Consider the following 127,071-nt stretch of genomic DNA (forward strand, 5'->3'; position numbering starts at 1 on the left):
CTTGATAATCCTCATCTTGTATGTGGATTACATGTTACTTGCTGGTAGACAAATGGCAGAAATTTCAGCTCTTAAGTCAAAAATGGCAAAGGTTTTTGACATGAAAGACATGGGTGAGGCAAGTCATATATTGGGTATGCGTATCTAGCGAGATAGGTCAAAGAAGATGCTTTACTTATCTCAGGAAGAGTATATTGACAAGGTGTTGCAACGTTTCCATATGGACAGGGGAAAGGCATTCATGACACCATTGCCATCATATGTGAAACTAAGCAACCAAGATTGCCCATAGTCCGAGGTGGAAAAGGTTGAAATGGATACGGTGTCATATGTGTCCGCATGTGGGAGTTTGATGTATGCAATTATTGCTACACGTCCGGATATTACATTTGCGATGGGATTGGTTAGCAAATATATGTCAAATCCCGGCAAGAAACATTGGGAGGCAGTGAAAGGTATCATGCAATACTTAAAACATACAAAGAGTATGCAGATATGCTATGGTAGTCAGGATTTGAGTGTCAGAGGATACACTCACTCAGGAGACTTGGATAACAGAAGATCTACATCAGGCTATGTCTTTACATTGGCTGGAGGTGCCATATCATGGCGATTTCAATTACAAGATTGTATTACGCAGTCTACTATAGAAGCTGAGTATGTTGGAGCAAATGAGGCATGCAAAGAAGCTATTTGGCTTGGTAGATTTGTAGCAAACTTGGGAATCAAAGTAGATATTCCAGAGCTATATTGTGATAGTCCAAGTGCTATACAATTGGCAAAGTATCTATTGTTCGAAGACTAAGCATATTGATGTGAAATATCACTTTATTAGGGAAGTACTTGAAGACAAGCAGATACAACTGATGAAGATTCACACCAAGGAAAATCCTGCTGATCTACTCACAAAGGGACTTCCAGGAGAGGGCTTTGTGCATTGTCGTGAGTTATTGGGCGTTGGATAGATGGCAGCCATATAAATCTTTGTACATTTATGTTCATAGATTTACAGTTACTTAAAGTGCCACATTGGACTTTAAGTGGGAGGTTGTTGGGATTAAAGCCCAAGTGGCCTCTTCTACAGATATGGTCGGCCGCCTGCCTAACTCGCTTATCGCTAACTCTTTGTATATACTCACTCATACTTGTGTGAATAATAAGATTTGGGAGATAACCCTTCAACGAATTCTCTGCGTATTGTGTAAGCTTTCTGTCTGTGTATCTGTGTGTGTGTGTGTGTGTGTGTGTGTGTGTGTGTGTGTGTGTGTGTGTGTGTGTGTGTGTGTGTGTGTGTGTGTGTGTGTATGTGTGTGTGTGTCGATCTAAGCTCCGCTCCGCGACTTCACTATGCATCATTTGGAAGCGGGAAAGAGATCATATTATGCATTTGAGAACATGTGTAATGCGAGAAACATCAAGTGTTGGGTTCTCAAGAAGTACCTTTTTGATGCATTGGTGACACCAATTCTTCTTTATGGAGTTGAAGTGTGGGGCGAAAGCATCTCAAAGTCTACTTGGAAAGAGTTTGAGAATGTCCAAAACCGTTATCTTACAAACTTTCTCCAAGTTAAGACACAAACACCATATATGCTCCTACTTCTTGAGTCCGGATCTCTTCCAATTGAGGTTATGGGCATGGAAAGGGTTGTGCAGTACATGATAAAGATGCATCAAACCCCTCACATCGACTTCCTACAATTGCATGGAAAGCAAGCAAAAAAGTTCAAAAGACGCATATAAGCAAGATCTTGAGCATGGGATGGATGCAAGACATAAAGAAGTGGTTTGGGAGATGGGATGCATTACACTTGTTACATGATGCTTCAATTGACTCCCAAGTGAATGAAGCTTTTCTACAATGCCAATGTATTATGGCTTGGGAGAAATCCGGTGGGTCACAATTCATACATTACACCACCCATATTGCCCCCAACTACAAAACCATGTTCTTTGCTGAAAGAGGAAACCGTACTCACATTTACATGCTTGAGCCTATCCCCTTGTTGGCAATACGCACTATCTTAGCCATCCGGCTTAGCTCCCTTCGATCCGAGACAGGGTGTTGGGGCAATGGAGAAGAGTCAAATCGACTATGCACATTATGCTCACTGCAAGTTCGAGAGTCTGAGAACCACACACTATTAGAGTGATCAGCTTTTGGTAACATTCAAACTTGCTTCTCTCACATTTTCAGCCATGACTTAGACCTACACACTTTCCTCTCCCAGCCACAGTGTGGGCTCTCCATTGCGAGTCTCATCACCACAATTTTGGAGCATCGAGATTCACTCATTAGCCATACACATACTGCAACACATGTAGCTTTGGTCCCATAGGTCATATTTGACCTCCGAGGACGATAATAAACTCTCTCTCTCTCTCTCTCTCTCTCTCTCTCTCTCTCTCTCTCTCTCTCTCTCTCTCTCTCTCTCTCTCTCTCTCTCTCTCTCTCTCTCTCTCTCTCTCTCTCTCTCTCTCTCTCTCTCTATGTGTGTGTGTGTGTGTGTGTGTGTGTGTGTGTGTGTGTGTGTGTGTGTGTGTGTGTGATTGAATATGCACATATCAACATCTCTTCCTAAACGGGATTGTAGCCTAAGCTGCAAATTTCTTGCAATAATAATTGGCAATAAGTTGTGATTAAGGTCTACTAAAATGGTTGATGCCAATCAGGCAAGGCTATCACCGAAGGTAGGAGTTGGCACAAGCTGAGAATACCAAGGAAGAAGTGCAATCTCTCTCTCTCTCTCTCTCTCTCTCTCTCTCTCTCTCTCTCTCTCTCTCTCTCTCTCTCTCTCTCTCTCTCTCTCTCGTATCACGTCATGAGTTTAGAATTTATTGAGCACACCATATTTTCACCACATGGAAGAATGTCGTAAGCACTCATCTAACCTCACTTTACAAAGAATAGAATTTAGAGATGTACACCATGCACACATTAATTGAGAACATAAGGCCATTGCAAAAATAGGACTTCACCTTTCATAATCAAGGGCTCCAATAAGGAGGACGTATGCCTAATGTGAGAGCCGTGTAGCAACTCAACCATCCAAGAAAATGTAGCATAAGTCACGTATACGGAAATAATGACTCCCAGAAGATAAAACAACACTGCTAACCACAAAAGAAGCCCAAATGCATGCAATGCTTCTACATCCTTGCATGCCCAATTAAGGTATTTTTGTATTCACCATTGCAGGGAAAGGACCATTTTGACTTTTTGCTTTAATTGTTGGATCACCATTTTGACTTTTTGCTTCAATTGCTACATCACCATTATAACTTGGAGATAAACATTTCTCGGCATGTCAATTCCCACAAATTAAGCAGCACGAAGCACTAGGGGGAGGCTGGGGGCTGCCTTGAAGTGCAAGAAACTGCCAAACATAGCCTATGAACCCTAAAAATCTATTAATAGGCCCCCCTCTCCACAATTGAACTCGGACTCGGAGTCCTGGCAGATTTCTCTTACGAATAAGAGTACACCTCTCAGAAACTACTTAGAGAGCAAAAACTCTTTGTAATCAATCGAGGTAATTAGTTTAATTTTAGTTAATAAAGAAAATAGCTTAAGTTTTGACTAATTTTTTTAATTAAACTATTAATTAAGTAGATTAAGCATTCCCTATTATTAAATACTCTCTAAATTATCATCAGGCTGCTAATCATTAATTTCTTAAGCTTGATCATTTATCTAGTTAATCAATTACTGCATATTAAGCTGAAACTAATTAATTTTAGGTTGATTTATGAAGAAAAATAGTTTTTAAACCAAAATAATTATAGTATAATTTTAAGAGCTTGGTTATGTTGTTTACAAGCTAGGAAAATTAGATCTTAATTTTTTGAGTAATCTATCTAATTAATTAGGCAAAAATTAACTATTTTCAAACATACAATGATGGAAAAATTAGTTAACACACTTAGATAATTACATAGTATCAGAGCTAAGAAACCTTGTTAGGAAGCCATAAAAATTAGGTCACTCAAAGAAAATTAGTTTAGCTAATTAATTAAGCTAAAAATTGTTTGTTTTTAAACATAAATTGAAGGGGGAAATTAGTTAAATCACTTAGATAATTATACAATAATTATCAAAGCTATAAATAATTGTTAGAAAGTTGAGATAATTAAGCCATGCACAAAAAATTAGTCTAGCTAATTGATTAAGCTAAAACTGTCTCTTTTTAAGCAAAATTTGAAGGGGGAAATTAGCGAAGTCAATTAGATAATTATATAGTAATTATCAAAGCTACAAATCATTGTCATAAAGCCAAGATAATTAGATCAAGCACATAATATTAGTTTAGTTAATTAATTAGGCTAAAATTATCTATTTTTAAGCATAAATTGAAGGGGGAAATCAACTAAATTATTCAAATAATTATACAATAATCATTAGAGCTAGATATCATTTTTAGAAAGCTAGGATAATTAGTCCATGCACAAAAACTTAGTTTAGCTAATTAATTACGTTAATATTATCTGATTTTGACTATAAATTGAGAAGGGAAATTAGCTAATCAATTTATATAATTACATAGTAATTACTAGAGATGTAAAATAGCATTAGGAAGTCAAGATAATTATCTGAAGCACAAATAATTAGTTTGACTAATTACCTTAGCTAATATTGTCTATTTTTTACTATAAATTGAGAAGGGAAATTAGCTAATTAGTTTATCTAATTATATAGTAATTACCAAAGATTGAAAATAGCATTAGGAAGTTGGGATAATTATCTTAAGTTCAAATAGTTAGTTTTACCTTAGCTAATATTGTATGTTTTTTACTATAAATTGAGAAGGGAAATTAGCTAATTAGTTTATCTAATTATATAGTAATTACCAAAGATTGAAAATAGCATTAGGAAGTTGGGATAATTATCTTAAGGTTTAAATAGTTAGTTTGGTTAATTACCTTAGCTAATATTGTTTAATTTTGATTATAAATTAGATGGGAAAATTAATAAATAAATTTAGAAGTTAGCAAGATAATTACCAGGCATGTAATACTTCAAAATACACCCATGATAAATATCCCACAATTAGATAAGTAATTCATAAATTACTAAAGCTAAATTAGGGTATTTTTTAAGAGAAATTAAATAAGGAAACTAGTAAAATAGCTCTGATAATTATAGGATAATTATGGGAGCACCATAATACTACCAGAAAATTAAGGTAAAAATATCTCACCCATATATTTATCGAAGATATTTACTAAGTTCAAAAATCCCTATTTTTGGGTAAAAGAAATAAGAGAGATTATTCGATTAATTCTCTTATCGATTAAGTATCCTTTTATAAAGCTGTCACTATGGCTCCGAAGAGGACCTGAGGAAAATCCTCAATCCGATGAGGATGATACAACTCACAAGAGGGCTAGGGCGCCCCATGACCATGAGGCTGGGCCTAGTAGTAGGCCTACGGAGGAGAGTCTTCAGGCGCCAATGGCACAGTAGATGGAAAATCAGTCCCATGTGGGTTTCCCATTATTCAATTAAGTCTTTAAATAGTTTAAGCTCTTTTTATAAGTTAACATTGCATACGTAAGGAGTGAGTAAGAATCAGAAAAGGAATAATTGGCCGAAAACGGAAGGTAACTTCCAAGAAACCAACGTGCATTGTTTGTAATTAGGAAAGAATTGTTTGGGCTAAGACTGGTTGACCTAGGAAAGAATGATTGGTCATCCTTAAGACATCTTGTCTCAAGACACCTCTGATTCCTTGGAATATTTTACTCTAGATGATGAGTAATGATGACGAGTTAGCCATGGATAAGTCGGTTACCTCCGTGTACGTGGAGTCTTTACCCCGTACATGTGTATGTTTTTGGATACTATTTAGGATATCGTTTTTATCCTAAGGGAACCGTCCGATTGTATGGGCAACTGGTTTGGCGTATGGACGCTTGGACTTTGAATGATGTCTTTTTCCACCCCGATTTTTATGAATAAGGAATGGTTGCCGGTTTTTTTCACCCCTGTACAGGTGTTCTTGAGACAAGCTAGTACTAGTCAGTGATACTTTAGATTGACGGTACCGTGTCTTAAGTTTAAAGATGTTTGTTTGTAAAAGAATGTTTTCAATACTGCTTTCAAGGGTTGTTTTAAGGAATTATTGTTATGAAAGATCAAAGGAATTATTATTTTAATTGTGATAAGAACGTGGTCATAAATAAATAACAAAAGAATCATGTGTGAGTGCGGGGGTGGTAAGCGGGGATTGACTAAGTTTGTCAATCATGGACGGGTAGACCTGATTAGTTAGGTAACTATCCATTCCCGCGCACTAAAAGCATTTAGTAAACTTCTCCAATTGGAAGAGGAGTTCACCAGTGGTTGTGCCCTCACATCTGTTAGGGGGGGGAAAGCGTTGGTTGAAAATACCTTAGCCTAAATTGTTGAAGTTATAGGGCTGAAACAGTCTTAGATTTTTAATTATTGTCTCCTTTCCACTGTGAGACAGAACTAGGTCTTGTTCTAGGGCTATAGACCCAAGCCATTGTTGATGGTAAAAGTCTATTCCCTAGCGTTTTCTTGTTTAGAGACTCTGACTTTTCAATAGGCCTAGAGACCTGTCAAGAACCCCATCCCAATCTTGGTGACGGCGGGTTGGGGAACCTCACAATCGCGTTGTGGCGTGACACTTTAGTGTCGCTCCACAATGTGATATGGAGGGACGTCCATCGTAGTCACCCCCTATATCGCATTGTGGCGCGTAAAGTGTTGCACCACGAGGCATTATGGAAGAACGTCCATCATAGTCACCCCCCATGTTGTGTTGTGACGTGACACTTAACAACGCGATATGGGAGGATGTCCATCGTAGTCACCCCCTATATCACATTGTGGTGCGTAAAGTGTTGCGCCACGACGCGTTACGGAAGAACGTCCATCATAGTCACCCCCCATATTGCGTTGTGGCATGACACTTAACAACACGATATGGGAGGACGTCCATCGTAGTCATCCTCCATATCTCGTTGTCATGCGACACTACAATGTCGTGCCACAACGCAATTTTTGGGGGCGTCCATCGTAGTGACACCCCATATCCCATTGTGGCACGACATAAACCTCCACATCGGGCCACAACGTGATATCGAGGAACATAGATAGTAGTCACATCTCCATATTTTGTAGTTGTGCAACAAAGGTAAATGTTGTGACACAATGCAAGATGCTAGATGTGCTTTGTGAACACCACCCCCCTCCCCCCAAAACATCGTTGTGCATGACTCTACCACGTGTCGCTCATGTGGTGATACACACTTTCCAATGACACTGAACGAGGCAATTAATTGTGGGCGTTTCCATAATAAAAATCATATGATTAGTAATGATGATGATGTCTACCCCAATATATAACTTTCCTATTTATCGTAGAGCCCATTATTATTTGACCTCTCTCCTTATCTGAGAGCCAACATGTCCAATTTTGCTACCTGATTGCTCGTTCTTCTCCTAAATTTTTTGCAACCTTTCATTTTCCACGAGAAATTCAGGTTTTCATAGCTTGCACAAAGCAAATAGTTAAGAAGGTATGCCCGCAAGGCATATATCTCTATCTATCCCTAAGCTACCTTTTCAGAGGGTTGTGCACGAGATCTATGAGAAAGCAAACTTAAATTTTTGATGGGCCAAAAGCGCAATGAATTTCCTTCACGAGGCAACTGAAGAATTTTTTATTGAGCTATTCCAAGATAGCTACGTCCTTACAGCGCATGCCCACAGAGTGATTGTCATGCCCCAAGATATCAACACCCTTAGATTGTGACGCTTCAAGTACGACGGGACACTAGCACCAGTCCCTCTTTCTAATAAGAGAATGGATACCATTTTGACAATCCTGTCGATTAGCAAAGTGAATGTGATAGATGTTAACACCACCCAGCATACATATACACACATCTCAATGTGGAACGGGTGCAAGAACACGTGGAGGAAGAGGAAGCGGTCTTGGCCGAGTCAAACTACTTGGCAATGCTAGTGACTATTGATGAAGCCAACAACAAGGCCCCGCCTTTCATGGGTCCTATATTTGGTGTTTTATTTCTCGTATGGGGATGAATGATGTATTTTGCATTTAGCCCTCAAGAGAGAGGGAATTGATGAACCAAATTATACATTTTGGTCTCTGGTACATGAATTTTCTTTTGGAAATCTTCTCTTGTGATTATAACATGTTTGGGTACTCATTAATTTTTACAAATTCGTAGCATGCATGTCTCTAATCTTCCTTGGAATCACCAATCCGAGCTAGCTATGTTAGACACGCAGCTTTCAGTGGTGTTGACCTTGGAGGCCACTTCTTTAATCAATATAGTTGATTGGTTTCAATCAATCAGCATGGATGCAGTCAAGGTTTTATTTCTAGCTTACAATAAAGAGTAAGTCTTGTCTATTTTATCATTGTTTTAATATTTTTTTCTACTACAAATAGCAGTATAATTCTTAATTATTTGCAAATAGTTCACATTGAAGCCTTATTGGATTGAACATCAAGCGCAAGCATTGCTGCCTTACAAAATCTTTGTACAGGTTTCATTCAAATGTCCGAAGGTAGTTGTCTATTGATCGATGTTGCAAATTATATGCAACATGTAATCACCATCTGCTATGTCTTGCAGGTCTGTTCAAAAACTTTTGGCTGCTTGGGAAGAGTTGACCCAGGACAATATTTAGGAAGACATGCTAATTCTTTAGATGCAAGGTGCCCAAACAAGACGACAGACATTCTTGTGGATGGAGAGTTCTTACAAATGCAAAGCTTCTATTAGAGCACATTTACGTTGAAGAGCGTAGAAGTGTAAGTGCACTATTTTTTTTTGCAATCCTTTTATAATTTCTACATATATATACGTAAGGTATTAATTTTGTTTACAGGCAAGGAACCTGGTTTCAATATCCATGTCGAGGTATTCAAAACGACAATGATCCAAAATATGATCAATCTTGTGGAGACACATCCTGAAGGAGGCCCTGACGCATTTGTCCCGCCACAACCACAGCCTCCACCTTGGAGGTACAATGCAGTGCCTCAAACATCACAGAAAGATCCTCAAGTTTTTTCTCGTTGTCTCTCTCATCAATCCACCTCTAGTCTTTTTGTTATACCCAATTTTACAGAGGACGAGGAGCTTACTGCACACTCCTCTCCTCAACCCCCAGCCCATCATCCAACACCGAAACCGTTTCCTGAGCATGACTCAGCACCCTCAGGCCCTCATGCTTCCGAAGTTGCTCACTCACTAACTCTCAATCTATTACTTCCCAAAGCGAGCATTTACATTCTAGTTATGATAATCAAGCAAGGGAGGGATCTCCCCCACTATTGCAAATGAGAGTTACAAATCAATTGTATTGAATTGGACAATTTAGTGTACAAATGTAAAAGAAAAGTTGAGTCGGACTCAAAAAAACATTTGTGCTCAAACTTTTTCAGCAAGAAAAATTTATTTCATTTGCGTGTGAATAATGATTACAATCGTGCTCTAATGCTTCATTAAAGAATTGGAGTTAAGAACATCATGATGCTTTGTGTAAGCCGCCTTCTTCGATTAGGGGTTGCACTGAAACAAAAACAATCAGTCATCATTAACCTTTGCATAGATTATCTCCTTCTCCTTCCTTTGAGGGACCTATATGATAGTTAATATAACATTTGGATTAAGCCAAAAAATTTGACAATGACAAACAAAGAAGTAGTATATGAAAATCATACTACCTTTTGCATGTTGCATTGGCAAAGAAATTTTGAAGGCATCTTGAGGTCAACCTCATTCTCCAAGTCCTCATGCACCTATCGTAGTGTCACATTGTCTCAAATGATAAAAAAAAGTTCAACAGGTTAGGTCCACACCAAACCTCAAGCATCCTCAAAGAATTAGTCATGTCATCATGCAAATCCTAATCAACAGCTACTAGATGACCATTCACTCTATGCCACCTTATGTAGTAAAAGGAAGCTATGAAGTTCTAAGAAGCTATCATGCATTTACACGCGTGATGCAATAGACTTCTTAGCTATCTTGCACAAGATACCATCAGAATCATGAACATCTTGATATTCATCTAGAAAATCAAGGCATTTATTTGACTTGCAGATTAGCATAGGTATAGTCTTTGTAAGCTCCTCGTCATGGAAGAAGTTGTTGAACACATGCATGGGCATGAAGATTGAAACATGTACTACCCTAGTTGCAATATTTGGTTTTAATCACTTTTTTATTTCTCCGATGAAGCTTTAGAGTGTTAACACTCTGAGGCAAGTATTGGCCACTATGGACTCTTCTTTAGAGGAAGCGAGAGATTTTGAAGAGTACCGAAGCCAAGCAGAGAACGCGGTGCATTGTAAAACTGGTCAAAGAAAAATACCCCCTCTCAACCTGTGGACTTCTACCACAATCCATAGCCTGCTAGTCTTCTTTGTCTGAGGGATAGATATCTGCAACAAAATAGTTGAACATAAGTTAAACGGTGAACTGAAAAATCTTTATTGGAGGTTAGTAAAGGCACAGTTTGGTCGGCGAGCTGGAAACTCTGTCCGCGTTGTTCTCAGACACAGCTTTGAGTGTATATATTCATGTATAATGAGCACCTATTTGACTATTTTGCATGTTTATGACAAGCAAAAGTCTTTTACCCTACCTTTGTAATTGTTCACAAATTCATTTTTTGTGCGCTTTCTCTTTCTCCTTTGCAAGAGAACTCAACTTCCAATGGTAATGGTGGTGGAAAGCCAACAACTATTGTCCTTTGACGGTGTCAAGATGCACAACACAGCTAAGAGAGGGAGAGTGTTCAATAGTGTCACCGAGCACAAAGAGCATGGAGTCAAACGTGAGTAGAATAGTAAGTTGAGCTCAAGTAGATGGGAACAAGCAGGAATAGCATGAAATCTCTCATATCAAAAATGTGCGCACAATTGCATTGAGTGAGACGTATGCCAGATTTATCTTGTATTTGGTGTTGACAATAAAGAGATTTGAGCAAATCACAACGTATACTATTATTAAACAACTTTTTTTTTTTAAAATGCAAAATTTTAACATAAAAATAACAAAAAACCGAGCTATCGTTACAAGAGCCCGTTCCATTGGTCGTGCAACATTCTCTCTCTAGCGCTAAAAGGACCAAATTTGAGTCCAAAACTTTTCTAATTCAACTCCTAATTGTTGGGGTGTGCAGGCACGAGGAGGGCTCGGCCTTGGAGCAGTGAGCGAATCAGGGGAGAGGAGCCTGGGCTACTCCGCCCTTTATATCCTATGCTCCCCCTTTTTGCTACGGTTGTGTTCCTTTTCCTGGGCACCGAGAGAGACAACCACTCCTGCCTCTTCTCGAAGAGGGCAATTTGTTGTCAGATCTTTTGCAATGCCCCTTGAGAGCTTGGCATCCGAATGACAGATGGCGTCCAATCTTGTGGCATCAAGGGTTGTTCCCTTATGGGGCTTGGCTCCCCATTCCAGCCTGGTACAAGTCTCTACAACAGTGGTGAAGTGCGGATGTGATAGTAGTGACCTACTTTTGGTGTTGGGTTTTTGCCGATTGCATTTGGGGTCGGATATTGGTCGACTCCTGCTTTTAATGGCATAAATTTCTTTTGTCTTTAAAGATCCTATTTTGGCTTTACGAGGTGGCTCTTGTCAGGCCAAGGGCTAGAGGGCAGGGCCCGGCCTAGGGGAGTCAAGGACTCAGGGCAACGGCCAGACTGAAGGTGTGGACAGGGGATCCGTTTAGGGCAAAGGGCCATGGACTCTCCTATATTAGGCTAGCTGGGAGGAGGATCCGGAGTTCAGTCTCCCTATGGTCTTTCACTGGTATCAGAGCCAGGGGAGGGAGGGGCTATGGAGGAAGGGGGAACCTTGCATGATCTCTCTCTCTCTCTCTCGTTTCCACCATGAGGGCATGCATGGAAGAGCCAGCCAAGGGCAGAGCCGCATGAGTCACCCCTTATATGGGGGGTTTCATGGCGGCTCATGAACACGACACGGCATGCAAACTGTCCCTGCAAAGCCGAAACTGGACTACGAGAACGACCGCTTGCACAGGCCGGTGGCGAAGTCGACCTGCGAGAAAATCTCCATGGCTGGGCTCGTTGGGAGCGCAATGGATTAAGGAGGAAATTTCATTGAAGACACGCTCAGCTTGGAGCAGCATAGCCGGGTGGAGATCTCCCTTCGTCACCGGCGCAGTCATCCATCGCTGCTTGCAGCAGAAAAAGAAAACGAAGTTTTTTTTTCTTCTTCTTCTTCTTTTGCCCTACCCAACTAAGGGCTTTGGCCCATGGTGCATAGTAGCCTCCGTTTGGGTTGTGAGAACTTGCATGCCACATGCAACTCATATGCACGGCATGCAGCTAGCAAGGTCTCCCTTCGGAGTTTGCAGGCAGCAACCAAGGACCCACAAGCGAGATCAACTTCGAGTTGCCATGCGGAAAGTTTTTATCACTCCTGGCTCGATCACCTTCGATCATCCCAAGTTCAGCACATGACTGGTGAAGCACGGCTTTGATTACACCATATTCCCACTAAGCTTGACAGTTTTCTATGAGAACGACAACAAGGTAACCTCTTTAAGAGTTTTTATCAGTTGATTACTCTCATAATTTATGTAAGGAGGCAAAGTTTCCTAGTAGTAATGATCAGTCAGGTTGTGATTCGTATTGCAAACAATTAGCAAGGCTTTGTATAAGAGTGCTAATGAACACGACTTATCCAATGTTGTGTTACTATTTTCCTACTATTTGCAGTTTCTATCTACAACTCTATGTAAAAGCAAGGCTTTTTAGGACTCCCGCTCTAGGGATGCACGACCATTCAAAGCATGTCCCTCTTGTTGGATTGCCAGCACTCTAGATAACGGAAAGCAAATATGCACTCGAGTCAGGCAAAGCCGAGTAAACTCAAGGTACTCGGCAAGGCCGATTATTAATTCCTATTTCAAGACGTTGGTCAACACTGCTTGGATCGGACTCCAAGGCAGTTGTCTGCCATCGATGCAACAACAAGATTTGTTGCTCGTTTTGGGTCATCCACAACAGAGGAGTACAGCTCCATAGCTTAGATTGGCCATTCACTTTCTTGGCAACAACATGGCTTTCAGAAGCATGGCTCTATATCTATATGCATTGAGTGTAAGGTCACTTCCATGCCTCTCCAACTTGCTAAATTGCGGGCGAACTCACCTATCTTTTTCACTATTGAGAAATCGCATGATTCTTAATAAGATGTATTTTAGCAAGGAAATTTTTATCTGCCAGCTTCATGAGGAAGCAAAGCTTCAGGTTAAGACATATTGCATAGCAGTTTTCAACATTATTACACCAAATCATAAAGGCATGTGTGGGACATCCGAAAACTATCAAATTCTTCGTATATTTGACTATGAGTCAAGAGTCGAGCACACTACCAGACACCTGCCCACAAGTGGGCATCAAGAGTGCTTGGGCAGACTCCATAAGAAGGAACTGTACAAAGCAAAGTCCTTTGCCTGTCTTCATGTGAAGCACGGCTTCTCTTCTATGCCAAGATATTATCGATTGACTTTAGATCAATGATAATGGCACACATATTTGGCACTATGTGGATATAAGTTCATAGTTTACGCAACAACACTGTGATGTATCCATGCCAGTGTCATCGTGCAAGGCACGTACACCATGGGCTCTCATGGTTGAGACTGTCATTGAAGCCAAGGGCTTACTATTCTATTTTTTGTTATGTCTGTACAGCGTACTAGTCAGCTGGATGTATGCCACTCCATCCTTGTATACGCTTCCGCTCTAACACTAAATACTATGTCAAGGACAATGTAAGTAACTGATATCTTAAAACATTTTTTTAATGCTATTCACAGGTAACATACCATGTTTTCAATTACCTTGTTATAATCACGATCACATACACAAGATGTGAGTCACGATGTGATTTATGGTCCCTCTCTCTCTCCGAGAGCGTGGTACAAATACACTGTTGTCCGCTTATATGATAATCTAAGACATAGACATGGTCTGCACCCAAGCATTTGAAAAAAGCATACAACACATTTGACTACGGGGATTTCCTCAGCCCAGCATTCTCTCTTTCTCTCTCTCTCCAACTTCTATGCGGGAAAGGTGAAACTAGACACGATTTTCTTGAACTCTTTCTATCATAATACGGTAATAGGACCGGCTATGAGCCAACAGGAAGGGCTACGAGCCATCACTTACCATCTCTTTGTAAATGGACAAGCACGAGTCTTGCCATTAGTGATTTTTTGGACATCATTTTTGCACTCCACACTCTAAGTGTGACAGTCAAGTTGCGTTTTTGAACGTCTTAAACTCGTAAGGGCTTATCTCTACCAAGGTGTATGAATGAAGCCAGTATTCCAAACTCCACGAGTACTCACAAAAACCTGAGATTATGGATTTTTGTGTGTGAAAAAGCTCTAGTTGTGCATACAACTCCAATTTTACTAGAGCTCCTATTAGCACTAAGAGTGCCTATATGAGTACAGTTTTGGGGTAAGACCCACCTCGTGATTACTAAATCACTTAGTAGGGTTGATGGTCAATTGTTGGACCCTTCACCCTTGCATTTTCAAGGAAAGAAGTCCACAGACTGCCACGGGGTAGTGAAAATTTTTTGACTTCCAACGGAATGTACTGCCACGGGCCAACCCAAGGGGGATCACGGACATAGGCCAAGGGCCGGCTGACTGCTAGTAGAGCAGTTTTCCTACAAAGTTTAACCACGGGGTGGTATGGATTGCAAAAGAAACCCCCAAGGTTATCTATGCAGTATTACTTGCATTTCACTTCGTGTTCTTGGGCCTTTACAGGCGGGAAAATTGGGCAGTTGCTCTTCACTTCGGATAAGTGAACACACTGTTTAACCTACAGGTATGCATCTGTTTTGGTTTTGTTTCTTTTGGTTTGATTTTTCATGTAGAATGCATGAACTATGTTTTCATCCATTTTTGCTCTCAAGAGAAATGACACGGTCATCTAAAAGCCAAGCAGTTTGGGCTGTAGTGTCCAACATAAGTTCGTGCATGATGCAGGTATAGACCCACTTGTAGGGTTTATTTGGCACATGTTGTCACATGGGACACAACATGGTCTAGGGACTCAAGGAGTTCGGTTTAGCTAGTATGGAGCAAGGCTAATGAGGGTCCCTCTCACTCTCATCGTAGAATGTTTGTATTTACCTCCACACACAAGTACATCTTGTACTTGTAGGATGTTCTTTTTTCAAACATCCTTAGTTGAGACATATTCCACATGTGGCGAATATGAGTCTCTAGGACTGACACTGGCGCCCACTATTTCAAGTATGTGTCACAAAAAAGTCCCTAGGTGCTGGTCAAATCTGTTTTCTTGATCATTTTCAGCACAATGTATCAGGAGCAATTTCGGTGGCCAAAAATTGTCGGATACTTAGAATGACTTGTTCAGGTACAAGTACTGTTAAACAACATTACAGATGGTTGTTTATACATATAGCAAGGCTCTGAGTTGTTAATGAAAAAGTTTCATTGTTTGTCCCCTACAAGTGATTCATGTTTCATCTTCTATTATGGTTCAAACATCTCAGCAAGGCTTGAAAATGATTGCAACTGCAAGTATTTAGTTTCTTTACAAAACTATTTACATTCCTCTTTATTGTGTGCTACGCACATCACATTCACCATAAGTATTGGTAAGAATGATCATGGATATCCAGGTTTGGATCTGTTTTTTGCTAAAGGCATGCAAGTTAGGTGTTATGGGCCCTAGTGTTTAGCAAAAGCTGATTTGGAACGGCATGCATATTCATCAAGTTGTTGCTTACGCAACATTTTTCACTCTATGTGCAGTATATCTATGCGATTACTTTTTGGTCTACCAATCACCAATAGAGGTCATGGCTCGGTTTGGGTGATTGTGGATTTTTCAAGTTAACCACGACGGTTATTCCGGACATTGTTGATTCCTCAACAATGTTGTACGATATTGTGATCCCCATTTATCATCCATTTGGGCAGACTATCTGTAAACCGTGGGTGAAACACACCTCAGTACTGTCAGTTATCCAAGGGGATAGGCAGATTACAAACTGTAATCTTTTGCTAAAGGATCTGCTAAGCGCATACGTTAGCACAACGCATTTTGAATAGGTGATTCTCTTCCTATTCTAGAATTTGCTTAGGTTAGGTTTTCAACTTTGAACACCTCTTGTGGTGGGGTTGGATACCATTTCAATAGTTTCATAAGTCAAAGACTTAGTAGGTGTGCTGACAAAGTATGTTGGCATGTAACGTACACTAGGGGTGAACATGTAGTTCTGTGTGTTCCAAAATGTTCAGAAGTCTGACATAAGGACACTGCCTATTCTATCCTTAGTAGCTATGATCTTTTCAAGATACGCGAGTTGGAAATTTGGCTCACAACTTCATGGAAAGTTGCACCAAGGTTTTCTTACATTATTCCAGTACCTTCAGAAAGTCTGACAATTGGTTATGCCTTTAGACACCTCTTAGTTGTGGTTACTTCTTTCAAGTACTCAAGTGAGTTATCAATTGAGTTACCATTTCGATAAAAGTGGTTGCAAAAGGACAACAATGTTGAAAATCAAGATGTTGCTCTTGGTTTCATTGAACCTCCTCACTGCACCAAGTATCAGTTGGCCCGCGTATGGGATGCCAACAAGGAAAACATCAGTGTTCTTACGAAGAAACTACCATTTGTGTTTTCGAGGACGAAAACGCTTCTCCAAGGGGGGAGTAATGTCAGGCCAAGGGCTAAACGATAGGGCCCAACCTAGGGGAGTCAAGGACTCAGGCCAAGGGCCGACTGAAGGTGTGGACAAGAGATCCGTTTAGGGCAAAGTGCCATGGGCTCTCAGGAGGATCCGGATTTTAGTCTCCCTATGGTCTTTCACCTCCTCTTCCCTAGCATGTGGTTTGTTGGTGGCACCTCATGAGGCTCCTATTGATGATGGGGACATTGGGCCCTGCTTGTTTGGCAAGTATTTGGTATGATCTCCTCCTAGGTCTATGTCTTATGTGTTCATATCTTTTGGTGGGTTGCTCCCTTATTAACCAATGTAATGATTCCATGGTTGGCTCTAAGTAGTGTCATCTTAAGGGTGATTTTTGTTTGGGATGACAAATCATATAGAGTCAATGAGTGCCTCTGGTAGCTTTTCTCAGTGGTCTTTTCCCTTGTTGTACTATTATCATGTACATATTATGGGTTTTGCCCAAAAAAGAAGTTTTTCATTGTTTTTGGAAGAAAGCATTGTGTCTCAACTCGATTTAGTCTAATCCCTTCTAAAAATTTAAAAGATTTCCCTCGAAAATTCTAATTTGTCTCTAAGCTCTCAAAAAAATGTAGATTGAGTGCAATCCCACATACGAATTTTGAGATTCACCTTTAAATTCCAAGTCAACCCAAAAGCGAGAGCACTCACAAAGCTTAAAAAATCTAGCATAAAAACAGCCTAGAGTTACGGGGTTGCCTCCTATTGTCAACCTTTGTCGTTTGTTGAGACCGCTCTTGCCTTGGGCTTGAATGCCTCCGCCTTGGATTTGCTTGATCAAACTTTCCCGATAACTTCAATTCTTGATTCTACATATGTCGATGTCTGTTCTCAATTGCAGATTCCAATGATTATCACTTCGTCAACTGTTGATTTTAAGACCAATGTTTATTCTCTCTCTCTCTCTCTCTCTCTCTCTCTCTCTCTCTCTCTCTCTCTCTCTCTCTCTCTCTCTCTCAGACACACACACACACACACACACATAAGTTGTAGCGAATAGCGGTCTCTCTCTCTCACTCACTCACATATGCGTTCTCTCTCTCCCTCTCTCTCTCTCTCTCTCTCTCTCTCTCTCTCTCTCTCTCTCTCTCTCACACACACACACACACACACACACACACACACAATGCATGCAAGACATCCACAATAAATCATTGGACTCCCATCGTTGAATCTTCGATCTCGTTGCACTTCATTAATGCGATGCAAATATGATGGCATGCTGACTCTGTCCCTCTCTCTCTCTCTCTCTCTCTCTCTCTCACACACACACACACACACACACACACACACACACACAAACAAGCGTGTGCATACATAAGCTTAGAGTTCAAAGTCAAAGATCATTTACCATGCAAGCTTGCAGAGGGAGGTTCATTGGGAGACACATGGAGGGGAGTTCTTTATGGGTTTCAAAATGCAAAGTAGAGCCACCCTTCAAATGGTTTTTAAAAACAATAGTAGTATCTTGGGGAATTAAGTGATAGATGAGATCATACTACATGCACCACATACCATTAATGAGAGCTTAAGGAAAAAGCATAAGCAGGTAAAATGGACAAAAGGAGTGTGCAATCCAAAACTTCTCTGGTCAATATCATCTGATATTCCATGATATTAATCAAGAATATATCAAAAGATACCTAGTGTGAAACTCTTTAGGTACAAAATGCCTCCCTCATCAATCATCCAACTAAGGGCTACTATGGTTGTGGCGATGTTAGCCTACTCCCCTACCTCATGAGCAGGGAGGCTTAAAGAAGGAGGATTGTGCATGTATGTATCTACACTAGAGTGGTGTGTTTTTGCATTGAGGAGGTGGCCTACGGGTGTGGAATAGGAGTCGGCCCTAGGTGGGGATTCTTGGCTTCTCACCCTTCGAGTCTTGACAACCCAATGTCAAACGTGCTCTTTTGGGGGACGTGGTGGAGGGCACCCCACCCGTCCTGCTTGCTAGGGTACAATGGTTCCCGAATTGTGTAAAGGGTCTCTATTTTTTGTCGTTGGTGTGTGCTCCCAGAGGGTGGATGTTATGTAATTTGCTCAAATGGCCTTGGCACATCTAGCATGCTAGCAACATTTGGGTAAGTTTGCTTGAGCTCTCTAGGAATGGTCCGCTAGCCCCCTTTTTTGGTCTTATGTTTGGAAGTACTTAGCTAGAGGTGGTGAATCCCTTGAGTGGCAGTTAATTGCTCCACCACTAACAACTCAGACCAGGCTAGTCTCCCTGCTCTATTTAACTTTTTTATGCTTCTTATGGTTATGTCCAGTAGGGTGGCTCTGTGTAAAGCCGAACTTGTTATGGTTTGTTGTTGTGATCCCATAGCAGTGACTTTGCATGGGCTCACTTTGTATGTGGTTGTTTTTTATATAATAAATTCACTTTATGTGAGAATTGCAAAAAAACAAGTGAAAGGGTCACGGTGGCTTTCTAAAACAATAAGAAAGTGATAAAATCATTAAGTTGAGTTTAACTAAAATTATATAGGGTGAAGCAGTGTTCTTGAATGTCTCTTCTCGCAAAGAAGCAAACCAAAAATACTATCATTTTTTTTTTAATTTGTAGGATATTTGAACTAAGTTTTGACATCATTGCATCGGTTTTTCTTCTCTTTACTATGACTTGTGCATTAAAATATATGTGTGTGTGTAGATAAATAAATAAATTAATTAATTAATATATATTTTTTAATAAAAAGAACTCATTAACATATATTATATATTTACTTATTTATATTGTGTCTGTGTGTATGTATGTATGTATGTATATGTATTTATAGAACTTACTAGAATTATGCAAGGTGAAGCTTAACTATATCATTCTAAAAGAATAGAATGCAAAGAAGTCAAGCCATGTGAGGAAGTGAAATGAAAGGTGAAATAAAAATATACATTTAATACTTTAAATCCAAAACAACATTTAAGGTAAGTCTCAATCATCATTGAAAAATTGAAAGTATGCCTAACCCAACACATCTCTAAGGCTTCTTTTAGAAAGCCAAAAATAAAAGATAGGGTGGATTTATTCGAAGCTTGTCTTAGTTTTGGGACCCCTCCTTTTATTGGGTCCTCTACCCTACTATGGTTGCATTCATCGAGCTGATAGTTTCCCACCACTACTCTTCCCTAGTCTATGTTTTCCTCCTAAAATTGGAATGCATCTCCTCAAATGCAATCACTTTTTTCAATGTCATCTTGACCACCTCATTTGCTTTAACAATTCAATGCAGCTAATGCCTTTTTTGACATACTCACAAATGTAAGTGGAAGAATTATATTAGAAAACAATACAGAACCTTACACGATGCTCACTAAATTTGTGCAGGAGCATCCAACATTATTAAAAAAGTTACATCATGATCATTCATAGAGACGCTAGCATCCAAACTAGACTGATAATAACGACAAGCATCCAAGCATAGAGCCAATTCTAGGGTTGGGCCTTGAGACCCACCACCATAGGAGGTCCCCGAGGTGCCACCATGTAGATGTTATCATCGACGAACCACTAACACTGCAGAGCAGATAGCAAGCAGGTCCAAGAAAGAAACCACACCTAGCACATTGACTAAGGAGACCCACAAATAGAGTTGAGCCGTTACTTTGGACAAATGTTGAAGAAGAAGAGCTTGGAGTGAAGTATCCATGCCCACTTGGACTAACGGGATATCCAAGGAAGCCTTGCCCTTGCTCAAGTCTCCTTTTGTTTCCACATAAGCTACCTCCATTCGTCACCCGAAGGGGAAGCTCGTGGAAGGACATCTGAGTAGACTTGCTCTCCCAAGGAGAAGAACGGAGGGGCAACCTCTCTTGAGAGCCAAAAAGAGAGGGCCTGGCAAGGGAGGGTCTTTGTCGCTATAGGCACGGAGCCATGCTGTCATCCCCAACACCACACTTAGGCCACCCTCTCGCAAAAGTATGTCCGCCCCCCCGCCTTGCCACAAACATACACATGAGCTTCCTACTCATGTGGACTTGCAGGCAAAAGGGAGCAAGCAAGGAGTCGCTCCATGAACCCTAGAAATTCCTAATGTAACTAATCGACTCTAATTTCATGTGTTCTAATTGAAGACCTTGTTTAAGTGCAAAGATTCTTATGGGTAGTTGTATTCTTCTGGAGTTTATATAAATTATCTCAACTCACAATTGTAAGTATGGCAAAAAAAAAAAGTGCAAAGATTCTAAGCTTCAAGTTAGCTCAAATTGCAAGCAATGGGAATGCATGCTTGGAGGCAAATACCCAAAGCTTTCAACATTGCAATGCACACAAACCTGAAGCTCTCTCTAATGAAAAGCTTGGGAGAGTGGTTGAGCTCATGTCGACATATATCTCTCCTCTTTTATGTTTGTAGTGGTTAAAGTTTCATTCAATAACCTTGACTTTCTCTTATATTGCGTTTTGCAACCTTAATTTAAAAGGGTGTAGCAAAACATTTGGATTTCACAATGGTCGCTTTTGATGAAGATCTTTTTGTGGAAGGTACTATGGGGGGACTTTTGAGAAGTGCAAAGATTCTTACTGGAGGTATTGGCTCAGATACCTCTCCCACTTATTCAATGATAATATGTGGCCAAGCAAGGAAATTCTGTAAATGGATTCAAAAGACTTGGAAGATAGGGTTCTTCAAGAACGATTTGGTTTTAGGAGGGAAGGTGATGGAAATCCAAGCGCTTCTAATTTATACACAAAGTGTAAGACTATATTTTTTCAAGCAAGTTTTGAAAACCAAGAACCATCGGATCTTTGACAATATCATGTCATCATTTAGCTTTACAAAGGTTATCCAAGAAAGTAGAGAAGTACTCATTGCCATTGGTAAAAGGAAGAATTTGGTGGATGAGTGGAATAAGGTATCTAGCACCATTTTGACTGCAAATTGCTAATGTGGGAATGGGGTCTTGGGTGATGAGCCTTTGTGTGCGGTCCAATAGTTGTTGTATGCATGGCATGTTCCCTCAAGGCTCAACACAAGCTTGAGGTTGCTTTTTACATTTCTTTTTGGAATTTGATACATCCACTCACAATTGTGAGTTTGGCAAAAAAAAAGGTGTAGCAAAACTATTTTGGAAGATTGTTGTTGATGAGTGTAGTACTTCTTCAGGGCACTTAAGGTTAAAAGGAGTTGGTAAACCATGCACTCACTCATGAATGACAAAGGTAATGTAATGTAAGACCTTGATGAGATGGCTAAGATGATGCTCGATTACTTAAATCATATCATAGTCATCCAGAGTCCCCGTCTAAAGAAGTGAATAAAGACAAATCATCACTGCTCAATAGTGTCAAAAGAACAGTATCACAATCAGAAGAGAACCTAGTGGAGAAGGCATTTACCAAGGATGATAAAGATCTTCTCCAATAGTAGTGTCAAAAGAACACTATCACAATTAGAAGTGAACCTACTAGAGAAGGTATTTGTTGAGGATGAATGCTCGCTTGGGCTACATTCATTAGGAAAGGAGAAGTCCCTGATGTGGGTATGGTTCAATGATAGAGTTATTCAAGGAGTTCTGAGAGGATACGAATTCTCCTATCACACACATGGCAACTCAAGCCCTTGTTGAAGGAGTGTTTGATACAAGAGTAAACAAGGGTCATTGAAACTATTCCTAAGCATGTTCGCTACTCCCAAGTGAAACATTGGCCTATCACAATGATGATGGTAGCATATAGAATTATTGCCAAAGTTGTCACCGTTAGGCTCTCTCCCCTCTTGGATAAATCTATCACCCCTCACCAACATGGATTTATCCAAGGTCAATATATGACAACATTCTAGTAGCAATGGTTGGCATCGAGTGTGCAAACTTTAACAATCAAGAATGTATCCTTTTTCAAATTGACCTAGACAAAGAAAATGGAAAAATCGCATGGTCCTTCATAGAAAACATCATAAAATCATTGGGTGTTGGACCCTGACTGCATCGGGTGGTGCATACCCTTAGATCAAGCAGCCACTTTGAACTTTAGAGGGACACTCTCTCCCTCTATAGCGGAAATTGACGTATAGTGTTGAAGAATGGATCTCCAAGGAATAGAAAAACTAGCAAAAGTGTAGATTTAATTAGTCATTGATTTATGATTTTCAACATAGCCTGCATAATAATTGTCAGCATATCCCCTAGTGCTTCAGGACCATAGCATAATTGTCTATCCATCGTGCCACTCAAGTATTTGAAATTTTTTTTAACAACATCCAATGCTTCTTTCCATGATTGGACATATACCTACTGACAACTCCCAATGCATATGCAATGTCAGGTCTTGTAGCCACCATGGCATACATGAGACTACCACAAGCTGCAGCATAAGGAACCTTAGCCATCGCGGCTTTTTCTTCATTAGATTTGGGACAATTACTTTTGTTGAATGGAGTACTCAATGACTTCCCCTTTGACATATTGAAATGCTTAAGTACTTTTTGCACATACTCTTTTACAGACAGGTATAACGATCTTGAGTAATGTGCATACCCAAAATATGATTGAAATCACCAAAATCTTTCATGTCAAACTAACTACGTAGCTTTTTCAATAGGTCACCAATGTCATTTTCAAAACCCCAACAATGAGCATGTCATCCACATAAAGAATAAGCACAATAAGTTGTCCATTCCATGGTATTTTCAAATAAAGACATGGATACTTAGTACTATGCGTAAATCCTTGGGACTGCATAAAAACTTATGATAGTTCTACTTGGATGCTTGTTTTAGACTGTAAAGACTCTTCTTTAGTATGCACCCCAAATGTTCCTTGCCTTTTTGCACAAACCCTTCAAGTTGCTACATGTAAATCTCCTCATTGAGATCATCGTGTAAGAAAGTTGTTAATACATCCATTTGAACTAGATCTAGGTCCTTTGTAGAAACTAATCCAAGCAACATTCTCAATGTCACCATTTTGACCACTAGAGAAAAGATTTAATAAAAACCTATACAATACTCTTGCTTGACTCCCTTAGCTACTAACCGAGCTTTGTATTTCCCAATATTGGATGCAAACATTGGAGCTTTGTATTTCCCAACATTGGTTGCAAACTTTTGTTTGTAGACCCATTTACAAGGAAATGCTTTCTTACCTTTTGGCGATGGAACCAAATCCTAAGTTTTGTTCTTTAGATGCTAGACAACTCACTTTTCTTCCTAGTGAGTCTTATCCTTGGCTAGCATAGCTTCTTTGTAACAAGAAGGCTCACCACTATCTGCCAACAACACAAAATCCACGTGAGGATCAATCTCCTCTGATAGATGCAAGGCTCTCTAAGATCTCCTTGGATTACTAGTACTAGACTACTCAGTAGCTCTATCATTTGGAGCATTCACTTGCAGAGCAACAGGCTCTTGAGTTGTCTACATGTGAGGTGATACATAGGAGAATGTGACCTTTCAAAAGTCAACATCATGTATTGTATGTTTGTGCATCTTTTTTTCATTGAAGACAGCATCACTGCTACATATAAAAAATCGGCTCTCTGGATCCCACAAATAATAGTCAAACTAAACATCCAATCCATAGCCAATAAAGATGCATTTTTGAGATTTTGGATCTAGCTTAGCATGAAGCTTCATAAGTACATGTGCATAAGCTTCACATCCAAATGTCCTAATTTTTTCATATGATAAATTATTTCCTGACCATAACTCCTCAGGCACACAAAAGTGCAATGATGCATGTGATGATCTATTAATCAAATAAACCATTGTGTAAAGTGATTTTACCCAAAAACCTTGTGCTAGTTCATTCTCTCAAAAACACCATTTTGAGCTAGGGTGGGGTATAAGGAGCAGCAAACTCATGATTAATTCCTCTTCCTATGTAGAAATCAAAAAACTCTTTGGAGATGTATTTTCCACCATTGTCTGAACATAAAGCCTTTATCTTCTTACCAGAGTGCATTTAAACACTTGATAAGAATCTCTTAAAGTAAGAGAATGTCTCACCTTTCGACTTTAACACTACTTTGGTACCAAAACAAGACACTTAAGTGTCCTTTTATTACAAATTTAAATTAAATGCTACTTGCATTAGACAATTTATTTAAAAAAACCCTCTTGATATGCTAATATATGTTACCTATAAGGTCTTTTAAAAATATAGCCTTGTGTTTTAGAATCTACCATGATCAAGAACTATACTCATCAAGTTGACCCTCGTAAGACTGCGATTGATGGTTTAAAGAAATCGACTTTATAAGCTCAAAAAAATGAAACGACCTTGTAGAAAACTTTAGGCGTCTTTTCAAAAAATTTCTATAGATAATTGAAAGTTTTATGTGAAAAAAAATTGACTTGGGAGTATATAAAATAATGGAATTTTCTATGTGTTTGATATAGCCATTTCAAGCATATTGTTGTATACAAAGAAAAAAATGTTTTTGATGTATTTGTGAGTTTGAGAAAGTGATACATGGCTTACCCTTTCCATTGAGAACTCAAGGTGACAAGTAGAAGGGCTTTGGTATGCAACAATTATTGGATTATTTTAAATATTCAAAGCTGCATAAGAGAGAACTTTGATATTTTCATTCTTGAGACATAAGCATTCAAAACCTCAAATAAGATCAAACTTTCTATGTAGATCAACTAAATGTATCAAAGTACGTGGTACATTCACAATGGGGGTGCTCAAAACCTTGGTTTTAATGTTGTTATGGAGAACTCAAAATTTTCAAGAGTTTTTGCACTATAAAAAATTCAAGATAGAGTTCAAGCAATGAGATTAAATTGAGTTAGGGAGCCCAAAAAATACGTAGTTTTTTGGTCTCAACATATAAAGTCATTTGTATTTGTCAAATTGCACTAGAATAGTTCCAATTCCACGAGGGGGCCTTTGAAAGACCAAAATTATGCTCTTATTCAACACGCGCTCAATTATGAAATTATGTCTATAACTTGCGTGTGACTTGGAAACTTGTCTTTAAAGTGTATTCCATTATTTTGTAACACTAAGTGCTAACACTAGGCTTTTATAAACATAAAAAAGGACATCTCTACAAAAAGATATAAGAATTTTATGAATTTTTTTTGCAAACTAGCTTGAAATTTTACTAAAATTTATGACTTAGAACTTACCAAAATTCTATCCATACGGATTTTATTTTGACCTAGAGAAAAATTGAGTGTTTTCTTTCCCTCATAGCCAACCTATGGTAGAAGCAATGTATAAAAAACTTCTTTCTAGCTTGACAAATAAATTGCCTAAACTTGGAAGGAAAACATGACACTTTAGTGTCTCAGGACACTTAAGTGTCCAATTACAGAACTAGTGTTAAATGCATAAGCCCAAACTTTCTGTGTTGCATCATCTATGAACATCACAAAATAAGATGCACCACCAAGAGAGTGAGTTGGCATGGGGCCACATACATCACTATGCACAAGATCTAAGGGGCATCTCTCTTTCTCAAATGAAACATTACAAGAAGCACGTGTTTACTTCCCATACTAACAATGCTCATAGAAAGAAAATTTATAAAAAGATAAAGCGTGCAAATAACCCAAATGCAAAAAAGTTTCCATTTCTTTCTTGGACATATGTCTCGATTTGTGTGAGTGTGCGATGCGTGCATGCACGGTGTAGGAAGTGGAAGAGGAGAGACACTCTGTGTGGACTGAGAATAGAGCAACAATCTCTATCTCCTTATTCTTTGTATATAAAAGAATAAGGTAGGTTAGTGCAGTCAATGGACAGTCGAATGTCGGATGTCTGGCTAGGGGCAAAGACACATTTGCCTCTACCCCAACAAATTTCGACTTAAAGGTGATTGTGTCGACTCAGGGGGGTCACTATGTATAAATTGTGTATATCACGTACATTCAAGGAATATTTCTAAAACTCCTTCTCTGTGAATTTTTGACAAATAAAAAACACCCATTTTCTATTCAATCTGTAAATTTTTTTGCCAACTCCATTTTATAGTGCCCTTTTGTATGTGAAAATGTGAGAAAAAATATAATTTAATAACCCTTTCTGCTACACTAACGTGAAAGTCACATAATTATTAACTGACCCCTCAAGTGTGCCGATATGTAGGTCCTACTAGCTAAACTACTGGTAAGTACAAGAAAATAGGTGAGAGACTCTTTCAGTCTATGCCCATTGGCCCGCTCACTGCATGCAACTGTATCGACTCTAGTGATAGGCGAGCGTGTGAATCCATGGTAGAGCTACATGAAAATCCCACAGACATCTTGGTATGGTCTATATGGATCTACAAAGCATAATGCTAGTGTCAATCATGGTAGAACTGACAAACCCTGTCACAAATGCTCCCACTATAGCTGCTAAGTCGGGCCTCCACACTGACAAGTCAAACATGAGATTCTCAAATGCTGAAAAAATTTGCACAAACCTAGCTCTACTAACCTCCTCAGCGTTATATGCATACTCTGTACCATCAAGACTACCGATCACGGATGGATGTGTAGACTCCTGGAGGACCACCTCCCCCTCATCCATAGGGACTTGATGCCTATGTCTTGGCATAACCTCATCAGCCTCTCGCATCATCATATCAAAGAGCTCCATATCATCCATCTTTGTCTGTGTCACTAGGGAGAAAACCCGCTCTACCTTTGTCTACACATTGTGACAACACCTATGGTGTCTCACTAGAGCAATTCCGCTCCATCTCTATCTCTGTAAAGTTCACTGACATGTCCTACACAACTATATGCTCTGTCTCTTGAGGCATACTAGAGATCACCTACAAATGAGACATGCCACGTCTCTCGCTTCTCACACGCTAGTGTCATCACTGAGACTATGTCATCTTGCACTTGAGAAACCTACAGTGGGTAGACAATATATGATCTAGATTCTTGCGCAATGACTAGGCAACCCAACTGCATGTGGAAAGGTTGCTCTTGAAGTAGTACCTGACAACCCCTGTCCCTCAAGCATCTCACTGAGATCAAATTATGTGCAATCTCAAGAACATAACGCACATGTCATAGCATATAATATGCACCACTGGGCAATGACATGCATGCAAATCTTGCACCCTCTATATCATATGCTGATCTGTCAGCTAGATGCACACGACCAAGGCTCCTACTAGAAAAAGTGCCAAACCAATCATGACATGCTGTGACATGGAATGCTACATACTCATCTAGTAGCCATCGAGAGCAAGTGCCATCTCTATCAGACATAAAATCAAGAGGAACACTAGAGGTAAAGGTGGCATCACCATCACTGGCATGTGAAACCACCTCTCTAGTCTATGTCAAAACCATCTATGCATCATGCATACATCTCCACTACTGCCTCATACATCTAAAACAACATTGTCTAATGTGCCTTGTGTGACCACAATGCCAACAATGCATGTATCCACAAGAGCGAAACTGCCGTTTCTCACGAATCGTCATTATTGATTCTAATTTGTCACACATAATGGATATCATATCAATGAAGAAAAACACGTACACGTAAAGTGGGAGATCTTTCAGCCACTACACTAATCAAGCATCAACTTGCATCAATCCATACACGCAAGTCGTGAGCAAACATTGTGCTCAAAGACGCATCCCACAAATAGTGTTGCAAATCTGATAACTGCATAAATTTGCACAAATAATAAGCATGTAGAACCTGTATCAGTGACTACCTGTAAACTGTATGTAGTAGACTTGCGATTGGAATGTTCATCGATGGGAAATAGTGCATACCATGAATCCACCTGTAGCCACAATGAGCATACCATAAATCTCACTCCTGCAAGAGTGGATACGAGAACATTAAATCCATGTCCAAGCTAACAAAAAATTATCAAAGTGAGAGTAAATACTCAATCATTGTCAAAATGGGCGTAAATACTCGATCACTATCAAAATGGGAGTAAATCGACCATTATACTATCATAGAATAAGACTGTAGATATGTGCAACATATGGCAAGAATCTAGGTAAAATCGAACAGAGTCTCCCTTGAAAATAAGCAAATCTCAACCATAAAAAAACCGCATCCAAGATGCCAAAGTGGGAGATGATTTTGACCACTACAAACTTACCAAAACTTTCAAATGCTCAACATAGACAGATTTTTGTAAATGCCAACAAGGGCTCCATAGAAGTATACAATGGTAGGAACTGCATGTAACATACATACACAACAAAAGTTTCTACTAAATGTAGTAGGACATGCACTCAAACCGGCACCATGTGATGCAAACACTAGTTGTGGGGATACACGCTCTCAATAGAGCTCAAACGACACTCCTCAATGCCATATGCATAAAAGACTGTATGCATAAACTTCCAACACATGTGAATTGTTGCAAAATCATAATCTGCCAAACATCTATTTGAAAATCTATAAATTGTCAAGACGTGTGATAGCCAAACATGCTAGAGCAAGTCAAATCATAGATGTCATACATCACAACCAAAAACACATATGGCGATGCAAATCTGCTCTCAAAACACATGGAGAGCTGAAGACATTTGTGAGAATACAAAATTTGTTGCAAAGGGCAACGTATAACTCCATCGTGTGTGTGTGTGTCCTCGAGGCCTTCACTGTTTCAGTTGAGGTGAAGTTATGTATTTCTTTCTACGCTGTCTCTCCTCTTACTCAACTCGAATATACAATTGTTGGGAGAAAACAGCCTTTGTGTTATTTATTTTAGACATACCTACACTCCAAACCAACTAATGAGCAATTCCACAAAGTCATAGACCTCAAAGAGATCTCTGTTGTGATTTTTTTTTTTTTAATCCGAGCATTTTAGGTCAAGTTATGAGAAAAACATTGACCTACTATCAATATGCCTTAAACTAAGCCACTTGCTTCTCTCACCGTTTGTGGCGTGTGGTGTTTAACCCTTACCACCTTGATATTTGATCTCTATGTGCCGAGCTCATAATGCCTCCATAGCCATGGAAGCTCCAAGCTTCGATCCATTGCCAATGTAGCCGATGTGAAGCTCACCGGAGAAGAGGGAAATGCTAAGAGGAGTAGAACCACGGCCTTTGGATTTGATACCACTTGTGAGTGCACGATGTGTGCATGAGTGGTGCAAGAACGGGAAGAGGAGAGACACTCTGTGTGGGTGAGAGAATAGAGCAGCAAGCTCTATCTCTTTATTTTTTTTGGTACATAAAAGAATAAGGTAGGTTAGTGTAGTCAGTGGGCGATTGGTGGACACCAGACGTCCTGCCCGGGGCAAAGGCACATCCTTCTTAAACCCCAACAATTGACTATGCCACAAAGAAACATTTGGCATCTTGATTACTGAAAGAACATTGTTTTTGTTAGACACATAAATATGATACAAAGAGCCAACTTTAGAACCAATAGCAAGCAACAAGTTGCCTTTGGATATATGCTAGGATTGCTAATAGAAAGTGACTTTATAACCCAAGTCATCAAGTCTTCCAACTAAAATCAAATTGCAAGTCAAACATGGCACGTGATGAACATTGTGAATGAAAAATTTGATGGCATTCAATAAAACCATAGTAATGCCACCAATTCCAACTGCGTCACAAGCATAACTATAACCCAATGTGATGGAACCAATAGTCTCTTCATAATGAGTAAACCACTCATTGTGCGGGGTCATGTGAAGAGATGCACCTAAATCCAGGATCCACGTAACACTTCACCACTGCCTAACACTTCAGCTGGCAACAAACTCTGTAAACATAGAGTCTCTTATGCATCATAAAACACATTTTGTAGACTCTGTTAGCAAATTAATGTCATGTGCATCATCATAATCAGTGACCAAATTGATCTCTTGGATCTTCATTAAATTTTTACTCCTTTTCTCTCACATCATTGTCATTGCTTTTGCTTTTTCCTTTCTCATGTTTCCATGCATGACAATCTTTCTTTATATGGCCATACTTCTCACACAAATGACAATGTGCCCTTTTTACTACAAGACTTTGATCTATCACGAGATGTATCTCTCTTGCCATCTTTGCCAGATTCACGTTGCCAAGAATGAACTTTCCTTTGTTTGCTTTCTTTTTGTACATAGTGAGCTTCCCCATGATGCGAGCTACCCATAGTCTTACGATGCACTTCTAATGAAAGAAGAGAACTTGCGATATCATTATACACTAGCGTACCATTTGGTGCAGAATTACTAACAAAAATACAAAATGTATTCATCGTACACTAGCGTACCATTTGGTGCAGAATTACTAAGATGTATCCAACGACGGTGGCAATGAGCAAAGCAAGCAAATAGATTTCTATGTTCATTTCATGAACACAAATTTGGGCAAACAAAGAGTCAAACTCATTGATATGGCAAGCAACACTAGCTGACTCTTTCATACAAAGATTATATGGCTTTTGCATCAACAACATCTTATGCTAGTAGAGTTTCTCTCATACGTGTTGTATAACTTCAGCGATACTTGATGCTCTGTAGCACACTCCAAAATAGTGAAATAAATTGATTCGGTAAGATGCAATCTAATCGCACAGCTGCAAAGCGCGTCTAACTCTTCCCATTGAAACTGAGTCACGTTCATCTCATTAGTCCTCATAGCACCCAATGAGGAATTAAGTAACACCCATTAACACAGCTCGCGAGCCTTGATCCCTCTACCTTGGGGATACATCAAGGAGGATCAACCAATTGAGAAGGCCTTCACAACCTCCCACTTGCTTTGGAAGGCCTAATTGGTGGCAGTTGGGGGAATTTTTTTTAATGGGGAGTCAATATTGTGTAACAATAATAATACTAACAATGTGAAAAGTCACAATGGCCTACAAAAGAGGACTACTTATGAGAAAGAAAGCGTGTGACTCACTACTCAATGTCCCTCTTTATATAAATAGGAAAAAAAATCTCTCACATGCCCTACATATGTATACATAAGACAATGCTTAAATAATGCCCTCGTTACAAGAAAAGGAATAAAACAATTTTTTCATCAATTTACTTGCCATCTGGCACTAATCAATTATCCAACTATCAAATATTGCTCCCAAAAGTTCCATGCTTAAAAATTTTCAAGGTTGATACGTGACAAGTAGCCTTGCCCTTCAAATCGCAAAGATTCTACATCTTTTTGAGCAATCATATATTTTTTTGGCTTGCTAAATAAGGCCTCAGAGAAGAAGTATGAAAGGCGTACATTCATATATGCCGTACATGTGGATGTAATTTGTCTTGGAGTCTTATTGCTTTTGGCACTTGGCAATGAAAGCGGGAGCTACAGATGGATGGGTCTATTCACATAAATGTGCCTCATCTTCAATGCCAATTTTCTTTAATGCTCCTCGATGGCATCCAATGAACCTGTGAAACGGGTCTCAATGTGCTGGAAAGGAGTGTGTGGCCCTAAGGTCTAACCCCCTTGGAGGCTTTGTCAAGTATCCATCTTGTAGATTACAACTGGTCATGGCTTTGGTAGGGTGGAAAAAGCAACTATTCCGGCTACTTTGGGGAAACTCGACCAAAGAGTGCTGTCTCGGATGCCCATGCTCCATTGCTACCCTAATGCTTCCAATTGTTGAGCCAACAAGCCCTATGCAATGCTTAGTCTTGAGGGCAAAGCTCCCACATTTCCCTTGCTTCTCTCAGCTCCATGCCAAAAATGACATCACCTCATAGATTAGAAATAAGAAGCTTTCTTCTGCTCATATATGTTCCTCTTCTTCGTCTTGCATGTGCTCCATCTATGTTTTGGTGTTTATGTCCTCGCCAAGGACACTTCAATCTTTGACTTCCCCTCTCCACCCCCTTCATCAGACATGGGCATGTACATTCTAGAATAATTTAGGGTTTTGATTGTGCTTGAGTCTGGGACATGATCGTATTTGAGCATCTCCTTCTACCTCCTAGTCACTCCCTATGTCAATAAAATTGTGGATTGATGTAGGATACAATTGATGTGAGTTCTAAGAAGAGTTGAACGCATAAAGATAATAGGTGGAGAGACGAACAAGATTGGTGTCAGTCTTGGCAGAGCTTGACACGACATATAATGTTAAAGCAAAACTGGTTGGCTTCACTCAAACTCGGTACTTCTTTGTTCTGAATGGTTAATTTGTAGCCCAATCTATACTACCCATGCTGTTTAGCCTAGCTTTTGTGCTACAAGCTAAGTGACTAGATATGGACAATTTTTCATTTGTTGTGTATATGGTGTCAATCATGCTCCACAGAGTGGTGCAAATATTGCTTCGCAATTGAGCTACTGCAATCATTCTTGATTCTTCCTTTGCTACTACTAAAGGCCACCAGATCTGTTTTTTCTCCATGAAGTAGCTCCTTAATCCAAGTATTTTGGTCAATGATGGATGTACGCCTTCACCTCCTCATTTTTGCCTCAAAATTGGTTGATCTTTTCACCTTTAATAAATGAAATTGCAACCATTGCTTTAATAGTAATAGAGCTTATTGGTATTACTACTATTGCTTTCAAAGTATAATCGTCTTGACAAGCCAATAGAGTAGGCCACACCTTGGTACGAGATGAAGTTGGCTATAACATCTATACCGCATCACCTATTAGCTCTACTATAATACCCTCCTTTGGATTCCCCCCTTTGTTGGCACTGTCTGCTTTGCAGGTAGTGATATAGGTGTGGTGCCTATCAGATTTTGTACACATTTTTAAGGTTTTTTTTAGGCCTAGTAATAAAAATAGCTTCTCTCTCTCTCTCTCTCATCTGCTCTATCGATCAAAGCACTCAAGAGCGCTCTCTCTCTCTCTCTCTCTCTCTCTCTCTCTCTCTCTCTCTCTCTCTCTCTAACAACAGGCAGTGACGTCGTCTGCGCGTTAGTGTCCCCTTTGTTTGCTACAATATTGCTCTTGTAGTTACAATTAAAGGCTATTCTAAGGTCCTACCATTGGAATACCATCAAACTAAGAGAGGCAAGTTTGCCAACAATTGTGAAAGGGCATTGTCTTGTATATGTCTCTGGGTGCCATTGCCAAATCTGAACATAGCCATTGTCTTACTTTTCGTACTTCTGTGAGACAACTTTACATCTTTCTATCATTATTCATCAAGAGAACTCTCAACCACCAACAAAGTCAATTTAGGAAGGAGAGCGTATAATGGACAATATAGTTTTATAGTAAAACACAACAAAGAAGACATGTGATGCTGTAACTTAACTCCACAGGCCTTCATGACTCTTGAAGGGTAGTTCACAATTTTTACCCATCAAAAATCAAACCTGGCACCGACAGTGTTTCGTGAGAGAGCGATGGAGCACGTGGAGGACGAGGTAAAAGGAGAAGAGGAAGGGGTGCTGCTCTACTACAAGTTTGTCTCCATTCCTAACCCTGAGACACTCGCCCTCTGGTTCAATTCCTTCTGCTCCGCCCTCGCTCTTGTGGGCAGAATCCGTGTCGCTCCCGATGGCGTCAATGTCACCGTAAGCTTCCTTGAATTCTTTGTTTCTGTTTTTGATATGGGGTGTTCTAATTGTCAGAACAGCTGAATAGTCACTAAGTTACTGCTTAAAGCCCCCGTTACAAATTGAGTTTTGCAAGAGCGTGAGTTGATTCTTGCATTTGGAAGAGTATAATAAAGAATAGATCTGGATGATAGTTTCTACCATCGGACATGGGCTGTAGGTGGGAGGTGTCGGAGGGGCCTCTTGAAGGTGACAGGAATAACGAGTTGGAGAAAGTCAAGTAGTATGGGCTTTCTTTAAGTCCCTTTGACGATGCAATGAAAGACAAATTATGTGCCCATTAGTGTGAATGTGGTGCTTTTATCACAAGCCTGAAAGCCTTACGACTACACACCAAAGCTTACAAAGATAAATATCGTAAATGACGATGTTGTAGGTTCACCGTCTCGACACTTGCACTCGATTGCTAGGTTTGCTTAGCACATGTCACAAAACGGGAGCGTACACGAGCACTTAGGAAATCTGAAAATTATAATTCTTTGCAAACATGAGAGAAGGGAGAAGATCGACACAGTATTGGGGACCAGAAGATGGGCTGGTCCCCCCCCCCCCCCCCGTAAAGAGTATTCTTTTATTCAGGGAGAATTCTTATACAAGCACGAGAACCTGAGGAAACCCCTTCGTTCTGTAATCTTAGACGCGAAGGTCGTGCTTTCCCGTAAAGGGCTTGGGCACAAGGCCGTTCCTTCCCGTAAGGGACTTAGGCGCGAAGCCGTGCTTTCCCGTAAGGGACTTAGGCGTGAAGCCGTACTTTCCCGTAAGGGACTTAGGCGTGAAGCTGTACTTCCCGTAAAGGGCCTTCCCGTAAGACGGGAGATTCTTGCAAAACAAACCACACAAACACGCGACAACAATTCGTATGGCGAATCCACAATAGATACCTGTCGCTCTTGCGCGGGAAAAAGCGACTTCCGTGCTTCGTAGTATCGCGATCTCTTGCGGCAGAGTCTTCTCTTGCTGACGTTGGTACCCCCTTTGAGTGAGGGCATGTGGTGCTTTTATAGCTCCCTGGCCACGGCACGAATAGCCGCTCGCGTAGAGATCGCGGCCGTTTTTTTTTTTTTTTTTTCTTGCGCTGTTCTACCCGAAATAGGGAGAGAGAATTCGCTGGCTGGTTTTGTTGCTTTATCTTCTAAGTCGTTGCCCACTTATTAAGTGGGCGGCCGACATATTTTAAAATTGGTCTGAACCTGCCCAAAAACTCAATAAAACCTTATAAGTTAAAACCAATGCATTTCACAACACTTCCCAGGCGTCCCTGGATGCAACCACATGCACGAATGCAATGCAAACATAGATTCCTCACGGGAAAGCGTCTGCCTTCCCGCGATTGTTCTTGCTTTTCGTAAAAAGCTTCATTGAACCCATCTTTATTCTTGTGCTTGCGTTCTTATGCGTATTTTCTTACTTAGTTCGTATTTCCTCCTTAGCCTACGGAATGCCCCCTTTCCGATGCACCTGTCACCCATCATGTGACGCATCAGGGGCACCCGTAACCCGGCCCTTTCCACCGAACTTACGGAAACTCCTTCGCGATGTTTATCGTCACCCATCAAATGACACATCAGAGTTGTCGGTTCCTGATGGCATTTCCTGTAGCTACAATCTTTTAACATTTCTTAGTGTACACATTAAAATATCCTAATTTCAAACTAGACAGCCACATGGCCTCTCTGAAGATACAACCATGATGGCAATGAAATCTCCCTTACATTGCACCTCAAGAAATGAGCGCCCGAGACTAAACACAAGATGTGAGAGAAGGATGTGATTGTGGGAGAGAAACAAATGGGGTGATGACAGCTAGCAACAAAAATGCTTATGAGGACATGAAAAGGGAATAAGATTGTGGCAAAGAGAGAACAAAGAGGAGAGAAATTGCAGGTATCATCACTCAATGGATGCCCACACAACATAGGGGTGGGGTTATACATATACATATACATATACATACATACATACACACAACACACATGTATGTATATTACACATACATATATGTATGTATGTGTGACAACTCCTTGACCCGTAAATGGCCTCTCGTGACTGGGAGAAAATGGAGGCAGGCTATCAAGTCCAAGAAAGAGGCTACCTAAACATTGGCCACAAAAGGAAAAAGGTAATGGCTACTTTGTGGACTCTACGGGCTCATACCAGCGCGCTCAGTGTGGTAGCTGGACTAACCATAGCTTGACATGCCAATATGTGACTACCTCTCATGTGGGTTGACATAGCCACAAAATAGCCCTACACTCTTTTAATCTTCCCTCCGGAGACACAGGGGCCCTAGCGGCGCAAGAGATGGTAAACTAACACGTGTTGGTTAACTCTTGGATATAGAGGATAATAGACCCGTGGAGTTGCTAGGTAATCACTAAAGAAGGGCCTATTACGTCGCGTGCATGAAAGGAAACTAAGGTATACTATGCCTTCAATTGCCCTGCATGAGCATTGGAACATCATAACCTCATTTGTAAGTGATACCACTTTCTTGGCCATCTAGAATATGATGGATCATGTCTAAATCTTCAAGATGAGTCAAAATGATTGGGGCACCTCCACCATGTGCATGCATCATCAACTAAAGATCTAGCTTTTCATTGGTTCTTGGGAATGAAGCTACTCGGATCTTGCGCACCAAAAATGAACTAATTTTGAAGTAACTTGCTCGAGTGAGTCTAGGGCTTCGGATCTCTCAAGAGGGAGCATGGTGTCTATAGGCTTCGACTTCTTGGTTGAGTCTATGCCTCAAATGGACACCATATTTTCATCAAGTACCACCTCCACGTCCAGCTTGTTGACCTCTATGGGTGGACAATAAGTAAAGTTAGGTTGTAGGTGAGAAGGTGAAGAAGAGCTCTAGCATTCACAACTAGTGTCTTGCAAATGCGTGCACCGACTATGAGGTAGAGAGAGCATTTGATGCTTCCTTCTCAACAATAACATGTTCTTTAATTTTCGGATATCCCCTCTTTAAGAAAGGTGGTGTGATGCATGTGTCACAAACTGCTGACGTGTGAAGTAACTGAAGAGTAGAGCCACTGACCAAGGGGCCTAAACCCTAAGAAGAACAAGCAACAACAGAAAAAGAAGTCCTACCAACTTATGGGACCCCGTCCGATGGGGCCCAAGTGACAAAGGCATATAAATAAAGCAGGACGCCCACACACACAGAAGGATTTGCGCTGGTCTGATGACGTGGCAACTGTACGGAAAACCTTGATTTTGCGCTGACATGATGACGCAAGAGACTCTACGGATTTCCGCGTTTTGCGCTGATTGCTGACGTGGCAGTGGTACGGATTTTCGTGATTTACGTTGGCAGCTTTTGGGCATTGCTTTTGGACCAGATGCTTTTGAGTTTGAAGGCTTTTCATGTAAACTGCTTTTGGGCCTAGGGCCTTCAAATATGAGGCCATGGGCTCATTCTCTGGCATGCTTCTTGCCAAAGGTGCAGAGGGTGGAGTACCGGCTTGTACTGTGTTGATGTAATATAAAGAAATACCAAAAGAGGCGCCAAGGTTTGGGGCCAGTACTCTCTAGGGTGGAATTTTGCCACTTCGTGTCGCGTGTCGTCTCCCTCTCTCTCTCTCTCTTAGTTCAGTTGTTATTGAAGTGCTATAAGTCTGTTCAATCTTTTCTTTTTCGTTGGCACGTGGTGCCCGTCTTGTGATACTGGTATCAGAGCATCATGCGTGTGCTTTTCTAAAAGTATACTGGTCCTAACAAAGAGCAGACAGAGCAAGATCTCACTTTCAAAGCTCATTGGAAATTTTAGCTTCGTGCTCCGACTTCGGACTTATTAGCCACTCCCACCCTTACTTCATCGCGTATCGGACGCGCTCCCATCTTCACCGCTCATGTCTTACAAGGCATAAGCCATAAAGATCACTTGCTAGAGAAGGATCCAAGATTTGTTTCGAGCTGTTGTTTTTCTCAGAGGCAATGCTATGTAGTGGTGGAAGTCTATAGCTACCAAGCCGCACCTTCAAGGACTTGGCAAATTTCAAGAAAATATTTGCCCGAAGTTATATGGTTTCTGACATCTTCCTTTGGAGTGCAACTTTTGGTAGAGGCATAGTGACATAAAAACGCGTTTCGGCCCTTTGAAACCTCGAAACGGAGAAACGATTGAAATTTTTCGACGAAACAGACGAAACGAGTTGAATTTTTTTTTTGGCCCCTTTTTGATCGGTTGACGTCAACACCCGTTTGGGGAACTTTTAAGCCATGTACAAAGGCCGCCTCACGAACATCGAATAATCTCTCTCTCTCTCTCTCTCTATAAACCTTGCATGTCAGCCTTACCCCCTCATCTATACTTGTACGTTGCTGCAGTTGGCTGCCGATTTACCTTGTTCACTCGTGACTCAAGTCTCACATCTAGATTTTGGTATTTCACATGTCTTGATAGGTGAATTTGCATGTATATTCAATGTATAATTATAGGTACATGCATGTGAAACGAAACCTGTGTTTCGCTTTCTTTGAGCTCCGAAATGAAACGTTCAGAAACCTCGAAACCTCGAAACGCACGAAACCTCGAAACGTTTCATGTCAAACTGGACCGTAGAGGGGTATCTTAAAATGTTTGCCACGGAAACCCTAGCAGATTACAACTTGTAGTCTCTGAACATCTCTCATCAGGTGTCTCTTCTTAAGCTGATAACCTTGGAGGTCTAGTGTGATTTGTATATCTTGCGGCTACCATCACCGCCAGAGGAACACTGTCTGTACACGTGGACCGTGCTGTGGTTGGCTACGACCTTATGGAAGGAATCTAACCCTAATTTTTGGTGCAGGCTTCAGGATGGGAAGTCAATTGACTTTTTCGAGCGCGATTGATGTCGAGATTTCTTTTTAAGTTTGAGTTTTGTTTGAGAACTTGTTTGGTGATCCTATTTGAAATTTGTTTAAAATGGATGGTATCTGTTTTGAACTGTCTTGGTGCCGATTTGAACTGTTTGACTCTGGTTTTAATACTGGTTTCAATGATTGGTGATTTTACTCATGGGTGGAGTAGTGACAAATGATGTTTGAGAATGCTTGCTAATTCATACTCATGGCTCGGACCCTTGTGGTTATTCACGGGGGGAGTATTGAATGTTTGAAAAGTGTTGTTTTTACTCATGGCCCGGACCCTTGTGGTTATTTACGGGGGGAGTATTGTTGTTGTTTCTCATGGCCCCCGGACCTGGATGGTTCTTTACGGAGGAGTATTAAGAAGTCTGAGCAGTCGTTACTCTCAGCACCTCCAAACGACGCAGGCTGCGGTCTAGGGGACGTTTGGTTGTAAAAGGCCTCTATATCTCATGGCCGGTACCTTTTTAGGTTATTTGAGGGAGGAGTGATGAGGGAGTCGTTGAATAGCTCATGGCCCGAACCTGGATGGTTATTTGTGAGGGGAGTGTTCATCGGCGACTTTATGTTTCTATGTCTTGTAACATGCATGTGTGAGCATTTGTGTTGCATTGTGATGTGCCTGCCAACCACTCGATATTCCTAAATGGATGAGATTCCCTGTGTATGTAACTTTAGTGCATCAAGAAACCCATGGAAGATCAATGCGGTTTGGGTGTGATGGCTAATTTTACTACGCTAGAATATCAAGAGTTCCAATCTGGATGAAAGGAGAAGCCAACTCCTTAACAAGAAAAAGAGCAAACTAATTGTCCCTCGGATTGTCGCTCGGAATGACCCTTAGAAAATTTTGAGCTAACTTGAGTTGTTTTGCAGATATGCTGTAATGGCAGACGATTACTCTCTTTCAAGAAGGGGGGATGTCACAAACTGCTGACGTGTCAAATCACTGAAGAACAAAGCTACCGGCCGAGGGGCCTAAACCCTAAGAAGAACAAGCAACAACAGAAGAAGAAGTCCTACCAACTTATGGGACCCGTCCGATGGGGCCCAAGTGACATAAAGGCGTATAAATAAAGCAGGACCCCCACACACACAGAAGGATTTGCGTTGGTAATCAGACGTGGCAACTGTATGGAAAACCCTGATTTTGTGTTGACATGAAACGCGACAGACTGTACGGATTTCCGCGTTTTGTGTCAACTGTTGATGTGGCAATTGTACGGATTTCCGTGATTTACGTTGATAGCTTTTGGGCATTGCTTTTGGACCAGATGCTTTTGAGTTTGAAGGCTTTTCATGTAAACTGCTTTTGGGCCTGGGGCCTTCAAATATGAGGCCATGGGCTCATTCTCTGGCATGCTTCTGGCCGAAGGTGTAGAGGGTGGAGTACCGGCTTGTACTGTGTTGATGCAATATAAAGAAATACCGAAAGGGGCGCCAAGGTATGGGGCCAATACTCTCTGGGTGGAATTCTGCCACTTCGTGTCGCGTGTCGTCTCTCTCTCTCTCTCTCTCTCTCTCAGTTCAGTTGTTATTGAAATGCTAAAAGTCTGTTCAGTCTGTTCTTTTCCGTTGGCACGTGGTGCCAGTCTTGTGACAACATGAGTACCAGTCATGTTCCATGTGTGATGTGTCCGAAATGAATTCCTTCAAACATTAAACAACGTTTCTTTTATGCAATCGGTGTTTCACATCAACATAATACATGGTTCCATAGCATGCCCAACAAAGCATACTGTGCACAACCATGCCCGATCAAGTCGTTAAATAGAGTGCAACAATCTAGTGACAATATTTATTTTCTCATCACATAGCCCCATAGTATATCCAATATATATACCCTGGTAGGCTTTGTCTTTATGCTCTTTAATACTGATACATTAACCCACATTTGGTTTGTATCAGTTACAAGTTATTAGTAAAGAAAAAATAAAGACTATTAACCAAGTGTTCTTACTTCAAGAATAAGGGATTTTCTTTTTCAATGTCACATCCAATGTAATAGTTTGTCCTCGTTGTGACAAATGATGACTTTCTTCTAAGATTATAAAACAACATAATTCAATTGAAACCATGGCATGTCATTGATTGTGTAACGGGCTGCATGATACTCACTAGGCAGTGAGAGAACAAAGCTGAAATTTTCATTGTGCACGCACACTGTGTGTGTGTGTGTGTGAGAGAGAGAGAGAGAGAGAGAGAGAGAGAGAGAGAGAGAGAGAGGAGCAGGAAAAAAAACAGGAGTTTGCTCTTTGCACGCGGCGGATGAGCTTCTCACGAAGTGTCTTGTATGGGTAGAGCTCGTAGATCTGCCATCCTTTTTATAGCCTTGTATTGGAGAATTGGGGGCATCTTCAGGAAAAGTCCTAGAAATTGAGTTTGTGTGCTTTGGCAAACAGATAGAAAGTTTGTTCCATTATGGAAATTGACTTGATGCATATTTGAAAGTTGGCGATATATCTTAAGTGGGGTACTCTTGTGGACTCTTGTTTTCAATGGCAATCTGGAGCATTTTTCTAAAAACTGCCCTAGTAATGTGCCTTATCTCCAAGACCTTATCCCCTCATGTCCTTGGCAACAAGATTTTGGTGCCCAAGGAACAGATCTTTGGTAAGGCTGCTTCTCATATGGATGAATGTACTCATGGCTCTACTCAGTCCATGACACCCATCTCTAGCTCTCCTGTATATGCTAAGGTGCTAGGGGCACCCAAGACTACTGTAGGTAAACCTCGAGGCTTGTCTAAGCCTCTCCTTGACTGTCACGTGCACATCTAACCCTATGTGCAGGTGGACAAGCTACTTCATGACTAGGGTTCAGGTCAGCTTAGGAAGTGTTCTGGCACCTTGTGAGCCTGTGCGCAAGCCGTGCATGTCCAGGCACTTAAGAGTAGTTGCATATCCTCTGGTTGCACACAGCATGATCATTAGCATTACAGTCAGTAGTAGCCATAAGGAGCATTTTACAGTACATAGAACCTATTTTTCCTATTTTAGCCATTTTTCACTTATTATTAATAAGTGACTCTGTTGGGAAACTAGGGAGGGCAAACTAGCTACGTCAATATATAAGAAAAGCTAGCGCTAGCACTCTCTAGCAGAAGAGGCAGCAGGAGTCCACAAACTCATAGGCACCTTCTCAGCAAGACCGGCAGGAGGCCTAGCGGTTCCAACCAACAGCAGATCAAGACTAGCGTTTTGCAATAGGACCAGCCCAGCGTTTTTCACAGGATCAGTCCTGGCGTTTTGCATTTTGGAGATCAGCCCTGGCGTTTGCAGATTCCAGCACGTCAGGCGTAGCAATTTTGCACATGTAGATCAACCTAGTGTTTGCAGATTCCCGACGATAAGTACCTCCATTGTCACGTGACACATCCAACCCTATGTGTCCGTGGACAAGCTACAGCATGATCAGGGTTCAGTCAGTCTAGATTAGAAGTGATCTGGCACTTTAGTGAGTCTATTCGTAGACCGTGCACTTAGTGAGATGCATATCCTCCGGTTGCACACAACATGATCATCAGTATTTCCATCAGAATCCATTAGAATCAGTTAGGGGATTTTTCTAGTGCATTTAGTCTATTTTCCCTATTTTTGGCAACTTTCACTTATTATTTTTAAGTGACTTCCCAACAAAAGTAGGTAGGGCAATTTTGCTAAGTTAATATATAAGCAAACCCAAGTTAGCACTAAATGGCAGAAGAGGCAGCATGAGCACATGCTCAACAGGCACCTTCTCAGCAGAACCCCAACAGGAACCCCTAGCGTTTTTGGTCCCCATCATCGCCATCACCTTCAGAACCATCAGCATTTCACTAACGCTAGCAAAGGCAGGCAGCGTTTTTGGTTTTCAGCCAATCCGCAGCAGAGGCAGCCTAGCGTTTTGTATTTTCAGCCAATTAGCATCAGATGGTCAGCGTTTTTTAGCATGCAGGACAGCATCAGATTCAGCCCTAGTTGGTTGCAGAAGAACCCCATTTTCAGCCTCGAAAAACGCAGCAAAAACAGAGATTTTCAGCCACCGAAACAGCCCCGAAATTCAGCAGATAGAAAAACACAGATTTCAGCCCTAAAGTCGTCGCCGTCATCACCGTCGTCGTCATCGGCATAGTCCCAAGTTGCATCAGTCCATTGCATACGCATTGTACCACTTTGTGCAATCAATAGTAGACCACTCTCGCCGACGAGAGTGGGGCCTTCGGAGGAGGGTTTTACAACGTCTCTGGTGTCGTATCTCTCTTCTCTCTATCTCTCAGTCTCATACACTTGCACGCACAGTGTCCATTCACTTTGTTTGTGATCATAGCACTTTCCATGAAGAACGGAAGGCTCTCCCTTCCATAAGAACTAAAAGGAACCCTTGAGCACAGTTCGGAGCACTCATCTTGAGCAAAGTTCAAACATTCATTCCGCACCACTTAACATTGGTATCAGAGCTTTGGCAGTATTCTGTATCACTCAAGGAAAGAACCACAAGAGTCACAGTATTTCTTTTGCTTGTTGAGGTCGCACGAACCCAAGTTCGCTTGGGCGTGTCGATTCCTAATCGTGTTTTTGAAGAGTGACAGGAATCCCAAGAAAGAAGGGCTTTTCCAGCCTCCCCTTGTGTCTCTTTTCACTCATTGAGAGCGGATTGTGCACTTAGTGGCTGGCCAATCGACGTGAGGTGGGAAAAAGCAACCTTGGTGTGAACGCAAGGTCACCAAGGGGTGCGCCCGCGGAAAAGAGTAGAACTCGGGTGAAGAGAAGATCATTCTCAACCACAGATTGCAAGCAAAAGAAAACCTCAAGAACCTCGAGAACCTCAAGAACCTCAAGACCCTCAAGAACCCAAGAACCCAAGACCCTCAAGAACCCAAGACCCGCAAGAACCCAAGTTCCTCGTGAACTTAAGAACCAAGACCACAAGAACCCACAAGAACCCACGACTTCAAAATGGTCATCACTCGAAGCGGAATGGATACTTCGCTTGGAGGTGATGAGCATGAGAGAGGCGGCGAAGAATTTTCCCCACGAGGAGGTTTTTCCGACCCTCCCCCTTTCCCATCTACATCAAGGATTGCACTAACTCCTATGGAGGCTTTGGAGTTGATCTTTATGGAAAGGAACTTAGAACGCGAAGCAAGAAATGCAGAAAGAAAAACAGAAATGAATCGCAGACACGTAGAAATAAAAGCAGAAATGGATCGCAGGCACGCAGAAGACAAAGCAGAAAGAGAATCAGAAAGAAAGGCAAGACAAGAACAGTGCGAGCGACACATGCAAGAGTTCTTGTGACTCTTTTCTCAAGTGCCGACATAGATGCAAGAGATTCAGGAGACGGAGACTCTCTCAGTCTCTTCTTCTCCAAAGCATGACACACAGGATTTGCATGATTGTGAGCAGCATGATGATTTGAATGACAATGATTTGCATGATGATGAATTGATTGACAATGATTAGCATGATGATTTGGATGATAATGATAAGCATGATGATTTGCATGATCAAGATGTGATTTCTCACAAGCATGATGAGTTGCATGAAGATGATGTGATTGTTCACAAGGATGATGTGTTAGTGGATGCTTTTTCTAGTGAAGCTAACCTCGTTGTAGATTCGATCAGTCATGAAGAACCGATCTTGGCTTTCGAGTCGAGGTCCAAAGTACCCCCACAAGACAATTCGATCATTCAGGAAGAAGCAATCTTGTCTCTCGAGCCTAGGTCCAAAGAACCCTTACAGGAAGTATTATGTGTTCGCATGATTGATACGCACGCATTGTTCGAATGTTTCATTCGTGTTAGGTGCAGCGGAATGAATGTTTGCGCTTTGCTCAAAATAAGATGGAAAGTATGCATTCAAGGAAGTCACATTCCATGTCTCTTCCTTGGCATGACACATTTGTAGAAAGAGCACATGAAAGTATGAGCACCAAGCGTGGGCATGTCCATTGTGTTTTGCCACAGTTGATTGCTCTAGATCATAAGCGAAAGATCCGAATTTATTGTTTGCATGTGTTTGATGAACGGTTTGTCACTCCGTCTCTATGTTCATCTACATTGCATACAGAGTCTTTAGAGAAGACAAGATTTCTTCCCTTCACTTTACATGAAATGGGTATGTTCATGGTTTTGTGTTGAAAATGGTTTCAGGAATTTTCAGCCATGGAGATTCTTGAAGACGAAAGAAGCAGGTCTCTAGACGAAGTTGAAGCAAGGAAGGAGCCACAAAAGACTGTGTCGCTTTCGGCGCGGCCCAAAGAAGCAAGCGTTGCAGACCTTTATGAAGTTCAAGTACCGCACGACCCACACATCAGAGTGGGCCGACGAAGAGCCCCTTCTAGGATTCCGGATGCTATTGGCGATCTCCCTCGACGCCATACAGTTCGGTACCAGTACCTCACTTTGAAAAGGAGAGGATGTCACGTGACACATCCAACCCTTTGTGTCCGTGGACAAGCTACAGCATGATCAGGGTTCAGTCAGTCTAGATTAGAAGTGATCTGGCACTTTTGTGAGTCTATTCGTAGACCGTGCACTTAGTGAGATGCATATCCTTCGGTTGCACACAGCATGATCATCAGTATTCCCATCAGAATCCATTAGAATCAATTAGGGGATTTTTCTAGTGCATTTAGTCTATTTTCCCTATTTTTGGCAACTTTCACTTATTATTTTTAAGTGACTTCCCAACAAAAGTAGGTAGGGCAATTTTGCTAAGTTAATATATAAGCAAACCCAAGTTAGCACTAAATGGCAGAAGAGGCAGCATGAGCACATGCTCAACAGGCACCTTCTCAGCAGAACCCCAACAGGAACCCCTAGCGTTTTTGGTCCCCATCATCGCCATCACCTTCAGAACCATCAGCATTTCACTAACGCTAGCAAAGGCAGGCAGCGTTTTTGGTTTTCAGCCAATCCGCAGCAGAGGCAGCCTAGCGTTTTGTATTTTCAGCCAATTAGCATCAGATGGTCAGCGTTTTTTAGCATGCAGGACAGCATCAGATTCAGCCCTAGTTGGTTGCAGAAGAACCCCATTTTCAGCCTCGAAAAACGCAGCAAAAACAGAGATTTTCAGCCACCGAAACAGCCCCGAAATTCAGCAGATAGAAAAACACAGATTTCAGCCCTAAAGTCGTCGCCGTCATCACCGTCGTCGTCATCGGCATAGTCCCAAGTTGCATCAGTCCATTGCATACGCATTGTACCACTTTGTGCAATCAATAGTAGACCACTCTCGTCGGCGAGAGTGGGGCCTTCGGATAGGGTTTTACAACGTCTCTGGTGTCGTATCTCTCTTCTCTCTATCTCTTAGTCTCATACACTTGCACGCACAGTGTCCATTCACTTTGTTTGTGATCATAGCACTTTCCATGAAGAACGGAAGGCTCTCCCTTCCATAAGAACTAAAAGGAACCCTTGAGCACAGTTCGGAGCACGCATCTTGAGCAAAGTTCAACATTCATTCCGTTGCACCTAATATCCATAGCAGTAGCGTTTTCAGTTTTCAGCGTATAGACACCGCAGAACAAGTCCCGAACCTCGCAGATCTCACCTTCCCGCAGCAGATCCTCGTCGTACGGTTAGATCAGCCAGCGTTTGCAGATTCAGCCAGCTATTTGCAGATTTCAGCATCTGCGTTTTCAGCGCATCGTCATCGCATCGTCGTCACCGACATAGAGTCAGAATTCAACAAATTCAAGAATTGTAGATTTCAGCCCCTAGCGTTTTCAGATTTCAGCCCGTCTCGTCGTCGTCATCATCGCCAAGTCCTTTACATTTAGACCATTGTACGAGGATCGTGCAATCAATAGCATAGACCTCTCTCGCTGGTGTCGTATTCTTCTCTCTCTCTCTCTCTCTCTCTCTCAATCTCAGCACCTTCATTCACAGTGTCATGCACTTTGTTTGTGATCATTTGCACTCTCTCATTAAAGGAACGAAAGGCTCTCCCTTCTGCAAGTAAAAGGAACCCTTGAGCACAGTTCAGAGCACTCATCTTGAGCAAAGTTCAACATTCATTGCCGCTGCACCTTACATTGGTATCAGAGCTTTGGCAGTGTTTCTGTATCACTCAAGGAAAGAACCACAAGATTTTTTTTATTTTTTATTTTTGCTTGTTGCGGTCGCACGTAACCCAAGTCCACTTGGGCGTGCTGATTCCTAATCGTGTTTTTGAAGAGTGATAGGAAACCCAAGAAAGAAGGGCTTGTCCGGCGTCCCCTTCTTCCTCTTTTCACTCATTGAGAGCGGACTGTGCACTTGGCGGCCGGCCAATCGACGTGAGGTGGGAAAAAGCAACCTTGGTGTGAGCGCAAGGCCGCCAAGGGGTGCACCCGCAGGGAAGAGTAGAGCTCGGGTAAGAGGAGATCCTTCTCTAACACAGATTGCAAGCTAAAGAAGAACCCCACGAACCTCAAGAACTCAAGACCCTCAAGAACTCAAGGACCCAAGAACCACAAGAACCCAAGTTCCTTGTGAACTTAAGAACTCAAGACTTCAGTGTATGGTCATCATGCGAAGCGGAATGGATACTTCACATGGAGGTGACGAGCATGGAGGTGGCGAAGAAGAATTTTCCCCACCAGGTGGTTTTTCCGACCCTCCATCTTCTCCATCTATGCCAAGGATTGCACCAAATGCTATGGAGGCTTTGGTCAAGACGATGATGGACATGGTGATACGATAAGAAGCGCAACGCGCCCCCTTGGATCGCGAGCGCGAAGAAAGAACGACAGCCTTAGAGCGTGAGCGTGAGCAAGCGTGCTTGGCGGCTGAAGAAAGAAAGGCAGAATTAGATCGCGAGCACGAAGAGAGACAGTTAGCCTTGGAGCGTGAGTGCTTGCGGACCGAAGACAGACGAGCGGCCTTGGAGTTAGAGGTAAGGCGCAGAGAGACCAACCCATGCAAGAGTTGATCCTACAGGTACTTACCTCGAAATCCGAGCCGGTCAAAGAGGTTGGTAGTTCATCAAGTAGTAGAGACTTGAACTCCAACAACCGCGTCACAAAGAAGATCATGTTTAGTAAGTATGACGGTAAGATGGATGCTAGTGTTATTCATTCTTGGTTGCATCAATTTAATGCTTATTTTGCGACAACTAAGAAGACAGGGAATAGCAAGGTTTTGACGGCAGCCATGTACCTTGCCGGTGATGCCATTAATTGGTACCACGCATGGCAAGAGACACAGTTGGCCGTGCACCTAGAGGAAACCGACGAAGGCGTGCCCTATTTCTTCAATTGGGCCGACTTCCAAGACAAGCGCAAGGCACCGTTTATGCCACCACAGTACCTAGCACAATTGAAAGGCGATTGGGCGTAGTCTTAAGCAAAATGGTTTGCCAGTTATGCCTTTCTCTAATCGTGTTTTGCAGCTCGACACCCAATTACGCAAATCGGCTGATGAGCGCAAGGAGGCATTTCTTTATGGATTGGACGAGTATATCAAGTATGATGTCGAGGTACTCGATCCAATCGATCTCAACAAGGTGGTAGCAATTCCTCTTGTAGAGGAGATGAAGCACAATAAGAGAAAGCGTAAGGAGATCAAGACTTCTCAAAGTACCTCTCAGAACCCTCAGAACAGTAAGAATGGTAACTCTTCTAACCAATCTTCCTCTAGTCTCTCAGAAAAGAACTTACACAATGAATCTGAGGGTAAAGCTTACACAATTGCTAAACCTAAGCTCACTCCAGATGAAAAAGCAGCAAAAGGAATTTTAGGAGGATACATCACGTCAGAAGAACAAGTCATTTATTCTAAGGAAGGTCGATGTTATCATTGTCACATCAAGGGTCATATAAAGAAAACATGTCCTAAGATTGAATCTAACGAATCTAAAGAACCCACAAAACCCACATCCTCTATTAATGCCATAAATGAGAACACTAGTGTGACCCAAGTTTCTCATGATCCTCCCATTGATCGAGTCTCTCATTAAGTGTTATGGTCATGTGAAGGGTCAGCGTTTTGTCATATTGTTTGATCCAGGCAGTATGCATGATGTGATTAGTGACTCTCTTGTTGAAAGAGCCCGCTTGGAGGTTAGCAAGACATCTCCTTTGGAGGTGTCGGGCTTCGCTCCCGGTATGGACTCTCTCATTACACGAGAGTGCCTTGATGTGTTATTCACGGTTTAACAAGTGTCCTTCCGCAGAAAACTTGTAGAATCTCCTCTTTCAGGATGTGATATGCTTATAGGCATTCGATGGTTTTGTGAGCATAACCCTCTCATTGATTGGGCAACCAATACTTTCACTTTCAATGCCAAAAGTGACTCTCCCATTGTCATTCGTGGGGAGGAAGTTGTTCATTCTTCATCTCTCATTTCTAATGTGCAGGCGAAGCTTGAAAAGAATTAGGAGAAGGAGACTCTCTCAGTCTTGTCTTCTCCAAAGCACAACACACATGATTTGCATGATATAGATGTGATTTTTCACAAGCATGATGTTTTGCATGATAAAGATGTGATTGTTCAAAAGGATGATGGTTTAGGTGATGCGTTTTCTAGTGAAGCTAACCTCATTGCAGATTAAATCAATCACGCAGAACCGATCTTGGCTGTCGCGTCAAGGTCCAAAGAACCCTCTCAGGAAGTATTATGTGTTCGTATGAGTAGTCAGCATGCATTATTCGAGTGTTTCATTCGTGACGGTTTCTTGTATTTTTGTCACCGTATTTTCGTATTCCCTTTCCACAGGCATGCCGTATTGTACGATGCACATGATTCACTCATGGATGAGCATGGCTGTATGCGGGACTCTCTTGAAAGGAAGAAATGTTTGCATTCAAGGAATTAACATTCCATGTCTCTTCCTTGGCATGACACAGTCTACAAGAATTTTTTTCCGTCAAGCATCGGCATTTTCATTGTGATTTGTCACAGATGTTAGATTTTGATCAGAAAGTCAAGATTCGATCTCACTGTTTGCGTGTATTTGGTGAACGGTTTGACATTCTGCCACTTCGTTCATCTGCATTGCATGCACAGTTTTTTCGAAAGGATAGTATTTTTCCAATCACTCTACATGGAATGGGTATGTTCATGATTTTGTGCTGGAAGTGGTTTCAAGAATTTTCCTCCTCGGAGATTCTTGAAGAAGGTGGATCTACGTCCATAGACGAAGTCGGACCATTGAAGCAGCCTCAGATGACTTTGTTGCTTTCGGCGCGGCCCAAAGAAACAAGCGTTGCAGACCTTTCTGAAGTTCAAGTATCGCATGACCCACACATCAGAGTGGGCCGGCGAAGAGTCCTTCACAGGATTCTAGACACTGTTGGCGATCTCCCTCGATGCCATACAGTTCGGTACTAGTACCTCACTTTATCCTTTTCAGGATTTCCAAATGCTCCCAAGGCTTTAGCCTTTATCCAGCAGTTCGACATAGCATTCTCTGGAGGGCGCTATTCAGAGCACTCCAAAATCAGGAGGGCAGCATCATTCTTGAAAGCTAATGCCCGATCGTGGTGGTCAACTCTTCTTTCATGGAAAGAAGCCCCTACCAAGTGGTTAAAATTTAAACGGCTCTTTATTTCTTCTTGGTTGACTCAGGAGTACGAATGCGATGTGATGACCGCTTGGAATCATCTTTGGATGACCAAGGCTCACACTTTGGATGCTTATTGTGAGAGGTTTTGGGATGCTTTTCTAATGGCCTCTGTGGACTTTTCAAAGAGATCGGAGATTATTGCCTTGAGCATAAGTTCGAGTCCATACAACAATTGATGGGACATGCTAAGTGGGGATTTGCTATGCATTCGGGTAACTTGACTTACCCCACTGATCAAGTTTCGACACCAAGGACCGAACAAAATTCAACAAATGATAACAGAAGAAAGAGGAAGTTCCAGAAAAAGAAGGATGCACGACCTCGATTGATCAAGGAAAGACACATCCTTGCAAGGTGCCCTAAAAAGGCACAACTAGGACAATCAGAAGACAGGCCGGATAGTTCCAGAGCGGCTGAGGAACGTAACGCGGCAGAAAAGGAAAGATGAAAGTAGGACTGGTACCAAATTGTATTGGGACCGACACGAATCAGATGGACGAAAGCTCAGAACTTTGCGGCGCATGGGGCAAAGTAAGAGATGAGGAAGCCCTTATCTTCTTTGATGGAGGAGCTAAGGCCAACTTCATTTCACCTGAATCGAGGGTTCGACTTGGAATTACGCATGACAAGATGGGGCCACAGGCGGAGGTAGTTTTAGCGGCACCAGGACAGGATGTACACTTGTCATTGGCGAACTTCGTTTGCATTGTCAGGGGTGTTTAGGGCACGATGACTTTTACATCATTCCTTTGGAAGGGTGTGACGTCCTCTTAGGAATCCCTTAGCACCACAAGAACAACGCCGTGGTTGACTATCGGGCTAAGAAAACGACTTCGACGAATGAAAAGGGCAGAAAAATTGTGCTTTGTGTAAAATTGAAGGGCGAGTCCGTCCCTATTGTATCAATTTCGGCCATTTCAAAATTAACAAAATCCAGTCTTTTTGTTTACTCGATCTACTTGAAAGAATTGAATGATGAACAAAGAACCAATATGTTTGAATTGGATAAAGAACGACAACACACACATGCTACTTGCTTCTCTGAAGGCCTACCAGGCGAGTTACCTCCACCTCGTGTTGACGACCATACGATTGATTTGATTTTTGGAAGTACACCACCGAACCAGCCACCTTATCGAGTTAGCTGAGCCCAGAATGAAGAAATAATGAACCAAGTAAAAGAACTTTTAGAAAAGGGTCTCATCCAACCTAGCACATCACCTTATTGTTCTCCGGTTTTGCTACTACTAAAGAAAGACGGGTATTGGAGAACGTGCATTGATTATAGAGCTCTCAATAAAATCACCATCAAGGACAGATTCCCTACCCCACAGATCGATGATATTCTCGACAGACTTCAGGGATCCTCTTGTTTCAGCAGAATTGATTTGAAAAGTGGATATCATCAAATCTGAATCGCTCCAGGAGATGTCTACAAGACATCCTTTCGTACAAATTTTGGTTCATACGATTATTTGGTGATGCCTTTTGGACTCACGAATGCTCCAACAACATTTAATCGAATGATGGATAGGATTTTCTGAGAGTATCGATCTTTTGTTAGCACTTTCTTTAACGACATTATAATTTTCTCCAAGAATGAAGCAGAGCACAGACATCATCTGCTACAGGTCTTTCAGGCGTTGCGGAAGCATAGATTGGTTATCAATGCCAGAAAGAGCGAGTTTTTCTTGACGGACATACATTTCTTGGGGCACATTGTCTCAATAGGAGTACAGATGGACCCGGCCAAAATTGAGACTATCCGCGATTGGCGTGACCTAAAGTATATACACGAAGTTCGAAGCTTTTTGGGCTTGTGCTCTTATTATCGGCGGTTTATTTGGAAGTTTGTAGAGATCGCTTCACCTTTGCATTTACTGACTCAAAAAGGAGTCCCTTTCATGTGGGGATCGACAAAGGTGACTGCTTTTCAGACGCTCAAAGAAAAATTGACTATCGGACCAATGTTGGCTTTGCCGAACTTGCAAAAGCCATTCGAAGTTTATTGTGATGCTTGTGGTCGTAGTCTGGGAGCAGTTTTGATGCAAGAAGGCCATGTGATTACTTATGAAAGCAGGACGTTTTCACGTCCAGGATTGGCAGCACAAATATATGAGAAAGAGCTATTGGCTGTGATCCATGCTCTTACACAGTGGCGACACTGTTTACACGAAGCCGATTTTGCAGTTTTTACAGATCACCAGAGTTTATGCTACTTCTTGTCCCAGAAGCAACTTTCGGAAAAGCAGATGCGATGGGCTAACATCTTGTCACAATTTCACTTCTAGATTGTCCATGTTCAGGGACAAAAGAATTTAGTGGTAGATGCATTGTATTGAAAGCCCTTGGTTATGGCTATTTCTGTGATTCATCGCAGAAGCTTCAAGGATATGGTTGACCACTACGCCACAGATTCTGACTTTGCTGACATTTTTACTCGGATACAAAATGAGAAGACAATTTCAGGTTATTCCATACGGGATGGCTATTTGGTGCGGAAAACAATGTTGTGTGTTACACAAGCTTCGAGGGAAAAGGTCTTGAGAGAGTGCCATTGTTCATCTTTTACGGGTCACCGCGGCATAGATACCACCTTGAAGGGTGTGGAGCGTTACTTCTTTTCACCGAGACTCAGAAAGGATGTGGATGACTTTGTTCGCAGTTGTTTAGTATGCCAAAAGGTCAAGTTTGAGAGGCATAAGGCACAGGGACTACTACAACCTTTATCCAATTCCACCCCTGGGAAAGCATTGCTATGGATTTCATCTTTGATCTCCCCAAGACTCAAAGTCGGCAAGATGGCATTTGGAATGTCATTGACAGATTTAGCAAGCAAGCTCACTTCATTCCAGTAAAGAAAACAATCAAACATGATCATTTAGCAAGACTGTTCATTGCTCAGATTTTTCGGCTACATGGCATGCCTGAGACGATAGTTTCAGACAGAGATCCCGGATTCACGAGTTTGTTTTGGTGGGCAATTTGGGAGAACATTGGACGTGGTTGCAGTTCTCGTCATCATTCCACCCGCAGACAGATGGGCAATTTGAGATAGCCAATTCAGTGGTTTCAGATTTGTTGAAGTCTTACATCTCGGATCAGAAGACTCAATGGGAAAAATATTTGCCTTTGGTGGAATTTGCCTACAATATCACGGTTCACTCTTCGACGGGGAAGGCGTCATTTGAGGTAATCGAAGATGCTAAGCAGAGCCCTCCCTAAGCACCAAAGACAAGATTTTTGAAACTGATCAGTATACGAGGGACTTCGACACTACTTTTGCCAAGGTTCGCGAGGCTCTAGAGAAGTCTCAAGCACGGCACAAGAAGGCAGCAGATCGTCATAGACGCGACTTGAAGTTGAAGGAAGATGATTGGGTGCTCTTATGTTTTGAGAAGGCACGCCTGCGGAAACGAAAAGGAAAGGAACGGCTTTTTCCTAAGCTTATCATGAGGTATTATGTCCCTTTCCAAATTCAAGAAAAGATAAATGATGTATCCTTCAGACTCAAGTTGCTAGATACTTGGAAGATTCACAATGCGTTTCATGTGAGTCTTCTGAAACCCTTTAGGGTGAGGTGACAACTGGAGAGCCTAATGAGCAACCCGAAGTGGAAGAGAGCGAGGAGATACTTGTTCTAGAATAGATTCTGGCACATAAGGATAGAAAAGTAAAAGGTAAAGTGATTCGGTGGCTCTTAGTGACATTTAAGAACTATCCGGCAGTGGATGTGAAGTGGATGGAGGAGGAGGACCTAGCAGATACTCCTCAGATTTTGGAACTTTACCTTGAGGCTTTTGGCTTAGTTGAGTTTATGCCGAAAGACCTCGCGGATGAGCAGGGTTGAATATGCTACAGACGGGACTGCACATGAGAGGAGTCACCCCGCTCCTTTGTGATAGATTACCTAGATGGAATAGAGTCACTTTGGATGTCAGGGATATTGCTTTGTTGACAGTATTTTGCTGTATGACTTTATGAATATTGAAAATGGGAATTCCTGAACTTGAACCTGATTGATGTGTACTCTCTCATGTGATTTTGTTTGAGTGCACGAATCAAAGACGAAATGACTGCAACATTTCGGTCTTGAGAATCTATAGACACGATCGCAATAAGAATTAACTAATGCGACATCATTGAGGTCCGGGATGGATCTAGATGCGATTGCTAAATACGTTGCCAAGAATCGTGGCCTTAGATCTAGAACCAATTTCTATGTGATTGACATAATGTGAATGGGCATTGATTGAGTCGTTTTTGTGCAAGTGCTAGATTTGTGTTAGTCTAGTGCATCGGTACTTAAGAGTCAGTGTCTACTAAATTGGTTTATGGCCTCTGTCTGTTTTGTAGGCGTAATCGAGGGCGATTACAACTCTTTTAAGAGGGGGGTATGTCACAAACTGTTGATCTGGCATGCTAATAAGCGTCCCAACTTATTGGGCACCTGCCGACAGGGCCCTGGGGACACTAGGATAAATAAAAAGTGGCGAGCGGGTTGGCTGTACAGATTTCCGATTATTGTGTTGAACTGTTGCCGTGGCTGGCCGTACGGATTTCCGCAAAATGCGTTGCTGTGGTGACGTGGCAGGTTGTACGGGTTTCCACTCTGTGCGCTGGTTGCTTTTGGAGGGCCTAGTGCTTTTGAGTTACAGGCTTTTCATGTACTGCTTTTCACAAGGCCAAGGGCCTTTAAATAAGCCCCTTGGGCTCTCTTTGGCTCACTTTGTGCTAACGAGCTGGTGAGCAGAGGCGAAGGACAACTGTACTATGCTCAATTATTAATACAAAAAGAAATACAGAAAGGGGCGCCAATTTTTTTAGGCCAATCTCTTTGGGCACGGAACTCATAGTTACACGGAATGGGAACGGGGGGGGGGAAACAGTAAACCTAAAATATGCCATGGGGGGGGGGGGTTTGTTTTTGACTCTTAAGAGCTCGAGGCTTGAGGGAGAGGGTTTGGATTATCTAGGAGAGGATGGGAAGGATACCTCATTCTTTTTTTTGGTTCTCGCGCTGGATTTCAACTTTTCTTCGCCTTCCTGCCGAGATGTGCTATCTTTGTCAGATTCTCTGTGAAAACCCATGTGTACTCTTTTGTTCTTTATGGCTTATGCCCTTTAAGACAGAGCGATAAAGACGAGAGCGCGTGTGATGCGCGATGGACGAAGGGTAGGAGTGGCTAAAATGTCCGGGGTCGAGACAGGCAGATTCTTTAGCAAACAAAATTATCTTGACTGCTCGGTGAGATCAATGTGTGCTGCTGAAGGGATCGGATCCTCCGTCGAAGAAGAATCTTTCTAAGCTCTGATACCACTGTAATAGGCTTGGACACTCCAAGTGAGATATCAATAGCAACACACAAATAGAAACTTCAAAATCACTGAACTTTAATAGAGATAGAGAGGGGGGGAGATAGAGTCGATACGTCACGATGGAGTTCTGCGTCGAAAAGCACCGGCCCCAAAGATTGGTGCTCCTTTTGGTATTTCTTTATTATTAATCACATCAAGGTACAACTCCCGAGGGTCCTCTGCTCTCAGACTCTGCATCCAGATGCTCTGCAGAGTGAGGCCCCAGGGGCTCTTTTGTTCTTATGAGGGATGCCCAAAAGCAGAGCCCCAAAAGCAAGCAAGTTCAAAAGCGCTAAACCCAAAAGCAACTGATCCCAAAAGCTCACGTAAAAACTGCCACGTCAGCAGCCCAACACAAATCGTGAAAATCCGTACAGCGTGCCATGTGGCATGGCCAACGCAAAACACGGAATTTCTGTACAGACTTGCCAGAGTAGCATTCAGCGCGATTTACGAAAATCTCTTCCAGAGGGTCAAGATTTTGGTATTTAGGGTTTTAGGCCCCACGGCCGGTGCTCTGAAGTTCGTTTAGGTTCAGTTTCTCTTTTCCACTCGGCCATTCTCTTCCAGTTGGTCATTCGACGTAATCACTTTGTGACACCGTTCCTAAGGTTTCACGGGGTCAGAGTCTTGAGTCTTCTGCAGTTGTGCTACTAAATATGTGTGTCAGGTCACTTTTAGTGAGTTTATATATATATTAGCATTTTAGCCAGTTTTTGGGGATCGTGAGGTTTTCCAGGTGAGTAGGGCAATTTCCCAATTGTCCTAAATATGTAGGCCCCCCCCCCCCCCCCCCCCCCCCCCCCTTCCCCTGTAATTTTGGCATGTCGTTCAGTGCAGAGATCCAATGTTTTGGCACACGCTCTCTCTAGCATTTCCAATTGTGCTAGCGTTTTGCTGTGCACGCCTCTTTCTCTCTCCACCATCGATGTCTCTCACAAGCGTTTTCTCCTAGCGATCTCACTTCCTCTTGCTCGCTTCCCTTTCTCCGCCGTGTATACACCCATTCTACGGTGTGTCATTGCCTATTGTTTGTTCCCGTGCCTGTATGGTGGGCGGTTCATGCTAGGAGCTTGAGTACGTATCTCTATAGATTCGAGATCTTTTGGCTGCCCAGTCTCGAGAGGAGGTTTGCTGGCGGTTGTAGTGGAGGTTTTTTTTTCCCGAGAGAGAGATCCTTCTATTAGTTAATGAAACTGCCCATAGAACTGCTAGAGAGGGCTACAACAATCATAAGGGGAGACTCTTCCAATGAATAAACAACATATGTACAATGAGGCTAGATCAGGCATAGTCACAAGGGACGCGTTTGGGGAAGGGGAACGGGGGACGGGGCTCAAATGGATTTTTAGTGTAAAAAAGAGGGTGGGACGGCAAGTCGGGACGGGAAGCCCAAAAATTGGGCGTCCCTGTGACTGTGAAATCAGGAGATGGGAGGAGGGAAAAGCCACACAGGTGGACGGTAGTGCCATTTGAGCACACCTTGGACCATTCTGAAGAAAGGCCCAGGGAGCCGGAGACGAAGGAACGCCTCTCTACGCTCTTGCATGCAGTTGAAGGTGCCCTGGAGTCTCTCGAACTGTCCCCTGAGAGAGTATGGATCAGCTCTAGCCAAAAATCTCGAATTGTCTTTGCTGGTGGAACAAGGCAAGCCTCAAAAGATGCTGAAGCAACGGGCCCGCCAGATGAACCAGAGTGTCAGGCCACAGACGAGCTCTCAACACTCTTCTCTCTCACTGCACCACTCTTGTGAAGTAAGCTCTGTAGCAAGTTGGAGTGTAGGTCGACCCCCTTGTATCACTATCATCCTGCTGGTGGAGGATAGCTCAAACTACAGTGCCGGGCCCGTGAGAGTGGACCAAGCTGTTGCCCCCCAAGTGTAATGCCATGCCGTGGAAAGAGCTGGCATTAGCCGAAGGACACGAAGCCAAACCTCCAATGCCATAGGGCAGTCCCAAAGACAGTGGTGCTGACTCTCCAAAGGATGGTCGCAAGGTGCACATGTTGCCGATAGGCCACTATGTACAAGCCAGCTCCCCACTGCTGTAGCTCTATGTGCAATCAGCCACTGGAACAAAGCGACTCGCTGCGGTTGTCTGGCGTCCCATAACCTCGCCCAAAAAGCTGACAAGAACTTAGCTGTGAGACCCTCCTCCTGCCAATGAGGTGCTGCAGCAAGACGAGCCTCTCTCCATGCTGCCAGTATGTGACATCCCAGTCGAACAGTGTACTGAAAGAAAGCCTAAAGGGACACTTGGATGGTCGGCTGAGGAGAAAGGGTCTGTCCAAAACCACTCTCCAAGATCCCACTGCACTCGTGCCAGTGGACAACTCTCCCAAGCCCACCTCCCATAGATGCCCTCAACTCTGATCCTTTGAAAACCACTCTGCAACCTGTGGGGTCGCTACTGAGACTCTGTGTAACCGACCCTCACCCTGTAGCTCGAAAAACATGGAGGATATAGTCTCTCCACAAGCCCAAACTGCGATGAGGACATCCAGTCGTGTGAAGGCCCCCATCCATCTGGGCGTTGCTAACTCGAAAGGTGTAAGCCACTCAGTTGGTACTGCCTCTGTGATGTCCTGGCACATGCTCTGCGTCTCAGGCGCTCCTCCGTGCAAGTAGATTGGTGTTGCTCCAGGCCTCTCCGCAGCTGCTCCCAGGATCGAAGAAGGCTCACAACAAAACATTCCTCTAGTCTCCTGCTCAGGCCAACTCTACGCATCTCTGTGAAAATCCATCTGGTGGAAGGTCTCCAAGGGCCTCCAGCCTGAGGCACTCTAGCTCTAAGTCGTCGAAGCAAAAACTCCTTCCAAGGCTCCTACCCTGGAAGCAGTCACAACAAACTTCCCAAGAAGGGCTGTGCTGTGCTGTGCTGGGTCTATGATCCCCAACCCCCCCTGAGAACAAGGTAGAGTGATGACCTGCCAGGCCACTTTGGCCCGGGCTATCCGAGTATCGCGCCCTGACCAAAGGAAATTCCTGATCAGCCTCTCTACCTGGCTGATACAGGAGCTTGCAAAGATCCAACAAGATGTAATGTACCACATAGTAGCCAACAGCACCTGGCTGGCCACTACAACTCTGCCTGCCAAAGAAAGTCGTGCTGGGCTCCGATGTAACAGCTTCCTCCTGATGGACAGGAGGAGGGGAGCAATCTGTTGCTCAGGAGACAAGTCCAAGCCAACCTGACATTCCAATTAATGAACTGCAGTCCTTGGGGGGATCCATCTGAAACCATCACTTGGCATCCAATCAGATGTAGGAGCACTGCCAACCGAGAAAGCCACTATCTTCCTCCAGTTGATCATTGCGCCTGATGCACAACAAAAGGTCTCTAGAGCCTGCTCACACCCGTGTAGGTTGGCCTCCTAGCCCTCCCAAGTACAAAGCTGAGTTGTCTACAAACTCAACATCCAATAGCTCATCGCCCCGAATAGGAAGCGCTAAGCCACATAAACCAACCTGTTGTGAAACCAAAAATCTGCTCATCACCTCAGCATAGAACAGAAAGAGGAAGGGGGCGAGAGGGCAGCCCTGTTTGACCGAACGTGTGAGCATGAACCGATCTCCTCTACCTCTTGCCAAAAGCACCTAACAGTCTGCACGTCTGTAAAGAGCTGACACACCTCTAATCCAAGCATTTGAGAAGCCCATCCTGCGAAGAGTGCCCTCCAAAAAGTCCTAGTCAACTCTATCGTAGGCCTTCTCAAAATTGAGAAGTATCACCAGATCCTCACCACGGAGGCGCGCGAGGGCAGATGCCTCCTAGAAAGTAACAAATTTGAGAAGTATCACCAAATCTCACCACGGAGGCACGCCAGGGCAGATGCCTCCCAGAAAGTAAAGATGTTGTTAAGGATACTGCGCTCTTGGTGATGGGACGCCACTGCCGAATCTCATCCAAGGAACCACCCTCCTTGCGAATGAGGTAAATCAAGCCCTCACTCATGCTGTCAGGCATCTCTCCTGTGTGTAAGATGCACTGAAAAGTGCTATAGAGGTCTGAGCCAAGCAAGTCCCAGTACTCTAAGAAAAAATTGAGAGTCAAACCATCCTCACCTAGACGGCTGCCATGGGGAAATGCTCTAAGGGCCACGTGGAGCTCCTCTAGCTGAAGAGGCAGCTCAAGCCTCTGGCGCATCTCCTCAGTCACAAGACAAGGCATCTATGCCGAAACCTGCTCTCTGCATGCATCCCGATGCTCCGACTGAGGCTCTGCTGACAATAGGTCATTCTAAAAGTCAGTAGCAACTGCATGCATGTCCTTTGGCTCTGAAGCAACTGACCCGTCAGGCCTCCTCAACTGGCCGACACTAGCGTTCGCATGCCGGGGTCCCACTGTCTCAAAGAACGCCCCCGTTACTCTGTCACCCACCTTGGTCCACTGAGATGCCTGTTGATGGAAAGCAAACTCATGACGCCTCTCCTCTGTGCTCGCCAGCTCCTGGCGAGCCTGCTGCAATTGCTTCTCCAACCAGGGACTGTTTGGGTGCTGTTCCTGCATCCTCTGCAGGGAAGCAACGCCCCGTCGAAGACGCTGCTCCTCCTCTCTCGCTGCAGCCAGGCGGGCCGTAGACTCTTGAATAAAGAATCGACTAAGCTGAGCAAGTCCAGAGGCCACTCTGTCAGCGGGAGAGTCGTGCGTGTCCAAGCCCTCTGTCCAAAGAGTCACCACTCGCTCTCTGAGCTCAGAGTCCAGCAAGATACTCTCAGGGATGCGTAACATCGTGTTGCCCCCTCCTCTGTCTGTGTGTCATTGTGAGGATCACTGGTGCATTGTCCAAAAAGGTTGTCCCAGCCAAGATGCAAACTGACCCACCCCAATCACAAATGCGGTCACTAGCATAGAAGCGATCTATCCTAGATAGATTCACTCCTCCAACTCTGCAATTAGAACGAGAGAAAACCAGGCTGTCAGGGGGTCGCACAAGACGTGAGTGCTGCCAAACATCAGAAACCCTCTTAGTCATATAAAACCGCGCTCCCAAGCTGCCAGCTCAGCCCCGTGTACCGTTACATGGCCACCTCCAATCCAATGAGAGGGGGTCCTCCAACATGTTGAAGTCCCCCCCAACACACCACTGCTCTGCATGCGGCAGAGACTCCACAACCTGAGACCAGAACTCTACCCGTGCACTTGCCACATTGGGCGCATAAATGTTCAGGAAACCCATGAGGCAACCCTGAATCTACTTAGTAATCCACTGAGCTCTGCCTGGTACAATAATACCTCTGCCCACAATGGCCTGCTGCAAGGAATCTGCAATAGTCATACATACCCCTCCCTGGATCCTCCATGTCCAAATGTAGCTGACCGAAACGTCTCATACTGACCATGCAAAATCTGACCACACCGTCTAATGCGGCTCTCACAAAGATGATGCTCCTGTAGCATAAGAATGTCAATCTCACCACCCACAAGGCATCTCTGAAGCTCTTGACGTAGCCGACCCCTCTGACGTTGAAACTGGGGCCCTCCTAATCCGTGCACATTCCATGAGATGATCCTCATGGAGTCAGTGAGAGAAAACAGATGATGCAACAGCAACCAACCTCGCTATCTTTGAGGCTGGTTTGGATGGGGAGTAATCCGCATCCGAACGACCTCTAGACAAGCACGAATGGAGTGACTGTCCCGCTCATGCCCAAGCCGAGCGTACAGCCCGAAGGGCTACATCCTCTGTCCAAGAATCCTCATGTACAAATACATAGCAAGGAGGGCTCTGAGTGTCAGTAAACAGATGCACCACAATGTGCTTGCAACCTGCTGTATCCGGTGGCGTCACGCTGAACTTGGCAAGAGGCCAAAGTGTCTGTACCAGATTTGTCACCCCTAAGTCCCCTTTGTGGTGTTAGAACTCAGTAGCCTGAATCTGTGCAGGGTCCCCTCTGTAGGATCCCTACCGCATAGTGGGAAGGAGAAACCCACCGTTGTGTCCAAAGCCTCAATGCCTCGAGCTCCAAGAAAGAGGACGTGGACTTGAAAGCAAGCCTCCTCCATGTCAGGAGAAGAGTAACCCAGGAACCGTGTGAAGCTGCCTTCACCCTAAAATAAATGCATACTCTTCCGGCCAGCAGTGCCATCACATTAGACCTTCACAGTGCAAAGCACTATTGGATTTTGCATCACTTGTTTGTAGCGGTGGACTTCACCGCTGATCTTCCGCATTGCCTCCTCCTACAAAGTGGCCTTTCCAAAAACCACTCATGAGAGCACAATGGAACATAATTTCACAGATTTTCTAAACGTAATATTATGCATGTACCAATAGCCAAATTTCTGCCAGATTTACAATTTTTGATAAATCAAAACTAATTTTAGCCGAAAAAAGAGAAGACATAAGCCTTTGCCCTTTGAGTGGGCCCAAAACATTGATGTATATATTCAGCCGGCAGTGCCAGCCGTCCTCTGGACGCCTTGTTTGTATTTGAGCATTCGATGATTCACTCGGTTCAAATGATATGATTTTCTGTTTAGCAGGCAGTGTTACACTTTTGTCAGCTGTTTCAAGGGATCAGTGCCTTTTGTTTGATTGCCCCTTCCTTAACACATTGCATTGTGATTGTAATTGAGTGCTCTTTTATCAAATTCAAGGCGTTGCCATTGGTATCATCTGTAATGAAAAAATAGCTTCTTTTTTCCAGGGTTTGAGCATCCTAGGCTTAGAGATCATATTTATGTTTCATGATTTAGTACGCGTTTTTTCTTGGAAATATTAGTCTCTTTGCGTGTCTCTCTTTTTATTTACTCTATGTTCCTTTTTTATCATCATTTCTGCTGTCTTAAATTGTTATCTTCTTTCCATTTATCTAAAAGAACACAAAAGGGAGACTGTAAGAGTCTGTTGTGCTAGGCATGATCTGAATAGCCTTCATGGTACGTCTACCCAATATTACTTTGGGTCGACGATTTTCAAGTAATAAGCTTTTCTCTGTTGCATTTGATGTCAAATGTTTCTTTTGATTTAGATTGGAGGAACACTTACAGCTCTACACAAGCACATAAATGCTGTCAAATTACATCCTTGGCTGGGAAATTGTGATTTTAAACTGGCTTCAGCACACAGTACTGAAATCAGTAGGTCTGCTGTTGCCCCTGAAGTTGGGTTTAGCACTCTGGCAGTACGTGTTGTCAAGGTAGGTCTGTAACAGTGTAATGAAAGCATGGACTCACTTTGCAAACAGTTTTTAAGTCTTTTTTGTCTTTCTTCAGGAGCTTGTAACTTTCGGTGTGCATTCTGCAGAAAGCCCCTCCTTCTCAGATGCAGGAACACATCTATCTGCCTTGGAGTTCCATAGAAAAATTCTGGAAGGAGAAGATGTTTTTAGTTTTAAAAGAAAGGCTACACATTCGAAGGAGCAAACTACTTCAGCAGCTTCTTTGGCTAAGGATTTGAATATGGGGGACACAACATTTGGATCATATCAAAGCAATGGAAATCTCTCCCAAGACTATGCGGACAACAAGCATGATTTTGAAGGCAACAAAGAGCTGGTAATATTGGACGTTAGGAATATATATGAAACAAGAATTGGTAAATTTGTTCCTCCGGAAGGCGTGGATTTTCTGGATCCTCAAATTCGACAGTATAGCGACTTGCCTCAGTGGATTGACTCGAATACAGAAAGACTACAAAACAAAAACATTTTAATGTAAGTATTTTTTCTATAAGTGTGTGGGTGTGAGAGAGAGACAAAGAGAAAGAAAGAAAGAAGCTTCATTAATGTCTACGTTTGAGAAAGAAGTCGGCCTTTTAGATTAATCAATATACAACTGTTGGTGTCCTCTGGGTAGTTAGATGATGAAAACAAAATGACCTTGGTTATCCAGATACTGAATGACAAGTTCAAAACTTCTCAAAAAATTAAGACAATGAAGCTTCAAAGCATCAGGAGATGGATTGGGCATACAATCATGCTATGCAGTATAACTAGCTACATCTTGTGCTCTAGTGTGGTATATATCTGGGGGAGGGCGGGGTGGGTGTCAAGGAATTCATGGAGGATCCGCTCGGGTCTGTGCAAAAGTGTGCCAGGCTCTTCTGAAGATAATTCTGGTAGGAAGTCATGATGTGCATGAGTTCCTTCGCCTTGTATTTAAATGCACTTGGCCTAAAAGCAACGAGCTTTACAAGTGTTTGTTAGAGAGAAAATTAGTTTGCAGCTAAGAAGATTGTTGCTATGACTTTGAAAACTTTAAAACCTGTCACACCTTATCAGCTAGTGCTGACGTCTGTGTGTTTCTGATGAGTATGTGTTACCGTTCGTAGATCTTGGTGGGCCAATTTACATTGAAGTTAAAGAAAAGCAGGCCAAAGTTTGCGATGATGACCTACATGGCAGTATCAAGTGAATAAAGCAAACTAGATCAAAACAAGGAACAACAGTGTGGATCTCAAATGAACTGACCTCTTCAATGTGCTGGTCCCCTCCTACTAAGGCTACTTGATGGGTTTTGACGGATGAGAACCTCCACTTGAGCTTTTGGACAGGTGTTTTCATCACATTGCTGCTCCCCCTCTCATTGATCCTCGCCCTGCTGTTTTTCAATGCCTACCTTGCTGGACTCTCTTTCGGCCGTGTTTTTTAGCAGCTACCTGGTGGTGGACCTGAGGTCTCCTCGCTTCCTCCATGGCATTCATTGGTGGTGCTTTCTTCTCTTGGTGGTGGTTGCTTTGCTGGCTTCGATGCTAACCTTGCTGGCCTCCTCTTGCGGTGGTGCTAGTGGCTATTTGGTGGTTTCCTCATGGTCCCTTCGACTTATTCCATAGCATTTCAGTGGTATTTACCTTTTTCTCCTAGATGGGCATCTTCTGTTCAGCAGTTTTGGTTATCCTCTTCTGCCTCTTCCCCCTCATCTCCTGTAAGTAGTGATTGCTTCTCAATGCGCCTTTGATGCTGTCTTGGTGTTTTCCTCTTCAAAGTAGTTTGGTGGTGCCTACCTTTTAGAGGTTTTGGTGAATACCCTGCCCCTCTTTCTCCTCTCCCGTTAGTAGTTTCCAGGGAATTTTTAACCCTCACTAGGATTGTTTTTTCCCCCTTGCATGTCTTTAGTATTTTCAGTTTTTACAGTTTGGCCCATTGCCCTTGTAATTGCCTACGGGCGCCTTTGTAACAGTTTTACTTCCACCTTGGTCGGCACCATTTTGGGCGCTCCAGGGGGGTCAAGTAATAGAATGTCAGCTATGCTTTTTGAGAGAGGAGTATATTTACGTCTTCAAAAGGCCAAAATGACCTATGAGACCAAACTTAGACAATCCTGGTGAATCTGATACAAAGTCTGTGTGAAACAGTAAAAGTGTGTACAAAATAACAATAAAGAAAATGATAAACTCGGTGGGTAAGTATCTAGGGAGGTGTCAAAGATCAAAGGCTCGCATGGGTCGATGCCGAATGGTATAAATATCCTCCACAGGACGGCTCTCGTGTCTCACCAAGATAAGCGTGATCTGTTGCTGTAGTCTCTTTCGTCTGGCAGAGCGGCCTCTCATCCTGGGTCTCTTGGATCTCCCAATCTCGGCTGCTCGATCACTCAGTATGCCTCTAGTGATGATATGGTCTGTATCTCTGCTATCTCGCTGCTCTCGTCTGTGCTCTGGACTGAAAACATCTGTGATCCGATTCTAGGTATGCCTCTCTGAATGTGTATCTCCATCAAATATAGACCAAGGCGTTTTTGGTCGTAGAATTGCATGACTCTAGATAGAGGCCCAAACCCCTCTCTGAAGAGGCAATGGAAGCTGCCAGGTATCTCATAGTAGGCTGTACACTGGCATAAGTAATGAAGCTCTATCTCTGGCTCTCTCTTACATAGCTGATAGAGTCTGCCCTCCGCTGGGATGCCTCTAAATGTGCCTCTCTCAATCTCCAACTGATGAGATGATGTGCGGATTTGTTCAATAGCACACCGTAATCCATGTGACAAGTGGGAATCCATGTAAGCCGGTCTGGTCAGAAATCCATTGTTTGTGAGCTGTAGAAGGCGCTCTGTGTAGAGATAGATAGATGGATTTTATTATTGTCCTCGGAAGTCAAATATGACCTATGAGACCAAAGTTACATGTGATGACTATGTGTGCGGCTGATGAGTGATTCTCGATGCTCCAAAATTGTGGCGATGAGAGTTGCAATGGAGAGCCCACACTGTGTGTAACCGGCCCGTGGGGCGGTAGGCTTTGGCTTTCACCCGAAATTCTTTACTTTACTTTAGACACACAGATAGAGAGAGAGTACTTTGCAAAAGGAACCTGCGACGAGAATTAACACTTAAGCACACACACGGCTTGGAAGCTAGAATGCTCCACACGCCGACAACCTGTAGGCCCCAAAATTGGCGCCCCTTTCGGTATTTCTTTATACTTTGAGAGGGTAAATTACAAAGTAGAGTCCTGGGAATTCTTTACTTGTATCCAGCTAGATACCACCTGTTTTGGCCAAATTTCGGCAGCATAACAGCCCCAAAACTTGCGCGAAACCTATTACCCTGCTGGAACTCACTTCCACTAGCATAAACCCTCTGATTTCTGCCCAAAAACAGTAAATTCATCTTGCTGTATCTACTGGTTTTTGCCCTGTTTTCAGCCCTAAACAGTCCCCGACTTGTCCTCTGTCGTGGGGCACTATTCCCAATGGTTCTGGCATCCGTATGGCTGAAAAACATTCGAATTACAGCTTATACACAGCGCTGAAAACGCACCTGTTTGGTGAGGTTATGACCTCCACCATGCCTGCTTTGGAATAGCAATTAGCTACTCTTGTTCGTGCTCAAGGAGGCTCTTACCTCAGCACAAAAGCATGAAACCACACAGCTGTACATCAATTAAATGAAGAGCCCTCTTGTGGGGCATCACATAACTGCACGTAGGGGAGAGAGAGCAGTGTGTAGTGTGCAGGTCATCACTCCTAGCACCACACTGTACATTGAGAGGAAAGGAAGCACTCCATAGCTCTTAACGTGCGATAGTTCTTGCAAAATGAGGCCTCCCAGCTACAAATTCAGCGCCACTTCTTCATGCATGAGAAAAGTGCATAGAAATGTGCCACTTGGCGCGATTACAAGCATTCTCCCGTTACAAGCATTGACTTCGCGGCAGAGTTGTAAAATGTTCCCCTTGTCATTCCGAAGGTAATGACGCGAACACATTTCACGGCCCAAAATAGCAGTTCCCTAATTTTTAGGAGATGCTTCCGTTGGGCTCCCACTGGTCTTCTGACCATCTATCCCCATTGGGACGCATCCAAAAATGCAATGTGGCCCGACTGTCGGGTATTTTCCTTTGGTGATCCCACCTTGACTTTATGCCTTTATCGAGTCCACTTCCTAGTATCCACCAACTTGCTAAGTGCGACGGGGGGACCTACATGACCTTGGACTGAGCCTAGACATCCTCTTACTAAACGAATTCCAGTGCTGACCAACTTCCCGTCTGCGGGTGCAACTAGCGTTCACATTGGCCATACAATGTCCGACCATTTGCAACTTCAAAAAGAGGGTCTTAAAAATAAAACAAAAATCATTGGAAACAAACCAACAACTAAGGTTAGCAGTTGCCACGTCCTCGTGACATGGTTAACAGTTGCCACATCCTCATGACACTGTGTCTGGGAGAGGAAAGTGTGTAGGTCTAAGTCATGGCTAAAAATGTGAGGGAAGCAAGTTCGGATGTGACCAAAAGTTGAGCACTCTAGTAGTGTGTGGTACTCAGACTCTCGAACTTACAGTGAGCATAATGTGTACAATCGATTCGACTCTTCTCCATTGCCCCAACTCCGTGTCTCGCATCGAAAGAGTGAGAGTAGTCGAATGGCTGCGATAGTGCGTATTGCTGACAAGGGCATAAGCTCAAGAATGTAAGGGTGAGTTTTGTAGTTAGGGGCAATATGGGTGGTGTAATGTACGAAGCATGACCCACCGGATTCCTCCCAAGCCGTAATACATCTGCGTTGTAGAAAAGCTTCATTCACTTGGGCGTCTATCTTGCATCCATCCCGTGCTCAAGATCTTGCTTTTATGCGTCTTTGGAACTTTTTTGCTTGCTTCCCATGCAATTGTAGGAAGTCAATGTGAGGGGTTTTGACGTATCTTTATCACGTACACAACCCTTTCTATGCCTATAACCTCAATTGGAAGAGATCCCGACTCAAGAAGTAGACCATATATGGTGTTTGTGTTTTAACTTGGAGAAAGTTTCTAAGAAAATGCTTTTGGACATTCTCAAACTCTTTCCAAGTAGACTCTGAGATGCTCCCGCCCCAGACTTTAACTCCATAAAGAAGAACCGGTGTCACCAATGTGTCAAAAAGGTACTTCTTGAGAACCCAACACTTGATGTTTCCCGCATTATACATGTTCTCAAATGCATAGTATGCTCTCTTTCTGGCTTCCACACGATGCATAGCACATTCATGCCACTTGTGAATGGTCGGAACCTCAAGGCTAAGGTACTTAAAGCTCTCAACAACTTCAAGTGCCTCATTGTTGTACACAATGCATGTCTTCTTCGTATGGTTGGTTTTTACAAGCATAACCTTTATTTTGGATTCTCTCACAATCAACCCACTATGCAATCAATGCGCTATGCAAGCAAAAGTTCTCAAGGACAACCATACGCTTCTATGCATCCTCTAAAGTATGTGATAGAAGCACTACATCATCCACACACAACAAAAGCATGATTAGTGCATTACCAATAGTGACCTCTTCAATGTCTTCTTCTTGCATAAAGTCAAGTATCATTTGTTCCAATTGATCGATGCATAGACGAAAGAGAGTTGGTGACAACGAACTCCTTGTTTAACCCCAATAGTGTTTGCAAAAATTTCTGAAATTTCTCTTCCCATGCGCAATTGACACATCACCTTCTCATAGATTCGAGAAATCGCTTGACCCAACTAGTGCTCTAATCACAAGGCATACCATGGTGAAGTGCAAGGTTGAACATATCACACATCCACTTTTGTGTAAAATTTCCTGACCATTTAATCATTTCCGGCTTGATACCTTAAAGATCTGCTGCTTTGTGTGTGGCCAACTTTTTGAGCCTACCGCACATATCCTCAATGGTAAAGAAGAGGGCATACATGGGAGTGAACCATAAAATGGCATCTTTTCAGCATTTAGTTGCTTGTATTGTTGCCTACAATGTGTGTACATATCCACAAGACTTAAGTTACCAAAACTCTCAACCCGCTTGTGTCTTAAGTTTCTTCAAAATCTTCCACATGCGTGTGCCTTTTTTTGGACTTGAAAAAATTAATGCTGGACTTCCCATCTTCTTCTCTTTTTTTGAATCAATGCCTTGTATGTATGCAAATGACTTTGATAGTTGTCTTTGTCCATGGTTGCATCAAGCTGTATCAAGGACTTTCGAGCATCTTGATTCTTGACATTCTTTATCAAACCACCTTTTGCGTGATCTATCTTTGTTGATACCATGGACATGTTTTATGGCAAAGCATTCTTCGCACAAGAATAAATAACTTTCTTGAAAGCTTCCCATTTAGTTTCCAATGATGCATCATATTGAAGCTTTGTTATCCATAACTTTTGCTCAACCATTTCGATATACATTGGTGCCCGTTTGAAATCCATAACTTCTCTTCCCTTTGGCTGAGATTATCATGCTTAGTTGTTTCTTCCAATGGTGCATTGTATTGAAGCTTTGTTATCCATAACTTTTGCTCAACCATACAACTAAGTATGATAACCTCAGTCAAAGGGAAGAGAAGTTATGGATTTCAAACGGGCACCAATGTATATCGAAGTTGTTTCTCCAAATGCAAGGTTAATACATAAGGTTTGATGGTATGTTATCGGGATCCATTGGCCAAGAGTAAACTCTTTATGCGATACATGATAGCTTCGTAGAGTAGCATGTAGTCAATCACACTATCTCCATTGTGTATTCTACATGTATATCCATCGGTTCCACTCCACAAAGATACACCATTGGCGATGATCATACTCGTGCTATTGCACATGTGTAAAGTAACTTTTCGTAGTGATCTAGCTTTCTCATCCATTGAAGTACGATTATACAAGTGAAGTTCCTCCAACTTTCTTGACATGTATGGCATATGAAATTGTTGAGTATCATGTTGCAATGTTTTTGTGCGAGCATTCATATCGTCAAAGACAATAACATCACCTTTACCTTCAAAATAAGCAATGTCCTCCTCTAAATCAAAAAATGGTTGCTCTCTATCAATGCAAGCATAAAAGGGGGAATCATGACGAGGAATATAGCAACGGGCTACAAAAATGGTTGCGCTTTTAGGTATCATAATTTTCAGCCATACATAACGTTTGTGCTTGTCATCTTTCACAATTGGTACAAAATCTTCCAGTTGTTTTTTAACCATGCATGCTACCCCTCCTTGCCCTTTTCGTTGCTTGAGATTTTTTGATCACTCATAACATTTTGTATTTCTCAAATAAATCCAACTATTCAAGGATAATCTTTTGTTTGGTCTATTTGGCATGGTGCATATGATTGGCCATTCTCCTGAGCGAGGAGCTCTTTGCTTACCCACTCTGTGTGTTCCCTAAATCATAACTCTTGACATGCTAAAGTGGGTTTTGAAGAAATCTTCGATAACAATGGCAAGAGAAGGAGGTGTCTCTTAACTTCTCTTCGGGAATTCCGCGAATAACATTGTTCTTGGAACGTTGCTTCCGTTCCTTCAACTCTTCTACATCCACATTCTTAACATTCTTTGTTTGAGCCATAGCTTGCATGAGGGAGGAATTAGGAACCACATTGTTACCACTCCTCTTTCAGTACATGCTCATGCTCCACTTTGCTTATGCACTCCTTCAAAGCATTCAAGTCCATAGGAGAGGGTTTACATTCTATGACTTTCTCTTCAAGTTGCATCAAACGTGTTGTTTGCATCTCAAATGTCCTCTTGAGATTCTCATTCTCAACCACAAGAACCCTTAGCATGCTATTCTCCATTGCAAGTGCCCGTAAGTCTTCACCTTGCTTGTTTACGGTCTCTTGCAACGATACCAAGTATGCCAAGATCATGGTTTCCAATGTTGTTGTTTGAGTGGTTGTGTTGCTATCTCCACACTTATAAGATTTTGGATCATTTCTACAATGATTGTGGACCTTGTTGAAGAAGAAGAACCCTTGCAAGTGCTGGAACACATTGTATGTATATGGGAGTCAACTTCCCCGAGAGACAGAGAAATGAAATGTTATATTAACGTCTTCGAAAGGCCAAAATGACCTATGAGACCAAAAAGTTACAATTGGTGAATCTGATACCATGTCTGAGTACGGAAAGTACAAAGAACTAAGACTAAAAACACTAAAACACTAAGGAAATGAATCTGAAGCTTATCTAAAGCTGAAACGAGATAGAGGGAGGGGAGGGTGGAGGTGGGTTCAAATGAAATCTCTCATCGGTCGCGCTGTCGAATCTCATCAACATCCTCCATGAAAAGTACTCTGGTTGGGCGTCTTGCATGTCGAGCTAGAGTGATCTGGATCTTGTGCTGCAGCCTCTGTGGATGGTGGGAGACCCCTCGAGGTCGTGGGCGTCTGGATCTGCCCAGCTCAATGGCTTAATCAATCAACGTACCTCTAGCGTGGGTGGGCTCTGAGATCTGCTGTGATAACTGCTCCTCTGGCTAGTGTAAAGAAATCTGTGATCTATCTCTGAGACTATCTCTCCCCTGATGTCCTCAGCAAGCTCTCCCTAAGTTTGCGCAGCTCTAGTAGGAACAATCCTAGACATCTTTGATTCTTGTATCTCATGACTCTAGAGAATGGTCCAAAACCCTCTCTGAACAGACAGTGTAAGCGGCCTCGTATCTCATAGTACGCCGGGCAATGAGATGTGTAGTGCAGCTCTGTTTTGGCTCTAAGCGACATAGGTGACATATCCTGGCCCCTGCTGGTACCCTCGAAATCGGCCGGTCTCGATCTAGAGGTGATGTGAGGATGTGCGTATCTGCCCAAAAGCGCATCGTATCCCATGAGATAAGTTCGTATCCATGTATGCAGGCCTAGTCGCAAAACCGTCCTCCGTGAGTTGGAGAAGATGCTCTCTGTAGAAGGCCATCTTCGTGCTCAACTCCTGTGTCTGCTGTATCCATGTGCTCCTAGTATCTAGCTGAATCAGATCTTGGCGTATATGTCTGGTGATCTCTGTCCGTGTGAAAGTCAGGGAGGGTGCATCCAGGGAGTATTGAAACGGAGGCAATCTATCCAAGCTGAAACCATGTGACTGAAACCATGCTGTCATCTATCCATACCAACATGCTGTATCGTTAGTTGTCGAGATGACTTCAGGGCAAGCTGAGCATATCTGTCTCTGGGGAGGTCCCATAAACTGTGTATAAAGGATACTAATCTAGTCAATGCCTCAACCGGGGGGGGGGGGGGATGGCTAGCTTGGCTCGGATAATCTCATGCGGCACTGAGGCCTTAGCCCGAATCATCCGAGCGATCATAGAGACCAAAGGCCTCTCCATATATCTCCATTCATCTGTGCTGCCAGATTTCCCATGATGGTCTACTGAGGGTCCCCATACCCGAAGTCCGTAGAGCATAGCTGAAGTCACTAGAGTGTCAAAAAGCCAGAGCTTTGTTTGCGTTTCCTGTAACTGAACTTGCGAACACATCCTCTCCAGTCCTCCCAAGGCTGCATAGGCTCTCGTCAGTCTAGTCTCTGATGCTCTCCTAAGTGAAAACACCGGTCCACTGAAAACTACCCCAAGATAAGTATATGCATCTGTGTACTCCACCGTCTCCTGGCCATACGTAAATGTGGGTGCTGACCTCCTGGCCCACTGTGATGTGGCCATAACCTTGGTTTTCCCAAGGTTGACAGACAATCCAGTTTCACAAGCAAATGTGTGCAAAGCATCTAAATGACGTTGCATCCCCTCTGGAGAGTCAGAAATCAACACAATATCATCATCATATAGTAACAACGGAATCCATGTCTCTGTTAGTTGAGCCCCTCTGTCTCCCTGATGCTCTACATAGTCTGAGAACTCATCTGCATACATCCCAAAAAGAGTCGGAGATAGGGGGCATCCCTGCTTCACTCAAATAGTGGAGTGGACATGTCAGACATTCCCTCAGTAGTGCGTACCTGCCCCATCACTGTCCTGTATAAAGCCAAAATACCCCATATCAGCTCTATAGGCACACCCATGTCTTGTAGTCTGCGTATAAGTCTGGCTCTTCGTAATGTGTCAAAAGCTTTGCGGAAATCCACAAAGCTACAATAGATCCTCTTGCCATGGTGCCTATCCTCCTCAATAATAGCTTTGAGTGTCAGAATTTGGTCAAGAGTGGAGAAACCTCTCCTGAATCCTGTCTGCCTTGGTGCTCGTATACCCTCACAAAGAGAGAGAGAGAGAGAGAGAGAGAGAGAGAGAGAGAGAGAGAGAGTTTCCTTCCTTCGGCGTTGGGCACGATCCCCACTCTTCTTCACACTTACAGGTGGCCAGATTACGTGGCATTATGCCCCTCCTCGGTGGTTTCTCCTCCACTCGTCACACCGACCACCATGAGATTGTTTTAGTCGAGTTGTCACTATAGTGGCTCTCCTCCTTACATTCAGCTCGTACACCCCACGTGATAGGCTATTTTGGCATCCGTTGGGGATTATGTTGTACTCAGTAATATACAGCCCTGACTTTTTCCAAACAAAGAGAGAGAGAGAGAGAGAGAGAGAGAGAGAGAGAGAGAGAGAGAGAGAGAGAGAGAGAGAGAGAGAGAGAGAGAGAGAGAGAGATAGTTAGTTCTATTATCGTCCTGGGAGGTCAAATATGACCTATGGGACCAAATGAACATGTCACGTGGTGTGAGTGGAGTTCATAAGTGACTCTCGATGCTCAAAAATGGCTGAAATGAGCGTCGCAATAGAGAGTCCACATCATGGTTGGGAGAGGAAGGTATGTAGGGAGAGATCATGGCTGAATATATGGGGAAAAGAGGACCTAATGTGGTCAAAAGCTGAGCACTCAAGTAGTGTGTGGTACTCACTCTCGCACTTAACGAGGGCATAAGGTGCAAAGTCGATGACACTCCTCGCCAGTGCCCCAACGTCCTGTCTCGCAGCGTAGAGAATGGGAGCTAAGACGAATGGAGGCAATGGTGCGGATCGCACTCAACGGGATGGGCTCAAGGATGTAGGAATGGGTTCGGTTACCTCGTTCCGAGAAGAAGAGAGATTTGTAGTTTGGGGCAACGTGTGTGGTGTAATGGCTGAAGCAAGAACCTCCGGATTTCTCCCAAGCTGTGATACATTGGCGTTGTAAGAAGGCCTCATTAACTTGGGAGTTGATCGACGCATCCTTGACCAAGTGACATGCATCCCATCTTCCAAACCATTTCTTGATATCAAGCATCCACCCCGAACTTAGTATTTTGCTCTTGCATGTCTTTTGAACCATTTGACTTGCTCCATATGCGATTCTAGGAAGTCGATGCAAAGGGCTATGTTGTGTCTTACGCATGTACTCCACAACCCTTTGCATGCCCAAGACCTCAATGGGAAGCAATCCGGACTCAAGAAGTAAGAGCATGTAGGGGTAGACTTCCCGATGCTTCCACCCCACACCTCCACTCCATAAAGAAGCACCGGTGTCACCAATGTGTCAAAGAGGTACTTTTTGAGAGCCCAACACTTGATCTCTCCTGCATTGCAATGTTATATTAACGTCTTCAAAAGGCCAAAATGACCTATGAGACCAAAAAGTTACAATTGGTGAATTTGATATCATGTCTGAGTACGGAAATTACAAAGTTACAAAGAACTAACACTAAAACTAAAACACTAAGGAGGAAGGAAATAAATCTGAAGTTGATTCGGGATTGAGACGAGATACGGGCGGGGGGGGGGGGGGGGGGCGTCTTGCATGTTGAGCTAGAGTGATCTGTATCTTCTGTTGCAGAGAGAAATGAAATGTTATATTAACGTCTTCAAAAGGCCAAAGTGACCTATGAGTCCAGAAAGTTACAATGTGGTGGATCTGATACAAAGTCAGAGTAACAAAAAATGACAAAATAAAATACTATGGAATCCTTAACCGCTAGGTGTGAGCTAAGCACTTATGTGGGATGGCTAAATCACAAAAGATCCAGCATTGGTCGCTGGCGGATCTTATCAATCTCCTCCATGGTCAATAGCTTGACCGGGCGTTGTGCATGTCGGGCCAAAGTGATCCGAATCCTCTGATGCAGCCTCCGTCGATGTTGTGTAGTCCTTCCGTAGTCGTGGGCGTTTGGATCTCCCTAGCTCGGTCGCTCGGTCGATCACTGTGCCTCTGGTGTGAGACGACGAGCTCTCCTGTGGTAGTAGCTCCTCCAGGTGCCCGGTGTCTGCTCTAAAGAAGCTTCTCTAAGACTGGCTAGCCTCTCCTCTCATCAAGCTCTCTTTGTGTTTGCGCAGCTCGAGCAAAAACAGACCCAAGCATCTCTGATCCTTGTACTGCATGACTCTGGAGAGTAGTCCGAAACCCTCTCTGAACAAGCAGTGGAAGCGGCCACGTATCTCGTAGTAGACGGGGCAGTGGCATGTGTAGTTCAACTCTATCTCAGGCTCTATGTCACACAGGAGGCATTTCCTGGCCTCTGCCGGTACTCCACTGTATCTCCCAATCTCGATCCGCAGCTGGTGTGAAGATGTGCGTATTCGGCCAATAGCACATCGTATCCCATGAGACAAGTGGGTGTCCATGTATCTGGGCCTCGTCACAAAATCGTCCTCTGTAAGCTGGAGAAGATGCTCTTGTAGAAAGCCATCTTCGTGCCCAACTCCTGTGCTGGCTGTATCCATGTCCTCTTGGTGTCTACTTGAGTCAGGTCCTGGCGGATGAGCCTGGTGATCTCGGACTGTGTAAGAGTCAGAGAGGGTGCATCCAGTGAGTACTGGAAGGGGGGCAATCTGTCTATGCTGAACCCATGCGCCTGGAACCATGATGTCATCTCCCCATACCAGCATGCTGTATCTCCCTGCATGCTAACTGTCGAGAGGACTCAAGTGTAAGGCGAGCATATCTGTCTCTTGGAAGTACCCATGAAGGAGACAGATCTGGTGAGCGCCTCCACCACTAGTGGGGGGGCAGCTAGCTCTGCCCGGATAATGGCACATGGCACCGAAGCCTTGGCTCTAATGAGCCGCGAGATCATAGAGACTAGTGGCTTCTCCATGTCCCCCATCCATCAGTGCAACCTGTCCTCCCGTGATGGTCCAATGAAGGTCCCGAAATCTCAGCTCCATTAAGTAATGCAGAAGCCACCAAAGTATGAAAGAGCCAGAGCTTCGTCCGAGGCTCCTGAAACTGAACATGTGAACACCTCCTCTCCAATCTGCCCAATGCTGCATGGGCTCTTGTCAGTCTAGTCTCTGCTGCTCTCCTCAATGAAAATGCTGGTCCACTGAAAACCACTCCAAGGTAAGTGTAAGCATCTGTATACTCCACCGTCTCCTGGCCATATGTGAATGCGGGCGCTGACCTCCTGATCCGCTGTGGGGTGGTATTAAATACCATGACCTTGGTTTTACCAAGGTTCACAGACAGACCACTTTCATGGGCGAACCTATGCAAAGCATCCAAGTGACGTTGCATCCCCTCCGGAGAGTCGAAGATCAACACAATATCATCAGCATATAACAAGAGTGGAATCTGTAACAGACTTGGACACTCCAAGTCAAGAATCAACCGTGACAGCACCAAATAACCACTTCAAAACAATTCACAGATCACAATAGATTTGCACTGGCCCGGCGGAGTTCCGTGCCTAGAGATATTGGCCCCAAAGATTGGCGCCCCTTTCGGTATTTCTTTTTATATTAATCAATCATCAAAGTACAAGAGAGCGGTTAGGGTTTCACTCTCAGACTCTGCGTCCAGATGCTCTGAGAAGTGAGGCCCTCACCACTAATTTAAAGGTTACAAGGGATGCCCAAAAGCAGAGCCCCAAAAGCTTCAAATCAAAAGCAATTGCTCTCTCTCTCTCTCTCACAGAGAGTCAAAACATGAAAGCAAAAGCATTCTCTCTCTCTTTCTCATTTAAGTAGAGAAAAAGCGAAATTTGCGTCGCTCATCATTTTCCTTTTAAAAAAAAATAATAATTTCAGCCTCCGCGATTTCCGGAAATTAGGGTTTTTGGCAAAAATTAGGGTTTGCAGGAATTTTAGGGTTTTTGGCAGAAATTAGGGTTTCTGCTGTCCGCCACGTCATCACTTTGTGACATATCCCCCTCTTGAAAGCATTGTAATCGACCGCGATTACGCCTGCAAAACCGACAAAAGCCATAAACCGTCTTAGCAGACACTGACTGTTAGTACCTACGTACTAGGAACACACATCTAGCACATGTACAAAATCGACAGTCACATCACACGACATCACAGGACATCACCAGACATCACAGGACATCACATGACATTCAACATTCATTCGGATCTTAGACCATGATTTATCGGCAATGTGGCTAGCAATCACATCTAGGTCCAATTGGGACCTCAACGATGTCCGATTGACTAACCCCTATTGCAACCATGTCTATTCGAGATCAATCAGACCAAAATGCTGCAGTCATTTCGGCTATCAGTTCTTGCACTCACAAGAAGTCAAGAACAAATCAGTATCATAATCAGGAATTCCATTTCATAAAGTCATCCAGCAGAATACTGTCAGCTCTCAGTATCCCTGAAGCTCAAAGAGACATCAGTGACTTTAGTATCAAAATCGAGGCATCTGTTGACAAAGGAGTGGAGTGACTCCCCTCTTGTGCATCCCACTACACCAGATCTCCGGCCAAGCTGAATTCTGGGTTCCGTTTGGAGTAGACTATGCTAAACAAAAACATCGAGGTAAAGTTTCACAATCTGAGGAGTATCTGCTAGGTCCTCCTCCTCCATCCACTTCGCATCAAATGCAGGAAAGTTCTTGAACTAAACCAAGAACCGCCTTCGGACTTTACCTTTCTTCGTATCGTTATGTGCCAAAATCTGTTCAGGAACAAGGATCTCCTTGTTTTCTTCCACTTTGGGTTGCTCATCAGGCTCCCCATCATCAGACACATCACCCTTAACAGGTTTCAAGAGACTCACATGCAATGCATTGTGAATCCTCCAAGTATCTGGCAGTTTCAATCGGAAGGAGACATCATTTATCTTGTCAGTAATCTGGAAAGGTCCGTAGTATCACATACTAACCTTTGGAAAAAGCCTCTCCTTTCCCTTTTTCTTTCTTAGGCGTGCCTTCTCAAAAGTAAGAGCACCCAATCATCCTCCTTTAGTTTCCAGTCGCGACGATGGCGATCCGCTGCCTTTTTCTGTCATTCTTGAGACTTCTGCAAAGTCTCGCGAACCTTGGCAAAAGCCGTATCCAAATCTCGCGAATTTTCATCCGCTTCCAATATCTAATCTTTCGTGCTCAGGAAGGATGGAACCTTTGCAGCACTTTCAACAATCTCACAGGGCGTCTTCCCCGTCGAAGAGTGTATCGTGTTACTGTAGGCAAATTCCACCAAAGATAGGTTCTTTTCCCATTGAGTTTTCTGATCTGAGATACAAGACTTCAATAAATCTAAAATCACTGAATTGGCAATCTCAAATTGCCCGTCAGTCTGCAAGTGGAACGATGATGAGAACTGCAACCGCGTGCCAATGTTCTCCCAAATTGCCTTCCAAAACCAACTCATAAATCTGGGGTCTCTGTCGGAGAGAATCGTCTCAGACGTGCCATGTAATCGGAAAATCATCGTGATCATTCTGTATTCTCGGGAGATAAAAAAAAATGAAATCCATTTCAATATTTTCCCAGGGGCGGGTGGGTATGGGTAAAGGCTGTAACAATCCCTGTGCCTTATGCTTGTCAAACTTGACCTTCTGGCATACCAAGCAACTGCGCACAAACTCTTCCACATCCTTCTTCAGTTTCTGCCAAAAGAAATCTCTCTCTACCCCTTTCATGGTGGTAGCAATGCCGCGGTGACCCGTAAAAGGTGGACAGTGGCAATCAGTCATAACCTTTTCCCTCAACGGTTGTGTAACGCACAACATAGTCTTTTTCATCAAGTAGCCTTCCCGAAGGGAGTATCCAGCTACTGTCTCCCCATCCCGTATCCGTGTGAAAATATCTGCAAAATCTGTATCTGTGGCACACTGATCGACCATATCCTCGAAGCTCCTATGATGTATCGCGGAAATAGCCAGAACCAACGGTTTTCGAGACAAAGCATCTGCCACCACATTATTATGTCCCTGCACATGGACAATCTGGAAGTGGAACTGTGACAAGATGTTCACCCACCGCATCTGCTTTTTCGAAAGCTGCTTCTGTGACAAGAAGTAGCGCAAACTCTGATGGTCTGTAAAGACAGTAAAAATCCGCTCCGAGTAGGTAATGCCGCCACTGAGTAAGAGCGTGGATAACCGCCAAAAGCTCTTTCTCATAGATCTGTGCTGTCACCTCCGGCCTAGAGAACAAACCGCTCTCGTAAGCTATGACATGGCCTTCTTGCATCAAGACCGCACCCAGACTACGACCACAAGCATCACAATATACTTCAAATGACTTCTGCAAGTCCGACAAAGTCAAAATAGGTCCCGTAGTCAATTTCTCTTTCAATGTCCGAAAGGCAGTCACCTCTTTGGGTCCCCACGAGAAAGGGACTCCTTTCTGTGTCAAGATATGCAAAGGGGAAGCAACCTCTGCAAACTTTCGTATGAACCGCCTGTAGTACGAACACAGTCCCAAGAAGCTTCTAACTTCATGGACATTCCTCAAATCGGGCCAATCACGGATAGTCTCTATCTTGGCCGGGTTCATTTGCACTCCTGCTGTTGACACAATGTGTCCCAAAAAATGTATCTCTGGTAGGAAAAATTCACTTTTCTTAGCATTAATCACTAATGTGTGATCTCGTAATGCCTGAAAGACTTGAAGCAGATAATCTCTGTGTTCTGCCTCATTCTAGGAGAAAACAATGATGTCGTCAAAGAAAGTGCCAACAAATAGCCTGTACTCTCGAATAATCCTATCCATCATCCGGTTAAATGTCGCAGGAGCATTGGTTAAGCCAAAAGGCATCACCAAAAACTCAAATAACCCAAAAGTCGTCCGAAAAGCTGTCTTGTAGACATCTCCTGGCGCTATCCTGATCTGATGATATCCACTCTTCAAGTCAATCCTGCTAAAGCACGAGGATCCTTGTAACCTGTCGAGTATATCATCGATCCTAGGAATCGGAAATCTGTTCTTGATGGTGATTTCGTTGAGAGTGCTATAATCGATGCACATTCTCCAAGATCCGTCTTTCTTCAAAACCAACAACACTGGAGAGCAATACGGTGAAGTACTAGGCTGGACAAGACCCTTTTCCAAGAGTTCCTTCACTGAGTTCATAATCTTTTCATTCTGTACTCGGCTCACACGATAAGGTGGCCGATTCGGTGGCGTGCTTCCAGATATCAGATCAATGGTATGATCTTCAGGCCCTCTCAAAAGTAATCGGCATGAGCGTGGAGAAAAAAATCTTGGCGTTCTTTTCTTCAGGTCAAAACATATTCAACTTTTATCCATCGTTCAGTTCTCCCAAAAGAATGAGTAAGAAAACTAAAGTTCATCAAGTACAATCTCTAAGCCCTTCATTTATCAAAGTCGCTTTCTCGGCCCGGTAGTCAACCACGGCGTAGTTCTTGTGGTACCAAGGGATCCCGAGTAGAACGTCACTCGCGTGCCCTGAACACCCCTGTCATTGCAAACGAAGTTTGCCAATGCTCGGTGTAATGGCAACATCCCATCCGGGTGCCAGTCGAACTACCTCCGCCTGTGGCGTCAGTCTGTCGGGCGTAGTTCCAAATCGAGCCGCCAATTCCAAGTGAAAAGAAGTTGGCCTTGGCTCCTTCAAAAGAGCTTCCTGATCCTTCACTTTGCCCCGAAAGCGGCAAAGTTTGTACTTTCATTCATTAGATTCGGTGCAGGTCCCACGCCATGTGGTACCAGTTCTGCTTTTCTATCTGCCTTTTCTGCCACATTCCTCAGCTACTCTCGAACTCTCAGACCTGTCGTCGTCTTTATCATTCTGTTCTTTCTGTGCCTTATCAGAGCACTTTGCGGAAATATGTCCATGTTCCCCGCATTCAAAGCACTTCCCCTCTCTGATGAAGCGAGCTCTCTCCTCAGGAGTAACCTTGCGTCGTGCATCCTTTTTTTTCTCTGGGTTGCTCTTTTTCATTCTACTTTCATTCCCAGAAGTTTGTTCGGCTCGTTGTGTCATGGCCTCATCTGTGGGGTAGGTCAGACTGCCAGAGTGAATGGCAAAGCCCCGCTTCGCATGACTCATCAACTCCTGAACAGGAGCTGACTTCTGTTCCAAGGAGTGATTTCGGATTTCTGTAGGTAGACCCAAGGTAAACCGCTCAATCTGTTCTCTGAACGAGATCTTCTTGAATGAAGAGGCGGGTAGAAAAGAGCTCCAGAATCTTTCACAATAAGAATTCACTGTATCGCTCTTGGTCATCCGGAGATGGTTCCAAGCAGCTCGTATATCTCGCTCAAACTCTTGAGTCAACCAAGAAGAAATAAAAAGCCTCTTGAATTTCAGCCATGTAACTGGCACAGTCTTGCTTAATAGAAGCGTGGACCACCAAGTACGAGCATTCCCCTTAAAGTAAGAGGCAGCTCTCCGAATCTTGGAGTGCTCTGAATAGCGTCCTCCCGTGAAAGCGATGTCAAACTGCTGTATAAAAGACAAAGCCTTCGAAGCATCTGAGTATCCTGAAAAGTATCAAACTTGATTGAGTAGCCACCTTCCTTAAACTCTCGGACTTTCTTGCTTTTATCTTTGAGAAAGTCATACTGGTTGGCTTTGTAAAAATTCTTCTTGTTCGCATAAAACTTTCCGTCATCGGAATCTGAGCTGTCTATAGACGAGTCCTCAGTAGAACTGTCAGTCTCTGGGCGAGATTTAGCCTTCTTTGCCTTTCTCTTGCCCTTTCCAAAGCGTTGCTTCTTGCTTCGCTTTTTACCTTTTCTGTCTTCTTCGCTCGAATCCAAGGAGCTAGAAGAACTGTCAGAAGAAGAAGAAGAACTGGGTAGGTCTTCAAACTTGCCGCGCTTCTTCAATTTCTTTGCCTTGTCAAATGTCGACCGACGACCCAAATATCCCGGGAAGTCAGTGCCTTTCTTCTGCTTTTTGCCGTGCTTTTTGGCTTTCTTTTGCGTGTCAAAAAGCTGAGCAATCCGTGCATCAACCACGTTCTCCAGTTCCTTCTCCGTATATTTCTTGGAGGCAGAAGGTTTCTTGAGAGCGGGTTTCGGGAGTGGTGTTGTGGTTCTCTGCCACTCCGTCTGTACCTCTTCCAAAGAGGTCTGGTTTATATATTTTGCCATCTTCGGGTCCTTGGCAAAATTGAGCATCATCTTTGTTGCATCGCCGATCAACTGGCGACACTCTATCTCTCGCCACTCCGGCTAAGTAGGCCAAGGCGGGCCATACTCTCTGCCTGAATCTTCGTTGTGATCCCAGCCCGCATCTCCAAATGCAGAGGGAGTCGACTGATCATTGCCTGAAGCCATAGGTGCCGCGGAAAAAAAATAAATCGGGGATCGGATTTCCCATAGAAGAGAAATCGGCCGTGCTCTGATACCACTGTAACAGACTTGGACACTCCAAGTCAAGAATCAACCGCGACAGCACCAAATAACCACTTCAAAACAATTCACAGATCACAATAGATTTGCACTGGCCCGGCGGAGTTCCGTGCCTAGAGATATTGGCCCCAAAGACTGGCGCCCCTTTCGGTATTTCTTTTTATATTAATCAATCATCAAAGTACAAGAGAGCGGTTAGGGTTTCACTCTCAGACTCTGCGTCCAGATGCTCTGAGAAGTGAGGCCCTCACCACTAATTTAAAGGTTACAAGGGATGCCCAAAAGCAGAGCCCCAAAAGCTTCAAATCAAAAGCAATTGCTCTCTCTCTCTCTCTCACAGAGAGTCAAAACATGAAAGCAAAAGCATTCTCTCTCTCTTTCTCATTTAAGTAGAGAAAAAGCGAAATTTGCGTCGCTCATCATTTTCCAAAAAAAAAATAATTTTTTTTTCTTTTTTTTTAAATTTCAGCCTCCGCGATTTCTGGAAATTAGGGTTTCTGGCAAAAATTAGGGTTTGCAGGAATTTTAGGGTTTCTGGCAGAAATTAGGGTTTCTGCTGTCCGCCACGTCATCACTTTGCGACAGAATCCATGTCCCTGCCAGCTCTGCACCTCTATCACCATCTCTCTCAATGCAGTCAGAAACCTCATCCACATACATACCAAATAGATTAGCGGGCAGCCCTGCTTCACCCCAATAGTGGAGTGAACCGCTGTAGATAGGCCCTCTAAGGTGCGTAGATGCCCCACTACAGACCTGTATAATGCCATGACTCCCCAAATGAGCTCTGTGGGTACTCCCATCTCCTGTAATCTGCGCATCAATCTATCTCTGGGTACTGTGTCAAATGCTTTGTGGAAGTCCACAAAGCTACAATAGATCCGTCTCCGATGTGATCTGACCTCCTCAATGATGGCTCTGAGTGTCAAGATATGGTCAAGAGTAGAAAAACCTCTCCTGAACCCTGCCTGCCCGGCTGCGCGTATCCTCTCTCTCTCTGCTCATCTGCTCAACTGCTGCTGCTCAAGAATGGATGCGTACAACCATGCCAATGTGTGTTCGATCATGATAGTGCGATAATTCCCAGGCTCCATAGGGTCTCCTGACTTAGTTGATAGGCTGCAAGTATCAGGCAAGCCCTGACACATGGCACGGTTAAACATAACTGCTAGAAGCTCTGCTAGTAGATCTCTGGCATGCATGAAGTGCTCAACCACTAAGCCATCATGATCATATGCTCTCCCAGTCCTCATCCTGTCAATGGCCTTCCTCACCATCTCAGGGGTGAAAAAAGCACACGTGTAGGGACATGGATCGGGGGGGTCGGGGAGAGATGGTTGTCGAGGAACTGTGTATAGAGATGACGCGTACTGGCCCCAGGCCTCTGTAGAGGTAATGGCAGGGGGAGGGGAGTGCTCATGAAAGAGCCGCCATGCCTCCCGTGAGTCTTGACTCAAGAATAGCTGGTATAGGTCTTGCTCTAGGCGAGCCAAAAATGCCCTCTTCTTCTGTCGCACTAGGCGCCGGAAGTCAATTTGTGACTGTCTGTGAGTGATGTCCCCCAAAAGCACCTCCCTTTGAAGTCTAGCTCTATTCTCGTGGCACTCCTCATCATACCAGCTGTTTTGGGGCTTGCTCTCAGAACGGCGTCTCTGCTTAGGCTGGGTGTGTGGGTACGCCTCTGCTGTTGCATCATGTAATGTCTCTGTCAGTATAGTAGTCAGCTCCTCCAGAGGTCGCCCTGGCTTTTCTGCACACAGGCGTCTGTAGATCCCATCTATGTATACACAGTCTGTGTCCCACGTGAAAGTGTAGCGAGTAGGGGTTGCTGCCTGTTGGCCTGTGCTACACTGAACTGGAAAGAGATGGTCAATGACACAAGAGCATGATCCACTGCCACACCAACAAGTCTATGTCCAACCGTGAGATCCTGAATACTAGAGATGAGACTCGGTTGTGCCATGACATAATCCACAGTGCTGGCTCCATGTCTGTGTGGAAAGCATGTAAAACCCCCCTGCATCGAGAAATCTCTGTAGGCCATTCAAGATGACCAATCCATCTGCAGTCCCCATGTCTATCAAGTGTCGTCCATACTCAGTATGTTCCCCATCCTGTGATAGTTTGGATAGGACCGTCTCTGCAACATCCAGCTCTCTCCGCATCTCCTTTGAGGTATCATAAAATACTGTCTAATGATGGGCAGTCCTAGCATTGAAGTCCCCTAAAATGATGATGTCACTATCTCTAGAGAACTCCCAGATGTCATCATCCAAAATAGAATAGGGGGAATGTACTTTGGGTGGTGCATACACTGACGTACTCGGGGGAAAGTAGCAAATAGCAATGTAAAGATATATGTCTGTCTCTGCTCTCAATCTCACCCACATGTACCTAGCTTGCTCATCCCTGCGAGCTATATGTATCAATGGTTGCAACTCCTCCCTGAATAACATTGCCACTCCTCCTGAGCCCAGCCCTCTCTGCTCTGATCGTGTCTCCTGTCTACAGGCGGTCTCCCATCTGTATCCACTAATGTGAGGCATAGTCTGCCCAGGGGCCCGATGTGTCTTAGAGTAGAAGATGATGTCTCTCCCACTAAAACTTTCCTCAAAAGCACCCACATCAAGATGCATAGATCCATTACAATTCCAGGTAGCAACTTTGAGTATGGTCCCATAGGTCTCACACCGTCATGTGGAGCGTGGCTCCAATATCACCACTCTTCCATCTCGGTAAAAAGCAATCTTACCTTTTTCCCTTGCCGCTCTAATCTCTGGCATTACCTCCTGCATATGAGCGATTTGTGAGAGGGTAAGATCGTCCCCGAGAAAGATGCCTATTTTCTTCAGAGTTGGTCTCTTCTTCAAAAAGTCCTTCTTTGCTTCCATGGAGGAAAAACGAAGGATGAGTGCCCTTTCTTTCGAGGTTTCCCCCTTGCTCCCATTTTTCTTGTTGCCCACTCTCCATGCTCTTGAGTGCATCGGCTCATGAACCCCCATCAAAGCCATGAGTTCTTTTACCTCTTCGTCCACATAATCTTTGTCTTTAAGACCGCAAATTCTCACAAGTAGAGAGCGCACACGCCTTCTTTGCTCCTCTTCTAGTGTCAGGTTAATTATGTTGGGTGTGGGCGTTGTTTCCTTGCTTTTCCCTTTCTTGGCAACCTCAATTTCTCGGCCTCATCGGCCTTCTGTTGAGTCTTTGTAATAACGTCCACCCAAGAGGTCGTCATTTCTTTGTGCTTCTCTTCCCCCTCTCTGATGGCTCGCACTTGCTCTTTGATCTTGTTGAGCTCTTTTATTACTGAAGGTTGTAGTTCTCCTTCTTCAAGTGTATTTCGTAATCGTGCCTCTGCGAGCTCCCTCTTGAGTGACACAATCTCTTCGTCTTGGGCCGTCACATGATCTTCCAGTGCAATGATCTTGCTTTCTTGGGCTAGAACGTGATCTTCGAGCAGATTTATTGTACTTAAAAGGTGGCGGTTAATCTTGTTAATGGTCTCGACCATTTCTTCTTTGCACTTTTGGACTGCGTCTTCTAGGGGGTCTGGCTTGTCATTCTGCTTCCTCATGGTTGGTCGTTACTAACAGACAAGACGAGACGAAATGTTGCGGAGATCTACACGCACCCAGGCTTCCACATTATGCATACATGTTCCCGCATTAAGCATACATGGCATATTCCATTTCTGCAATTTTCTAAAAATCTGCAATTTCTGAGTTTTGCTGTATCTGAAATCTGCTATTTGCTGCTATATTCTGAGAAACTGCAGAAATTGGAAATCTGCTTTGATATTTGAAAGAGAAACTGCCTGCTGTACTTGGACACTTTTTTGACTGCTGTATTTGAACTACTGTAGAAATTTAAACTTTGAAAAATCTGCAGCGGGGGGCCGTGGGGTGGGGATGGGCTGGCGGGGCGGCGGTTGGCGCGACAGTGTTGTAGCATACCTGCAGGGGGTGGGACCAGCATGTTGAAAAGGGGGGCGCGCTGGGGCTGGGGAATGTCACGTTGCAGAAACTTGCAAGGGGCGGGACCAGCACGTGAAAAGGGGGGGCGCACTGGGGCTGGGGAGTGATGCGTGCTGGGGCTGAGTGCTGCTCGTGTAGCTTCAGCAGGTGCAACAGGTCACGCCAGCAGGCTGCAGCAGAGAGAGAGAGAGAGAGAGAGAGAGAGAGAGAGAGAGAGAGAGAGAGAGAGAAATGAAATGTTATATTAACGTCTTCAAAAGGCCATTGTGACCTATGAGACCAGAAAGTTACAAGGTGGTGGATCTGATACAAAGTCAGAGTAACAAAATAACAACAGTACAAAACAAAGATATATACTATGGGATCCTAGACTGGTCGATGTGAACTAAGCAAAAATGGGCGGCTTACTGGGATAGCCGAATCACAGGAGATCTAGCATCGGTCGTTGGCGGATCTCATCAATCTCCTTCATGGTTAGTAGTCTGACCGGGCGTCGTGTATGCCTGGCCAGAGTGCTCCGAATCTTCTGACGTAGCCTTCGTCGATGCTGTGTAGTCCTCCACAGTCGTGGGCACCTGGATTTCCCCAGTTCAGTCGCTCGGTCGATGAGTGTGCCTCTGGTGTGAGACGAGGGGGAGCTCTGCTGTGGGAGTGGCTCTTGCGGCTGTCCCGTGTTTGCTCTGAAGAGGTTTGTGATCCGTCTTTGAGACTGGCTAGCCTCGCCACTCATCAGGCTATCTCTGTGTCTGCGCAGCTCGAGCAAGAACAAACCCAGGCATCTCTGATCCTCGTACCCCATGACTCTTGAGAGTGGTCCAAAACCCTCTCTGAACAAGCAATGGAAGCGGCCTTGTATCTCGTAGTAGGCGGGGCAGCGGCATGTATAATGCAACTCTGTCTCAGGCTCCATGTCACACAAGGGGCATGTCCTGGCCTCTGTTGGTATTCCGTTGTATCTCCCAGTCTCAATACGCAGCTGGTGAGAAGATGTGCGTAACTGGCCAATAGCACATCGTATCCCATGAGACAAGTGGGTGTCCATGTATCTGGGTCTCGTCACAAAACCATCCTCCGTAAGCTGGAGAAGGTGGTCTCTGTAGAAAGCCATCTTCGTGCCCAATTCCTCTGCTGGCTGTATCCATGTCCTCCTGGTGTCTAGCTGGGTCTGGTCTTGGCGGATGGGCTTGGTGATCTCTGACTGTGTAAGAGTGAGAGATGGTGCATCCAACGAGTACTGGAATGGTGGCAGCCTGTCTATGCTGACCCCATGCGCCTGAAACCATGATGCCATCTCCCCATACCAGCATGTTGTATCTCCTTGCATGGCTAACTGTCGAGAGGACTCAAGTGCAATGCGAGCATATCTGTCTCTAGGAAGTTCCCATGTGCGGTTTATGAAGGAGACTGATCTGGTGAGCGCCTCCACCACTAGTGGGGGGGCCGCTAGCTCTGCTCGGATAATGGCCCGTGGTACTGATGCCTTGGCTGTAATGAGCCGCGAGATCATAGAGACGAGAGGTTTCTCCATGTTCCCCCATCCATCTGTGCGACCCGGCCTCCCGTGGTGATCCAATGAAGGTCCCCATATCTCAGCTCCATAGAGCAATGCTGAAGCCACCAAAGTGTCAAAGAGCCAGAGCTTCGTCCGGGGCTCCTGAAACTGAACCTGCGAACACATCTTCTCCAATCTACCCAATGTTGCGTGGGCTCTAGTTAGTCTGGTCTCTGCTGCTCTTCTGAGTGAGAATGCAGGTCCGCTAAAAACCACACCAAGGCAAGTGTAAGCATTTGTGTACTCCACAGTCTCCTGGCCGTATGTGAATGTAGGTGCTGACCTTCTGATCCACTGTGGGGTGGTATTAAACACCATAACCTTGGTTCTACCAAGGTTGACAGACAAACCACTTTCGTGGGCAAACCTATGCAAAGCATCCAATTGACTCTGCATTCCCTCTGGAGATTCGGAGATCAACACTGTATCATCAACATATAACAAAAGTGGAATCCATGTCCCTGCCAACTGTGCACCTCTATCACCATCGCTCTCAATGTAGTCAGAAACCTCATCCACATACATATCGAAAAGAGTAGGAGAGAGCGGGCAGCCCTGCTTCACCCCAATAGTGGAGTGAACCGTTGTAGAAAGTCCCTCAGGGGTGCGCACATACCCTACTACTGATCTGTACAATGCCATGATCCCCCAAATGAGCTCTTTGGGTACTCCCATTTCTTGTAATCTGCGCATCAATATAGCTGTGGGTACTGTGTCAAAAGCTTTGCGGAAGTCCACAAAGCTACAATAGATCCGTCTCCCATGAGATCTGCCCTCCTTGATGATGGCCCTGAGTGTCAAGATATGGTCAAGAGTACAGAAGCCTCTCCTGAACCCTGCGTGCCCAGCTACACGCATTCCTTCCCTCTCTGCCCATCTACTCAGCTGTTGCTCAAGAATGGATGCATACAACCGTGCCAGTGTGTGTCCAATCATGATAGTGCGATAATTCCCAGGCTCCATGGGGTCTCCTGACTTGAAGATAGGTACAATCGTAGATAGGCTCCAAGTGTCCGGTAGGCCCTCACACATGGCACGGTTAAACATAACTGCTAGAAGCTCTGCTAGTAGGTCTTTGGCATGCATGAAATGCTCAACGACTAAGCCATCATGATCATATGCTCTCCCAGTCCTCATCCTGTCAATAGCTTTCTTCACCATCTCAGCGATGAAAAAAGCACATGTGTGTGGGCATGGATCGGGGGGGTTGGGAAGGGGCGGCTGTCCAGGTACTGTGTACAAAGATGATGCGTACTGACCCCAGGTCTCTGTGGAGGAAATAGCAGAGGGGGGGGGGGGACTGCTCATGAAAGAGCCGCCACGCCTCACCCGAGTCCTGACTCAAGAATAGCTGGTATAGATCCTGCTCGAGTCGGGCCAAAAAAGCCCTCTTCTTCTGCCGCACCAGGCATCGGAAGTCAATCTGTGACTGTCTGTGAGTGACGTCCCCCAAAAGCACCTCCCTCTGAAGTCTGGCTCTAGTCTGGCGGCACTCCTCATCGTACCAGCTCTTTTGAGGCATGCTTCCTGATCGGTGTCCCTGCTCAGGCTGGGTGTGTGGGTATGCCTTTGCTTCTGCATCATGTAATGTCTGTGTGAGTATAGTAGTTAGCTCCTCCAGAGGTCGCCCCGGGTCCTCAGTGCATAGGCGTCTATAGATCCCGTCTATGTATACAGAATCCGTCTCCCGTGTGAAGGTGTAGCGAGTAGGGGCTGCTACCCGTGGCCTGTGTGCTACAGTGAACTGGAAGGAGATGGTCATCGACACCGGAGCATGATCCACTGCCACCCCGACCGGTCTGGGCCCAACTGTGAGATCTTGGAAACTAGAGATGAGAGTCGGTTGTTCCATGACATAGTCCACTGTGCTGGCTCCATGTCTGTGTGGGAAGCATGTGAAACCTCCCTCAGCAGGAAATCTCTGTAGGCCATTCAAGATGGCCAATCCATGTGCGATGCCCATGTCTATCAGATGTCGCCCGTACTCAGTATATTCCACATCGTGTGATAGTCTGGACAGGCCCATCTCTACAACATCTAGCTCTCTTAGAGAGAGAGAGAGAAATGAAATGATATATTAACATCTTCAAAAGGCCAAAATGACCTATGAGACCATCAGATACAAAGTGGTGAATCTAATACAATGTCTGAAGTACAAGTACAAAAAGTACTGAAAGTAAAAATGAAAACTGAAAATGAAGTGTGAAATGTGAAATCTGAAAATGTAGAATAGGCCCTCAATGACAATCTGGGTGTCGTGCTAGAATGCCTCTGATCCTCTGCTGGAGTCTCCGTCGATGTAGTGTGCTCCTGTGTCTCGGTCGTGGTCGTCTCGATCTCCCGAGCTCAGTCGCCCTGTCAATGAGGGTGCCTGTCACCAGCGTGTGACTACTATCTATCCTTTTTGTTGATTTCTTTCTTATTATGTATTTACTTTCACTTTCGGGAAATCTAACTGCCCTGCATTGCATAGCTAGTGTGGAACTGTCCAGAGGGAGTCCAGGCCTGAGGGCAAAAGAGCACTAAGGTTGGACAAGGACTATGGTTAGCCAAGTGGGGTCATTGACTAGCCAAAGTGGAATCCTTTGCTACAGAGGCTACATTTCAGTTCTGGATGTGGCCGCAGTGTACAAAGAGGGTCGGATGACCTAGAAAGATACAATGGCAGCATCTCCTAAAATTTAGGGAACTGCTATTTTGGGACCTGAAAATGTGTTGACGTCATTACCTCCGGAATGACAAAGGGAACATTTTCTTACTCTGCCGTGAAGTCAACTGGCCAACCGGTTGGGAGATTTTTAGGCGGCAACCCCGAAACGGGAAAATGCTTGTAAATGTGCCAAGTGGCACATTCTGGTGCACTTGCCTCATGCAACAAGAAGTGGCGCTGAATTTAGGAGGGGGAGAGCCTCATTTTCAGTTTTGTCACAGGTTAAGAGCTATGGAGTGCTTGCTTTCCCTCTTATGCACAGTGCGGTGCCAGGAGTGATGCCCTGCACGCTACGCACTGCCCTCTCTCTCCCCTTTGGCAGTGTGTTATGCCCCTCTAGTGGGCTCTTCATTTGACCAATGTACAGTTGTGTGGGTTCATGTGCGATTGCCGAGGCAAGAGCCTCTTGTACAGGTACTGGATTAGCTAGCGGCTAATCCCCCCGCAGGTACAGGTGAATTCGGAGAGGTTTCACGCCAGAAATCTTGTCTGATTCAAAGGGCAAGTAGCCCTACAGGTGCGGGAGCTCGAGGACTTGCTAAGGATGCGACCGGCACGCGAGACGGAGCCCGAAACAGCAAATTACAGCCTGCTGTGTATTTTTGCAGGTTTAGGGTTTTGGCCCTAAACGGACCCTAATACCCCCAAGAGGTTCGGGGACGCAAGGGGACCGCTGTACAGGTGATCTGGCGCATTTTCGGGGCTGAAAACAGAGGATTCAGTGTGCTGCAGATTCTCGCCAGGTTTTGCAAAGTGCCCGTATGCGTCGGGAAAGTCGGCCAATGCGTGGGAATACTGACCGTGAAGGGTTCTAGTACAGTTATGTTGCCGAAATCGGGCTGGAACAGTGGAAATTCAGCCGAGTTTGTGCGGGGCAGCTTGTAGGAACCACAACGTTTATTCCCTCTTTTGAACAATAAAGAAATACCGAAAGGGGCGCCTAAGTTAGGGGCCAATCTAGTGTCGGTCTTCTCATACAGATGCATTCTAGCATCTGTATCCCATTCCCCTCTCTTGTGTCACTATAGCGCAGGTATAATAGACGACTAATAATGGGTGAAGCTAAATCAAGGTTTAAAGTAAAGTCTACCGCCCTTTTTGGATTGAATAGGCCGGTTTCATGGGTCCATCGACGGGATTAAATCACTTTTTCCCATAGAAGTGAGCCTTGGTCAGTTTTGGGCTTGAAGACACAGGGGATTATAGACCAGACACAGGGAATTGCAATTATGGCTGACAGACCAGATGATGTGACTGAAGAGGTCTCCTCTTCACAGGGTCAACAGACACATGAAGTGGGTGAGTCCTCAAGACCACCACAGACAGATGACGATATATTCAGGACCCAATTGGCTACTGTTGTGGCTATGTTCACACAAGTAATGCAGAACCCAAGGTTTTTAGCCTTTCTGCAACCTCCTGTTCCGTCTCAGCAAGTTGGGTCACTGGATCATATTCAAAAGCCTGTTAAGGCTCGAGCACAGGTGATTCATACCGCACAGTCAATGGAAACACCTGTACACTTGACGGAGAACATGCAGTCTCCACAACCTATGCCTAAGGTGCAAGAACAGGTGGCTGAGATGCCAGTATTTCAAGCTGTACTAGTTCAGCCCGCCACCTTTCAACAGCCTATAGTTGGTTCTAATGGGCAGGGAAGCAACCTACAGGCTATGCAACAAGTCTTCCCACCACCTTCAGTACACCTTGGCTATTTTGGAGGTGGATCCGTATTCCAGAGCATGGCTGGTCATGCACCTGGAAATCAGTTTTACACTCCAGGAACAGTGTTCGGGGGTGCTCAAACGATGATGCCTAACCCCATGTACAGTGTCATGGGTATGCAACCAGGGTTTCAGAGCACTCAGGGCCAATTTGGGATGCCACAGGCAAATTTTGGTATTGCTGGAATTACAAATCAGCAGCCAAATATGGCGTTTCCAGGTCAAGTTAATAGCGGCCAAGGAACACAGATGAACCCTAATAGTGTTCCCATGTTTCAGTCACTTCCATATGACAATTTAACGCCGTTGGAGAGGCCAACTCCGTACAAAGAAGGTGGCAAAGGTGTGTCATTCACGACCTTTACAGGGTTTGATGACAGGAAGAAGGCTCTCTTATTCCTCCAGCAGTTTGACAAGGCCTATGCAGGGGGAAATTTTACAGAGGCTTCAAAGGTCCGCAAGGCAGCCACTTTCTTGACAGGGAATGCGGGACAATGGTGGACAACTTTATTGCTTCAAGGGCAAGCTCCGTCCACATGGATTTACTTCAAGCAGATTTTTGCAGCAGCATGGTTATCTGATGACTTTGAAGCAGATGTCATGACAGAATGGCACCAGCTTAATGCTGCCACTTGCAGAAATCTGGATGATTACAATCGGAAGTTTTGGAAAGCTCTACTTCCAGGAACTTCCTATAGGTTTGTGCCATTGACAGAACAGATTGAAAAATACTGTTGTGGCCTACCCAAAGGATTGAGAAAATACTGCACGAAGACCAAAGTCACTACTTTGACGCAGCTCATCGAGGTAGCAAACATTGGCAATGGTTTCCTCAAGGGAGAAGATTGTGAATTTAATACTGGCGTCAAGGCAGGATCAGGCAAGAAAAATTCAGCCAAGAAGCACGTTCCCAATGAGGCTCCTAAAGGGACTTAGGAGTCGGCCAACGCAGGGAAAGATAAAGCTACGGCTGAATCAGAAAAAGGACCAGCGAAGAAATGGAAAAGACGTTTTCCTCGCAAGTCAGAAGAGCAAAAGAAGGTCCTGAGGACAGAGAACAAATGCTTTATATGTGAGCAGCCTGGTCACATTGCTTACAACTGTCCTACAAAGAAAAGGCCAGCTGATTCTGAAGACAAGGAGGACAGGAAAGGAAAGAAGCCCATGGCCGGTCTAGTGCCAGATATGGTGGGCAACAAGCCAAATTCAGATGCAAGTGAGCTTTGCAGAGCATGGGGAAAGGTCAGGGATCAAACAGTGCTTATCTTCTTTGATCCAGGTGCCAAAGCCAACTTCATTTCCCCAGAATTGGCTTCAAAGTTGGGAATTTGACCTGAAGAGATGGGGTATACAGCAGAGGCAGGTTTGGCATGTCCTGGCCATACAGAGGCTGTGACACCCATCATTGGAAAGTTGCGTCTACATATCCAGTCCTATGTAGATGCTGAAGAATTTTACATCATGCCACTGGACGGATGTGATGTGTTGTTAGGTATTCCTTGGTTGTTTCGTGTACAGGGAATCATGGATGCCTACAACAAAAAGATCACTGTACAGAGCAGGGGAAAGACTCACATTCTAGATGTAAAGCTTAAAGGAGAGTCTATTCCTACTGTATCAGCTTCTGCTATTACTTCTGTAATGAAAAAGCATCTTTCTGCGTACTTGGTTTTTGCACGTGAAGTGTCAGATTGTGATGAATCAAATTTATCTGTGCTAGATAAAGAAAGGTCAATGTTTTTACAACAGTATAGTGACTGCTTTTCCGATTCATTACCGTCTCAATTACTGCCAAAGAGACCCGAGGACCATGCGATAGATTTGGTGCCAGGCAGTAGCCCACCAAATAAGCCTCCGTACAGGGTTAGTGCGGCTCAGCAGAAAGAGATAATGGACCAAGTACAGGAGCTGTTAGAAAAGGGGCTAATTCAGCCCAGTTCATCTCCATTCTGTTCTCCAGTGTTGTTGGTGCAGAAAAAGGATGGCTCATGGCGTATGTGCATCGACTACCGTGCACTGAACAAGAATACCATCAAGAATAGGTTCCCTATACCTAGAATTGATGATATTATGGACAAATTAGAAGGAGCAGCTATGTTTAGCAGGATAGATCTAAAGAGTGGGTACCATCAGATCCGCATTAGATCAGAGGATGTGCACAAGACTGCTTTTAGAACGACGTTTGGCCTTTATGAATTTTTAGTGATGCCCTTTGGTCTCACAAATGCTCCTGCTACGTTCAATAGGATGATGGACAGAATTTTCCGTCCACACCAGCAGTTTGTTGGTACATTCTTTGATGACATGATAGTCTACTCAAAGAATGAAGAGGAGCATAGGCATCACTTGGCCATTGTGTTCAAAGAGCTACGCAGTCATAGGTTGCTCATCAATGCAAAGAAAAGTGAGTTTTTTCTGGAAGAGATTTACTTTCTGGGACACATTGTCTCAAAGGATGGTGTCAGAATGGATCCTGCAAAAGTTGAAGCGATCAAGTCATGGCCAAATTTGAAGACGGTGCATGATGTCCGAAGCTTTTTGGGACTATGCTCCTATTACAGAAGGTTTATCCGAAATTTCGTTGAGATTGCTTCACCTTTACATGCTCTTCAAAAGAAAGCAGTCACCTTTAGATGGACACAGAAAGAGATTTCAGCTTTTAATCTCTTAAAGGAAAAGATGACTTCAGATCCAGTAATTGTGTTGCCAGATCTTAGGAAGTCATTTGTGGTCCAGTGTGATGCCTGCGGTAGTAGCATTGGTGCAGTGCTAATGCAAGATGGCAGGGTAGTAGCCTATGAGAGCAGAATTTTGCAAGGGCCAGAGATGACCATGCAGGTCTATGAGAAAGAGTTACTGGCTGTGATTCATGCGCTCTTAAGTTGGAAACACTACCTGCTAGGTGCAGACTTTGTTGTCCAAACGGACCATTAGACCTTGCGATACTTCTTGACACAAACAAAGTTATCTGAGAAGCATATGCGATGGGCAAATATCTTGTCCATGTTCCATTTTCAGATTGTGCATGTGGAAGGCAAGAAGAACGTTGTGGCTGATGCCTTGTCAAGGAAGCCACAAATTTCAGCTGTGTCGATTCCTTATCATCATGAACTTGATGATATGAGAGAACAGTATGCAAATGATGAAGATTTTGCAAGGGTCTTCGAGCAGCTAATGGATGGACAACGTCATGAACACTATCTTCTTAAAGACGGGTTCATGATGATGCATGGCAGATTGTGTGTCACAAAGCCATTGCGACGCAAAGTTATGGAAGAGAGTCATGTCCCACCGTATGCAGGGCATCGTGGTATCGATGCTACAGTTAAAGCGGTTGAGACATTCTTCTATTGGCCTACATTGAGAAGGGATGTGGATGCCTTTGTGCGAGAATGCCTAATATGCCAAAAGGTCAAGTTTGACAGGCAAAAGGCACCAGGGTTATTGCAACCACTACCTATTCCAGATAAACCATGGGAAAGTATTGCTATGGATTTTATCTTTGATCTTCCGAGAACGCAGATAGGAAACGATGGTATTTGGACCATTATTTGCAGATTCAGCAAACAGGCTCATTTTATTCCTGTCAGGAAGAAGATAAAGCCAGATCAGATGGCACGCTTGTTTATGAGCAATATTTTCAAGTATCATGGCATGCCACAGTCGATTGTTAGCGACCGTGATCCACGCATGACAAGTTTGTTAAGTTTGTTCTGGAGAGGCTTGTTTGAGAATATGGGCACCACGCTCAAATTCTCTTCGTCATTTCATCCTCAAACAGATGGGCAGTCAGAAGAGGCAAATTCTACTGTCCTAGATCTGCTGAAGTGCTATGTGTCAGAGCATAAAGGAAAGTGGGAGCAGTATTTGCCATTGGTGGAGTATGCATACAATAATACAGTGCATTCATCAACTGGCAAGGCACCCTTTGAGATAGTTGCAGGTGGCAAGAACGTTCCTCCCATACTGCATACAAAGGACAAGATATTTGAAGCAGATAAGTATGTTCAGGACATGGATGAAATGTACAAGAAGGTCAAAGTGGCCTTAGAAAGGACTCAGGCAAAGCAAAAGAAAGCAGCTGATCGTCACCGTCGTGAAGTGGTATATTCACTTGGTGATTGGGTGCTTTTACGCTTTGAAAAGGCAAGGTTAAAGAAGATGAAGGGCAAGGAAAGACTGTTTCCAAAGCTCAGCATGCGTTACTATGGGCCTTTTCAAGTATGCGACATAATCAGTGATGTTGCATATAGGCTGAAATTGCCTGACAGTTGGAAGATTCACAATGCGTTTCATGTGAGTCTTCTCAGACCCTATGTGGGTGATGTGCCAGAAGATATGCCAGCTGAAGATCAGCCGGAAGTCGAGGAACTTGACGAGATCTTGGTCCCTGAACAGATTTTGGCACACAAAGAAAGGAAAGTGAAAGGCAAGGTTGCTAGGCGTTACTTGGTAAAGTTCAGAAACTATCCACCAATGGATGCGAAGTGGATGGAAGAAGGTGAACTTGCAGAGTCACCAACTGTGTTATCACTTTACCTTGAAGCCTTCGATTTGCAACCTACCTTGACCCCTTGAGTTTCAAAGCTACATGGATTGTCAGTGTGACAATGGCTTCTGAAACAAATGATGTACAAGGTATTTAAAGTGAGCTCAAATGAAATACCTGTTACATGAATGTTAGAGCTGTACAGATTGTCAGTTTGGCAATTGCTCTTATGGAATGTCCAAAAGTTTGGTTAGTGCTATAGAAGTGAGTATTTCTTGTCAGTTTGTCAAGGATACAGTGATTGCTTCTATTAAAGAGTACATGTGTAACTGCATTCTTAAACTGTCGGTTTGGGTATGCTCGAAAGTGTTACGGGATCCAACGTGTACTATAAGACAGTGGCAAAATGTGCAGCTACCATTTTGTCATTGGAAAGTTAGTGACTCAAAGCAATGGCAGAGTGCGAAGCTACCACTATGTCATTGGGACAGGGTTCACACGCAGGCAATACATGAGTCGACGAGGTGTTGAATACACCAGGGTTGACAATGAGCATGTATGTGTCGTATATGTGTCGACAGGTGTTGAATACATCAGTGTTGACAATAAGCATGTATGACATAGATGCAAACGAGGACGTTTGAGATTTCAAGAGGGGGGTATGTCACCAGCGTGTGACTACTATCTATCCTTTTTGTTGATTTCTTTCTTATTATGTATTTACTTTCACTTTTTGGAAACACCCCTCGAGAAATCTAACTGCCCTGCATTGCATAGCTAGTGTGGAACTGTCCAGAGGGAGTCAAGGCCTGAGGGCAAAAGAGCACTAAGGTTGGACAAGGACTATGGTTAGCCAAGTGGGGTCATTGACTAGCCAAAGTGGAATCCTTTGCTACAGAGGCTACATTTCAGTTCTGGATGTGGCCGCAATGTACAAAGAGGGTCGGATGACCTAGAAAGATACAATGGCAGCATCTCCTAAAATTTAGGGAACTTCTATTTTGGGACCTGAAAATGTGTTGACGTCATTACCTCCGGAATGACAAAGGGAACATTTTCTTACTCTGCCATGAAGTCAACTGGCCAACCGATTGGGAGATTTTTAGGCGGCAACCCCGAAACGGGAAAATGCTTGTAAATGTGCCAAGTGGCACATTCTGGTGCACTTGCCTCATGCAACAAGAAGTGGCGCTGAATTTAGGAGGGGGAGAGCCTCATTTTCAGTTTTGTCACAGGTTAAGAGCTATGGAGTGCTTGCTTTCCCTCTTATGCACAGTGCGGTGCCAGGAGTGATGCCCTGCACGCTACGCACTGCCCTCTCTCTCCCCTTTGGCAGTATGTTATGCCCCTCTAGTGGGCTCTTCATTTGACCAATGTACAGTTATGTGGGTTCATGCGCGATTGCCGAGGCAAGAGCCTCTTGTACAGGTACTGGATTAGCTAGCGGCTAATCCCCCCGCAGGTACAGGTGAATTCGGAGAGGTTTCACGCCAGAAATCTTGTCTGATTCAAAGGGCAAGTAGCCCTACAGGTGCGGGAGCTCGAGGACTTGCTAAGGATGCGACCGGCACGCGAAACGGAGCCCAAAACAGCAAATTACAGCCTGCTGTGTATTTTTGCAGGTTTAGGGTTTTGGCCCTAAACGGACCCTAATACCCCCAGGAGGTTCGGGGACGCAAGGGGACCGCTGTACAGGTGATCTGGCGCATTTTCGGGGCTGAAAACAGAGAATTCAGTGTGCTGCAGATTCTCGCCAGGTTTTGCAAAGTGCCCGTATGCGTCGGGAAAGTCGGCCAATGCGTGGGAATACTGACCGTGAAGGGTTCTAGTACAGTTATGCTGCCGAAATCGGGCTGGAACAGTGGAAATTCAGCCGAGTTTGTGCGGGGCAGCTTGTAGGAACCACAACGTTTATTCCCTCTTTTGAACAATAAAGAAATACCGAAAGGGGCGCCTAAGTTAGGGGCAAATCTGGTGTTGGTCTTCTCATACAGGTGCATTCTAGCATCTGTATCCCATTCCCCTCTCTTGTGTCACTATAGCGCAGGTATAATAGACGACTAATAATGGGTGAAGCTAAATCAAGGTTTAAAGTAAAGTCTACCGCCCTTTTTGGATTGAATAGGCCGGTTTCAGTGCCTCTCGTATGAATGCGGGTACAACCCTGTGCTGGTGGTTGGTCTCTTGGCTCCCTCGATCCAAAGAAGTCTGTGATGTGTCTCTACGACTGTCGTACTCCATGTCTCCTCAACAGACTATCTCTATGTCGGTGTAGCTCAAGTAGATATAGGCCAAGGCATCTCTGATCCTGATACCTCATGACTCTATCTAGGGGTCCAAAACCCTCCCCGAATAAGCAATGGAAGCGCCCTCGTATCTCATAATACACAGTGCAGTGGCATATGTAGTGTAGCTCTGTCTCTGGCTCTCTACCGCATAGTTGACATATCCTAGACTCCGGCGGTATCTCTCTGAATCTACCCGTCTCAGTCTCCAGCTGGTGTGAGGATGTGCGAATCTGACCAATAGCACATCGCAGACCATGAGACAAATGAGTGTCCATGTAGCTTGGACGAGTCACAAACCCATCTCCTGAAAGTTGGAGAAGGTGCTCTTTGTAGAAAGCCATCTTGGTGCCCAACTCTTGCATCGGCTCTACCCATGTCCTTCTGGTGTCCAACTGTATAAGATCCTGCCGAATGAGTCTAGTGATCTCCGTCCGTGTGACTGGTAGGGAGGGTGCATCTAGGGAATACTGAAAGGGAGGCAGTCTATCCATGCTGAGACCATGCCTCTGAAACCATGAGGTCATCTGCGCATACCAACATGATGCATCTCCCTGCATCGCTAACTGTCTAGAGGACTCAAGAGCCAATCTAGTATATTTGCCTCTATGTGTATCCCATAGACTGTGCATAAAGGACACTGATCTGGTAAGAGCCTCAATCTCTATAGGAGGGGCGGCTACCTCAGCTCGAATAATCGCATGTGGTACGGAGGCCTTGGCTCTAATCATGCGGGATATCATAAATACCAAGGGTCTCTCCATGTTCCTCCAACTGTCTTGATTCACAGATGGTCCCCACACTTGGACCCCATAAAGCATAGCTGAAGCAACCAAAGTATCAAAGAGCCATAACTTTGTTCGTGGTTCTTGAAACTGAACCTGCGAACACATCCTCTCTAGCCCTCCCAATGCCGCATAGGCTCTGGACAGTCTAGTCTCTGCTGCTCTCCTCAGAGTAAAAGTAAACCTCGGTCCCGTGAATACCACCCCCAGATATGTATATTCATCTGTGTACTCCACAGTGTCTTGACCATATACGAATGCAGGTGCCGATCTCTTGACCCACTGTGGTTTGGTGTTAAACACCATAACCTTGGTTTTACCAAGGTTCACAGACAGTCCACTATCCTCTGCAAAGTTGTGCAATGCATCCAAATGTCTCTGCATGCCCTCTGGCGACCCTGATATCAACACAATGTCATCAACATATAATAATAAAGTGATCCATGTCCCTGCTAGCTGAGCGCCTCTGTCACCCTCTCTGTCAATGTAGTCAGAGACCTCATCTACATACATACCAAAAAGTGTAGGGGACAAAGGACACCCCTGTTTCACTCCAATAGTGGAATGAACAATGTCAGAAATCCCCTCAGGAGTGCGTACCTGGCTAGTCACTGAGCCGTATAAAGCCATGATCCCCCATATGATCTCTGTGGGTACTCCCAACTTTAGTAGACTGTGCATCAATGTGGCCCTCGGCACTGTGTCAAATGCTTTGCGGAAGTCCACAAAGCAGCAATACATCCGTCTCCCATGAGCCCGACCCTCCTCAATAATGGCTCTGAGTGTAAGAATATGGTCCAAAGTGGAGAAACCCCTCTTGAATCCAGCCTGTCCTGCTGCTCGTATGCCCTCATTTTCTACCCATTTACTCAGTTGCTGTTCAAGAATGGATGCATACAACCGTGCCAATGTGTGCCCTATCATAATAGTACGGTAGTTCCCTGGCACTGTGGGGTCCCCTGCCTTGAAGAGAGGTACAATAGTAGATAATCTCCAGGACTCGGGTAGTCCCTCACACATGACACGGTTAAACAACCGTGCAAGAACCTCTGACAGTAAATCTCTAGCATGTATCAAGTGCTCTGCCACCAAACCATCATGATCATATGCTCTCCTAGTCCTCATCCTGTCAATGGCGTTTTTCACCATCTCAGTGGTAAAGAAGGTACTAGTGGCTGGACATGGCTCTAGAGGGTCTGGTAATGGTGGTTGCCCGAGTACTATATATAATGATGCTACATACTGACCCCAAGTCTCGGGAGAGGTAATCACTGGAGGAGGTGAGTGCTCACGGAAGAGACGCCAGGCCTCACCTGAATCTCGACTCAAAAAGAGCTGATACAAATCACGTTCCATCTGGGCTAAAAAGGCTCGCTTCTTCCGTCGCACTAAACGCCGCGAAGAGCATTCCGAGACTGTCTATATGTAATGACTCCAAGTATAAGCTCGCTCTGAATCTGAACTCTCATCTCTCTGCATTCCTCATCATACCAACTATTCTGAGGCATGTTCCCAGATTGCCTTCTCTGATCTGGTTGAGTGTGTGGGTATGCTTCTGCTGCTGCCCCATGCAAGATCTCCGTCAATAAAGTGGTGATCTCCTCCACTGTATATACAGGCGTGGCTGCCCACATCCGTCTGTAAATCTCTTCCACATAAACTGAATCCGTCTCTGGTGTAAAAGTATACCGTGTGTGTGCAATCCTCCGTGGTGTCTGAGAGACACTATACTGGAAAGAGACTGAAAAAGTCAGGAGAGCATGGTCCACTGCTACTCCAACAGGCCTAGGGCCCACACTGAAATCCTGAATATTAGAGATGAAGCTCGATGAAGTCATGACATAGTCTACTGTACTGGCCCCATGTCTGTGTGGAAAGCATGTGAATCCCCCAGACGAAGGAAAAATCTCTAGACCATTAAGTATGGCCAGACCATGCGTAGTCGCCATCTCTATGAGATATCTCCCATACTGTGTGTGCACTCTATCCTGTGAGTGTCTGCCAAGCCCCATCTCCGATATATCCATCTCTCTAAGCATCTCCTCCGAGGTATCATAAAATACCGTTTGGGAGTCGGCCGTCCTGGCATTAAAGTCTCCCAAGAGAATGATATCTCCATCTCTAGAGAACTCCCATATGTCATCATCAAGTATAGAGAAAGGGGATTGCCCTCTAGGTGAGGTATAGACTGATGTGCTAGGGGGAAAGTAACATATAGCAATGTATAAGAATCTGCCTGTCTCAGCTCTCAGTCTCACCCACATGTATCTTGCCTGGTCATCTCTCCGGACAATCTATAATAGCGGTTGCAACTCGTCCTTGAATAAAACTGCTACCCCTCCTAAACCTCGACTCCCATGCTGGGATCTAGCGTCTGGCCGACAAGCTGTCTCCCATAAATAACTAGTCACACTTGGCATCAACTGTCCAGATTTTTTATGTGTCTCTGAGTAAAAGACAATGTCTCTATCTCTGAAGCTATCCTCAAAGGCACCCACATCCAGCCTATACGATCCATTACAATTCCATGCCGCCATCCGGAGTGTGGTTCCATATGTCTCGCACCGTCATGCTGTGCGTTTTTCCAAAACCACTACTTTCCCTCCTCTATAAAAGGCAATTTTTCCCTTCTCCCTTGCTGCCTTGATCTCTGGCATCAACTCTTGCATATGTGCTATTTGTGCTAAAGTAAGGTCATCCCCTATAAATATTCCAGTTTTCTTAAGTGCCGGTCTCTTCTTCAGGAATTCCTTCCTTGTTTCCAAAGTCGGGAAACGCAAAATAAGTGCTTTCTCTTTGACGTTTCCCTTCTCATCCACTCCTTTCTTTCCTACTCTCCAAGCACCTGTGTGCATAGGTTCCGGGATGCCCATGCGCTGCAAAAGTTCCTTCACTTCGTCTTCTACATTTTCGGTGTCTTTGATACCAGAAATACACACATGGAGGGCTCTAGTCCTCCTCTTCTGTTCCTCCTCAATGTTCATATTGATGATGGTAGAAGTCTGTGTGGCTTCTGGCATCCGGGCCTTCCCTTTCTTTGCACCTTCAATCCATTTTTCTGCTTCGTCAACTTTCTCCTGTGTTTTAAAAAGGCGCTCCGCCCATGAGGAAGCCTCTTTTGAGTTTTGTTCTTCCCCTTCGCGCAGAGTTTTCACCTGCTCCTTAATATCTTCGAGCTCCTTTAACATTGAGGGCTGATTTCCCCCTTCCGTTTTGGGCATAATTTTGCAAGCTGCAAGTTCCCCTTTAAGCTCTTCAATCACTGCATCTTTTTCCTTCATGCACTTTTCCACATTGGTTTTCCAAGATTGAAAGCTTGCAATTGCCTCGTCCAACTTTTTCTGCATAATACATTCCATTACATTCACTTCTGCCCGCATTAGAGCCTGCATCTCCCCTTTCACAGATAGATACATCTCATCATGCCTATCAAGCATCGCTTTATCTAATTCTTTCCTCATATCTGCATACATAGAATTCTTATAATTATCTGCATTTGCGTACATCTCTTTCCTGATGTAATCTCTCATAAAGCTGAGCTCAGATTTAATCATTACTTGAACCCTCTCCATCATTAAATCATCTTGGACTTTGACGGTTTTCCCTGCCCTTAGTGAGCTTGGCGAGAGTATACTATCTCTGCTCCTCCGCTTGAAAGTCGCTTTCATTTTTTGTGGGGTGGTGAAGCCACTTGCATTACCATCCTCGGCTGGTTGGTCCATCTGAGAGAGAAGAACAAAGACTCACCAGTAGAGGTCTCGCCTCCGCCCTGGTTGGCCTCGCATTCGTCACCAAAGTCCTCGCCCTAGCCCTGGCAGGCTGGTCTCGTCTCGTCGCCCTTGGCTCTTCTCGCCCTCGCCCTTGGTAGGCAGCTCGCCCTCGTCCTTCAGAGGTCAGGACCCTCGCCCTCGCCTTGGCCGGCAACTTGTCCTCGCCCTTGGTAGGCTCCTCGTCGACCCAGGAGCTCGACCTCTTGACACAGGACCAGCAGCTTGCCCAGGCTTAGCAGCTCGCCCTTGACCAAGTCCAGCAGCTTGCCCCTCGTCTTTCGACCAGCAGCTCGCCCCTCGCCCACCCAGTCGAGCTCGTCTCTCGTCCAAGACCAGCAGTTCGCCCTCGCCCAAGACTCTCGTCCAGCAGAGAGAGAGCTCGCCTCTCGTCGAGCAGGTTGGCAGCGCGACAGCTCGCCCTCGCCTCAGCCAGTGCACCCTTGCCAAGAACCTGCTCGTCCTCGCCTCAGATTCCTGCTCGCCAAGAACCTGCTCGCCCTCGTCTCAGCCAGCACGCCCTCGCTAAGAACCTGCTCGCCCTCGCCCCAACCTGCTCGCCCTCGCCTCAGCCAGCTCGCCCTTGCCCTCGCCTCAGCCTCAGCCAGCTCGCCCTCGCCCTTGCCCTCGCCTCAGATTCCTCAGCCAGCTTGCCCTCACCCTCGCCCTCGCCCAGCCAGAGAGAGAGAGAGAGAGAGAGAGAGAGAGAGAGAGAGAGAGAGAGAGAGAGAGAGAAATGAAATGTTATATTAACGTCTTCAAAAGGCCAAAATGACCTATGAGACCAATCAGTTACAAAATAGTGAATCTAATACCATGTCTGGGTACAAAAGAACTAGAAGTGGAACAAAATAGAGAGAGAGAGAGAGAGAGAGAGAGAGAGAGAGAGAGAGAGAGAGAGAGAGAGAGAGAGAGAGAGAGAGAGAGAGAAATGAAATGAAATGTTATATTAACGTCTTCAAAAGGCCAAAATGACCTATGAGACCAATCAGTTACAAAATAGTGAATCTAATACCATGTCTGGGTACAAAAGAACTAGAAAAGAACTAGAAGTGGAACAAAATACTACTACTACTACTACAATCTAAAACTACGTGGGTGTAGCAGCTGATACAATAGGTACCCGGTAAACTGGATGTAACAGTGTGTGAAACAAAGATGGAAGAAATGGTGAGGATCCATCCTCATCTGCACTCTGGATGTCGAGAGAGTACGGCTCGAATCTTCTGTTGTAGTCTCCGTCGATGCTGTGTAGCTCCTCTCCTCAGTCGCGGTCGTCTGCATCTCTGTAGCTCCAATGCTCGGTCGATGAGAGTGCCAGTAGTGGTCGAATGAGTGTGGGACGAGCTCTGCAGTGGTGGCTGCTCCTCTGGCTGTCCCATATCTAGTGAAAAGAAATCTGTAATGTGTCTCTGGGACTGCCTCTCTCTAGCTCTCCCTAGTAAAGTGTCTCTATACCTGTGTAACTCAAGTAGATATAGTCCAAGACATCTCTGATCCTCATAACTCATGACCCTAGATAGAGGACCAAAACCCTCTCTGAATAAGCAGTGGAAACGCCCCCGTATCTCATAGAACACTGTGCAATGACATATGTAGTGCAACTCTGTCTCTGGCTCTCTCTGGCATAATCGGCATATCCTGCTGTCTGCTGGTATCCCTCTGAATCTACCAGTCTCAATCTCGAGCTGATGTGAGGATGTGCGTATCTGACCAATGGCACAACGCAAACCATGAGACATATGTGTGTCCATGTAGCTGGGTCGAATCACAAACCCATCTCCTGTGAGGTGGAGAAGATGCTCTCTATAGAAAGCCATCTTCGTGCTCAACTCCTGAGGCGGCTCTATCCATGTCCTCCTGGTGTCGAGCTGGATCAGGTCCTGACGAATGAGTCTAGTGATCTCCACCCGTGTAAGAGACAGCGAGGGTGCCTGAAGACAGCGAGAGAGAGAGAGAGAGAGAGAGAGAGAGAGAGAGAGAGAGAGAGAGAGAGAGAGAGAGAGAGAGAGAGAGAGAAATGAAATGAAATGAAATGAAATATTAACGTCTTCAAAAGGCCAAAGTGACCTATGAGACCAGAAAGTTACAATGTGGTGGATCTGATACAAAGTCAGAGTCAAAGTAACAAGATGACAACAAAGACAAAAATGAAATGACAAATGCCACAATAAAATACTATGGAATCCTAAACTACTAGGTGTGAACAGCAGCTAGCTGGGATATCTAGATCAAAATGAAATAACAATGCTTCTAGCTGATCTAAATAATGGGTGTGGTCACTCCTTGGGGAGTGGGGTCAGGGTGATAGAGAGGTGGAGAGGCAGATCATCTCAATCTTTTGGATGTATGGCCAAGATTTGAGCAAGTAGCTGGTTGTCTGCAATAAGTCTATTGCTTGGCATTCTTTAATATATCATATTTTTTGTTAGGTATTGCACAGGCGGTGTGCGTTGTGAGATGGCTTCTGCTTATCTGAAGAAGAAGGGAGAAGGCTTCCAGAATGTGTTCCAGGTAATGCTGTGGACCCCCCCCCCCCCCCCTATTTTTGTCCTCTTTCATCGGATCAAGTGGATTTTATTTTCTTATGAATAAACAAGCCATGCTTTCTATTTTAGCTCTCTGGTGGCATTCAACGTTATCTCGAAGCTTTTCCAGACGGGGGCTTCTTCAAAGGAAAGAACTTTGTTTTTGATCATAGGTGGAATGTGTTCCCTCTCCTTTGGTTGGCATTGTTTGTTTGAAGAATTGTTGTCCTTCTTACTCATTTGGAACTCTTTGTCAGAGTAGCAGTTCCAAGCTCCTGTCCTGAAGTGCTTGGGACATGCTTGCATTGCGGGGTTTTTTTTGACGACTACTCATCAAGGATTCGCTGCAGCTGTTGTAGAATGTTGGTGCTGGTTTGCAAGGATTGCCAGGTTTGCCACTCTCTTTTTAAATCAATTGAGGTTGTGTCTTGTAGTCGTTTGTAAGATTCATCTTTCTTTCTCTTGTCATTTTCGACACGTAAGCTGTAGGCCTCCTGTTTCAGCAAATTGGTTTTGAAGGGGTGCTTCTTATAGTGCCGTTATTAGTGGGATCAAGCCACAAGAGGCTAAACATGACTTTCAATTGTTTCCTTTAATTTGTGGGTAAGGGGCAGATGATTGGCGATGCATAATTTCTCTCAGCTTCTAACTTACACAACAGCACATTACATTTTTTCAGTAAGCCTGGAGTCTTGGTGATTACTAGTTGGGTGGTTACAGGTTTTGAGCCACTTTTGTTCAGCTATTTATGCCTCAGCTACAACCTTCTTAATCTGTAGAAGTTTTAATGTGTGGAACTCCTTGTGGCAAAGCTCTTAGTTTTGCAGACGTATTTTTTGTTGGTATGACAATTCAATGTCCTGTGCAACTACTAAGACAAATTCTTTAAGTATCTCTGGTGGTATTGATGTTTTTACCGTACCTCACATATAAATTAGTTGCGAGACTAAGTTAAAGATCGAATGTGTAGAGAGAGAGAGAGAGAGAGAAGAGTAAATGGTGCGAAGAACACAGAAATGAAGCCTTATTTATCTTTGACAGAAAAAAGTAAAATAATAAGGTTAAACACACATTTTTTCATGCTTAAAAAAGGGTGGACAGCGTAAATTTTCAAAAAAGCACCTCTGAGATGTTTGAGTATAAGTTACAGAACACCATCTTCTTCATTAAGGAGGCAATTCCTTTTTTTTGATATACCTCTTCCTGATTTTTCATGATTGGGGGATGGGCATCCTCAGCAAGAGGGATTCGACTATAATGCCCAAAATTCCTCTTATCTTGTTGTCATGAAGCTCTTGCAGGTAGGAAGAGTACCTATAAATCACCAATCTTTTCTGCTCTTTTAAAGTAATGCAGATATTGATTTGGGTCTTTACTCTGATGACTTTAGTCAGGTCACCTCACAGGTGGTACTCTTGTAAATCAACCTTTCTGTACTGCAGTGTGGTGCGAGATTGGTTCATCATGTAGGCAGGGGGATTATGAAGATCATTTAGAATAAAAGTTTGTACTTCTATCTGGGTGGGGGAGGACTCTCTCTCTTATATATTCCATTGGGGGTCTATAGCAGAAATATGGCTATGGTGTGGCACGGACTGCTTAGACGATGTCAGATCGCAACAAAACTCCTGCTTTTCTTTTGGAAAATTCTTAGTTGACTGCCAATGTGTTTGTAAGGCAAATACTCATTTTGACAAAAAGTCGTATATTTTTGTATTTTCACCAGCAGCTTGCAATTATTACCATCTCTCTTAAGAGCTGCAAACGTTTGTTCATCTTATCGCCAGGCCCAAACTAAGGTCCAAATGTGTGAGCTCTGCAAAGTTAGCAGATTGCCTGACAATGACGATGGTAATTCCTTGAGCGTCACTTTAAATAAACATAGCTCTAGTGTAGCAGGGCAACAGGAGAGGTCTGCTTTTGAGGAGGGCGGTTCTGCAAGTTACGAAGCGTCTGATCGTATAATAAATGGTGAGGTTTCCTTGCGACTTCGTTGCTCAAAAAATCTGTCCGTGTGATGCTGATTATCCATTCATTTGGGCTTGCAATGGAATGCAGGAGGACCTAGTGCGAGGCGGAAGCTGAGGATCCTCTGCTTGCATGGTTTCAGACAGAGTGCATCAAGCTTAAAAGGAAGACTGGCAGCTTTAACAAAGAAGCTGAAAGGCATGGCGGAGTTTGTTTTCGTAGATGCGCCACATGTTGTTCCTCTTATTTTCACGAAAACTGAAACAAGGAGCCATGAACAAAAAACATCAGAATTAAGAGTACCTCATAAAAAATTTGCATGGTTGGTCTCACCGGAGATGACATGGACACCTGTTGATTTGCAAGTTTCTCCAGCTGGGTTAGAGTCGGATGTTTCCCTTAACTTTAAAAATCAAATGGGGTTTGATAAGGATCAATATAAAAGACAGACCATGGGTTGGCCTGCTACTTTGAGCAAGCTTGAGGAGGTATTTTCTGAGTTTGGACATTTTGATGGAGTGCTCGGATTCTCTCAAGGAGCAGCTGTTGCAGCTTCGCTTTGCCTTCTTTCAAAGTCTGGCTTAAAAGCCAACAGCTCCATAAAGTTTCAGTTTGTAATTCTTTGCTCAGGTTTCATATTACATGCAAAAGAGACTCAAGACCTCATTTCTTCGGTTTCATTGCCGCTCAACTGCCCATCACTGCATATCTTTGCAGACAGTGCAGGGCACGATCGACAGATTGTGAATGATGATAGCGTGCGGCTCAAAGATTTGTTTAATGCTGAGAAATCTGTGGTGCTGACACATGGTCTGGGTCACATTGTGCCCTCGCAGAAAGAGAGAGTGGAGAAAGTGAAAAATTTTCTCAGCCAATTTATTTAGTTTACCACTGCAGTCTGTTGAGCTGCTGCTGCAGGCGTTGCTGACCACTTTGTAGCAGGGCTACAGTGTCACAGGCACTAGACAGACAGTTGCAGTTGGGCTGGGTTCACATTGGACGAACTTTTGCCTGGGGAGTGACACGTGGCAGGCATATGGGTGGTGGCCTAGCCGATGCGGGGCCAGACAACAACGACCACAGCTTGGAGATAGTCTTAGCTGGACAGACATGTGCCATTGATTTCACCAAATCAGGTGTTGCTATTGCCAACATATTTTAATTGTCTGTTCAATATACTCATCTCACCTGAGTTTGGTGCATTTCGTGCTGCTTCTTGTGGCAGTGAATTGGTCTAGTGTAAGTATGAATGTGTATTCATCCTTTGGGGATTTCAGAATTTGTTGGCAGCTACAAACATGCAATTAGTTATCTCTTAGCTTCTGTGTGTGATGATAAGTGGACGACTTAAACTTATCTTTGCATCAATACAAAGCTGCATGTTTTTAGGAGTAAATTTTAGGTTTGAATTGTCACTGCAAGGGAGGATTAGCACATGTGGTGCTCATACACAAGACTTACAGAAAGGTAAGATAGACATACAAAGGATCCAATGAGAGGTTCCCGGCTACTTCATTACAGCAATGCAAGGATCAGTTGAGCGGATGAAACCAATAGTCTCCTTGGTCATAGTGCCTAAGTATAGCATTGGTGGCTGCCCAACTGTTTTCATGCTCACCAGTGGCTCATAGTTTGGCACAAGTTATCCCTTAATGGAATTTAGTGGATTCATGTCGCTAAAGTGCAAGGTGTTAATCAAGCCTAGCGAGATGATAAAAATTTTATTCACATGTAGAAGTAGCCTTGACTTCTCTCTTCTCAATTTATTTGCACGGTCTTGTTAATTGTAGTTAACTTGGGTATTGCAAGCTTGAATGCTAACAGTTCCATCCTTGGCGCTTTTGTATGTGTGTGAATTTAGCATTGCTAATGTTGTTCCACTACGGCAAATGTTTATGTGACCACCTGGTAGTTGTCTTGCATTTAACATAGCGATTAATGTCTCCTCCAACAAGTTGATTGCATGTGGAAGCATCCATTTAGGTCTTCACAATTGACGTGTGTTTATCATAAAGCAAATGGTTGATTTATGTCGAAACAAATTTCTATATTTGCAACTCAAGGATAATAGGCTGCTAGCATCCCTTCATTGTCATCTACCAAGCTATGGCTATTTATTGTAAAATGTAGGTGAATTTGACGAGGGCCTCTCTGAAGAAACTCTGTTTCATTGTAGAAAAGTGATGTGCAGATTGTTGAACAAATGAATTCCCTTGATGGTAATTCAAAATCATAAATTTTGTGCATGAGGATGCCATGCAATTCTTAAAGAAGAAAAAAAAACTTTCATCAACATGTAAAGCATTGGTTGATGTTCACTAATAGGTTACCCCTCCTCGGTTCAAATTCTTTGCAAAAATCGCTTGTCATAACTTCACACACGTGCATTGAGTGCGTGCGTGCATGCACACAATCGACCTCTAAAGACTTGATAAGGTTGTATAAGTAAACTCTTTGCATTGAACTCTTCCTTCACTTCACCCTCTTAGACTAGGTTCTAAAGTAGTTGTAATGCTTTTGGGAGTGACTCAGAAGAGTCATGATATAGCTATAAGGTGAATACCAGGATTTCATGAAGTGGGGTGGTCTTTGTCCAATTGCTCTACTAGTCTTTTCTTCTCTCTTGGTTGAGCTTTATTTACTTATGAATTATTTGAGGGATAAAATCAAATCCACAAGAGGAAAACTTGTCTTATTGACTATTGTGCTTCTCCGAGCTAGCTAGGATATCTTCCTAAGGAGTTCGTTATGAGGTTCTTCACAGCTTTGGCTAATTTTTGAAGCTACATATTCCCTCTCACACAATGGATGTTCCTAATCATGCACTCTCATTCTCATTCAATATCACTATCGAAGTGTTCTTACAAGCTTGATGATAGAATAGGTTGAGACTTTTGGTCAAATATAGACCTATGGTAAAGGTAGAGACTCAAACTCCTCGTTAGAGTAGCTTATGTAAATAATCGGCTTTTCACCATCATCCATAGAATGCATAATGCTTGTTGCTTGCTTCATGATGAGGAGGTTGTGCACCTACAATAAATATGTATCTTAATTGTGCCCCTTACTAGAAAGGCCAGCCTACCGTTTTGGGCGCCTTTGTAAGTTCCCTAATTTGCTATGTAACACTTTGGCTATGTATTCATAACCTTGGGCCCCATGGTTGTCATCATCCTGAAGCACACAACTAAGGTAAACTTTGACCCATCTAGACCACATTGAAGGCTTATTGAAGACTTTAGGATCAAAATTTTCACCACAAATTTCATAAACACTAGTAGATCAGTCATTGTCATATTTTCATCACACATTGCACTTGAAAGGTAGATTACCTAATCTGGTTGGTAACATTCGACTCCCCGACCTTGGTGCCAAATTAGTCCACTTCAAATAAACTTGTCAATTGGCATGAATGCTTGACTATTTTAGAAATTGAAGTTCCACTTTTGACCAAGTGAGAAAGGAAGTTTCACTCGTTTAATTGAATTCGAGGCAGGACTACAAATAATGGCTTTGAAATGATGTCGAAATTCTTACAGATTCCCACCTTTGTTGTGTTGCCATACGAGTGCTTTCCAAATTTGTTCTCGATTGGTATAGTCATTCAAACCCTAAGCCTCACACCAACGCACATGTCTAGCAAGTTGGAGTCAATTTCAAGTAAACATCAATTCTTCTAAATAAGATATGTTGCCTTGTCCATACAAGTTATTAGTTATGAGCCACCTTTGCTTCTTGTCTCATTGTTGACGACGTGGTTAATGTTATCTAGTTCTGAAGCTTAATGCACATTGTAGATTTTGATGAAAGGGATTGTGCTTGATGCCAATATTTGAGTATACCAAGTGATGGGTATATTTTCTTTGGTCAAACAAAAACCTTCAACCAAGGTGTGGGTCAAAATTCTACCTCAAGAAAAAAAAGAACTTGTCTATACCCCACATAGGGATCTTAACCATCTCTAGCACAACTATTTGTGGTTACATGGGTTAGTCCTTTGAATCTTTTTGAATGTGGGTTAGTCTCCCTAACTCTCTCGAAAGGTGATTCAAGGAGGAAATTTAATCACCTAAAGGTAGAAAGGACACTTTTTTTGGAAGTGCTCTACTTCTTGCAATGGAGGTCGTGTCATGAGTTTTTCGATCCCTCATAATCTTTCTTTTGTTTAAGATTTAAATTTTGGTACACCGTTTATAATGGTAAATTTCTTCTCACAAGCTGTTCTTTGTTATCATAAGATAGCGAACACATTTAGGACCATTGAGGGTATACCACCATGATGTTGTTTCTCCTCCCCCTTTGCCTTATGGCATTTTTATATCTTTCTAATGCACATATAAACAATTAATCCGACAATTACTACCAAAGTACACTCACAGAGTGAATGCGCTTATAAATTTATTTGAGCTCATTCCAATGTTTGCTTCCATTATAGACAATAGTGTGCAAGCAATTTCATCCTTTTGTTCAAAATGTTTGACAATTTAGAGTTTATAATACATACACTTTATAGTATTTTGTGGCGTGCCATATAACATAGATTAGTTTTATGTCATGTTTTCTATACTAGAAAATTTTGCATTAGGTCTACTCAGAAGGTATACTCATTGTTCATAGCTAATAACAATGATGTTTTCCCTTTTTGTTTGCTAAAGAAAACTTGGATAGAGACGTGTTGCAAAGTATTTTAGAGCAAAAATATCCAAACTTGATAGATAGTGTGCATTTGGCGGTGAAGAGATCCAAGAGCTTTCAATGCAGGGCCCTATGGCTATGGATTGTAGTAGGTGAAGATGATGAAGCCACTAAAGATGGGGTTTATGAAGTGTTGTTTTGTATTAAAACAACAAGAAGAGAGAAATTACCATGATGCTTCACTACTTGTGTTGTATCTAGGCCTATTCCTTGAAATTTTCATTCTTGCATCAAAACCAAGGTGCAGTCTCACGATGGCTTGCTGAGAGAGAGAGAGAGAGAGAGAGAGAGAGAGAGAGAGAGAGAGAGAGACCCTTGTGCAAAGACTCAGAACTTCTGTAAACATTAGAGTCAGATATAGGAACTTTCAACAACGAAAAATAAAAAAATCTCAAAAGGAAAAAACATGGTCCACAAGGTGAATAGTCATAGTGGCCTACAGAGACCATGGGAGAATAGGTGTCCCCCCCCGCTTAAACATTAAATGCGTTGATAAGAGAGAGGATGAAAAGCACAATGGCCTATACAAGAAGACGAGAAAGAGAGTGTATGACCTATGTCTCAATGTATAAAAATCGGACAACAAATGTGAACCATCTAGGAGGGGCATGCATATACATAAGAGGATGCTTATTTAATGTCCTTCTTACAAGAACAAGGAATAAAAATGTTTGCCATGATTAACTTGCCATGTGGCACTAATCAATAAGCTTTATTCAACGATGCTTTCGAGAGATCCATGTTATACAAAGGCCTTATGTAGGCCAAACATTGATTTGACTAATTAAAAAACTTTCTTTAGAGGTTCCACTTAAAAAAATTAATTTAGAGGTTCCACTTAACAAACTTAATTTAGAGGTCAACAATTTTTCACAATATGTTTAATCCAAGGGTCCACAATTGCTCCCGAGAGTTAGAAGAGTCTACTAAGGCCTTAAGTAGGCCAAAAAGTTGTGTAGACCAACTTTAAAAATTGATATATTTATGATGAATATGAAGAAAGTGAGCCCATCACCCTTCAAAGTCCTCTAGGTGAGTTTTAGCTAAAGGATTGTCATGCTAAACCAAGGTGAATAGCCACAATGGCCTACATACGATGATGGGAGATCTCCTCCGTAGACACTATGCTGACCTGGTCTCTTTGTCATTTTTGGTCTGTTTGAAGGTTTCTTCCTAATCTCAAATACATCAATCCCTTAACACACCACTACAAATTTAAACCTTTTACCTTTAGAGTTAGCTCTGTCGTGTCTTACTCTGGCTATTTCAGCTCTCCAATTGGTTGATTGATTGCCCTTCCCATTAGTTTGGACTTGCTGGACTTTCTTGTTGGCTATCTGTAAACTTTAGACTCTGCAAATCTTTGTCAATGGTGGTTCTCTTTTAGTAACATTCAGTATTGATTAGGAAGAACATGCAAGTATTTCCCGTCCAAAATTTCTTTTGGAAGGGTGAAACCCCCGTATATGTTACTATTACTGAATGGACTAGGAACACAAATTTAAATCTCTGTAGGGTAGTGAAGGTTAACTTATAAAATGAGGCACTTTATAGTACCAGATTTGGTATTGTATAGTACCAAATTTTGCATTGGCAAGGTCATCCATGTGATAAAGAGCAGTTCAGAATCTCTGTGTTGAGTTTTAAATTACTGAATGTCTCCAAAATAAAGGCCTATAGTAAGCATGCTTAGGTATTTGGTTTGGTAGAATGAGGGCATGTCTAATGAGCTTTGTGTTTCCACATTGCACAAAAATACAAAATGGAGGAATACCCTCTTCTGACCAAGTTTTTCTATACAGTTGAAGAGCTTCATGAGGAGTATGGTATGAGCATGGAGGGTATGCTTCCAAAGGATCTTACGGAACAAGAACCCTGATGACCAATGGATGACTATTGTTAAGCAACAGTACTAAAAGAATGTGAAGGTTTACTTGAATCATGTGCAGCCAAGTCTGGTTAGCGATTGCAGGTTCCATTCCACAAGGTATACCAAGCCCCTCCATCTTGTGGTGAGATCACTTCAAAGTTTGCGTGTTGCTTTGCTTTTGAGAAATGTCATGCTGCAACAAAAGACCCTGAGTACTATAAGGTTGCATGGGCGAGGTTTGGAGAGAGTGTACTCAATATGTCTGCTAGCGACACGGGAGGAATTTCAAAACATGGCGAAGGAAAAACAGTGCCTCCCACGGAGGCCACCCGTCATCTATTAGGAAGCCCCGCCTTACGTGGTAGTAATCCATGTACAGAGGTAGACCCCCCACAACGTCACGTGTGGACACCTGACTATGTTACAAGCCTAGAAAGTATTGTCGAGAGACACTTTCGGTAGTGTTAATAACTTCTATTTGCTGCTATGTTGGTAGTTCTAATACATTTGGTGGTTTATGGCAGTTTCTGGTACTTGAGTGAATGTTTTTAGTATTGATAGATTTCGACTGGAATGGTTGTTCTGAATTTTTTTGGTAGTTTGTCGTATTCGTGAAAGCTCTTGGTATTTTTTTAGTATCTGTAAATCCTGCTTTTCAGTGCTCGCTCCTCTTGCTTCTATATGATAGTTGAATATTTTAGGTAGATTAGTAGCTTCAGTTAGATTTTTTGAATTTTGTCTATGCTATTTTGGTAGTTTTTGTTCATACTAGTATTGTTTGGGTTTTTTTGGCTCTACTTTCTTGTTTTGGTATATTCTATCATGATGTTTTTAGACGTTTCGTAGTCTAATAACTTTTTTTTTTGGGTAGTTTTGTTAGTCTTGATAGTTTTGGAAGTTTTGAAGGCAATGGTAGTTTTGGTTGTGTTGCTAGTACCTCTAAACCCTTACTGGAGAAAGCTTTTGGTATGCTTTGGTAGTTTATGGTGTGGATCTAACAAGGTCGTTTGGTAGGTTTGGTTATGTTTGGGTAGTTTATTTTTGTCTTGGGTGTATTTATAATGCTTTTGATACTAACTGGTATCTTTTTATACTATTCTGGTTTCCCCTTTGGTGGTTTATGGTCATTTTCTTATCAATGGTGTTTTGGTGGTATTGGTAGTTTTAGGTAATTATGGTAGCTTTTGACAATGCTTTTTTGGTGGTTCTTAGGGTTTTTGGCTTCTCTTCTTATGTTTCTACCACTAATTGATAGCTCATGGTTCTCATTTGGTTCTATTTTCGGTAGTGCATGGTTGTCTTCTGTCATTGATGACTTGGTAGTTTTGGTAGATTTTGATACTACTTGGTAGTATGATGCCGTCAATACTCTTTGCTAGATTTTGGGTACTAATTTGGGACTACCTGTATTGCTGCTGGTTGGCAACACGCTGAGTTTGATATGCTGGATGCAACATGGAAGGAAGCACAAGGACACACTCTTTGTGAAGCAGATGATTGTTGATGTTAGGCTTGGGAAGAGATTCATGTTATATCCTAGGCCCCATTTGTTGATTCGGTGGGTATGATCCACGTGTTTGGCATGTGTGTTCTATGTCGTGAGCTGCTGGAGTCTGCAGGGGTTGTTGAAACCTTTATACTTGAGTGCTGACATCAGTATCACCCCATTTGCTTCAATGCTTCGTTACAAAGAAGTGATCATTGTGCCAAACCTGGTTGTACTATGGTGATCTCCAAGGTGGAAAAGTCATGGGTCAATGGGCATCATGTTGTGAAGAGTAAGTATGCGCATGTTTTGCAAATCATATGCTTACTTGCACTGAATGTGAGGTTGTTGGTAAGTACATTCTTTCTCTATTTTTGCAGAGGAAGAGGATGTTGCAGCGGTTGGGCCAATGGAAGAAATGGAGAGGCGGTCACATCGGATGGGCAAGGTGCCACAAAGTCTGCTGCAAGTACTCTATGGGAGGAGGATGAGGTTATTAAAAAGATAGGGGATGTTCTCCATGATTTAAAGTATGGTGGTGTGGAAGGGAAAGAGACTAAGAAGGGAAAACACTGTAATACCATGGGGGATTGTGAAGTAAACAATGAAGGAGACGGTGACTCTGAGGAAAAAGATGCTAAAAAGACTAAAGACAATGTGGGAGGTAAAGTCCCTCACATAGTCACTGGATGCTGTTGCGGACCAGATGCTGCTAACACGAAACCTGGAGATCAAATCACTAGCGAGGATGAGAATAGGCAAGGGGAAGGTGTAGCAGCGAAGATGGGAGTGGACGAACCTAAAGGGGCATGGGAAGAGGCCAAGTAGGGGGGGAAATCCAAGAAGGACGATGAGGGGGATGCCAAGAAGGGATTGGAAGCCAAGAAGGGGGATGAGGGGGAGGCCCATATAGGGGTGGATGTTAAGGATGGGAAAGGGATAGATGATGCTAAGAAAGGGAAATGGACACACGCCATGAAGGGGGAAGAGGTAGAAAGGGGAAAGGCAGGCAATGCAAAGAACACGGACGAGGATGAGGATGCCAAGGAGGAAGTGGTAATAGAGGATGCAAAAATGGATAACACCGATGACGGTGTGGATCCAACTGCTGGTGATGTTTTACATAATTCCATAGGTGATATTACTAATTCGGTGACCTTGTCGAAGCTTTTTTGTGTGCAAAGAAAGAAGCGCAACTGCGCTCGTGGCCAAGTATCTATCTCGTGCATGCAAATTGTAGACCTTCTAACATGCTTATGTATTTTGCACAATGTGATTTCCATTTCAATGAATAAATTCAATTTTTCGCCTTTGTCTTTCATCTCTTGTTCTCTCTATGGTATTTTGGTGTGTTCAGCTTGTAACTATGTTCCAATAAGTACTGCACAATACAATACCAAATTGGTACTATTTAGTGCCAAATTTGGTACTTTCTGATGTCATACCAGTTCTCTTTTTTGATATGATGATTGCACTATCCATTTACCTCTACTCATTTGGATTGTTGGTATTGTAGTAAAATCTTGGTGGCTAGATGAGCCATCGAAAAACACAATGCTTGCGGCTGATGTGGTTGCTAAACCTGGGCGGTTGATTGTGCTTGATCTCAATGGGGTATTATTGAAAAGCTGCAACGAGCTTCTAGAAGGCCTTTGGGTTTTGGACAAGAAGCTCCAACCACGGATCATTAATGTCTATAGCGCGCTAATTTGGCTTGATGCTGAAGAGTTCATACTAACTCTTAAAAAGAAAGCCAGGATAATTTTCTGGTCCTGTTGTAAAAGGAAAAATTGATAGATATGTTGAACGCTTGCTTCCCCTAACATGTGAGGCAGAAGTATTTTGCAGTAACTTATGTGAGCCTTGAGTGTTTCAGAGGTTAAGTTATGCATACTTCTAACCTCCATTTTGGCATGGAAGATGTACTGTGAGACCTGGTGGTAGAGTATAGCAAAGGTGTCACACGTGCCCAAAAATGTGGGCAACAAGCCTATCTTTGTGAAGAACCTATAGATAGTGTGGGCAAGGCATCCGCGGTTTGATGCAACGCACTTCTGGTGGATGATTGTAGATACAAGTTGCTTAAAAATAACTATGAGAGCTGTCTTGCAATCAGATCATACTACCCTGTGGTGGTAGGCAAAGAATACTCTTTTTACTTGGTGGACATCATTTTATCGTGGTTGCTCAGATGGATACAAATCAATTCCAACAATGTACACTCACACGAACCCAATCTTTGACATAGAAGATGATATTTTTGGGTATGTTGTTGATTACTTCATACAGATGGAGGGTTACTCTTAGAGAATTGATCCCCCTGACCTAGGAGATTCTTGAATTATTGTACTTGGTGAAATTTTGTATCATGACACATAATATATAATGGAAACCCCCTTTTTTGGTGCACTATCTTGGGATCTTGATCTCTAGTGTCTTTTCTTGTGTTGTCTATTAGTTTGTAGTCTAAAAGCATATGTTTTAAAATCCTTGACATTGGTGTTAATACAATGGTGAACATGTACAAAATTTGGTGCTAGATTAGTACCAAACTCATGCTATTCTCAATACCAAACTTGGTGCTATGTAGTACCAAACCTAGTGCTATTCAGTATCAAACTTGAGCTATGAAGTACCAAACTTGATACTGCTTGTCATCACTTTGGTACTAGCTAGCTCCCTTCTGGTACATGAGCTTATGCAAAGAATGCTAAAGTAAAAGTTTTGGTATTGTTTGTCATCACTTTGGTGTTGGTTACTTCCCTTTTGGTACTGGTTAGTATTATTTTGGTACTAGTTAGGGGCAAGTTGGTATAGAGATTGACAGTTAATGTAAGCTTAATGGTTAATGTACATCAATCTCAAATATTGAATAGAGGAAGTGAAGAATAATAAGAAAAACAATAAATCATGTGAGGAGAAAAAGATGTATTCTATCTAGGAGAAAAAGCGTTCACTTGCCCACTTAGGGGTTCTGGATTTGTGTTGCAAGTAACATGTGTGCACCATCATCGCTCTCATCATCATCATATGGCATGCTATTGTATATGTTTTCATATACGCCAGTAGATAACTTGAATTGGCAATAGGCTTCGTAAAGAAATATATGGCCCTTACAAGATGTGAGTAAATCATGACTGCAGATGTTTGATACAATAGGATGTATGTATCAGATTTTCCTTTGACTTGTCCATAGTAGAAGCCTTCAACAACGGTACCTCCTCTAAAAATCTTGTTATGCCACTTATCCTTTTGTGCTCTCACCATCTGGTACAACACCGTTGTGGATTTGATAAAGTAGAAGTCCTCTTTAGCCTTGACTGCAAAGTTATCGCAAATGGGCAGCATTCCACATAACACTTCAGGGCATCCTTCATACAGTGGCATGTTAGAAACTTGGCTCATCGGCATAGAATTTGAATATCCATCCTCCTCCTCATCGTCCTCTTCATCATCCCTTCTTGTATTACCAGACTCTAGTAGTGATTTGATGGAAACATATTTCCATTCTTCTATGTGCATTCTATTTTTTCATCTTCTCCATAGCCCACTCATACACGGATCACAAAAGAAATCAAACTGCTTAAAAATGTACGGCGCACGGGTAGCATGTAAATTGGGTGGCAATGATCTCCCCTTGGGATAAAACAATCCAAGATGTAAAGTGCCACTCAAGTAGCTAAAAATCCTCTTGGAAGCCTGTCAATGCTTAGACCATGGGCTATGCATGAATCTGATGACCTGTGAGACTGCAAACTGAGTATTCGGCTTCGTGTTGCATACATAAATGAGGCATCCAACAACAGTTTGGTAAAGAGTGACATCAGCAGGATCACCAGCATCTTGAAGACTCAATGTCAAATGTGTTTCCATGGGAGTGGCAATAGGTTTGCAGTTCTCAAGTCCAAATTTACATAGCAATGTCTCTATGTAACTTGTCTGACACAAAGCAATACCACCATCACACTGCTTAAACTTTATGCCCAATTAATGATGCAACATTCCCAAATATTTTATCTTGAAAGAAGCATTCAAATCAGACAGAATGTGGGAAGTAATAGTGTAGTGTCTGGTCGTTGATTTAGTGGACATGGATCGCAGAGCGGCTTTGTGGTCGGAGGATTTTCTCACTATCTTGAAAGGGAATGGACCCCTTGCTAAGGCCTGGTGGGGTATGGCTGGATCTGAGGTCGGCATGCACAAGTTGGTGAGGCGGTCTGGGGCAAGCAAACGGCTATCACTGGTTGCGGAGAGGTTTTTGGTTGCAGCTTCTGTTTAGTTTTGGTTTGGGGCTTTGTGTGATGGTTCATGGGCTTGGATCACTACCCTTTGGGTGGTGGTCTGATGAAGGTTCCGAATGTCATGTGTGTTCTTTTTGTGGATTGTCCTAGAGATGGTTTGATGTGGAGTGATGTTGGGAGCTGCGGTGTCTTCGTGGTTTCTTCGGTGGTGGTTCGGAGGATGCCTTGTCTTCTCGGTTGATATTTGTGTTCCGTTTGAGTCCTGGTTCAACGGCTTGCTAAAGTTGTTCTCTGGGCATATGGTATGTCCGTGGCAGGGGCAATGATATGGTGGTTCTCGGGAGGCTTCTTCTGGTGATGGGAACGGGGCCCGCCCTTTCGGATTACGGTATGTTTTTGGTTCTTCTTGTGTCCGATGCTGGCCTTCCCTATTTTGGCCGTTTTGGTTTGATGGTGATGAAGGGTATGTTTATTTTAGATGGCGTCCTTTTGGAAGCCTTGGTCCGGTGGAAGCATGGTTGGTTCTATAAATTTTTTGGATCTCACACATATAACACCCACAATTTGTGAGTTTTGAAAAAAAAAATCTTTGTGTGCACAAAAGCAAAAGACGATCAATTTTTCTCACAACTTTCACTAGAGACGGCCATTGACAAGACCCTGACAACCACGTGCTATAGCTTGACTTTCTCCCCTCCATATTCCTTCCACCAAATATGTGCACTCAATGACTTCATTGCATCTATGTGCCATGGATTCTAAAAAATCTCCCCTCTGTTGGTGTAGGCCGTCTTCTACGTGTAAGCTACCTTGCCATCTACATCACCTAATAATTGTGCACGTACTTTTTTTAAATTAATGATGACCTCATTATTAGTAGATTGGTTGTCCATTAAAAAATTTGGATCCAACACAAAGACTGCCCTATGTAAAGGAGTGTGTAATTGATCCCATGTAAAGGGGTGTGTAATTGATTCCAACGTTTCTCAGCAAAGGACACCATCATGGTTTTCTCTTGCACTACAAAGGACGTACTCTCCTTTAGCTTGTTAAAAAATTCATGTATGTTCCAATAAACTTGCCCAAATATGAACACATCTTTATCAACCAAGCGCAATAGATGCTCAAAAGCCTCTATAACAGTGACAATTTCTCCAAATAAGTGGAGAGTTTACATGTTGATAGAACTTGGTGGATGCAGCCTCATAGTAGCAAGGATACTTGTCAAGACAAATATCCCATCATAGATCTGCAACAATTTCACAAAGAGTTGGCTTAACCTACTGCAATGTTGCGAGAACATAGTACGTGGTCGCAAACCATGTCTCACAAAAGATCTACAGATTCTTATTGAGTGACTTATTCTAAATAGAGCATAAGTAAAAGCATGCTCTCTAATGAACTTTATGACACGATTAGCATCTATAAGAGTGTATCTCATTGCAGACACTTTCTCAAATTCCTTAAGAAGAAAATTTATAGTGTGGATAGAATCACATGGAACACGTGTAATCTCAAGATACTTGCCTTTGATTGCAAGTCATTCACCTTTGTAATCAGATGCATTGTCTATGACAATAGTCGTGACATTTTTGGACCACCAACCAGTTTTTCTAATTGCACGCTCATATATACTTGCTAGAAGACCACTTGTTTTTTCTTTCAAAAATGTATCAATAGCTTTGATAAAAATGGATCCTCGTAGACAAATCAACAACATTTATATATACATACTATGATACACACTCAAGAATTGTATGCTTTAGAATAATCTCAGATGAAGCTTTCACTTTATCTAGTGTTGTGTGTACGCATCTTGCTGTAATCAAATGCCACGCAAATCAAAGCATCCTTGAAGATAGGATTATGGATGACATTAAAGGGAATTCCACATGCGACAAAAGTTGGGCTAACTTGAGATGTAGCTTAAGAAACCATTTCTTGTCAAATGCTTGATGCAAAGTCAAACCGCTATGCATGTGTTGACCATCGATTGATGCTACACCACATCTTTTAGAAAAGAAGTGGAAGGTATGAGGTTTGAGCTACCAGATCCTTGATTGTATGCAGTAGTAGCGAGGGAATTTCTCACCTCCATGTGCACATGTGGGCTAGCTTACTTCATCTTTGAAAGCCACCTCCACATCCCTTTCAATTGATGAATTCATCACTTTATTTTTTGATATCCTTCAACAAGTATTCTCTTTGCCTTGAGTGCCCATTCAAGAAATTTTTCCTGGATACCTTTAGGAGGGTTTTTGCAAGCTAGCACATTTTCAGGAATTTTGTATCGTGTGTGAATTTCCACTAAATTTATGGCCACAAGATTTTCACCTCAACCTTGATGACATCTATCCATCTACGTAGCTCCACTCATATCCTTTCACCATATTGTAAAAGAGTCTGTGAGCACCAACAAAACTATCTATCAAGTCCATAGCCCAAATTAGCTTCAATCTATACCAATCATTGCTATCCAATTTAAAAATTAAAGCATTACCATTTACGATGATGACTACAAGCATAACCGATAGTTACGCTATTATTTCCTAAATTTTAAATCTATGTTCTTTTGTTTCATAATATATTGTTATTTAAATCTTCAAATTTCATCCCGAGTGTGAGCTTTCACTCTACACATGATGAGGAATCACCTAATTTATATCGATATCGCCTTCAAGTTTGAGTAAACTCTGCACATTAAAAAAAAAATTGAACCTCTTAAACCTACTTAAATAAACCTTCAAGTGTGATTCAAACTCTACACATGCCAGGTGATCTCTATTTACCCTACCTAAATCATGTGGCATGTGTGAGTCCAACTCTACACATGCCAAGTAATCTCTATTTACCCTACCTAAATCACTTCCTCCTGTGAGTCAAACTTTACACAAGGCAAGAGATTACTATTCTACCTATCTAAGTCACCTTTAGTGTGAGCATTGCTCTACACTTCATAGGCAACTGTGAAATAAATTTACCTAAATCACTTCCATGTCTGAGCATAGCTTTACACAAAGCAAGTAAATACCTAGCAATCACTAAACTAACTTTGGCTCTAACTTACTTTCAAATGTGAGTGAAACTCTACACAAAGCTCTATTAACCATATTTTATAATCACTACACTTTATCCACCCTATCAAATTGAAAAAAAATCAATTCTAATTTTTCATCTTATAATAAAATTCACCTCTTATATTTCTAAATTTATGCATAATGTCTACAAGAATGCTCCTTTTTTTTTGTTTTTTGAGTTTTAGAGTTTACCTTTCACGAAAAATAATTCATAAAGGTGCCTATAATAGCATACAGCCGTGTGGATGATTCCTATATAGAATTATATATTTCGATTGCAAATATCAGTTCAACCAAAATATATAATTCGATCGAACTATATTTGACATATGCCTGCAATAACCTACGGAGATTTTAAAAAAAACTAATGTCACTAATGCATCTAGAGCATGTCAAAACCCTTCGTTTGGCTCCAAAATTATACATATCCGAGTATGTATGAGAAAGGCATGTTTTGAAGCTCAAAAAATAGAAAAATGAGTTGCATTGCTTGTTTCTACCTACTTCTTCTTTATTCAAATCTACCAAAAACCTGAAACCTCAAGCTTTGCACAAGCTTGAGTTACATTTTCAACCTCAACGTTTATGCACCCAACTTCATTTACCCGTCGTGCTTTCAAAAGTGTATCATACTCACACACTGCAAGAAACAAAAAACCTAATTTTTTTTGTGTACAATTCGTCTGAGCAAGATAGCAGCAAAAGGGTGAGGAATTTCCAAAAAAAAAAAATCTTCTACAAATGTACATGTAAACCGTGTTAAAAAAAGAGGAATCATAGGCAAAAAACTTAGATTTATAATCTAAAAGAAGAAAATAGATCTACAAATCAATGATGTTGTGCACACACTGTTTTTAGGGCACCTTTACCTACACACTGTCTTCCACGCTCTCTTCTGAGCTTTCACAATAATCTTAATTGAGCTCACAAGCTTCCTTTGCACTCTCACAAAGGTCCCAAGGTTTCTTGATCCTCCCCCTTTGCAACCAAGCCGACAACCACGACTCTCATACCAATAGAAGATTATGCATGGGTGGGAGAAGGGAGCATACATGTAGTGTGTGTCGTGGAGAAGAGGGAGTCAAGTGGTGAACAATCTCTCAATGACTCCTTATTCTATTGATAAACATGAATAGAGTTAGTAGATAGATGTGTGGATTGTCCGGCCGACCACTTGGCCGTTACTATAACACTACTCAGGAACATATTAGCTCACATCACTTGGAAACCCAAGGTCATGAGACGTCCTTGAATGTCCACAAGAGATTCTTAACCTACGTATCCCACACCTCCTTGTCACACCCATTCATAAGGGACACAACGTAGTGGTGTAAACTTGGCATCGTGGTAGATTCCTAATAGGTTAAGATTCTTAACCAGCTTGTAATTCAAGAAGTTGTGCATGGTACCATGATCAATTGGGATACACACACATGTGGGCTGAATAGTCTCATACATACTCACAAGCTGTGAGGTCTGAAAGAATGCTGCCACAAAGCACTAGTCAAGCAACACTCATGCAAATACTCCGTATGAGAAACCTCAAATGAAACAGAAGAGGAATTTAAGGACAAAAAATGCACCATATTTAAAGCCTTTCCCTTTCCCTTCTCTCTGTCTTTGCCTTCTTAAGCTTTTCCTAACGGACAATTTTTCTTTTCATGTTTGCCAAGGCAATCGAAGTAGAGATTCTCTTTCTTGGATCTCTTAAACTCTTCGTTTGAGAGTGGTCCTCAAGGCCCCTTGGCTTTCTTTCTTTGAGGACTTTGTTAGTGACGTGAATGACTTTCTTTTCTTATGAGATGCTGCAAAAGCCTTGGTCTTGATGTTTTATTCTATTTTTGCACATTTCTCATGCACAATATTATCATGTATCTGTGCATGACGAATAGCTTTAGTTAATAGATGTGGGTGGTGGATTTTAACCTTGGCGTGATATTGAAGATCAAGCCCACAGATAAAACTCCGCACCTTGTGAAACTTGTTTATACCCTCCAGCTTCAGCTATATATTGAGTAAGTGTGAGATTGTGCATCCCCCATGCCCCCAATTCAGATCTTGTTTGTTCTATGAAAGATGAATGCAGTTTTAAAGGCTTCCCGCACTGTCGCCTTATGAGGTGGCTTGAGACTTATCCACCACATATAGACCTTGCCCTTCAATGATAGACTAGTCTCCACCCCTTCCTCTTCTTCAAGTGTATGCATGATCCTCTAGATATCTCCTTATTTATGGAGAAACATATCCATGGAATCTTTGTTCCACTCACGTTCTTCCCCCTTGCATACTAGTGGTGTCATGTTTTTGAGTTTATTTTCAGCATCCAGCTGAGAAGAGAGAAGCACACCATTAGATAGTGCATCACTTATGGTAGTAAGAAACATGCCTTGAGAATAAAGCCCTTGGCTCGAAACCCTTGAACCCCAATGTCCTTGTACAATTTGTGCTACCATACTAACCATGAATCGATTTAATAATGTGGACAAGGCAATAACATTGCAAGATTATTTTCTAGTGTGGTCTGGCTAACCAACAAGCGGTTGAATTCGTTTTGATCATCTAGTCCATGATCACCATCCAACTTCTCTTCAACATGTCCCATGAACATGTCATGAGGATTTTGTGCCGGCTGATGATCCGACTATTGATGCTTGAAGTCAAAAGCATGCTCTGTCGTGTGATATTTGACATGTGTAAATTGCTAGAAGCTAAAATATACCTTTTATGTAACCGGATTGACCTTCACAGAGTTCAAATATAAATGCAAAAGCATCCTAGAAGTCTTCGTGTGTGGATTTGGCACCTACGATGACCATGCCGTGCAGGAACATTGGCAAATGCAATACGCCCTGATAAACTTGATTTGAAGATTGGCAAAATTCAATTACCCACTAGTGATCGCCAACCTCTAATGAGGAAATAATCAATTCCCCTCACCAAAATTGCTCATCAACGATGCAATTGCAATTTTCCCTTGCTATCTAAATCACTCAATCGATCGAGCTTTAACTTTTTGGGTTCATCATGCAAGCTGCACTTGCAAAACAAGAGGCAACTTTGATTTTCTATGTATTTGCAGATCTCAAAACTTCTTGATAGCACAAAATCCTCAATGTATCCCTGATGGCACATATCTTGGAGGATAGCATCACGATTGCCCTTCAAAGCTCAGAAGAGAAGGAACTTGCGAGGCTAAGGCAATGTTTGGACTTCAGCACGCCCAACATTTAGTTGCAATTGAATCCTCCGTGTTTTCACTCGAATTGATTTTGAGAGATTGCAATGGAGTGCATCGTCTATGATATGTGCGCGTGTCTCTCTCTCTCTCTCTCTGCTCTT

General features: G+C 43.4%; 1 protein-coding gene across 2 annotated transcripts; it reads left to right on the forward strand.

Annotated features, from left to right (window-relative positions):
- The first annotated feature begins 33,873 nt into the window (after positions 1-33,873).
- Positions 33,874-109,674, forward strand: LOC147439279 (rhodanese-like domain protein). 2 transcript variants are annotated; one of them, XM_086485143.1, is made up of 8 exons: positions 33,879-34,147; positions 62,916-63,083; positions 63,160-63,599; positions 106,300-106,381; positions 106,486-106,568; positions 106,653-106,785; positions 108,183-108,366; positions 108,454-109,674. In XM_086485143.1, the coding sequence occupies exons 1-8, from the start codon at positions 33,977-33,979 to the stop codon at positions 109,245-109,247; spliced, it is 2,055 nt and encodes a 684-aa protein (XP_086341269.1). In that variant the 5' UTR covers positions 33,879-33,976; the 3' UTR covers positions 109,248-109,674. The 2 variants fall into 2 exon arrangements, with proteins under 2 accessions (XP_086341270.1, XP_086341269.1); XM_086485144.1 differs by lacking the exon at positions 62,916-63,083 and having other exon boundaries at positions 33,874-34,147.
- The last annotated feature ends 17,397 nt before the right edge of the window (positions 109,675-127,071 follow it).

This window comes from Adiantum capillus-veneris, chromosome 16 (genome assembly GCF_014529385.1).
Source record: "Adiantum capillus-veneris isolate H3 chromosome 16, ASM1452938v2, whole genome shotgun sequence".
In the NCBI taxonomy this organism is placed as follows: domain Eukaryota; kingdom Viridiplantae; phylum Streptophyta; class Polypodiopsida; order Polypodiales; family Pteridaceae; genus Adiantum; species Adiantum capillus-veneris.

Coding starts and splice junctions, on each gene's coding strand:
- LOC147439279 (XM_086485143.1), top strand. CDS start 33,977: ATGGAGCACGTGGAGGACGAGGTAAAAGGAGAAGAGGAAGGGGTGCTG. Junction 34,148..62,915: donor CCGATGGCGTCAATGTCACC/GTAAGCTTCCTT, acceptor CTTTTGATTTAG/ATTGGAGGAACACTTACAGC. Junction 106,569..106,652: donor AACTTTGTTTTTGATCATAG/GTGGAATGTGTT, acceptor ACTCTTTGTCAG/AGTAGCAGTTCCAAGCTCCT.